At 41.1% G+C, this 121,896-nt stretch overlaps 4 protein-coding genes and 1 pseudogene across 19 annotated transcripts; 4 read left to right on the forward strand and 1 right to left on the reverse strand.

The window, feature by feature from the left end:
• The first annotated feature begins 6,564 nt into the window (after positions 1–6,564).
• Positions 6,565–16,700, forward strand: Znf660 (zinc finger protein 660). 2 transcript variants are annotated; one of them, XM_016009052.3, is made up of 4 exons: positions 6,565–6,908; positions 7,396–7,484; positions 8,382–8,489; positions 11,844–15,652. In XM_016009052.3, exon 4 carries the CDS (start codon positions 12,095–12,097, stop codon positions 13,148–13,150), a length of 1,056 nt encoding a protein of 351 aa, XP_015864538.2. In that variant the 5' UTR covers positions 6,565–6,908; positions 7,396–7,484; positions 8,382–8,489; positions 11,844–12,094; the 3' UTR covers positions 13,151–15,652. The 2 variants fall into 2 exon arrangements, 1 of the variants encoding a protein (XP_015864538.2); XR_013052524.1 differs by lacking the exon at positions 7,396–7,484 and having other exon boundaries at positions 6,600–6,908; positions 11,844–16,700.
• A 7,720-nt stretch (positions 16,701–24,420) lies between these two features.
• Kiaa1143 (KIAA1143 ortholog) lies at positions 24,421–55,360 on the reverse strand. Of its 5 annotated transcripts, XM_016009058.3 has the most exons (5): positions 55,226–55,360; positions 53,725–53,869; positions 52,802–53,012; positions 45,891–45,963; positions 24,554–24,766 (listed from the first exon to the last, which is right to left on the reverse strand). In XM_016009058.3, the coding sequence occupies exons 1-4, from the start codon at positions 55,331–55,333 to the stop codon at positions 45,909–45,911; spliced, it is 519 nt and encodes a 172-aa protein (XP_015864544.1). In that variant the 5' UTR covers positions 55,334–55,360; the 3' UTR covers positions 24,554–24,766; positions 45,891–45,908. The 5 variants fall into 5 exon arrangements, with proteins under 5 accessions (XP_042137879.1, XP_015864544.1, XP_015864546.1 ...); XM_042281945.2 differs by lacking the exon at positions 45,891–45,963 and having other exon boundaries at positions 24,421–24,766; XM_016009060.3 differs by lacking the exons at positions 24,554–24,766; positions 45,891–45,963 and adding an exon at positions 48,112–48,249.
• Positions 31,137–32,095, forward strand: LOC143274090 (uncharacterized; annotated as a pseudogene).
• Positions 34,899–43,740, forward strand: Znf35 (zinc finger protein 35). Of its 4 annotated transcripts, none has more exons than XM_016009054.3 (5): positions 34,899–35,172; positions 37,001–37,073; positions 37,309–37,620; positions 38,865–39,003; positions 42,300–43,740. In XM_016009054.3, exons 3-5 carry the CDS (start codon positions 37,432–37,434, stop codon positions 43,544–43,546), a joined length of 1,575 nt encoding a protein of 524 aa, XP_015864540.1. In that variant the 5' UTR covers positions 34,899–35,172; positions 37,001–37,073; positions 37,309–37,431; the 3' UTR covers positions 43,547–43,740. The 4 variants fall into 4 exon arrangements, with proteins under 4 accessions (XP_015864540.1, XP_006990861.1, XP_042137877.1 ...); XM_042281943.2 differs by having other exon boundaries at positions 35,116–35,246; XM_006990799.4 differs by lacking the exon at positions 37,001–37,073.
• On the forward strand, positions 55,276–121,678 carry Kif15 (kinesin family member 15). 8 transcript variants are annotated; one of them, XM_076575525.1, is made up of 36 exons: positions 55,481–55,560; positions 60,759–60,801; positions 61,282–61,462; positions 63,150–63,243; positions 65,220–65,296; positions 68,006–68,043; positions 73,873–73,970; positions 76,414–76,593; positions 78,720–78,929; positions 80,183–80,308; positions 80,449–80,571; positions 83,301–83,424; positions 84,632–84,705; positions 84,922–85,131; positions 86,289–86,466; positions 88,339–88,480; positions 88,964–89,105; positions 89,996–90,193; positions 91,719–91,826; positions 92,288–92,393; positions 95,070–95,235; positions 96,510–96,660; positions 96,815–96,900; positions 98,063–98,132; positions 98,635–98,721; positions 100,167–100,271; positions 101,144–101,266; positions 104,019–104,165; positions 106,020–106,091; positions 106,430–106,594; positions 108,810–108,916; positions 116,721–116,796; positions 117,304–117,341; positions 120,434–120,599; positions 120,774–120,905; positions 121,360–121,678. In XM_076575525.1, the coding sequence occupies exons 4-36, from the start codon at positions 63,181–63,183 to the stop codon at positions 121,420–121,422; spliced, it is 3,951 nt and encodes a 1,316-aa protein (XP_076431640.1). In that variant the 5' UTR covers positions 55,481–55,560; positions 60,759–60,801; positions 61,282–61,462; positions 63,150–63,180; the 3' UTR covers positions 121,423–121,678. The 8 variants fall into 8 exon arrangements, with proteins under 8 accessions (XP_042137874.1, XP_076431643.1, XP_006990870.1 ...); XM_042281940.2 differs by lacking the exon at positions 63,150–63,243 and having other exon boundaries at positions 55,276–55,560; positions 65,220–65,324; positions 106,020–106,121; XM_076575528.1 differs by lacking the exon at positions 63,150–63,243 and having other exon boundaries at positions 55,276–55,560; positions 65,220–65,324.
• The last annotated feature ends 218 nt before the right edge of the window (positions 121,679–121,896 follow it).

The raw sequence follows: 121,896 nt of genomic DNA on the forward strand, positions 1-121,896 counted from the left end.
CTCATGCATGTGTGGCAAGTACCTTGCCTATTGAGCCGTCTCTCCAGGCCCATTGTACACACATTTTGGGGAAATATTCTGAGGAAAAAGTGGGGAAGTTTTCTATTCTAACATACGGTTATGGGCCCCTCAAGGAATCCATAATGTAGAAAAAGGGTCTTCATCTGGGTGTGGTCGTACATGCCTGTAGGTCTAGCACTTGGGAATCTCTCAGAAATAGATATTTGTAAGTTCAAGTCAGTTTCGACTACACAGCAAGTTCCGGGCAGGCTCTGTTGAATCACTGTCTTCAAAGGGGAGGAGAGAACATGAAAAAAAAAACAACCTGATAGAACTTTTTTTTTTTTATCTCCATTTCATGTACATGTGCTTATGGAGGTTACAGGACAATTTGTGGGAGTTGGTTCTTTCCACTAAGTAAATACCATAGGTCAAAGTCAGAAGTCAGGTTGTCTGGCTTGGTAACAAATGCTTTTACCTGCCAAGCCATTTCACTGATCTTCAGTTTAATTTTTATAAACTGTCCCATCCCCATCGCCCCTGCTCCCCTGCTCCCCTGCTCCCCTGCTCTCTGTCTTGTGTGTGTGTGTGTGTGTGTGTGTGTGTGTGTGTGTGTTAAAGTGTGTGTCACAGCATGTGTGTAGAGATCAAAGAACAGCTTTTTTGTGGAGTCAGTTCTCTCCTTCCACCTTTATGTGAGTTCCAGGGATTGAACTCAGGTCACCATGCCTGCTCAGAAAGCACGTTTACCCACTGGGCCATCTTGTTGGCCCCTGTATTAGTTACTTTTCTGTTGCTGTGGTGGTGCACGCCTTTAATCCTAGTACTTGTGAAGCCAAGGCAGGTGGATCTCTCTGAGTTAGAGGCCAGCCTCTTCTACAGAGAGCTAGTTCTATGACAGCCAGAGCTACACAGGGAAACCATGTCTTGAAAAACAAACAAAAAAAGGGGGGGTGGGGAGTTAGGCATTGTGGCTCTAGCAAAAAGCTGGATGATTACATTTTATACACAAAGCAGAAAGAACATGAAATGGGATGAGGCTATAAATCTCAGTCTCCAGCAAAGCTCTGCCTCCTAAAGGATCCACAGTCTTCCCAAATAGCACCACCAGCTGGAGACAAAGTGTTCTCAGCTACCACATCCACCACCCAATTTACCTATTCCCTCCCCACTTGGTTGTTCAAGACAGAGTTTATTAGCTTTGGCTGTCCTGGAACTCACTTTGTAGACAAGGCTGGCCTCAAATTCAGAGATTCTCCTGCCTCTGCCTTCCCCCAGTTTACTTGAAATCAGAATTCAAACATGGGAAATAGTTCCGGTGGTCAAACAGGATGGTAAAGGGCAGGAGGTATACACTGAACCATTGCCTGTGGTACATGGAAACAACACACACAGCTACATTCTGGTAAAGGGTAGGAGGTATACACTGAACCATTTCCTGTGGTACATGGAAACAACACACACAGCTACATTCTGGTAAAGGGTAGGAGGTATACACTGAACCGTTTCCTGTGGTACATGGAAACAACACACACAGCTACATTCTGGTAAAGGGTAGGAGGTATACACTGAACCATTTCCTGTGGTACATGGAAACAACACACACAGCTACATTCTGGTAAAGGGTAGGAGGTATACACTGAACCATTTCCTGTGGTACATGGAAACAACACACACAGCAACATTCTGGTAAAGGGTAGGAGGTATACACTGAACCATTGCCTGTGGTACATGGAAACAACACACACAGCTACATTCTGGTAAAGGGTAGGAGGTATACACTGAACCATTGCCTGTGGTACATGGAAACAACACACACAGCTACATTCTGGTAAAGGGTAGGAGGTATACACTGAACCATTGCCTGTGGTACATGGAAACAACACACACAGCTACATTCTGGTAAAGGGCAGGAGGTATACACTGAACCATTTGCCTGTGGTACATGGAAACAACATACACAGCTATATTCTGGTAAAGGGTAGGAGGTATACACTGAACCATTTCCTGTGGTACATGGAAACAACATACACAGCTACATTCTGCAACATAGTCAAGAAAGTCATGTAGTTATAATTTTGCCTGCATGTATGTCTGTGCACCACATGTGTGCTTGGTGCCTGAAGAGGCCAGAAAAGGACACCAGATCTCCAAGAACAAGAGTAATCGATGGCTATGGGCCACATGCTTCAGAATGAACCTTCCTGAAGAGCAGCCAGTGCTGTTAACTGCTAAGCCATCTCTCTAGTTTCACATATTATCAGCAGCAGCAGCAACATCATTATTATTTTATTATTATTTGGTTGTTGTTGGTTTATTTTGGGGGTGTTTGTTTTATTTTGGGTTTTTTTTGTTGTTTTGTTTTAATGCTGGGTCTCAGTTTTAGCTCTGGCTACCCTGGAACTCACAATATAGACCAGGTTGACCTTGAACTCACAGAGATCCATCTGCTCCCCCACCCCCGACATCCCAAATGCTGGAATTAAAGGTGTTTGACAACAGCCTGACAGAAATCATGACATTTTAAATTCTGACCTATGAGGGGCTAGAGAGGTGCCTCGGTGGCTAGAGGCCCAAGTTCAGTTCCTAGAACTCACAACAGGTTTCTCACAACCCAACTACCTGTAACTCCAGCTCCAGGAGACCCAGCGTCCTCTTCTGGTCTCCTGAACTCACATTTACTCAACTGCACAAGACACACATAACACATAATTAAAAATAAAATAATATTCTGACCTACTTTGGGAGATGGCTTTTTCCAAGCTGGTTGTGGTGCATGCATGCATTTAATCCTAGCACTTGGGAGGCAGAAGCAGTCAGATTTCTGTGAGTTCGAGGCCAGCCTACATAGTGAGTTGCAGGACAGCTAGGATTATGTAGAGACCCTGTCTCAAAACCAAACCCCCCCCCAAAAAAAAGTATCAGTATCAGAAAGCATGTGTTCATGAAAAATTCTAATGATTAGGAGTAAATTTTAGATTTATTGTTAATACCCATACAGTGGCTCTATCAAACAAAACATACCATATACCTACCTCTTATATCATGCTTTGTCCTGATGGAGCCCTATAGAAGCATTTACTCCATGTGGTAAAGGGTGTTGTTATGATGCCAAATGGCTTCAAAGCACCTCATTGTTTAAGTACTCAATTCATGAAGGAGCATTGTAGGTTTATTCTTCATTGGATCAAACCAATCCTCCCACTACTAGATGCATAGTGCTACTTTACAGGATGCCCAGCAGAGTAAGAGGCAGATTATCTTTTAAGGCATACAAATGTTTTGCTCCAAAACACAGTAGAAGACAAATATATAATGGTCCATTCCTTTTCTCAGTGGTGGGTATTCCTAAAATGATGCCTAATTAGGATTGCCAATTCACTAAAACTGCAATGTTTCTCTCCTTGGTAACCAATTCCATAGACTTAAAAAGTTTTTAGGAATGAGTGAGTGTACAGCTGGCATCACATGATAGTAGCCAATAAAGTTCTTTCCCAAATTATTTCTAGTTGCATTGCCTTCTGTATAGATATTGCATAAGTGAGATGTTCAACTTCCTAACATGGTACTATATGGATGATGGATAGAGTTCCAAGGACCAGCAGTCACTCAAGGATTGGGTAAAAAGGTCAGTAGACAGAGTAACACCAGGACAAAATTTATTTACCCTAGGCTGAATAAAGAGTTGACCATAGCTGAATGGGATGCATTTGGGCCATGGGACACATATGTATCCAGCCACGAGACTGAATGCATTATTGATATGGATTATGCTCATTGTTAATAATAAAGCTGATTGGCCAATGACTGGGCAGGAAGAGATTGAGCACAAGACTAGGGGAATTCTGAGAAGAGGAAAGGCAGAGTCTGGCAGCCACCAGTCAGCCACCAAGGAAGCAAGGTGTATTAGAACACAGGTAAAGTCATGAGACACATGGCAAAACATAGATAAGAAATATAGGTTAATTTAAATGTAAGAGCTAGCTAGTAATAAGCCTGAGCCATTGGCCAAACATAAATAATATTAAGCCTCCAAGTCAAGTATTTGGGAAGTGGCTGCTGGGTATTTGGGAGTTGCTGCAAGACAAAAATTTCTGCCTATACATTATTCTATTTCTACTTTTAGAGATTGGAAAATGCTATATTCCTCCTTGAGGGTGTACATTCTGCACCTCCATAGCAGAGGATATCAGAACTACTGCAGTGACCGCATACCTGTGGCAGCCTTGGAAAGTCTAGAGCATATTCTGATACCAGGAAGAAGTCACAGTGAAATTTTTCCAATCAGCATTAGGTTGCCTCAGCAATGAACAAAAGCAAAACCAAACCAAACCAATGCTGCCCAGTTTTTAACCAGGCAGCCATACAACGAGTGTCCTCAAGTTGTATAGCCATTTCCTCTGAATTGATATATTTCCACCTAGAGGAAGTAGGTAAGCTACTGATACAAGGGAAGTTAAACTCATAAGGCTCAGGAAGTAAACAAAACTTACAAAGTATTTCTGGAGAGGTAGTTAGCAGTTATAAGCTTTTGCAGGGGACCAAAATTAGGTTCATCGCACCATGTTGAGACGTTCACAACCACCTGTAACTCCAGAGATCCGATGCCCTCTTTGGGCCTCCATGGGCACCAACATGCATGCATATATGTGTGTGAGACACACACACATTTTTTAATCTTACAGGGCTCAGGAGATCCTGAAACCTAGAAAATTCATAACACCCCTCCCCAATAATAGGTGGGAGAAGGGAATGGGAGAAGAGGGGGGGGAACTGCAGTTATGATATAAAATTAATTAAAATAATTGCTGGAGAAAAGAGACTCTCTGATCAGTCATGATGCAAGTAGTGCAGAACTCTAGGGATCAATATTTGTGAACACACACCCATGCTAAAATGTGGGTTCCAGTGACAAAGCTGCCCTTGAGTGGTCCATGTTCCTATAAGGAATCTCTCACGTATGTTCCTGTAATTCTTTGGTCTGTTGGTGGTATCCTGTATGGAGGGAAGAGAAATTGTTTACATCTCCCCTGGAAAATTACATAACACAACTGGCACAAGAACAGGGATCCAAAGGGAAAAAGATGTAAGTTTTTAATAGATGAGCCTCTGCAAGACATTCCAGATTTGAACAACAGTGACCAATGTATTCATTATTCATTAGTATGCTGTGGGATGGCCTGTATGTCAAATGTGTTACTCTGATTGGTCAATAAATAAAACACTGATTGGCCAGTGGCCAGGCAGGAAGTATAGGCGGGACTAACAGAGAGGAGAATTGAGAGAACAGGAAGGCGGAGGGAGAGACTGCCAGCCGCTGCCATGACAAGCAGCATGTGAAGATGCTGGTAAGCCACAAGGCACATGGCAAGGTATAGATTTATAGAAATGGATTAATTTAAGATGTAAGAACTAGATAGCTAGAAGCCTGAGCCATTAGGCCAAACAGTTTAAATAATATAAACGTCAGTATGTTTATTTTATAAGTGGGCTGTCGGACTGCCGGAGCTTGACGGAACCCGTAGAGAAAACTCTCCAGCTACATTAGTATTCATTAGTAAATCACTCTGGTCATTCCTTCAGACCATGTGTAGTCCCCATTCTTACCAGCTACTACACTTGTAGTTGCAGACATCATTTACCATTGCATAAACTGTAATACCTTCTTAATAAATCTGTGTTTGTCCTTGACCCTCTCTTAGCCTGTTCAGTACTAACTTTAAAAGTCAAAGAGCTGAGCATTTACACAAGGTTATTTTAGTATACCCCCAGACAGAGCAGAGAAGTCACAGAATTTATAGGAACAGGTTTCTTGGCTCATTTAATATCTCGTGGGCAACAGATATTGGAACATGTGACAGAAAACAAAACAAACAACAAAAGAAAGCTCGTGTCTGTCTTTGGTCCCAAGTTCCTAACAGCTAGCTTCCTGCACTATTTAGGGCAAGTCCTTACCACAGCCTCCTTACCTGTCCCACATAATTCCTGACTCAAGACTTTTACTCCTAATGTTCCATTAGGAACAATTTCCCCCAGATGTCTACATGTTTTCATCGCTTCCTAAATATGCTTCATCTATGCAAACAGCCTCCCCCACCCCCACTTTTGATTCACTATTTAGTACCTACTGGGTATTTCTTCTTGCCTCCTTTTGCTTGAACACAGGGGACCTCATTTTCTTTACTACTGTATGTTCAGTTCTTAGAACAGCGACAGAGCAGTCACCCACCAATACATATTTTTACATGCTGCAATAAAAAGTAGCTGCTCTTGGCTGTGAGGCTGGGGTTGTCTCTGGAAGAGGACTTTCATTACTTTTGAGAGCCTCAGTATTAGGTAGAGACCTCGCTGACCAGGTTTCTGTTCCCGCTAACTGAGGCCTTGCCCAGGTTCCACAGGATCGCTTGTCATTGGTTGAACTCTCCAAGTCCGTCCTGCCATCCAATAATAGTGATGTCTGGAGGCCAGGGCACCTGCAAATCAGCTCTAGGGCACAGAGATGCCGAGACCTCCGGTTGCCTAGAAGGGCCATAGGGACGGAGGGGCGGGTCGGCTGGACGACTCAGCCCCGGGGTACAGAGATGCGGAGACCTCCCAGTGCCTAGAAGGGCCGCAGGCGCAAGGAAGGGGAGCAAATCACAGCTGCAGTTCACAGGCTTTGTTCCGAGGACTGTGTGTGGTTCGGTGAGGGATCCGCGGCAGCCAGCTGAACACCGGGCTCCAGGAGCGAGGTGCATGCTGCCTCCCTAGGTCCTGGGGGTGCCTGCCTTTGTCCAGCATCTCCTCTGCATGTTGGAAGAGTGACGGGACCCGCCAAGGCTGTCCGGGTTCAGGTCGCTCCAGGACTACCTAACCACGGACAAACCCAGCTGTGTCACCAGTGAGGACACTGGGGTCGGGAGAAGTGGGTAAGCTTGCTCAAGGATATTCATTCATTTATGTTTGCACTCAGCAAACACCGTCCATCGCTTACGAGTTTGCTGGGCTGCGGCGGATATAGTGTGTCCAAGGCAGGTAGTCTGAAAGGGAAGATAGGAGCAAGCTTAGAGGCAGACCCTGCCCTGCGCATCAAAAGGGAAACAGCATATTATTCCGAGGCCTAACAAAATTAAGAAATGAATTATCAGGAAAACATATAGCATCCATTTAAGGTTTCATGTTTAATATTTATTATTGTTATTGTTACTATTGTATCATTTGAAATAGGGTCTCACTATATAACCCTGGCTGACTTGAAATTTGCTCTGTAGTCCAGGTTGGCCTTGAACTCACACAGATCCTCCTGCCTCTGCTTCTCGAGTGCTGGGATTAAAAGTATATGTGGCCACCATGCCCAGCTACTAGTCTTTTTTTTTATTATTATTAATATTATTATTGTGTAATGTGTGTGTGTAGGTGCCAACACTCATATCACAGCCTAGTGTGAGGATCAGAGGACGTCTCTCCATCCACTGTGGGAAGTGATTGAACTAAGTCATATTTAGGTATGTGAACTTAGGTCACCTGCTAAGCCAAGGTATCATCCCTCTTCTAGTCAGTCTCTCTTCTTAAATTATTTTGTTAGTTGTGTGTGTGTGTGTGTGTGTGTGTGTGTGCTTGGCGAGCACTTTCACACACTGACCCACCTCACCAGCCTGTAAGCTTGGCTCTCTCTCTTTAAGATCTGTTTGTGTGTGTGTATGATGTGGGGGTGGCAAATGTAAGTGCAGGTGCCTACAAAGTCTAGAAGAAGGTTGGAGTTCAGGTAGTTGTGAGCCACCTGATGTGAACTTGGGTCTTCTGGAAGAACAGTATGAACTCTGAACCACTGAGCTATCTCTGCAGGCCTCTGCCCTAGTCTCCTTAAAGAGACTTAACAGCCAATTACTCGCCTTCTTCCATCTCAGGGGAATTCTCAGTTGGAGTGCATTTTGCAAGTAAAGAATATGGAGAGTCTTAGGTATCCACAGAACAGGTGAAAAGGAGTAGATTTGATGTTTTAGAATAAGGATTTCTTTCAGACGTAGAAGGCTTGATCTAGAGCAAGTCATTCAGTCTCTGGGAACCTCATTTCTTCATCTTTCAAATGAGGATGATGGTGCTATTGTTTAGTTCTACAGGCCAGGAAGTTAACAAAAGATGGACACTACCTTGAGTGAACACTTAGAGTTGAGGTCTCAGAGAACTCTTTTTTTTTTTTTTTTTTTTTTTTTTTTTTTTTTTGGTTTTTCGAGACAGGGTTCCTCTGTGTAGTTTTGGTACCTGTCCTGGATCTCACTTTATAGACCAGGCTGGCCTCGAACTCGCAGAGATCCACTTGCCTCTGCCTCCTGAGTGCTGGGATTAAAGGCGTGTGTCACCACCGCCTGGCCTGAGAACTCTTTCATTGTGTTTGTTTACAGCGATTCAGAGCCTGTCAAGAACTTCTGCACTTAACCCGAGGAAGCAATCAGGCAGAATTTCTGCTGGGCAGATCCTTTGGATTGAAGCTACTGTGCACGATGAGGAGGGTGAGTTACTCTCTTCTCTCCCAAATAAGCCATAGCCACTCAGTCTGTGGCGTTAGTCTGGGGACAGGAATCTTGCCTACCAGAAAAAAATGGGGATCAGGATTGAAAGGAATTCTTTCCTTTCTCCTCCCTTCAATTCTTCCCCCTTAATTTTTTTTCTGTTTTGAGATAAAGCCTCAGATACCCCAGGCCACCCTCAAAATTGCTATGTAGCCAAGACTGGCCTTGAACTCTGATCCTCCTGCCTCCACCCCCCAAGTGCTGGGATTATATACTTACACCACTATGTCTAGCAGACAGGGAGACTTTTGAGGATATTATCAGGTAAGAGAAAACACAGAAACGAGAGGGGGGAACCTCTGGACCTTGAGGGATAGAGTTTGGGTGATGGGAAAGAATATGAAGGAACTCAGACTTGGGTGCCATGGGACTTAAATTTGAATCCTAGTGCTCTTTGAGGTCCAGTTTCCCTATCTGTCCATTTGGATATAAGTCTCAGAGCTAGATGTGGTAGTCCCACCACACGAAATGTGGAGCAGTTTCCAGGATTCAAGATTACTGGGAGTTCGAGGTCCTCCTCGGCTACCTAGTAAGACCCTATCTGAAAACAAACAAAAGCGGAAAATGTCTGGTATGCTAGTGTGTCCCTTCCCACTCTCAACGTTCTACAGTCTGTGAGCAGCGTGACTGGTCAGTGTCTTAGGGGATGTGGATGGTTATGCTGAGATATAGTTGTTAGTACACAAATACATTGTCATATTTATTTAGAATATGGAGTCTTTTAAAAATTATTGCTGCCTGGCATGGTGGTGCATGCTTTTAATCCCAGCACTTGGGAGGCTGTGATGATATTTTATTTGTATGTTAATAAAGTTTGCCTGGAGATCAGAGGAAATAGCAAGCCATTTTAAGTAAACACAAAAGTCAGGCAGTGGTAGCACAAGCCTTTAATCCGATCACTTGGCAGGCAGGGTCTCTGTGTGTTCAAGGCCATACTAGGGAACGGAGCCAAGCGTGATGACACCTGCCTTTAATCCCAGTACCAACCATAGAGACCTGGAGGTCTGTACAGACAGGCAGTGAGAAGGAAGTGAGGTAGCTGGGCTTAGAGCCAGTGAGAGGGCAGAACAGCAAAGCAATAAAGGTGCAGATAGACAGGATGTAGCTCACTTTGGAAGCTGCAGTGTGGTGAGGTAAGGTTAGCTTTTCCTATTTCCCTGATCTCTAAGCCTTTCACCCCTATATTTGGCTCCGTGTTTTTTATTTAATAAGACTGCTTAGAAATTCATCAATAGGAGGCAGAGACAGGGCAGAGACAGGCAGACCTCTGTGAGTTCCAGGCTAGTCTGGTCTACTTAAGTTTTAGGACAGCTGGAACTACATAACAGTGAGGCCTTGCATATATGTGTAATTTTATGTATTTGAATGTTCACCTGCATGTATATCTGTGCACCATGTGCATGCCTGGTGCCCATAAAGGCCAAAAGAGGGTGTCTGAGCCCCTAGAACTGGAGTTATGGCTAGTTGTGATCTGTCATGTGGGTGCTGGGAATTGAACCCAGGTCCTCTGGAAGAGCAGTCAGTACACTTAACTGCTGATCCATTTCTCCAACTCCTAGAATATGGAGTCTTAAAAGAATGAACAGGGGGAAGGATGAAGGTTGTGATGGGCAGTGGACTCACCTTGCACCATCTCCAAGTGCACTTATATTAGCTAAAATCATGACCGTGCTCACCTCAGCCCTGAAGATAGCATTTGCTGAGCTCTCTAGTGACAGGTAGTGTATGCCACTGACAGGCAGGTGTATGAACCCTGTTCTCTAGGGCTGTAGAGCTTCAAGTGTGCGTGTGGAGGAAGAGGAGAGCGCACACGCCAGCAGTTGTATTGCAAGGTGACCTATCATTTATATTTCACTTTTGTTATTTTTTTGAAGCACAAAAAGTTTTATGTAGTCATATGTCTTTTTTTTTTTTTCCTGTTATGATGTCAGCCTTTGTCACAGTAAGGCCTCTGTTTCTGAGGTCAGGTAGACCCTTGGTTTTTTGGTTTGTTTTCAGTTTAAACATTTCCTTCATTTGTCTCTTGAGTTTTTAATTAATAAATTAATTAATTTTTAAAATATTTATTATTCCTAATCACACTGTAGTTAATGATCAACAACCTTATGACCATTGCTCAAAGGCACCAGACAAGTAGATGACTGGTGAGTCAAGGTTATAGCATCCTTGGGAAAAGCCTAGCCTTTTCATATTTTTCAATGCTTGCCTGAGCTTGCGCTCTGGGGACTATTTGTCTAGATAGCCTTAGTGCCCTACTGACCCCACAGCCTTATCCTTCTCTCCTCTGGCTTCTCCAGTCCTATCTTCAGAATGCCTGGGAATGCTAAGACATCTTGAGGCAACTTCCCATCCAATCAAGCACAGGGTAGCAATAGTGAGATTTCCTTCTGGTTAAATCCTCAAAGTAGCTCTATAGTCCAACTTTTATTAATTAAAGGATATAGGGTGCAAGATCATATCTTCTGTATGTTTAACTATTCAACAGTCAGTCTCAAAGGGAGCACAGTGAGAGGAAATTAGTGCATTAGATTTGAGCTGTGCTAAGATTGCTTACATGTGCAGAGTTTTGTGTCCAGTAGATTGGAAAAGTCCTGTTTATTCCTGATACATGGTTTTGTGTCTCAGTCCCTCTTGATGGTGCAGTTCCCTACTCTCTTTACATCTTTGGGACTTTACAGTTATACCGTGCACGGTCCTGGCAGAGGTCTTGTTATTCTTACACCTTTTCCCTCAATTTAGCCTTTCAAGTTTATACAGTAGTAGATTTCATTTTCAGAATGATTAACATGCTGAAAACCAGACACCCGAAATTAGCACAGAAAGCTGACTCCAGCTCATGTAAGCCCTGCAGGCGATGCTGGGTATGACTTAGCATCAGAATGGTGTGACCCAGGCAGCTCAAATACAGAGATGTGGGCTGGGCCTGGTGCCCAGACCTTGAGAAAAAGATGAAACCTTAGTCATACCCTAAAACAATCTTGGTTGCTATTCTGTACTTCTGAGTGTTGGCTATAGGCCAGCCACCGCATCACTGTTAAGTACGAAGTTACTAAGTTCAGCAAGAGCAGCTAACTGAAACAAGGGACCTTACCGTATACCTTTTTTCGGGACCAGACTCTGCTTACCTTGCCTCCCGGTTATTTTGCTCCTATTTAGAGTTGAGCGAGAAGAAAGTAGAGTGGATTTTATACTGTTCTTTGCATGTTCTGAGACTAGACCTGCTGTGTTCTTCTTCACTGTCTTTAACTTTTATTGCCCTTTGCCTAACTTCACTTTTCTCATCATTTTGAACAGTTCTCTGCCTTTGAACACTTGCCCTTCTACACGAGACCCTGTGATCTACTACATCTTGTTTTCGTTGAATAATTCTTACCCTGTTGCTGACAAACTGGGACCTGTACACTTTCTCTTTCTCCTGTCGGATGGTGAAATAAACTGAGGAGGTATTGATTCTAAAGCGTCATTCCTGAAAAATCAGAATCACATTTTACCTTGGGGAATTCCACATAAGTGTTGCCACAGAAGTAAAAGATTAAAAGGAAAAGATGAGACTAGAAGAGCTACTGGAATGCCCCCAGCGTGAGAAGATGAGGAGAAAGATGAGAAAGCTCAAACGTAAGGCATTTGAAGATAGTAAATCACCCACAGAAGGGAGTGGCCAAGAATGTGAAGATGACGGTAGTCAGTGCTGTGACTCTCCAACACACGAGAGAGGTCTTGGTGCAAAGAGACAGTATGTGTGTACTGAGTGTGGAAAAGCCTTTAGTCAGAGTGCCAACCTCACTGTGCATGAGCGAATCCACACAGGAGAGAAGCCTTATAAGTGTAAGGAATGTGGAAAAGCCTTCAGTCATAGCTCCAACCTTGTGGTCCATCGGCGAATTCACACAGGACTGAAGCCATACACATGTAGTGAGTGTGGGAAATGTTTCAGTGGTAAGTCACATCTCATCCGGCACCAGGAAATCCACAGCGGAGAGAAAACATATGAATGTAAAGAGTGTGGGAAAGCCTTTAGTCGGAGTTCAGGACTTATTTCTCATCACAGAGTTCACACTGGTGAGAAGCCCTACACTTGTATTGAGTGTGGAAAAGCATTTAGCAGGAGTTCAAACCTTACTCAACATCAGAGAATGCACAAAGGAAAAAAGATTTACAAATGTAAAGAGTGTGGGAAAACATGTGGTTCTAATACAAAGATTATGGACCATCAGAGAATTCACAGTGGAGAGAAGCCCTATGAGTGTGATGAGTGTGGAAAAGCATTCATCTTGAAGAAGGCTCTTAATGAACACCAGAGACTTCATCGTAGAGAGAAACCTTATAAATGTAATGAGTGTGGGAAAGCTTTTACTTCTAATCGAAACCTTATTGATCATCAGAGAGTTCACACTGGAGAGAAGCCTTATAAATGTAATGAATGTGGAAAAACCTTCAGACAGACTTCTCAAGTTATTCTACATTTGAGAACCCATACTAAAGAGAAACCCTATAAATGCACTGAGTGTGGGAAAGCCTATCGTTATAGCTCACAACTTATTCAACATCAAAGAAAACATAACGAAGAGAAAGAAACCTTATTGTTTGTGGGCCAGGTGTGATGGCACATGCCTTTCATCCCAGCATTTAGGAGGCAGAGACAGGGAGATCCCTGTGAGTTCTAGAACAGCTAAGGCCACACAGTGAGACCCCTGTCTTAGAAAAAAAGGAAAATTGGCTCTAAGGCTAATTGCTACTTTTCTGAAAATTAGATTTTTAGTAACATTAAATTTAATTCTGCTTCTAAGAATCCATACAGGGAAAATAATAAGTGCTAAAGTTTAGCAAAAGGGATATTCGTGCCAGCATTATATATAACTGAAAGGGAGAAAAAAACTACCATAGATTATTTCATGTGCGGGATGAAACAAATGATACATCTATTCAGAGTATACCTCTGAAGCCAGTCTGTTTTTAAAGAATTTTTAATGTGTGCCATGGGGGAAATTTTGAAGAAAATGGAAAATGAAAGAATAAAATACCCAGATAAAATATTTATGCCTAGGAAAAATGGGGAAAGTGAAGAGGGCCAGACCTAAATTTCAGCAATGGTTATCTCTGTTAATAAGTTGTAGGGGATTTCTATTTTCTCCTGTGTACTTTTCTAGACTTTCTAGATTTTTTACAATGAGAGTGTTACTTTTATATTTAAGAAAACAGTATATTTTAAATATAATGAATATGTTCTCATTTTTATTCAGTGGTGGTAGGAAAAGTGCCTATTATATAGTCTTAAAAAGCTTGGGATTCACCCTAATACTGGCACTCCACTTCTTACTAGTAAAACCAGTGCAGTTTTAAAGTAAGTGGACTCTATGATCACTGTTAGGTTAACAGAACACAGCAAAAGACATTAGTTCACCTTCTCTTTCTGCATAGTAGAATGATCATACATGATGGACAGCTACCCTTCCAGCAAATATCTAGACAATTAAGAAAAATTTTTTTTTCTTTTAATGAACTAGAGGAATTGTAGGCTCAAAAAATAGGAAGTGGAGAATTTTGTCTTCATCATGTTATTTGGGACTGAGTAGGTGAAATACAGTTAGGTTGAGAGAGCTGTGTCCTGATCCACTTGCTGAAACCCAGCTTAAATACTTTGGACAAATGACTTCACTACTCAGATTTCTGGTTTACCTCAAAGGGGTACTGTGAGGATTAAGTGAGATGATGCCAGTGATGTATGCCAAGACTGGTACATGGCAGAAACAAACAGCTCCAGTGAAAGTTACTGGAGCCATATTTCTAAACACTCCCAAAAGAAAATAACTTAAGAGATATTTAGCATTTAGCATATTTTCAGGTGTAATTAACAGGATTCCAAGTAATAATAACTTTCATCTTTAAAATGTCATTGTTTCTGAAGAGGTCATCTAGAATTAAGCAGCTCATCCTTTGTTTTTGTAACTCAGCAGTTCATCAGACTTGCAATAACTCCATACATTCTTCATCAAATTGCTTTTCTTGTTCATTATCTCATGGTTTCAAGCCACTGGCCACAGCTGCATTCTTCTTCACACAGCTTCCCCAAAGATAGGACTGAAGGAGAGGAGCAGAACATTCTTCTATAGTTTATTACTATTGAAAAAAAAAATGTTTCCCCAAAGTGGGGGGAGAATGCTGATTAATTAATGTGACAAATTTGACTGGATTCCTAACCCCTGGGGAATTGAACCTGGTGCTTCACATACTTGCCAGGCACTGTACCACTCATTTGTAACACCCTGATCTTGATGGGAAGCTTTCAGGAAGGTATTAGCCTATCTTTAGTCACTATCAAAAATTTTTATTCCTTAGTTCAAAATCCACCTAACTATATTTAGAATCTCTCCATTACTAATTCCTCCTGTATACAATAAATTCCTTAAGTCAATACTGTTTGTCTCATGCACCTATGTCCTTTCAGAAGTTACTGAGGATATGATATCTCATTTAATTCTGCCTATAATTTTGTAGGAGAATTGAATTTCCATGATGTTAGTAACTGGCTAGTCAGTAGCTGGAGCTAGGATTTGATCTCAAATTTGTCTTTGAAGTTCATGTTTTCCTAATTATACAAAGGATCTCTGCTAACTGGTGATTCCATATGTGAAAGGGAGAACAGACGCTCTCCTGGGAAGTCACCTCTATGAATCTGGACAGTTACTTGGCTGAGGTTTGACAAGGAAAATTCTCTTCTCTGAAATTTGTGGCCTGTTTTTATGCCTCATAATTTAGTTTTCAGGTTTATATGTTTCTTGCAATGAAGGAATGTGGGAGTTGTGTGTTTATTTCAAAAGGGTTTGTTTGGTTTTTTTTCTATTTTGATAAGATAGCAGCTTACATATCATTTTATGATACAATAGTCCCTCTGCATACTTACTCAAAGAGTTTTCAGGGTCCAGAGCAGAACTGCTGCATTCAGAGGCATGCAATACTGAAGAGAGTTGCTAATGCCTTCTGTATCGCTGAGCAGATTTCCTGTAGTTGGTATGTCATCATTTTTCTGTCTGTGACATAGCGCCTGAAATTACTTCAAATAGATTGTTTTTATGTAAAGACCTTGTGACATTTAAAAGTAAATGTTTCCTAGAAAGGATCGTGTGCCCTCTCATCTCTGAAGGTTTGAATACTGAACATGTTCGTGTTTTCTGCTGCAGGAAGACTGAGATTGTAGTCTCTTGAGGTGTCTGCCTTGAGCTGTAGGAGTAAATGTAGACAGCAGTCCCTACAAGGACCTGTCAGATAAATACTCTGCTGTATGAGTTGAACTGCTCACTCATTTTCCTCAAGACTTTCACCTCTCGAGTTGGACCATGCAGCCCTGATTACTCTTTCACAATAGGCTGTGAATTAGGGACAATCTGAATTTTTCTTTTCTTTTGTATTTATTTTATTATTATTGTTGTTATTATTATTATTTGCCTCATGGAACCCTGTGCATTCCCCAAGGACAGAAATTCGTGCACAGTTCTTCATTTTCTAGGTTTGGTCTTCTTCAACCCACACACCTCTCTTCTGTTATTCTCCATTTTCCATCAGAAATGAATTCTGTTGAAATAGGCATCATGAGACTGTGTATTGCTTGACTTGACTTCATCTCTAGCCTCTTGCATTGCCCAGTTTCTGTCCCTAAAGAACATGAAGAGGTGGTGGTTTAGGCCACAAATGACCTGACTGTATAGACCACTATAAGGAATAAAAGTGTATATGCTTGTCAGAGTTGAGAAGAAAGTGGGTAACAAAATATATTTTATATAGCTGTGACTAAAGGGAATCTGTAAGTCAAAGCTCAAATGTGTTCTCCCTGTGCTTAGAGATTTTTTTTTAATAGTGTGTACTGCAATTTAGATGGTGCATACTATACGTCTTAATTGGAAGAAAATTGAAACCAAAGAGCTGAGTAATTGTATGTAAACCACATGAGGCCAAGTTTTATTGCTGCTCTTCATCCTCAGTGACAAACCTCCATTCTAAAATGTTCAGTGTAAATAAAAAACAATGCTCACATTGTTAGAGTTTTTTTTTAAGTTAGCAAGCTGACTTCAATCACCACTAATATTATAAAATCAGAGTTGTAACATCCTTTTTTGCAGGAAGTAGTGATTCCTCAATAAACATCTTTTCTTATAACCTTGTCCTCTTCTTTTTGCCCCATTAAGAGTGGAAAGGAACCAGCTTGAGCCACTGTAAGGGGCCTGCTCCTCTTAGAATGAAGAAGGGATTGCTCCAATATGAAGTTGCTTTTCATAGCTCCCTGAGTAGACCTCTTAAGCCCTGAGATAAAACCATGTTTGCACTGCTCTCTCGCAGCCTTATGTGGGTAGAGGTGACTACAGTACAGGCCATGGGGCATCTTTGTGGAACAAGTGTACATCAAAATACACCCTCACCTGTAGAGTAACGATTTCCATTGTTTTTCTGGTACCCAAAAGTAAAGTATATGTAAAATGTTTTGGATTGGGAAGGTCCTCAATAACATTTCACAGAAAAAAAAAAAAAAAAAAAACCCAAAGCCAAACTATTTGGGGTCTCTCTGATCAGTAGTTTCAAGAGTTGTGACTGACACCCTGACTTCACTAACAGTCACAGCAGGTTATAAGATTGGAGGGTTGTCAGCTTCTTTGTGTTAGTTTGCAGGCAAGCTGGCATCGTTAGATCCTGATTAGCAGCACAAGCTCCATTTTGTCCCAGTCTGCCATTCTGCCCAGAGCTGCTACCAGTGATTTCCTGAGGCTAGGCTGCAGCACCCCCTCCCTCCTCTCACAGATGTAAATCTCGAGCGTTCAACCCCATTCTGATTGGTTGGCCCAGAGCCTGTCCCGACCACCAAACCACAGAACTCCCTGATAGGTTGAAGGTCCCCAACTATATTACATTATGATTGGATGGGACTCAGGAGCTGTCTGTTTGTGGGTTTTTTCCCCCCCCTTTAAAACTGGCTGCTGGGCTGGAGAGGTGGTTCAGAGGTTAAGAGCATTGTTTGCTCTTCCAAAGGTCCTGAGTTCAATTCCCAGCAACCACATGGTGGCTCACAACCATCTGTAATGATATCTGGTGCCCTCTTCTTGCCTGCAGAGATACGTGCAGACAGAACACTATACATAATAAATAAATAAATCTTTAAAAAGACAAAAAAAACAAAACAAAAAACAAAAACGGCTGCTGCCCCTTCCTCCAGGACGTGGTTTGGAGTCTGAACCCTGCTGCCTTTCTGATATATCAGTTTTTCTAAATACATTTTTGGCTTGCTTGAACCTGTTGTTTTGTGGTGGACTATTTCTGGATTCTCGGACCCCAACAGCATAACTTGTCTGTTCACGGATAAACATTCACAACAGTGAAGAGAAGATCCGCTCCGATCCAAGTCCTGGCTATACCACACGGCCCCCCTTTCTCCATGAGTCTGACCTCAGAGTTCAGAGTGATCTGCTTCAGTGAGGATAAAAGCTTAGGTAGGCGAAAGAGCACTTGCCTTGGATTTCCAAGTCTTGTTGGCAGAAAAAGTACTCAAGCTTATTAATCTTTAGTTTCCAGTATTAGGACAATATTGTCTGTCTTAAAGGATTCTTGTAAAGGAGCAAAGTTAAGTGTGTGAAAAAGGCAGACATGTAACAAGCGATGTTTATACTCTTAAGTTTTTGTTTGTTTTGACATCCTAGATGTTCTGATTTGAAATTTAGCTTAATCTAAATGTGAAGGTCCTTGCCTGGAAACAGCTTTGTCTCTGAGCCCACGAGTCATGGAGATGCAGCTTCCTAGAGTCTCAGGATTGGGGTGGTATGGGGGGAGGGGGGAGGCTGGGCCATTATTCTGGGCCTTGTCTTCTACTTCCTGTGTTGTCTGCTGGCGGCCAGACTCAGGCTGGACCCCGAGAGTTGGAGAGCAGGGTGAGCGCAGGAAGTGGACACCAAGGGCCGGGAGGGAGGGGCCTCCAGCAGCGGGCTTGCGCTCTGAGGGCCTCTGTCATCACAGCTCCAGGGATCAGGCAGGAGGATCACAAGTTCCAGGTTGGACTTGGCCGCTTGTGTCAGGGTGGCGGGGAGAAAGCAAGAGTGAGCTCAGGAGGCTGGTTCTCGACATCAGCTCAATCTCTGCCTTTCCAGGCTTCTTGCAGGCTGGCAATGCCTTCAATGTTTGACATGTCCCTAGGGCAGTGGTTCCTAGTCTTCTGGAGATAGATTCGTTTTGGTGTTTAGGGATGTGCTCATTGTCATCCAATTTTATAACTTAATGGAACTGAAAAAAGTAAACCATTGTCTCTACAGAGGAATATATTTCATCACTTAAGTACCAAGGCTATAAACTGAGAAAAATGTTGTCCTGTGCCAAAAGTCTTTGCCAATCTGGCAATGACTATAATCATTTCTCTTTTTTGGCCTAACAGATTAAAGCTTTATCTTGGACTGGTGATTGGAAACAGGTGTCACATGTCTCATCTTAAAAATGGCATTATTTTAGACTTTGGGGCTTAGGATTCTTAGATTTATATTTTGCTAACATGCAGTAGCCTGGATGCTCATGTGTGAATCACTCAGCTTCTCAACCTTTAATTGCTGCCTCATAAACCCTTTTTGAAAAGCAAGACAAGTGTGCAGTTTGTTTTGATCTGCAAATGTGGAACTCTAGGAGCAGGTGAGAGGGCTCAATATGAAAAGGAGCTTGCCTAACCAACATCCCAGAACCCACTTATGAGTGAGTACATACCATGTTTGTCCTTCTGGGTTAGGGTTACCTCAGGATGGTATTTTCTAGTTCCATCCATTTGCCTGCAAATTTCATGCTGTCATTGTTTTTCTCTGCTGAGTAGTACTCCATTGTGTATATGTACCACATTTTCTTAATCCATTCTTCAGTTGAGGGGCATCTAGGTTGTTTCCAGGTTCTGGCTATTACCAATAGTGCTGCTGCTGCTGCTGCTGTGAACATAGTTGAGCATGTATCTTTGTGGTATGATTGAGCATTCCTTGGGTATATGCCCAAGAGTTGTATGACTGGGTCTTGAGGTAGATCGATTCCTAATTTTCTGAGAAACCACCATACTGATTTCCACAGTGGTTGTACAAGTTTGCACTCCCGCCAACAGTGGAGAAGTGTTTCGAAAGGGGCCTTTCTTAAAAGACAATAATGACAAGAGAAAGTTGGTTCCACAATTCTCTAAGACAAGAGAATCTTGTGAAAGGGAAAAATGATGCCTGGAAATGGGGAACCAGCTTCCAGGGAAGCAACTCCTCTATTTGGGAAACCTCCCGCCTGCATTTCAGATAGTCTCATTACTATGAGACATCTGGACCTCAGGAGGCTCTGAGGAACTCTGCTGCAGGTAGCTGCTGGAGCTGCTGGTGTTGGAGCAGTTCCTGAGCATCCTGCCTTTCAAGCTCTGGACCTGGGTGCAGCTCCGTCACCCTAGGAATGGCGAGAATGCTGTGGCTCTGGTAGAGGAGCTTCAGAAAGATCTTGATGGACCAGAACCGAAAGTGAGTGAGGCTGACCGTGTAGTGGGAGAAGGAAAGAATTAAGGTTGGGCTGTCAGTGATCCTGTGATTTTCCTTAATCATTGCACACTAGCAGCCTAATGCTAATTAAAGCATGTCTGTGAGCTATTCAGAACAGTGTATGCACTGAGATGTGGGTTGAGGGTTAAGCTCTTTCAGTCAGGTTGAGAATCCTCACACAAACACTGACTCTACCTTGTCCTTCAGGATGGCAATGTTGAGTGTGGTTCCATACCTTTGGAGATGATGGTTATAAGTGTTCCCCTAAACCAGTGGTTCTCAACCTGTGAGTCTTAACCCCCACGGGGTTGCATATCAGATATTTACATTATGATTCATAACAGTAGCAAAATTAGAGTTATGGAGTAGCAACGAAATAATTTTATGGTTGGGGGTCACCACAACATGAGGAACTGTATTAAAGGGTTGTAGCATTAGGAAAGTTGAGAATCATTGCCCTAAGCAAAATCATATTTGTTGTTTCTGTAAGTCTGGTTGGAATAGTGATGTGGTACTAGGGTGCGAAAAGGAGTGGCACAGCAAGAATGATGCTTTCCAAACCAAGTGGTGTCTCATGAAGATAACCCTGTCTCTTAGGATGCCAAGGTAGGACGCTCATTGCAAGTTTTGGGCTATCTTGGGATACTTAAGGAGCACCCCCCCCCCCGGCACCCTCATTGGGGATTGTGCAAGACAAGTGCAGAATTGAGATATGTGCTTCTAGTAAAACTTTAAATCTTTGATCTTAAATTGGAAACTTGGCACTATTTATCATGTTTTTAAAATAAGATTCATTTTTCTTAAGTGTGTGTATATGTGTTTCTGTGTAAATACATGTATTCAGGTGCCCATGGTGGCCAGAAGGGACCACTGGATCCTCTGAAGCAGGTATATGTGAGCCATTTGATGTGGGTGTTGGGAACCAAACTTGTGTCCTCTGGAAGAGCAGGAAGTGCTCTTAACCACTGAGTCATGATTCCAGCCCTATGGTTTTGTATTTTTTTTTACAGATATCCTATGTTTATTATGCAAAAATTCACTATGACATTCTCCTGCATATATATTATGTATTTTGATCTTACTCCGATTATTTTCCTTCAACCTGTAGTTCATGAAAAACACTTGTATGCAGAAAGTCGAACTATAACTCAGATGTGGCAATGGTATCAGGCATCAAGGATGGACTTGTTTATTTTATTGAAAGTCAACAATTATAGAATCATATTGTTGCTGGAGGGCTTCTCTCCAGGTTCCCCAAGCCCCGCAGTCCCACAATCCACGCATAAAATAATCACTTATAAATCGCTTATATCACTTATAAACTGTATGGCCGTGGCAGGCTTCTTGCTAACTGTTCTTATTGCTTAAATTAATCCATTTCCATAAATCTATACCTTGCCACATGGCTTGTGGCTTACTGGTGTCTTCACATGCAGCTTGTCATGGTGGCAGCTGGCAGTTTCTCTGCTTCCCAGAACTCTCCTCTCTCCTTGTCCCACCTACTTCCTGCCTGGCCACTGGCCAATCAGTGTTTTATTTATTGACCAATCAGAGCAATTTGACATACAGACCATCCCACAGCACTTCCCCTTTTCTTTTTTTTAAAAAGGAAGATTTTAACTTTTACACATCTCCAAAGCCAGCTTGGTATATTTGGGAATTTGGGCGTAGCTTCTCTTACTACTTCCTGCTGGAGGGGGGGGCACTGTATCTTATGGGGACACAAAGAAAATTTTAGGATCATGGAGTAGTCCGTGAGGCTGTATTGTCTGAGCCAGTTGCCTTGAAACGATTCTGGATGTTGGATCATCTGGGCCATGGTGTCATGGGAGACCTTTCAGGTGGTCTTGGCTGGTCAAACCTGATGTATCTTAATCTGGAACAAATCCATAGCCTCTGGCTTTCTGTAGAAACAAAAACAGAGCCTCCTTTCCAAAGCAACATATCCTTACATCCAAATTTTGAAGTCAAGGTACCTTTAAAATATACATTTTGGCATAACTCAACAGCTTTTGCAAGCAAATGTTTTTCTTCAGTTACAAATATCAAAGAGAACATAATCCAGATTCTCTGTGTGGTAGCCATCTTTACGTAGCTTATTACCTTTACTGTTTTTTTAAACACTTTATTTTTAGATACTATTGTTTATATAACAGTATTTTTTTTCAAGCCTACGTACATTTTTCATGCATTATAAACTATTTCATCTGAATCAGTCTTATTGCGAACTTATTGCTTTAAACTGTAGCCTTCTAAGCCTGAAACAGCGCTGTGGCTGCTGGCTCTGCCCCCTTCAGCTTCCCAACATGGCAGTGGTACGTTTTCCGCCAGCTCTGGGAGCCATCGTGGGTCTATGCTTTTATCCAAGCAGCGTGTAGCCCAGAAACCTCTTTTTTTGTTTTGTACTAGCAAAGGCTAAATCCACCACGCAGATTAATGTGCCACTTGCAGAGGCCTTATTCCCGCCATACTGCAGATCAAGCTCGCACGCTAGGAACCCGCCAGTAGCTCAAACCGGCAGCTGCTGCTCATTTGAGAGAGACAATTAGGAAGCTGTTTTTAGCTCCATTTTAGAATCTTTTCTCAGGTTTTAGGTAGAAACTCTTTTTTTTTTTTTTTTAAGATTCATTTATTTATTTATTACGTACACAGTGTTCTGTTTGCATATGTCCCTGCACACCAGAAGAGGGAGCCAGATCTCATTACAGATGGTTATGAGCCACCATGTGGGTGCTGGGAATTGAACTCAGGACCTCTGGAAGAACAGCCACTGTTCTTAACCTCTGAGCCATCTCTCCAGCCCAGGTAGAAACTCTTGCCCCACGTTGGGCGCCAGATGTAGATGTATCCAACAGTCTTATTAAATAAGAAACACAGAAACAATGTAAAAGAGAAAGCTGAGAGGTCAGAGCTCAGAGCTAAAATCTCACCCTTCCTCCTGCGTGGTGTCCCAGCTTCCCGAAAGAAGGCTATATCCTGTCTGTTCGTCTATTTATAGTATTTTGTTCTGCCTTCTCATTGGTTGTAAACCCAAACACGTGACTGCCTCGTCACTGTCTGAATGTACAGCTCCCTAGGTCTTAAAGGCCTATGTCTCCAATGCTGGCTGTATCTCCGAACACACAGAGATCTATGGGATTAAAGGCGTGTGCCACCACCGCCACACTCTTGCTATGGCTCTAATAGCTCTGACCCCGGGCAACTTTATTTATTAACATACAATCAAAATCACATTTCAGTACAATTAGATTACCACCACATCATATACCTAATTATAGATTATTAATCGACCTTCTTTTAAGACATAAGGAAACTGAGGTAGAAAAGCATTCCTTGGATTGCTTTAGGTTTTATAGCTAGCTGGAAGACAAACCAGATGTGTAGACACTCCTCCAGTGTTACTTCTTGTTTTGAGATGTTTTGTTGTGTAGACCAGGCTGGCCTTGAATTCACTATGTACTCTACTCTGTTCTGAAACTTTTGAAGGTCCTCTTGTCTCAGCCTCCCAAGTGCTAGGGGTATGAGCACATGCCATCACGCCCAGCTTCCCGTGTTATCTGTAGTGAAACAGCAGAGCTAGTTAAAGGCCTAAGTGGGCAGATGTGTGAATGAACCTGAGTGTAATCTAAAACAAGGTCTGAAGTTAAATCCATGCTCTTAGTTAGTGCTTCCTGCTTTCATGCCCTCCTTAGCCCACATGAAGGACCAGCATCTGTTGCCATGGTTCTGACCACCTCCTCAGAGCCAAGCTTCATTGTTGTTTGATGTTCCTTCTTGAGGGAGGTCTTTCTGATCACATAGATCTAGATTAATGGCAGAAAGAGGCCCATGGTAGTTGCGTCCATTTTCTAAAAGTACAAAAACCAGCTCCATTGATTTTGCTTGGTCCCATGTCCCAGTCTTTGTCCAGTCCCTGATGCTCTGCAAGAAAGGGTGGGTACTCAAGGAATGGCATTACCTTCTCCCACCTCTGATGAGCCAATGGTATACAGCATCCAGGATCCTCCACAAGGTATCCACCTCTCCAGGACCTTTCTGTGCCTCATCTCCCACTCCCAGGAGTTGCATCTTCTGCCAGGTGTAGGAATCCCTAAAAATACTAGTCCTTTTTGGCTCTTCCTACAGCTATCCCTTGTCTCTTCCTGGGTTCCTCTATAACTAGAGTTTTCCTAGTCCTGCCTGGCCCAGGTCAGGACAAATCTCTCTCACCTGCCAGTCCCGCAGCTGCTTAGACCCAACCAAGTAAACACACAGAGACTTATATTGCTTACAAACTGTATGGCCGTGGCAGACTTCTTGTTATCTACTTCTTCTATCTTAAATTAACCCATTTCTATTAATCTATACTTTGCCACGTGGCTTGTGGCTTACCGGTACTTTTACATCTCGCTTGTCATGGCAGCGGCTGGCAGTGTCTCTCTGCCTCAGCTTTCCACTTCCCAGAATTCTCTTCTCTGCTTGTCCCACCTATGCTTCCTGCCTGGCTACTGGCCAATCAGTGTTTTATTTATTAACCAATCAGAGCAACACATTTGACATACAGAACATCCCACAGCACTCCTCCGTCCAGCTGCCTGAGTCTGACAGCTCTGAGTCTTTCTTGCTTGCCAGTTTGTAGCAGATGTTAGACAAGAACAGCAATCATCTCTCACGTATGGCTTCTCCCTCCTCAGAGTCTCCTGTTCCTGAAGTTTCTCCCCTTTCCTAGGAAGAGAACGCAAGAAATCAGTTAACGGTACTTATGCTTCTAAAGCCCAGCCCCAGATGAGGTTTGCACCTTTGTTCTTCTGGTCTGCACTTCCTAAGTGCTTTGACATGGCCATCTCCTTCCTCATGCTGGAGTGCCCTACTAGTTCCCACCATGAAATGTTGGTCTGTGCTGTGAAATCAGACTTTGAGGTTTCCTTCTCTCTCCCTAATGCCCATTCCCCATTCCATGGCGTTGCATGAAGTAAAAGATGTCTTTCTGTGAGGGGAGCTCATGGGATAAGGTGGTCTCACATGTACTTGTCATTTCAGGAGTTGGTCATGTTTGAGGAAGTATCAGTGTGCTTCACCTTAGAGGAATGGGCATTTCTGGGTCCAATTCAGAGGGCTTTGTACTGGGATGTGATGCTGGAGAATTATGGGAATGTGACCTCTTTAGGTAAGGACTCTTCCATAATTCTCATAACCACTGAGCCATCTCTCAGTCCCCATCCCCCTCCCATAATTCTCACCTGCAGTTCATCAACCTTCTGTTGTGGTTATCATCATCATCGTTATTATTATAAATGTAGCATGCACTTTGGGAAATGAAATAATAGACAACTGTAAACATTTGATTATCTTTCATTTTTAAAATGGATTTGGGATTTTCCATCCTTGCTACTATTTTTATACTGTTCAAGTATATGTGGATTTATAAAATTGATCTCATGTTATTACATTTTTCAATTCTTTATTACCACCTAATTTGTACAGTAAATTAGTCATTTCCTTGTTTAAAATTATTTACTTATTATTATTTTAGTTTCCTGTTTTGTTTTGTTTTTGAGCTAGGGTCTCTCTGTGTAGCCCTGGCTGTCCTATGTGTAGACCACCCTGACCTGGAACTCACAGAGATCCTACTGCCTCTGCCTCCTGAGTGCTGGGATTAAAAGTGTGTGCCACCATGCCTGATTAAAACCTGATTATTTCATATAATTTTGTATCTAGCAACCTTTTAATTTTATTGTCTATAGCAATTTACACCATGTGGTTTTACAATTATGAAAATATGTTCTTCAGTATCTCAGCAGTGATAGTGTGGTAGCTCAAATATTCTCTAAATTTTAAACTTTGAAGCATATTACCAAACTGCTTTTTACCAGTGAAATTTCAATTTGATAGCCCCCAAAAATGCACAAGAGGATCTACTCCCTGTAAGTGCTTGTGATTTTACTGGTGTTTAATTAAGCCTTTATTAGGTAAATGTACAATAGGAATTTCTTTTTCCTTTCTGATTATTCTCTTTAGATGTGTATTGGTCATTTTATTCCTATTTGTTCCTCTTCTACATTTTTCTTTGATATAACTGCTTTTCCTTTGTTAAATGTTGTGCTTCTTTTATTCTGTTTGTTTTCTTTTCAGTGTTGTTTATGATTTAAGCCTTAGAAAAAAATGTTTTTTAGAGTTTAGTACATTTGAGGCTTGAGAGATGGCTCAGTTGTTAAGAGCATTTGGTTTGTTTGTTTTTGTTTGTTTTGTAGAGGACCCAGAGTCCATTCCCAGCATCTATATGACGACTTATAACCATTTATAACTCCAGGTACAGTGGGATCCCCTGTCTCAGAAAATCAAGTGAAGAATGATTGAAGAAGCTTACCTGATGCTGACCTCTGGCCTCCACATGCATTCATACACAGGCATGTAGAAGTGTCCCCAGAGAAATGTTTATTGGTCCATTTATAATATCCTGTCAGTGTGGCATTCAGCTTTGTACCTCCGTTTTGTGAAACTTTCTCCTTTTTATATACATATAAAAGTATATCCCTGAGGGGCTGGTGAGATGGCTCAGTGGTTAGGAGCACTACTACTCTTCCCGAGGACTCAGGTTTGATTCTGTTATGCCCAGATTGTGACCCCCCAAAGAGACCACCGAAGACCTTGGATGTCCAGAATGCAACAGCAAGGTTTATTCTGCAGATACAAGTCTAGACAGGGACTCATTCCTACACCCAATACAGTGAGGCAGGGAGGAGTACCTCTTTCTTGGGGAAGTTAGTTTTTATAGGCAAAACCCATAAAATTTCTTAGAGGGGAGGGGGTTAGTACGGGTCCTTCCTTGATTGGTCCAGTTTTTCCCGGGCCTAGACTTTATCTTATTCTAGCTTGTCTGTTTGCCTTGTCAGGAGTTTTACAACTATATTGAGATATCTTTGTCTAAGGCCCCCTTTTTGAGACAATAGAGTGAGGGTCTTGTGCCTAGATCACATCCCCAAAGCCGCTACCGGAGACTTTAGGTACAGAATGCAAAAGTAAGGTGTTTTCTAAGTTTACAAGTCTCCAGGGAGGCTCTTCTAAATCTCTCATTCACAGCAGGGAGGTTGGAAGGAGTGCTCCCCTTTCTTTGTGAGGCTAGTTCTTAAAGGCACAGACCATATAATTTATTTTAACCCACCTCCCTTTTCAGTCTTTTGGTCTAATATCCTGACTGTTTTCCAAAGTCCCTGTAGCAGATACAGCTGCCTGGGGAAAAGGGGTCAAAGTTCTTATCTACACTTAGGAATCCTGGTTTAAGCTTCTCTTTGTCTGTAGGGGATAGAGTGGGGGGTTTTACTGAGGTATCACAATTCTCAGCACTCACATGGTAGCTAACAACAATCTGTAACTTCAGTTTCAGGAGATTCAATGCCTTCTTCCAGCCTCTGTGGGAACTAGGCATGCATGAGGTGCACAGACATGCATGAAGGCAAAACATCCACTCACATAAAATAAATAGAAATAAATAAATCTAAAAAATGTTTTTAAAGTATATCCTCATTGATAGATCACCTGCCTAGCATGTGCAAGCCCCTGGGTTCCATCCCTACATTGCAAAAATGAGTAAATAAACACATGCTGCATGTATCCTTAAAGCATGATTTTAAGCCTTTTAATGATTTCATTCTCAAACTAGGTGTCATAGCACATGCCTGCAATAGTTGCCCTTGGGAATCTAAAACAGGAGAACTGTGAATTCAGTACTATGCTGGGCTACATAGCAAGATGAGAGAGAGACTGAGAGACAGAATGACTGTCATGGTGGTGCTGCCCTGTAGTTCCAGAGCCTAGGAGACAGATGGACAGGGAACTCGTGAGTTTGAGGCTATCTTGATCATGTGGTTGGGTTTAGAGCCAATTAGAAGATGAAACAGAAAGGCAATAAAAAGACAAGTCAGACAGGAAGAATCTCTCTGGGGAAGCTACTTCTGGTGGTAAGCTAAAGTTAGTCATGGCAATTGCTCTGATCTCTTTGGCTATTTCCTCTGTATTTGGCTCTGTGTTTCTTATTTACTTGCTGCGGGCCACAGGAATATCATAAGAACTCAGCTGGTTATGGCAAAGTCACTACCTGGAGCAATCAGGGAATTCCTTCAGAGGAAGCCAAATCCCAAGGAGTTTTTGGTGTTACTTGGCTTGTTATATATCAGCTTTATTCTGTTATGAAAATCATGTGTGCCTTCATAGTTTTCCCAATTGATTTTTCCCTAAGAAGGACTAACAATGTGGATTGATCACTCTCTACACATACACATTCCAGGCATTTGGAGAACAGCCTCAGGAAAGGCTTTCTCTGGAATCAGATATCTCCCCTAGCCACTTTCAAGGACTAAAGGAGACATCACTCAGGTGGTCACCCAATTTCTGAGGATTAACAGTGATAACAACCCACAGGCGAGTCTCCTGACTTAAGGTAAATTCCACAAGGGGACACCGCCTAGGTCAGGTAGACATTAAGTAATAGCTTTACACAATTTAGCTCAGACCCCTCCTTTCTTACAGCCTTACTAACTTTATAGACCTCTAACTACTTACCTAACCACTTCTAGGAATATTTAGATAACCTTCTGTGCTAACAGCTATGCTCAGCCAGAACTCCCAGTTCAAGCCTCCCTGTAATTATCATTATTGGTAGCATCCGGCCAGGTCCATCACCGGATGGAGGAAAGTACCTTATCAGAGATACCTCTGTACTCTCTAAGAACAGACTTAAGCATCCAGGCTACCTGTTTGAGAAGGCCTGGTGGATGTGCTAATTAAGCTAAACTTCCTCCTTTCCCAAATCTTACCTCCAGTTCCAGATCTCCCTTTAACTATCACCAGAGCATTATACCTGTACACAGGTTGCCTAGAGACTGAGCATGCTTTCCCCCACCCTGCAGAAAAACGGCAGACAGCTTGGACAGATAGGATCCACAGGAAAAAAGAAGACAGTTTTATTTTCTCCCATTGACCTAGCAACTTATAGATTTTTAACATATTTTACCAAACACATTTAAGATTATAGTTGTGCACGTAAGATCCCTCTTCTTAGATATAGCCCATATTTAGCTTTTAGTTAATTCATTGGTCACTTCCCCTTTGGGTCACAAATGGTAATTAACAACTAGTGCCCCTCTTTGTAATTCTTTTTTTTTTTTTTTTTTGGTTTTTCGAGACAGGGTTTCTCTGTGTAGCTTTGCGCCTTTCCTGGAGCTCACTTGGTAGCCCAGGCTGGCCTCGAACTCACCGAGATCCGCCTGCCTCCGCCTCCCGAGTGCTGGGATTAAAGGCGTGCGCCACCAACGCCCGGCCCTCTTTGTAATTCTTATCAACCCTCCATTTGATCCTGATAGTGGACAATCACTGCCTGAGGAAGTTCAGGCTGAGTGTCCTGGGTGGAGGGGAGGATTGTGATTTTGGGGAGATATATAACTGTAAAGTAGAGGACAGAGAGAGGAGGAGAGAATGGAAGAACTAGATGGGTAAGAACTTGAGAGGAACAAACTGAGATGGGGAAGAAGTAGATTGAAGGGCTACAGGAGAGTACTAGAGGAACGAGATGGAAGATGAGGAAGAGCCAGATGAGAGAGAAGGAGACGGGAGAGGAGATGATATGGGAAGGAACAAGATGGATGAGAACCTAGAAGGGGCAGAACTAGATGAAGGAATTAAGGTAGAACTTAGAGGGGATCGCAGACAAGTGTAGAGAGAAATCAGGTAAAGATGACCTAAATATGAGAGCAGAATATAAGCTTATAACTGTCACAGAATAGTAAAGTATATGGACTAAGGAGTTTCGTGTACATAGATTCATTTCTTTTCATCAAAGATTAATTATCAGCTGGTTGTAGATTCTTCCTGGACCCTGGGCGGGGACTATCGAGGGGCTGGACCCCCATAGTCCTCGATATTTACTAAGACTGTTTAATAAAAGGCAAAAGATTTATATGATCTGAAGAGAAACCAGAGTATAAGACTGTTTAGAATTTCATCTACACTTCAAGAACATATTTCCCATGTCTTTGATTTTGAAAGAGTGTAAATGGCAAGTTTTAACAAGTCAGTTAGAAAATGAAACCAAGGAAAAAGCAGATATAGTGAAGGAATGTTCCCTTTGTAATTGTGAATGAGAAGAATAAAAAGACCCCACAAGAAAAATGAGTGGAGGGAATTTGAAGAAAACTTGACCTTGGATTGAGCTACTTGTGGATGTTTAGTAGGTACTGAAGAAAAGCTTTATAAATGTAATATATGTTATAAACATTTTAGTAAAATCTCCCATCTTATGAACCATCAAAGAATCCACACTGGTGAGAAACTTCATAAATGAAAAGGCTTTATTTGGCGCTCAAGCCTTCTAATGCACTTACGGAACCATTCTGGGGGGAAACCTTTCAAATGCAATGAATGTGGGAAAGCATTTTCTCAAAGTGCTTATCTTCTAAACCCCCAGAGAATTCACACCAGAGAGAAACCAAATAAATGTAAGGAGTGTGGAAAGGGCTTCTACAGACACTCAGGCCTTTTTATACATCTCTGACTCCATTCAGGGGAGAGATCACATAAATGTGATGAATGTGGGAAGGTTTTCTAAGAATGCTTACCTTATTGACCACCAGAGGCCCCACAAAGGGAAAGAACCTTATAAATGCAACAAGTGTCAAAAAGCTTCCATTCTCAAGAGCCTTATTCTGCACCAGAGAATCCACTCTGGGGGGAAAAAATCCCTATAAATATGATGAATGTGGAAAAACATTTGCTTAAGCCACCTACCTTGTTGACCATCAGCGACTTTACAGTGCAGAGAACCCTTAAAAGTGTAAGGAATGTGGAAAAATTTTCATTAGAAGCAAAAGCCTTCTCTGCTGAGTCCACACAGAGAAGAAAACTTTGGTTGTAGGAAGTGTGGGAAGATTTTCAGTTCTGAGTCAAATCTCATTGACCATAAAAGGATGCACAGCAGAGAGAAACCTTTCAAATGCAATTGTTGTGGTACACCTTTACTCAGGGTGCTTCCCTGTTTGACCATCAGAGACTCCACAATGGAGAAAAGCCCTATGAATATAATCAGTGTGGGAAAGTTTTTATTCTGAAGAAAAGCCTCACTTAGCATCAAAGTTTCCATATTGGAGAGAATCTCTATGAATGCAAAGACTGTGGTAAAGTATTTGGATCCAACAGACACCTTCTTGACCATGAGAGACTCTATAATGGGGAGAAGCCATATGAATGTGTAGAGTGTGGGAAAACCTTTATTATGAGCAAAAGTTTCATGGTCCATCAGAAACTCCCTACCCAGAAGAAAGCTTACAAATTCGAGGACTTTGGGAAGGCTTGCTTGTACATCACAGAATCCACATTGGAGAAAAGCCTTTTGAATGTAGTGAGTGTGGGAGAGCTTTTAGTTCAAACAGGAACCTCATTGAACATAAGAGAATCCACAGTGGTGAAAAGCCCTATGAATGTAATGAATGTGGAAAGTGCTTCATTCTGAAAAAAAGCCTCATTGAGCATCAAAGGATCCACACAAGGGAAAAATTCTACAAGTGCAATGACTGTGGAAAAGTCTTCAGTTACCACTCAAACCTGATAGCCTAACAGAGAATCCACACTGCTGAGGAGCCCTCTGAGTGTAATGAGTGTGGGAAAGGCTTTACCTACAACAGAAACCTTATTGAACATCAAAGAATTCACAGTGGGGAAAAAAACTTATGAATGTCATATATGCAGAAAGGTCCTTAGCTCTAATTAAAAAAAAAAAAACTTATGGTACATCAAAGAATCCACAGTGGAGAGAAACCTTATAAATGTGGGGAGTGTGGGAAAGATTTTAGTCAGAATAAAAACTTTGTGGTACATCAGAGAATGTATACCGGGGAAAAACCTTATGAGTATGAGAAATGCTAGAATCTACACAGGGGAGAAACCCTATGGGTGTAATGATTGTAGCAAAGTTTTTAGGCAAAGGAAAAAAAACCTTACTGTACATCAGAAAGCTGACACATGAAAAAGACTGTGAATGTGTGGAGTCCACAAAGGAATTCTTGCAGACTTCAAGACTTCACCTATAACAAAAAAATTCATACTGTGGAAGAATTATTTTTGTTGCAAATATGAGTCCCAGAGAGAGAGATTCAGTATAAGGGTGCTTACCAGCATGCATAAGATACTGGGTTTGAACTCCAAAACAGTAAAAAAGAAAAATACAGTCATATGTAAAATGAAATGCAATCATACGGAAATAACTGTGTCAGCTTGTAAGAAAATAGCCCCCAAAAGGAGTAGCACTATTAGGAGGTGTGGCCTTGTTTGAGGAAGTGTATCACTGTTGGGGCAGGCTTTGAGTTCTCTTTTTCTCAGGCTTCCCTTAGTGTGACAGTCAGTTGACTTCCTGCTACCTTCTGGTCAAGATGTAGCCATTACCATGTCTGCCTGCACACTGCCATGCTTCCTGTCATGATGATAATGGACTGAACTTCTGAAACTGTAAGCTACCACCTCAATTAAATGTTTTGTTTGTAAGAGTTGCTGTGGTCATAGTGTCTCTTCACAGCAATGAAAACCCATAAGACACTGTTGGACACACCTAGCTCTTAATGGGAAACAAACAAACAAACAAACAAAAAACAACTCATGACCACTCTCATGGACAAGTTGAAGAGACTTTATTTAGACTTCCACATCTAGAAAAACAATCTAAATTCTAATTAAGAGATAGTCTTTTTTGACCTTGGAAAGAGGCTTTGAAGCATTTTAAGGCTCTGAAGAAATCAAGTTTGTCTCATAAAAAGGTAATGGTGAAGTTGTAAATAATAGCAATTTTTTTAATTTAAAAACTGGGCATTGTTCCTAACATTTGCATCATATATTTTTAAATATAGCATAGATACTACAGAAAATCTATATTAACAGTGTGATCCAGAGTTGTGAGATATGGAATTGAGTGGGAAGAGTCTGCTGCCTGAGAAAAACCTAGGAAGAGCACTGAATTTAGAAAGGAAGACATGGGTTTGGATTCTGGTTCTTCCCGTACTATGTGATGTTATTACATCAGCCCCTAGAGTTTCTTTCATAATGCTTGTTTCATTCACGTTTTCATGAGGGGTAAGTGAAAGGAACTTCATAAAAATACTTTGTGAAATAATTCACTTGTCAACAAAGTTGATGAAAGAGGTATGAGGTCAGAGTACATGGCATGATGTAAATTTGTGTCAGAATTACTACAAAGATACTCATTTGTGTAAGAGGAATTTGAATGTAGAATTCTAAAGAATAGACTTTAAAAATAAAGCTGGGGGTGGGTGGGCATTGCTGAGGAGATGGCTCAGAGGTTAAGAGCACTGGCTGCTCTTCCAGAGGACTCTGGTTCAATTCCCAGCACCCACATGGTAGTTCACAACTGTCTAACTTCCACATACTCACACAGACATACACGCAGGCAAAACAACCAATGCACATAAAAAATAAAAAGTAATCATTAAATAAAGCGTGGGGCTGGAGAAATGGTCCAGTGGTTATGTGCCCTTGCTGCTCTTGCAAAGGACCTGAGTTTGGTTCCCAACAGCCACATTTCTGGTCTCAACTACCTGTAACACTAGCTCCAGAAACCCTCTTGATGTCTGTTAGGGCACCTGCATACATGTGGCACACATATACAGACATTCTTACATATAAATATAAAAACTGTTTCAAAAGATTAAAAATAGGTGCTAGAGAGCAGGCTCAGTAGTTCAGATTCTATACTGCTTTTTCAGAGATCCAAGCTCAATTCCCAGCACCCATTTAATCTGGTATACATGTATTATGGAATACTTAACCATGTAATAGATGGTCTCAATGTCATAGTGACCCTCCAGCCACAGCCTCTCCAGAGCTGGGATCATAGATGTGAGCCACTAATCTTTGGCTTGATATTGTAAGATTGCTTAAGATTTACCCATTGAGGGGATCTGAATGAAGGGTGCTGTCTTGACAACTTGTGCGTTTATCATTTCAAACACACAAAATTAAAAAGCCATAACTGAGCTGGGTGGTGGTGGCACAAGCCTTTAATTCCAGCTCTTGGGAGGCAGAGGCAGGCAGATCCCTGTGAGTTCGAGGCCAGCTTGGGCTACAGAGTGATTTCCAGGAAAGGCAAAAAGCCATAACTGTAGTGCTGTGACGCTAATTTGGGGGTGGAGAGCAATTTTGAAATTTTGTGGATTTTCTTGGTTTTGGTTTTTTGTTAGATTTGATTTTTATTTTATTTTATTTTAATTAATTTATTTATTATGTATACAGTGTTCTGTCTGCATATACACTTGCAGGTCAGAAGAAGGCATCTGATCTCATTACAGATGGTTGTGAGCCACCATGTGGTTGCTGGGAATTGAACTCAGGACCTCTGGAAGAACAGCCAGTGCTCTTAACCTCTGAGCCATTTCTCCAGCCCCTGATTTTTATTTTTGAGACCAGGTCTTTCTGTGTAGCCCTAGCTAACCTGGAACTCACTATGTAGACCAGGCCAACCTTCAGCGCATCAGATTCTGCCTCCCAGGTGCTGAGATTAATGGTGTGCACCACTACTCCTAACAATTTTGAAATATTTTAAGACAGTTGAATAAATCTGAATTTGAATAATTGTAATTTTTCTTTTTGGCAGTGATGGTGTTATTTGGAGAATGTTCTTAAGGGATACATATTGAATACTTGAAATAAAGCGTTTTTGTGTTTATAATTTCCAAAATTGACCTTAATTAGTCTGAGAATTAAGGTAAATACTGTCCAGATGAATGATAAGGGTCTTCATTCCTTCAATTTTTATATACCGTTCGCTAATTTGAAAATTAAAATGTTTTCTACAATCTCCCAGGATTTTCTATTTGGCAGCTCTGTGTAGGTGCGTGCCTTACAAGAATAACCCTGCCCTGCCCGCTAATCCCAGCTCTCCTCAATCTCACCACTATTCGGAAATGCACCAAGGAGGAGGACCTCCTAGATTCCTAGAGAGATCGGCCTGTCGTCTGGGGAGCCGGAAGCCCTTCCCGAGGCACTTCCTGTCCGGTCATTGTTCTCTCCCCGCTTACTGCAGAGAGGCTCTATAGTCTCAGTCCGAGAAACTGGCGCTGGCGTGCTGGGCTACCGTGGTGAGCGGGTCGCGGCGGGCGGGGAGAGGGGCAGGATCGCTCTGCACCGACCCATCGCCTCGCGGGCTCGGGAGGTAGCTCGGGGCGCCCCCCCCCCCCCGGGGGAGGGGGGCAGGCGCGGGGGTGGGGGTGGACTGCCGCCGAGAGGGAGGAGGGAGGCCTGTCCAGATGGCTCCGGGCCTGCTGGGACGCGAGGCCCATGGGAGTCTGTCCAGAAGACTCAAAATAGACAACTTAGCATGTGCACATAGGGGAACGAAGTCTCAAAGGCTTTTCTGCTAGGGAAACTTAGCCCCATCACGGGGAGAATTATGATTGGCGCTGTGGTGAAAAGCGTGGCATTACTTGAAAATTCAGTGTGTGAAATAAAGTTAACGTTGGAAAAATGAGTATGATTACTCCATAAGGTACAAAAGGGTATTTAGTAAAAATTAGCACCAGTTTTTAGTAACAGAAACAAAGAGGAATAGGACCAAGCAAACAAAATCAATCTCCTTATATCCAACTAAAACAAAGTAGATTATTTTACACAGACACAGACACAGACAGACACACACACACACCCTTCTGTCAGCTTATCTGAGATATAAAGGTCCTGTTAATTAGTAGTTGTGTACCTGACTTTATGTGGTGTTTTAGAAAGCAATTTGACAATAGGTTAGTGACCTCACAGTTCACTCTAAAGGAATAATGCAACAGGACAAAAGAATGATTTGTACAGGAAACAGCTATTACCAAACTAAGCAGTAAAGCCCATGATTATTAAAGAAAGGTTGTAAACAGTAGGTTAAGTAAATTTAGAGGACTCTGTCAGAATGAGGCATATGTCTTATCTGTTCTATATATTGAAAGACTATTAAGGCTGCTGTGAAACTGAGTCAAGAAATGGTTGTGGCTGAGGTGTACCTCAGAGGTAAGAGCATTTGTCTAGGATGCATGATTCCCACCACTTGCAACAACAGCAAAAACCACCAGTACAGCGTGGTGAACGATGTGCAAGTGCAGTACGAAAGAGCATATGTAGGGGACTAGGCTATACCCAGTCTGGTCACTCTGTATGTGTGTTGATATAAGTATATGTTTAAGACCGATTTAATTTTATGTTTATATAACCATCAGAAAGACTGAAAATTACAGGTTATTGTGCAACAATTAAAAATAAGGATAAACAATGTTAACATGGATAATTTTGTTTTAAGACCAATATTTGGTCTTAAAACATTTTGGAAGATGTGAGGAATACAAAAATCAAACAAACAAAAAACCCTCAAAAATACTAGTAATTATGCCCTTTGAGATAATCATTCTTTCCTCTTTTAGTAATAAATCTTTGTAATGTCCCTTGTTTCAAAAAATCAGTCCAGCCAGGGGTGGGGGCTGGCGCATGCCTTCAATACCAGCACTCAGGAGGCAGAGGCAGGTGGATCTCTGAGTTCGAGGTCAGACTGGTCTACAGAGTGAGTTCCAGGAGAGGCTCCAAAATGACACAGAGAAACCCTGTCTCAGAAAACCAAAATAATAATAATGTTGATAATAGTAATAATAAAAATCAGTCTAGGGGTTGGGGATTTAGCTTAGTGGCAGAGCCTTGGGTTTGGTCCTCAGCTCTGAAAGAAAAAACAAAACAAAAACCAGTCTTACTCTAAAAATACATGTCCCCATGCGGGGGTGGGAAGTGGTGGGTAGGGTGGGGGGTCGGGGACACAAATTATAAGTAAAATAATTATCACTGGATTGGAATTTTCCCTAATATTTTTCCATATTCTTAAAGTTTTTATAGTTAATATATTAGTTCTTCCTCCTTTCTTTTCTTTTTCTTTTTTTTTAGATAGCATCTCACTATGCAGCCCTGGATGGCCTATGTAGATGAGGCCTCTGCTTTCCATGTGCTGGGATTAAAGGTGTGTACCATGGTCCATACCAGGCAAATTGTTAATTTTTAATCAAATAAAAAATGGTTTATATATCTCTTTTGTAATCATATGTGTTTACAACCTATCCCTATCATTTGAAGGAGAACAGACCATTACTGTTCTACTGTGGCCACTAGCCAGGAGCTGGTAACATCAACTAATGGGCTGAGTGTTATCCATACAAAGCTATATTTGGTGTTAACTGTGTTTTCTGGTTTTGCAGGAACAGTACTCATCTTGGCACTGGGAAGAAACTCAGAAGCCTTGGAGACTTGAAGATTAGATAGGGTGTGGCCAATGTTGGGTATTCCTCAGCTATTCAAAGACTCCCCATTGAACAGAGAAGATGACTGCAGAATTGAAAAAGACTATGGGCCGAGCCTCTTGGAGCCCAGTGAAGGTGAAAAAGGAAGAGGATGAGGATGAAAGTATAAGTCAGGCATCCGGTCAACAAGTGTGCTCTGAGAATGTCAAGGTCTGGGCCCCCGGGGAAGGTCCTTATTTAAGCATTGATGTATCAGAAGAGGAGGAAAAGGTAAATGATGATCTGGGGAAAGGAAGAGAAATGCAGATCTCAAATAGTTTCAGAGGCACTCAAGTGCCAAATCTAGATTTTTTTTTTCCTAGATGCGGGCTCTTACCTTTATTCCTTTGGAACATAGTGAGATGTTCTCTTCAATTGATGTGTTATAGTACTGTTCTGTAAGTCTCTGACTCCCAACCATTGCTGCATAGAACTTGGGGAGCTTTACAATATCTTGTTTCCCATATTATAGTCTGTTCTAATCAGACCAGATTCTGAGGAATAAGACCTAGGTTTTTGTTTTTACAAACACTTCAAGTGAAGTGTTTCATTCAGAGTTTAACAGTTCTTTCCAGTGCTTTGCCATGGTTAAAGTCTGCCACCTGGGGTCTCCTTAAAGTGTAACATGGGTTTAGGAGTTCTGGGATGTTGCTACATGGGATGTTGCTACAGATACTGTTCATCTGTAACAAATAGCTCAGCCTGACTGAATTCCTGAGCCTCCTGCCTTCACTACCCATGTGCTGGGATTAAGGGAATTGATCACCATACTTTTGGCTTGCCTTTAGTGGTTTCAAACTCAGTCCAGGTTCATTCAAAAGTTTTCCCAGAGCTCTCTATGAGTGTATGATCAGAACCTTAGTTGTTTTGATCTTTGGGGCCCAGAAAATTCTGCTGAAAAATCTGTCCAAGTGCAGCCCTCAAACTCCCTGTTAATCAAAGATGATGACCTTAAAACTCTGATCATCCTGCAGTGATTTCTCACAAGCTACGGTTACAGGTCTGTGGCAACACACCTAGTTTCTGTGGTGTAAGGCAAGCATTCTATCACCTGAGCTTCTTAAAGCCATGATCCCTACTTGTTTAAGCTAGGGTGCACTAACAGATTAGGATGTATGCTGTATAATTCAGTGAGTTAAAAATCGAAGTGGTAGGCTAGAGGTGTTGTTGAATGCCTTTGATCCCAGCACTCGGGAAGCAGAAGCAGGCAGTTCTCTGAGTTCAAGGCCAGCCTGGTCTGCAGAGTGAGTTCCAGGGTAGCCAAGGCTACAGAGAGAAACCCTGTCTCAAAAAACTTAAAAGAAAAAAAAATCATCAAAGTGATAGCTTAGCTTCTCCACTCAGGTCTCCTGGGGAGTTGGGGAAGACTCCTACCTAGTTTTTGTGACCTCCAGGAATGTGTTCTCATCTGCAACGCTGTAATCACAGTGTTTCAGTCTTCAGTCCCCTCATAAACTATGCCCACTTGTTTCTAGGGTCAGAAAATGTTCTGGGACATGGCAGTGGTCCTAAAAGCAACACAGGAGGCTGCTGCACCCCTTGGGAGCTACTCATTACCAGGGACTCTGGCCAAGAGTGAAATCCTGGAGCATCATGGGAACCCAGCCCTGCTAGGTAAAGTTCAGCTCCCTGATCTCAGTCACATTAAAATGTGTGGGTGAGTGGTTTTCCTTCTTACATCACATAGTATGAAAAGAGCTGCCCATAAGGTTGCCACAGTGAGTAGCTTTTTTTTATACAGTCTGAAGACCAAACAGGTAAATTCTCAATTTCACTTTTTAATCATGCTCATTCCTTGCACTTTTCATATCTCTGCACATGTGTAAACCCATGTCTTCATGTGTTTTGTGGTTATTTATAAGTTGCAAGTGAAGTATAGTATGCTCTGCTTTTTTTGTTTGTTTTCTTTTTTGAGATGGTCTCATATCCCAGCCTGGCCCTAAACTCACTATATAGTCAAGATTAACCTTGAATTTTGAATTTTGAATTTCTAATCCTGCTTTCATCTTCCAAGTGCTAGGATTACAAGCATGTGACACCATGCCTAGTGTATGTGTGCTGGGGATTAGAATCAAGGCTTCGTACATGCTAGGCAAGCACTTTACCAATTGAGTTAATATCCTCAGTCTTAAGTGTCTTTTTTTTTTTTTTTTTTTGAAAGACTTTAAAAAAAAGAAAGAAAACACCTTGGGCTGGAGAGATGGTTCAGCAGTTAGTAACACTGGCTTCACTTCCAGAGGACTGGGGTTCAATTCCCAGCACCCACATGCTGTCTGTCTGTGTGAAACTGTCTGTATGTCCAATTTCAGTGGATCAGACATTTATGCAGAAATACGTGCAGGCCAAACACCAATGCACACAAAATAAAATCATTAAAAAAAAAATACCTTTAGGGCTGGTGATATAGCTCAACAGGTAAAGATGACTGATGATCTAAGTTCCATCCCAGTGACCCACATAATGGAAAAGAAAAGCACTATTTTGACTCCCAAAAATTGACCTCTGACCTCTACACGTGCATTTTGGCATGCTACCTCCATCCCCCAATAAATGTAATTTAAAAATTCTTAAAAGGTACCTTTAGCTTGGTATCATGGCCTTTAATCCCAGTACTCTGGAGGCAGAGGTGGTTGGGTTTCTCTTAGTTTGAGGCCAGCCTAGTCTACCATAGCTGGTCTAGACCAGCCAGGGTTACATAGTAAGACCCTGTCTCAAAACAAACAAAAAATGCCTTCTACATGTGAGGAGTTATAACAGATCATTAGTATGAAAAATGATTTAAAGATTTAAAAAAATTAATTCAGGGCTATCAGATAGCTTAGTGGTAAAGGCAGTTGTTGCCAGGCTTGTTGACCTGAGTTCACTCCCAAGGGATCAAAACATGATAGAAGGAGAGAACCAGCTTCCAAGTTGTCCTCCGATCTCCACATGCACACTGTGCTGTGTGTGCACATACATACAAACAAATGTTTTTTAAAAGGGGATGGGGTGGGGTAATTCAAATATATAAAAATTTAAAAAAAAAGAATCCAAAAAGCAGATGGAAGTGTTCAGCTTTACTGATTGTAAGAGACATCACAGACTGAAAACAGTAATATGTTATCCTCACTTAATTAAATCATTTATTATTATTGTTTTTGCTCATTTGGTTTGGTTTGGTTTGGTTTGTTGATTTGATTTGTTTTGAGACAAGGGGTCTCTGCATAGCCCTGACTGTCCTGAAACTCATTATGTAGACCAGGCTGGCCTTGAACTCATAGAGATCCACCTGCCTCTGCCTTCCAAAGTGCTGGGATTAAAGGTTTGTGCCACTATACTTGGCCCATGAAACCAGTCTTGATTGGCTGTGAAGAATCCTGCTTGTGCAGGAGTGACCTGTAAATGAGGGTTAGGAATATGTTTAGATAGGTCAGAAATGTCTCAGTGGGTAGCTGGGGAGGTGGTATTATATGCTTCGTATCTCAAGAATACAAAAACCAGCTCAGAGGGCCAACAACATAGATTTCAAATTTTTGTTTGTTTGTTTTTTGGACTTTTGAGCCAGTGTCTCATGTAGTCTAGACTGGCCTTGAACTTAGGAACTTCATGCCTCTACCTCCTAGATGTTAGGATCACAGGTGAATACTGTTATACCCCCCTGAGATCTTTTTCTGATTAAATTTTATTTATTTATTTACTGTGTATATGTGTGTGTGCATCCACACCACAATGCACATATAGAGGTTAGAGGACAATTTTGTGGAGTCAGTTCTGCCCTTCCACTTTCACATGGGTACCAGGGTTGGGTAGCATGGAGTTGTACCAGCTAAGCCATCATACAGATTCCAAATCTCTTTTGAAAAAAGTGAAATGGATTGTTAGGTTTATAGTTCAAAATGTAGAGAGCATATATAACAAATTTCATTCAGTCCTCTGCACTAAGAAAAAAGAGTGAAAGGAAGAAAGATATTGATATAAAAACTTAATGGGTCTCTGGATGTAGTTTGGTGATGGAATGTTTACTTGGCATTGTTTTAAGTCCCAAGTACTTTGGAAGAGCAGTGTTCTTTACTGCTGTGCCATCTCTCCAGCCTTAGTGGGTTGTTTTTTTGTTTTTGTTTTTTGTTTTTTGAGTTAAGCAGTCTCTCTGTTTAACCCCAACTGTCCTGGAACTTGCTGTAGACCAGGCTATCCTCAGACTCACAGCAGTTTTCCTTCCTCTGCTATCCAAGTGCTGGGATGACAGGTTTATGTCCCCATGCCCAGATTTTATCCTTCCTTTGCTATTGAGTATCCTCACACACACACACACACACACACACAACAAACCTAAGTTGGAAGGTCTTTCATGGATAGGGATTTTCCATAATGAACTGGTCAGCTCAAGAGAAAAAGGTTAAGTTGAGGCAGGGCTATTATCCTTCATAACTAGTCAGAGTTGTGAGACTTGTCTTCAGGTTACCAGGAGTGTTGTCTAGAGCTTGGGCCTGTTACTCTGAACTAAGTGTTTGTTGTTGTTGACGGATAAAAGGAGAGAAAAGTTTCTTTTAGCTTCAGATAACAGGTTTCAGTTCACTGTAGTTTGTGCAGAACATGATAGCAGGATTATGTGGAGAATGAGATTGCTTACTTCATGATGAACAGGGACCAGGACCTCAAGTTTCCATAACTTTCCCCCAAAGCACCCCTAGCTAGGGGCCAGTCATTCAGCACATGGCTTTATAGGTGACACTCATATTGGAATGTAGAATCTGATGAAAGGAAATGTGTGGCAGGGCACAGACATAGCAGAAGAACCTAGAATAGTGTGGTATTCCCCTCTGATGAGGTCTGTTTGGAAATATAAGAGTTATTTATTCTGACCTTGATGAGCCTGTTCTTTTTCTAGGCCAGGGGAAACTAACATTTTTATTTTCTGTTTCTTAATACAGGTACTGAAACCAAGAACCTACAGTTACTGGTTCCTAAAACAGAGATATGTGATGAAGCAGAGGAGCACCCCATGATTTTAGGAAGAATCCAGAAAAGTGACCTTCAAGGACCTGAGCTAGGAGAATCTTATGAAAAGGGAAATGTGTTAAAAAGGCAGAAAATAAAGAGGGAAAAAAGAGATATAAGAAAAGTAACCATGAAAGACTGTCCATTGTCTGAAAGCTTCAGAGAAGACGAAGACCAGAAATCTAGGAAGTCTAAGAGGAAATATAGCCTTAGTTCTGGTCCAGCTAAAAATCAGAAAATACAGCCTGGGCAAAAGCCTTTTACATGTAGTGAGTGTGGGAAAGGCTTTAGTCAGAGTGCAAACCTTGTTGTGCATCAACGAATCCACACTGGGGAGAAACCCTTTGAGTGTCATGAGTGTGGGAAGGCCTTCATTCAGAGTGCAAACCTTGTTGTGCATCAGAGGATCCACACTGGACAAAAACCCTATGTTTGTGCAAAATGTGGGAAGGCCTTCACTCAGAGTTCAAATCTGACTGTACATCAGAAAATTCACTCCTTAGAAAAAACCTTTAAGTGTGGTGAATGTGAGAAAGCCTTCAGTTATAGTTCCCAACTTGCTCGGCACCAGAAAGTCCATATAACTGAAAAATGCTATGAATGCAATGAATGTGGAAAAACATTTACTAGAAGCTCTAACCTCATTGTCCATCAGAGGATCCACACTGGGGAGAAGCCTTTCGCCTGTAATGATTGTGGCAAAGCCTTTACCCAGAGTGCAAATCTTATTGTGCATCAGCGAAGCCATACTGGTGAGAAGCCATATGAGTGTAAAGACTGTGGGAAAGCCTTTAGTTGTTTTTCTCACCTTATTGTGCATCAGAGAATTCACACTGCAGAGAAACCTTATGACTGCAGTGAATGTGGAAAAGCCTTCAGTCAACTCTCTTGCCTTATTGTCCACCAGAGAATTCACAGTGGAGATCTCCCTTATGTGTGTAATGAGTGTGGGAAGGCCTTCACTTGTAGCTCATACCTACTCATTCATCAAAGAATCCATAATGGGGAAAAACCTTATACGTGTAACGAATGTGGTAAGGCCTTCAGACAGAGGTCGAGCCTCACTGTCCACCAGCGAACCCACACGGGGGAGAAGCCCTATGAATGTGCAAAGTGTGGTGCGGCTTTCATTTCTAACTCACACCTCATGCGACACCACAGAACCCATCTTGTTGAGTAGCAAGAAAGGGTATTTCTCTGCTGTTGGTCATAGCCTACTGCTCCCAATAGTAGGCACCTCTGTTCTGCTTTATTCTCCCTTTGGTAAAACAAAGCCTATACCCTTTCAAGTTACTTTTCTGGAAGGGAAAGTGACACAAGCATTTCAGAGGCTAATTTAAAGAAAATAAAACTTAAACATCTAAAAGCCAAGAACTTTGTTTTAACTGTTTTTAAGCAGTCATGTTTTTTGAAATGGAACGGGGCTCTTTTTCTTCCTATTCATATATTCACTGGTGCCAATCCAGCTAAGCTTCTGAGATCAGATGAAATCATGCACTGTGGGTGGCGTGGGAGCAGATGGATTGTGGCTTTTATAGGAATGGGTCCTGATGAATATATATGTAATGAGCTTATTTGGGGAAAAGTTTTTGTTCAGTACTCCTTTTTTTTTTTTTTTTTTTTTTTTTGGTTTTTCGAGACAGGGTTTCTCTGTGTAGCTTTGCGCCTTTCCTGGGACTCACTTGGTAGCCCAGGCTGGCCTCGAACTCACAGAGATCCGCCTGGCTCTGCCTCCCGAGTGCTGGGATTAAAGGCGTGCGCCACCACCGCCCGGCTCAGTACTCCTTTTTTAAAATTATGAACTAATTGAGCAATAAGCAAGTTGTCCTGGCTGTATTCTGGAGCTTTTAACTTCATGTCTGTCTAGTATTCTGAATGAAGCAATAACTAGTTAAGTAATCACCTGACCTAGCATTCACCAACTCAGCTGTGAACATTCCAGAAGCTTTCCCATCACCAAAGTCTTTTAAAAAAAAAAAAAGAAAAGAAAAAGAAAGAAAAATAAAACCAAGTCTTTAACAAGCTGCTTCTTTCAAGTGACAGGAAGTAGAAAATAGCCTTTTTCCTTATTGTCTGTACCTCCCAAACCTTGACATTGCAAAGTTCTAGGACCCCTGACATGTCTGTTCTGAGTATTCCCTTATCTAAACGGCCAGGTGGTTAGGGACTGATGGAGACACCAAATTCCAGCAACTTTGATTTACTAAGATTGAGAACTGTCAGTAAACAGCTCCGCTCCCTAAATTCCTATAATATTTCTTTGGGTAAGGTGCTACTAACATTCCCCAGTAAGAAGACATGCCCAGGTTGTCTCTGATATCATTCTCCCTATGCTTAGCAAATTTCACTGGGTTTCATTCTCACATTCTGGATGGCATTTAGAAAAAGTAGTGGAAAAATTCTAGTTCTGAAACAAAACAATTTTTTTGGGAGGAGGCACAATGTGATTCCTATGATTTTAATTTGGTTTTTGAGGATTTCAAAGGTTATTAGGATGTGAGGACTTAGAATGAAGAAACTGGCTAAGATAAATTTTTTTTTTTTTGGAGTTAAGGATCGAACCCAGGGCCTTGTGCTTGCTAGGCAAGCGTTCTACCACTGAGCTAAATCCCCAACCCTAGATAAAATTTTTATTACTACCAAAAAAAAAAAAAAAAAACCAAAAAATTTTTTAAATTGAGCCTTGATCCCTGGGAATATGATTTATAAAAGTATGCAGCAAGTAGTTTCTGTAATATTGCCTTGTATTTAGATTGGTCTTTGTTGTGTACCTGCCTGTGTAGGAACATGGTACCTGGCAGTTCTCTCTTGCCTTAAGGATGATCCTAAGGAAGGTATAAACGTGGAAGCTTTAGGTGATAGACATTGTGGCATGCCTTAGGGATCTGACTGAAATTTGGGCAGTCTCACTTTTGAGACTGTCTACTATGTTCTGATGTTTGTGAGCATGCATTCAAGAGCATCTGTTGCTAATTGTCAGCTTGGTGGTAAGTACTATGCAACTCCTATGCAAAAGTCTAGACACTTGCCTCGTTTATATAAGATTAATCACATAAGGTCTTCTAGATTAAAGGTCAATTTCACATGAAGTAAGCTTACTATTTCCTCAACTTTTTAATTTTCTTATCAGTCTTTGTTAAAGTATATGTAACTTTGTTTCCTGGTTTCACACTATTCATAGAGATACAAGAATGCAAAAATAGAAATCAAGAATGCTTAGGCCATGTGGTGGCACATTCATTAAATTCCAGCACCCAGAGGCAGAGGCAGGTGGATCTCTTGAGTTCAAGACCACCCTTGTCTACAGAGTGAGTTCCAGGACAGCCAGGATTGCACAGGAAACCCTGTCTCAGGAAAAACAAACAACAACAACAAAAAAAAAAACCTCATGCTCTCACTGACTGTAACAGTAGAGCACCATATGGTTCTGCTGAGATCAGATAGCTCAGTGTTAGAAGAGCAAGTCTGAGGGGTTAAGCTAGTGCTCTGAACTTGATCCACTAAGAGACCAAAAGGATACTTACATGAGCTGGAAATATAGCTCATTGATGGAGTACTTGTCTAGCATGTGTAAGACCTTGGTTTTGATCCTCAGGACTGAAAAAAAACAAAGTGCTTTCCTGAAATGAGATGGCAGCTGGGATTTATAATTATTAAGACTCTTAATGCCTTGACTTAACATACACTAATCTTCAAAACTAAATTTTTGTTATACATACTTGTGTTGTGACTATACAAATTCATGTTAAGAAAAGCTACACAGATGATTCTAAGTACCTAACCTTGATGTAAAGCCAAGGTTCCCTAACTTTGAGGTTATGATAATATAGGTCACTTTTAAATTTTCTATTCCCAGAACTTAGAATTTTTTTTTATACTCTGGAAGAAATTAAAATGTGCAGAGTTAAAAGATTGCAGTCAGATAAAGCCTGTGTGTCAAAAATGGGTGTAATTAAAGGTGAGAGAGGACAAGTTCCCTTGTAAAGGTCTGTGTGCAGTCTCAGCAAAATGGATATTTTATTGGCTGCACTAGATGCCCTTCTGGGTCTTCCAATCATTTCCTTAGGCATTTAGATTCTGTGACCCAATACACTGCCAAGTTTTACATAACATTTTTTTATGTTTGTAGTGTGAAGGGCGATCCTAATTAGTCTTAACAATAAGAACCCAGGGTGAAAGTTGAAAGATCAAAGAAGCAGAGCAGCAGCCACCAGAGAGTTCTTACCTCTAAGAATCCTCAGACTGAATGGGCACTGAGATCCGGTCTCCACTTCCCTAGTGCTGGGATCAAAGGCATGACCCTGCCTGGTGCTGAGATTAAAGGTGTGAGCCTCACAAATGCTGGGGTCTATGTTTCTCTTTTAGACTGGTTTAATCTTGTGGAGCCCAGGGTGGCCTTGAACTCCTGATCTTCCTGCTTCCTTCCTTCCTAAGTGCTGGGATTAAAGGTGTGTGCCACCACTGTGTGGCCTCTATGGTTACTAGTGGCTAGCTCCACCCTCTGATCTTTAGGCAAGGTTTTTTGTCAGAACACAAACAAAATACACAACAGTAGTGTGACTTTCTATATTTGTACTTTTATTTGATCTCCAGATTGGAGTTTTCCAGAAACTCCAAGTTCAGGACCTTTGATCCTGGCCAAATCACACCAGCTAGTGAATTCCTGTACTGATGTATCTGCTCACTACCCAGCTAAAAACAACTCTTTCCAATTCAGTTACAGCCCTCAAGTCATATTGTTTCCCTTATAGTTTATATTTTATTTAGTTTTTTTTGTTTTTTGAGATAGGGTTTCTCTGTGTAGCTTTGCGCCTTTCCTGTAACTCACTTTGGAGACCAGGCTGGCCTCGAACTCAGAGATCTGCCTGGCTCTGCCTCCTGAGTACTGGGGTTAAAGGCGTGTGCCACCACCACCTGGTATATATATATATATATATATATATATATATATATATATATATATATATATATATATATATTTTAATAGTTAAGTTTACAGAGTCTCTCAAGAGTCTTCCCCAGATACATGACCTTTAGATCTTGCTTCTCTTGATTGCCCCCCTCACCAAATGGTGCCATTTTATCTACTACTGAGATACTATTTGGTTAGTCATTGTCCCAGCTCTGATTCTGTAAGTGGTCTAAAAATATCGCTATTGCTGAGGGCGGGGGTGGGGGGTGCGGGTGGGGGTAGGGGGGATGGTTCTCAGGACATAATGAGTTACAATTGCCCTGATGAGGTAAACAATCTTCTAGGCTTTTACTATTCCTAAAATCTAAAGATTGGAACAATTAGCCTCTGCTTTCAGCATTCCTTAAATAATTAATAGATGTTAAAAACAAAGATTTTTATGTTTTGTCAAAGTAATTGCTTATATTTTCTGCTAAGTATGTTGGGCTTCTAAGAAACCTGGTCTAGGCTGGGCACAGTACTGCACAACTTTAATCCAAGCACTGGGGAGGTAGAGGCAGGTGGACCAAGGCCAGCCTGGTCTACATAGTGAGTTCCAAGACAGCCAGAAATACATAATGAGATCCTGTCTTGAAAAAACAAAAACAAAAAAACCCCAAAATTCAAGAAATCCGACTTAAGGTTTATTTTAAAATCGATATATATGAAGCTTTAATCCAAGTGCTATACAACAGCTGTATTTCAAAGCACAGTTTGTTGTTCAGTATTATAACTGACCTCCTGGGTGTTATAACCATACTTGAAGGTCAATACTGGTGTGGACAAGTGGTCAGAATATCAATATTTGGCCACTATCCCAGGTCAGCTGAGTTCCAGGGACTCTGGACACCCTCAAAAGGTCCTACAGCTGTGGTAAGTCACCTTTCTTCTTGGTCAGAGGAGTCTTGGTTGGAGTCTAACCAGTGTACATTCTGCAAAGACGAGAGTGAATACAGAAGGAAATGCCCTCAGTGCTTCTAAGTGATGTCACATGGTCATTAAAGACCATAGTATCCCAGCAGATGGCACAACTGATAAAATGCTAAAGGAGCCAGGATCTCTCCCAAGTCTCCAGTAATCAGAGGACTGTATCTAAAACTGGCCTTAACAACAGCAAAAAATGGTTAATTCTGACCACCTACCTACACAGTCTTAAACACCTAGTAAGAAAGCACAACCAAACTGAAAAATAACAAAACTCTAAACTTTAAAAGGTACAAGCAATGAGTCCTGCTTTACAGGTCTTTGCATGGGTTACTAACACACCAGAAAGAGTACTCAGAGTTTCACCAGTTGTTATCAGACTAAAAGTCCACCCAATGCCCTTCCTAATTGTAAACAAAATGCTGTTTGGATAGTCTTGATAATTTTCATTTCTCCTTTGCTTTACAAGATCTCAAAATCAGATTGAGACTGTTGGCAAATACCACCATCATTATTTTTGTTAGAATATACTGTACATATGTTTCTACTCTTGCTAAAGGTAGTATACTTATGCAGCTCATTTAACAATGTAATGTAAATTTCTAGTCCTTGAAAGTTTATTACAAACTAATTAGGACAATAAAGAAATGCAGGTTAGTAGTTAGTCACCTATAACAATCAAATGTGTAGTCATGTTAGGTATGTTTTCAAGGTCAAACATATTTTAGATAGACAGGTGGCCTTCAAACACTTCAGAGATCTACAGAATATGGCATTTAAGATGCTTGAATAACATAAGGCTTTTCATGACAGTGAGACACATCTGCTTCTGGCAGCAGCAATCTACTTCAGAGAAGATGATGGGCATCAAAGAATCTCCATATGGAATTTGCTTTCTTTGTGGCAAAAGTTAGCCACTGGGCAAGAAACTGCCCTTGCCTCAACTGCTGACACTATGCTGTCCAAATTAGACAAGCAGGACACAAAGGAAAAAGCTTCTACAAACTGTGCCAAGACAAGGTAGGAGAGTCCTTCAAAATTCCTGCTTTGCAGAAAAGTCTGTCAGACTTTCTAGGCCTGTAGGTCAAAGATGGATGTCCTAACATTACAGAGGAACTGTGGGTGACTATCCAAGTAGCCTCTGTTTCTGTCAGTTCTATAGTTTTGGAAGTTGTTGGCTCTGCACTTCCTGTTTACTCAAGTAATAGTTTATCCTTCTTGGGTCTCTGATGGAGACTGAAGACTAGATAGTTATAGTTTTATAGTTCTTCTTGTTACCAAATTCAGAAAAGAAATTTATATAAGCGATATAAAATGTATAAGGTTGAGAGACATAAAAGCTTAAATTGTTTATCTAAGAAAATGTTTTGAGGTCCAAAAATAAATTAGTTTTGGTTGGTAATACAAGTTAGGATAGAAAGTGAATTAGGTACAAAACTTTAGACTCACCAAGATAGGATTTAGACAATACCTGATAATTGTTCTCATCATATACATTTTACTTATACGTTAGAGTTAAAACCTTTCCTTTGCCGGGCGGTGGTGGCGCACGCCTTTAATCCCAGCACTCGGGAGGCAGAGCCAGGCGGATCTCTGTGAGTTCGAGGCCAGCCTGGGCTACCAAGTGAGTTCCAGGAAAGGCGCAAAGCTACACAGAGAAACCCTGTCTCGAAAAAAACCAAAAACAAAACAAAACAAAACAAAAAAAAAAATCTTTCCTTTTTTTATTTAGACAAAAAAGGGGAAATGTAGAATAATCTTTTTTTACACTGAGGATGTGTCACTTGGATTGGTTTAATAAAAAAAGCTGAACAGCTAATAGCAAGGCAGAGCAGATGCTAGGAAGAAGGGTGGAGTCATAAGGAGACACAGAAGCATGACATGTAGGAGATGAGGTAACAAGCCATCAGCCACGTGGCAGTATACAAATTAATAGAAATGGTTTAAGTTATAAGAGCTAGTTAGAAACAAGCCTAAGCTATCAGCCATTCAGCTTTTTATTAAACTAATCTGAGTGACATATCTCCACAGTGTACAAAAAGATTATTCCACAACACTTTAACATCAAGATTTCCACCCTCACATTTGGAAGTGAGTTTTACGTGTTTGTTTGCTTGTTTGTTTTGAGATGGAATACTCCTGTGTATATCAGGGTGATCTGATAATCCCTATGTAGTCCAGGCTAGCCTTCAACTGTGATAAATCTTCCTGCTCAGCTACTGGAGTCCTTGGCTTTTAGGCATGCATCATCACATCCAAGCTAAGAATGAGAATTTACTGTTTGACCTTTCCTTCCTATAATAAGTCAGAGCCCATGCCCATCTTAGTTGTGTTCAGTTTTTTTTTTTTTTGGTGTCCCACTCTACCATTAATTTTCTACCACACTGAAAGAAATTCATGGTGGTACACACCTTTAATCCCAGCATTTAGGACTTACAAATCTCTGAGCTTGAGGTCAGCCTAGTTTACAGGGTGAGTTCCAGGCCAGCCAGGGCTACACAGAAAAACCCAGTCTTGAAAAATTGCCACCTCCCTGCCCCCCCCCCCCCAAGGTCATCCCAAAATGCAGACTATTATTGCCTTTAGTAGCACATCTTTATATGGGAAGGCGTGCTGCACCATTTCTGGAGCTGGGACATCAACACAAACCCTCAACCTTCCGCTTCACTGGAGGAATCAGATAAAGATACCTGGCTCCCTAGAATGGTGTGGGAGGTGGTTCTTAGTCTCAGAGTCATGATATGGCAGCACTAACTGTTGTTTCTTAGATCTAATCCAGTTCCCATGTTGGTGACCTCAAGCTCCATCACTTGGGCTTGAAGAAAGCAGAGGAGGCCCAAGAAAAGCTCTAGCTTTTCTGAGGTTAGCTGCACTCACCCACATACATAATTTAAAATAAAATACATCTTTAAAAAATGGTTCTAGCCAGGATTGGTGATACATGACTTTAATCCCAGCACTCCAGGGGCAGAGGCACATGGGTCTCTGAGTTCAAGGCTATATTGATCTACAGAGTGAGTTCTAAGCCAGTCCGTGATATATAGTGAGACCCTGTTACCATATAACAGAACAGGTTTTAAATAAATTATATGAAAAACAGTGGAGTTGTTTGTTACATGAAAAGACAGGTTTTTTTTTTTTAAAGGGTAGAATTATGCTGTGGTATTAAATTTTTTTCTGTTTTCTTGACTGTTTAAGAATAAATTAGCCTGGTGACAGCAGCACACGCCTTTAATCTCAGCACTTGGGAGGCAGAGGCGGGCAGATCTTTTGAGTTCTAAGCCAGCCTGATCTACAGAGTGACAGCCAGTGCCACACAGAGAAACCCTGTCTCAAAATAAAACAAAACAAAGAATAAATTAAAGTTCCACAGAAAGCTTATTTTCAAAATGCTAAATTTTGAAATAATCACTGACTCCTGTTACTGAACATCTTTAAATAGTATGAGTTGCAGTTTGTAGGTTTCCTTGTATGAATATGGAAGACTTCGTGAATCTCCATGCCATTGTTGCACAGGGCCATACAAATCTCTGTATTGTTCCCTAGAAAGTACTTACTTTCTTTTTTGAGACAGTCTCTCACTGTGTGTTGAAATTCCTCATACCTCTGTCTGTTTTCCACGTGCTGGGGTTATAGGTTATTACATCTGGCTTGGGAAGTTATTTTCAACCAGGCACATAGCCATGCCTTCATCCAAACTAAGGTTTTACTAATAAGGAAGATACAAAAAATGCTCATATATTTGAGTGCTCGGTCACCAGAAAGTAGAACTGTTTGAAGAAATTACAAGGATTAGGAGATAGGACTTTATTGGAGGAAGTGTGTCATTGGGGGTGAGTTTTGAGGTTTCAAAACCCAATGCCAGTGGGTGGTGGTGTCACAAATCTTTAATCCCAGTACTTAGGAGGCAGAGGCAGCCTGGTCTACAAAGTGAGTTCCAGCACTGCCAGAGCTATTCAGAGAAGCCCTGTCTCAAAAAAACAAAAAACAAAACAAAACAAAACAAAAAAACAAACCCATGCCAGACCCAGTCTGTCTCTCAATGTCCTGTCCTGTTTCCCCATCCCCCACCCCACTGTGGATCGGGATGTAACTCTCAGGTACTTCTCCAGCACCATGCCTGTTGTTGTCTTGGTCATGGTGTCTCTTTACATCAACAGAACAGTGATTAAGACAGGTCTATTTATTATAAAATTCTCTGTGAGCTATTAATGTTAGATTTTTGAAATATGCAACTTTAGAAAATTATAACAATGCAATTCTAAGTATGAAGCAGGAAAAGGATATATATAACAATCTCAGTTTTGTTTAAAAATATAATTTACATATATACATACCCACAGGTGGGAGGTAATAAAATGTTAACAGTAGTGAATATCTAGCATTTCCAGTCAAAGAGGCATTACTGGATGGGTTTTATTTCATGAGTTTGTTTCCTGTGTTTTTGAAGTTTTCTGTAATGAACCTGTAGTACTAGGGGAAATTGTCACTTCAACATATAGGAAAGTTAATGTTTTAAAAAATACCTCATTGCTTTCAGTCCACAATGTTTATACTTACTCATTTTCATCTTCATTGTCAAAAGAAAGGAGACTACTGTTTCTTATTTGTTTTTGTGAGTTCTTTCTAACTGAATTCTGCTTATTTATATCATCTTCATTTGTTTTCTTTTTTTTGGAGCTTGCTGTTAAACCTGAACACTTTTCATCTGAGGAACGCTTAACAGGTTTTCGATACATGATTCTTCCATCAGCTGGAGGTGGTTCTTCATCTGTGACAAAAAAAGAAAAGCTGAAGAAGTTTCTTCTCTATTTTGCTGTTAACAAAGAGTCATTTGGCAAGAAAATCATTCACTATACTTAAGGATGTCCTTGAATAAATTCAGTCTGCTCTATTGCTTCTACTTATACCCTACCCAACACATGCAATCACTCAATAAAAACTCACTAAAGTGTCCCATAATATTATTAGTACCCAACTGATTACAGTAAAGATGGAGAAGGTGATGGCCTGAACTTAGGGCCTCGTATGCTAAGAAGGTGCTCTACCACCAAGCTGTGTTTCCAATTCATCAGGTTCTTTTCTGTGTAGCTTTGTGCCTTTCCTGGAACTCACTTGGTAGCCCAGGCTGGCCTTGAACTCACAGAGATCCGCCTGGCTCTGCCTCCCGAGTGCTGGGATTAAAGGCGTGCGCCACCACCGCCCGGCCAGGTTCTATTTTGAAATGTGTTTGGAACCACAATATTTCTCCCTAAAACAATGTAACAGATGTTTAGGAATAATACAAGTGCACTACATAACGTACTACACTTGAAGCACTAACTGATTACACAGATCTTTGTTGACTGGTTGACCTGTTTTATTAATAGGACACTTTAAACAGTGCACTAAGGAACGTCCATTTATTGTCTCTCACTGATGGATACTTGAGGCACAGAGGTGATCACTTGCTAAAGGTTACACACAATAATTTTTGGACATACCTGCTTTGGCAGCCTTTATTTCTGCTTTAATTTTCATGACTTCTTCGGCTGTTAGGTCTCCCTTTTTTAAAACCACTACTTGAGGCTGTTCGTCTTCTTTGTCACTGTGATTACCATCATCATCTGGGAGCTGAGGCTGGATTTTCTACAGAAAATATAAGTATAATGTGTAGGTTGCTAGCCTTTAACCAAACACAATCACTGCCACTGTGAGCATCTCTAATTATTAAAGTGAAATGGGTAACTATCCATGAAATGAATATAAAATGAATTAATTAACTCAAAGAGCTTAACTTCACCACAGCAGAAAACAGGTCTACCTGCCATTCACTCAGGGGCACTTGTCCAGTGGGATTCATTTCTATCTAGCCTACAAAACACCAAACAACCCCACCTCACCATCCAAGCCACCAAATTATGGAAAATAACAGGTAAAAGTTATTTTCTCCTACTTCTGCACATCTAATATCCTAACAGCTTCAGTTTAGTAGATATCTTATCAGCTACTTTTCAAAGACACAAATGATTATGTAAAAAATTTTGTACATAAACAATGCTGTACATATTGTTTAACTTAGGAAATTTCTCAAACAGAAACCCTGTACTCATTGTATGCATGTAACAAACGTATTCTGTCAGCTAAATCAGATTTGTTTAAAAGCTAGGCACCATATATTTTTTTAACTAGAAAAGTCTTTGCATAATACTTTGAAATACAGAATCACCTAATTTTTCAAATTATTGCCTAATACTTAATTTTGTGCAGTCATCTTGTTATGTGGAAAACCCTGCATGACTTGGCCTTAGCCCACTGCGATACTCTATCCCATATCACTTTCACACCCTCTAGACTCTTACGTTTGAGTACTTAACAGTCCATGACTATATCCACTCCTCTGCCTCCTTTGTCTCTCAAACTGTGTCTAGGAAGCCCCACTGCTCCACGCCAACTCTTATTCATGTAGCCTCCAAGACTAAAGAGCCTCTAGAAGTGCTTCTGAAGATAATCGCACGTCCTCTTATGTGACGTGTGCACAGCTCCTAGGCAACAAGGACGACACTGTGTTCACAAACTTTATTAGACAAACTCCTTTGAGAAATACTGTTTCATCTCCCTATCCTGAGACACACAACCCGGACAACAGCAGGGATTCTACTTCTAATCCTGGATAGTTCCCCAAAAGACTCCAGATTCGAGTCATTTAATCAAGTGGCCTCCATTTCCTTATCTGAAAAAGGGGACGACGCTGTCAATCACCTTGCTCACTTAAAGTGAGATCCGCAAGTGAGAAAGAAAGGACCGGGAAGCTGTCTTAACTAGCTCCTAAGGGCTAGGTCATCTTCAAGAACAGCACTCTGAGAGAGGCCAGGCCTGGGGTCCGACGCCCGCCGGGCTAGGGGCTGGCCGCGAGTGAGGGACCTGTCAGGTACGCCCACACTGAGGGGCCGGAACTGGCGTGTAGACCGTGGATCCGACGCGGTGCGACACCCGCTGACTCACCTTGGTCTCTACGGTGGGCCCCTCCCTGTAGCCGACTCGCTCCTTGAAGCGGGACAGGAAGGCGGGCTCGGCAGGCCGCACGTACGACACCTGGTTCCGCTTGCTCATGGCGGTCCTCACCAAGAGCACTCGCCGCACTCGGCAGGGTAGAGGCGCCGTCGCCCGCGCCGACTTCTGACGTTGCGGATGCTCTGACGTCACCCGACCCCGCCCTCGGGAGGCGTGGCACGTGGGCGGCGCCAAATTCAAATCCGCGGCCATTTCGGCGGGAGGATTCTGGCGGCCCCTGTGGTCGCGAATCCGGGCGGAGGTCGCCATGGCCCCGGGCTGCAAAGGTAAGTTGTGGACCTGTCTCGTGAGATCATCGCCGCTGGCAAATGCCGGTGTGAGGGGACGGCGGCGCACACGGTGGGAACTGGGTTCCACACAGAGCGCAGGCGCCCGGTTCAGCCCCTGCACCCCTGCGCGCCCTTCCTGTGCCCCGGACCTTGCTGTTTCCCTGCCAGCTTCTTGTGTTGGTGTCCTGAGGGCGGACGCTTGCGCGCTCCACTTGCTGCTTGCTTCCACATTTCTGACTTTCTTGAAGGAAAGGGATTTGCGTTCCCTTTGGTGGCCTGCCCTCAGAGGAGGGAATTTTAAAGCGAATTGTAACTATGTTTACAATAGTTCCCACTCTTCATCCTCCAAAACTTTGTGAATTCATGAAACCAGAATTGCATCGTAGTACAGAACCCTATAGATAACTATTTTCTGTAAATTTAGTATACTCAGAGATAAGCTAATAATAAAATACAGCAGTTATAGTAATATACAGTAATTTATGTGAAAGTGGTTTTGACATAGTTTCTTAGTGTGTTCGTCTTTCCTTTTGTCATATGAGGTGCTACGGTGTCCACCTGGTGAGGGAAATGCTAGAGACAGTGTGACAGAGTTAGGTTCCAAAAGTCACTCGAACACAAGCGTTGTCATATACCTAGTTGATCTGATAACGAAAGGCTGAGGCTATTAGGAGAGTAGCATATATAGTGTGGATAAGACCCTGGCTCAAGGGATTTGTGTAGCAGAACATGCTACTGAGAGTAGGCTGTTTTGAGGTCAGGCTTCATATTGAGATCTTGTCTCAAAAAAAGAAAAAGACTTAGGATTTGTTTAGTTCTGAATTTTCTATTTAGTGGTTTTTGGACTGTGGATGATGGCTGAAGGGAAAAAAACATGGAAAAAGGAATTGCAGATTATGAGTAGACTAATACCTATTCTCAATCTGTTTTCATTCGGAAGAGTGATTTAACCCCACACCTTCACTTTGTGTGAGTGCCACCTCTTGCTTAATCCTGTAAGTTACCATTCTTAAATTCTTTATTTTTAACTATGGTGTGTGTCAAGGTGTCCTTGGAGTGGTTAGATACCCGGGAGCTGGCATTGTGAGTGGCTGTGAGCTGTTGTGTATGAGTGCTGCCATCTGTGAGCTGTTGTGTATGAGTGGCTGTGAGCTGTTGTGTATGAGTGGCTGTGAGCTGTTGTATTCATATGTTGTATTCATATTCATATTCAGATGCTGCCACCTGTTTTTTTAAGGCTGATAGTAAGATTTGAGAATGGGATGAGGAGATGCTTAAGATTGTGAAATTATACATTGAATTTTACTACAGTGTTCAGGTTTGTAGCTCTTTGTCAATTATAATTGTTTCCTGATTAGTTGTTTAATTAAACCTTTAAGTCCATTACACCATTATCTGAAAAATTAGTGTCATCTTTTTCTCCTCTGCCACTTTCAGTATTAAGGGAACTTAAGCATGTAAATTGGTACTTTATGGATCTTAAATGCTTATCCTATTTTTTGTATCATCACAGTATTTATTATAATTCTTTTTAAAAACAGGGTCTCACATAAACCAGGCTGGTCTTAAGATTTCTGTGGAGCCAGAGATGATCTTGATCTTCTGATCTCCTGCCTCCATCTCCCAAGTGCTGGGAATAGAGCTATTCCTGTAGTCAGTAACTCCCTCAGCCTCAACTAGTACTCTGATTTTTATTACTACTCACTAGTTTTATCTATTCTTGAAGCTCATCTAAATCAGACTGATATTCTTTTTTCTTATAATGACTTTTGTGAAATTTTGTGCCTGTGGGCATCCATGATAGGCAGCAGCACCTAGGTCTTTTTCATTGCTCTTTGGTGTTCTTTAGGTAAGCATATTACAGTTTGTTCTGTTTTTGATGGGCTTTTTTTTCCTGTCTCATCTTGAACTTAGGTTTCTAGGTTGAATTATCATGACTAAAACATCAATGAATAGTATTTAACATGTTTTAGGCATCCGCATCATGATCTCAAAGTTAAAAAATTTTTACAGTGAATGTATATAAGGGATTTCCTTGTAATGTCAGAATTTATGATAGCGGCATGATAAGACCATATACTTCCTTAACCTTGGGTCAAAAGGTAGCAAAATGAAGTGGCTGATGGTATGGAAGAGGAATTCAGAATGCCTAGTCCTAGCACTTCTCACAACATCTCTTCAGGTTTCAGTCAGGAATTGTGCACAACTGCCTGCTTCTCTGGAGTATGTTTGTTGAGAAGGGTCTGTCTATGTAGTTCTAGCTGTCCTGGTGCTTGCTATATAAACCAGCTGGCCTCTGACTCTGAGATCCTCCTGAATCTGCCTCTGGAGTGATGGGATTTAAGGTGTACACCACTGGCTTCCTCCCTGAAATTCTTCGTTTCATTTTACCTCATTGTTCAGGTAGCTTTGCTTTTGGGGGTGGACTGGGGAGCGGTAAGAATTTTCTTTTGGGATTCTTTTAACTTACTGAAAACTTGCACACACATGCTCATTGCTATCTGGTCACTTAGAAGATCTCTGGCAATCCAGAGGTGTTCTCTTTATGAACTTCTCCAGTTTTTTCTTTTTGTCCCGGGAGTCTAGCTGCATTTACTTTCCCAAACCAAAGCATTTCTCCTCAGCTCTCATTGGATTCTCCCAGCCTGCACTGTGGCTTGTGATCCGAGAGCTCACTGCCTTTGTTTCCTTCTCTCAGGACCACTTTTCTATGCTGTCTGTTGTCCAGTGTCTGAGAACTTGTTGCATATTTTTTGTCCAGTTTTCTAGTTTCTTAAAACAGGTAAGTAAATCCTTGCTACCCCATCATGGCTGACAGATTGAAAGGCTGTGTTCTGTTGATAAGGATAAGCCAAAACATGAACTCAGATTTCAGCTTTCATAACATGAAAGCCGTCCTTTTGTGTCCTGGACTTTCTTTTCATTTTTGTACTAAATTTTGTACCAGGTACTAAAGTGCTATTTCTTTCATTTTCTTTTCCTTCCTTCCTTCCTTCCTTCCTTCCTTCCTTCCTTCCTTCCTTCCTTCCTTCCTTTCTTTTCTTAATAGGTTTTTTTTTCGAGACAGGGTTTCTCTGTATAGTTCTGTGTAGTTTTGGTGCCTGTCCTGGAGCTCGATTTGTAGACCAGGCTGGCCTCGAACTCACAGAGATCCACCTGGCTCTGCCTCCTGAGTACTGGGATTAAAGGTGTGTGCCACCACCTGGCAAAGTGCTATTTCTTTATCACATTACCAACATTTGAGAGGACTGTGAAAGGTGGTGTAGAGGTGTGGTAGGTTGGTAGCCTTGTCTGTTTCCTGCTTCACAGGTGTTGATTTGAGGTATAAGTGGAAGTAGAATCTCCAGAAATGAAGTTCTGTGATAACATTTTTGCTTTGAGTTCTTGTATGAGTAGAACTTATTGTATGATATTTTGTTTGTGTTCTGACAAATAAAGCTTGCCTAGAGATCAGAGGGCAGAGCTAGCCACACTAGTTAGCCATAGAGGCCAGGCAGTGGTGGCTCACACCTTTAATACCAGCACTTGGGAGGAGGAGACAAAGTTATAAATAAGGAGGTGGAGACAGGATCTTGGCCCCATCCAATTGAGGATCTGAAGAGGTAAGAAGTCACTAATGGCGACTGCTCTGCTTCTCTGATCTTCAGCTTTCACCCTGATATCTGACTGCTGGTTTTTATTGTTAAGACTAATTAGGATCACGCTTCATCTGACTTCCAATGTGGGGCTTGTATCCATGACCCTGAGATTAAGGGTCTTATGTTCTACCCACTGAGCAGACGCTTCAACTTGTTACTGTCCTAGTCTCATTCATTCAGAGATAGTTATTGTGTGCTTACTATGGATCAGGCACTCCTTTAGGTATGCTTTTTTTTTTTTTTTTTTTTTTTGGTTTTTTTTTTGGTTTTTCGAGACAGGGTTTCTCTGTGTAGCTTTGCGCCTTTCCTGGAGCTCACTTGGTAGCCCAGGCTGGCCTCGAACTCACAGAGATCCGCCTGGCTCTGCCTCCCGAGTGCTGGGATTAAAGGCGTGCGCCACCACCGCCCGGCTTAGGTATGCTTTATAAGGTGGAAGAGTAATAGATATGATAGTAATAATAATAGTTTCTTTGAATCTGAACAGAGCCAAGAATGGCGTGGGAATTTTGTCTGTGTTGTGATCTGATGTTCAATGGAGTCAGGCCTTGGTTCGAGAGGTGGGGTTCACATTCAGCTGGTCAGAATGGATCGTAGGTGTCTCTAGGATCTAGAACACTTCTGTCCTATAGCTCCAGTCATTCTTTCTTAGCATGGGGTCATGGGGTCATGGTTATAGTGGCACATTTGCAATGGTGGAGAGAGCTCAGATTTGGACAAACATTACCTACCTAACATCCAAGTGGAGATTAGCAAATAGGTAGTTTTAATACCAGAATTTTAGAGGCAGAGAGGGGTGAATTATTGTGAGTTTGTGGTCAGCCAGAGCTAGTGAGTCCTTGTCTCTAATTAATTAATTAATTTGGAAATCATCAATATATACCTAACATAACTCATGAGACTGAATATGGTCACCGATATAATGGGCTGGGATTGAATGGGGAGGAGAATTGAGGGCAGGATTTGCATGTAGATATAAGGGATCTGAGAAAGTTGTGTATCAATAACTGAGGAAAAGATTTCCATAATGAATTGTTTTTCCTTTGTTGGTCCCTAGCCTTGCACTTAGTATATAATGTAACTATAATTACCTCTAATGATCTTGTTCTATGAAGTGGCACAGAAAAGAAAGGTGAAACAGGTGGTAAAGACTTGCCCAGTTCCAGAAAACATGCAGAGAAGTTCTTTAGATATGCTGCAAGAAGACAGCACGTCAGTTCCCTAGACCAGTTTATGAGAGACGACCAAGGCAGAGAGAAGGTAGAGGTTTTATAGTAGTTCAGGGGCATGTTGCTTAGTCCTGTGAGCCACTTGTGTAGGGTCCAGGTTGGGACAGATAGGCAAGCATCTCACTGTCTTACTAACTAGGAAATTTTACAATGTAAATCATTTTTATTGGGACTGGCCATTTGTTCAGGAGTCATGAGCTGGCTCCAGATGTCTATGTAAGATATGATAAGTTACTAAGGCCAGGCTCCAAGGAATTGAGGCCTAATTGCTGAGGTGAGAGTTTTGCTTTTGTCCTTTTATCCTTACAGATCTCTTATCTTCTTTTTCTAGCTGAGTTACGAAATGTGACAAATTCTCATTCTTCCCAGTCAAGGTAAGAAAAAGTCTTGCTGATGAAAAAAATTAAGGATATAGTGTTTTTAAGGTAACTGTTTAGTATGGTCAGAGGTGCTTAGTTCAAAATTTAGCTTGTGTTCAACTAGCTGGAAGTATAAGAAAAATGCATACTTTCCATACCATCCCAATTCACAGTGAAAATCTGGAGTGAATGGCATGATAATTTCTTGGGAAGACTTGTTAGTACTAGTAAGAGAGAAATAACAGAAAAGCAACACTGAGCTCCTTGAAATAACTGCCTTTGATTTTATTCGCAGTAAAGGTTTGTGAAGATATCTGCTGGGAAATAAATCTTTAAAGGGTATGAGTTATGTGAAAATTAAAAGGAGTGAATTTCAGTGGAGTAGGCCTAGGACTTGGACTCATTATAGAAATGCTACAGGCAATTTGAGATTAGTTTATTTTGTAGTTTCCTTTCCCCAGTAAACTTACCTATTACTTTTTGTTTTGGTCTTAGTAATGAAGGTGATGCCATCAAAGTTTTTGTGAGAATTCGTCCTGCAGAGGGCACTAGATCAGCGGATGGAGAGCACACCTTATGCTTATCTGTACTCTCCCAGACCACTCTCCGGCTCCACTCCAACCCAGACCCCAAGACCTTTGTATTTGATTATGTTGCAGGCATGGACACCACTCAGGTAGTGATCATTGGAAACTTACCCTTTCATTTGGAATATGTGAGGCTTTATTTGTTGTGATTCAATTTCTGATCACTTTTTAGTTGGACAGATTTCAAATAAGAAAGCTAAAACTTCCATAAATATTTTAAATCTAATTTTATTAGGCAGTTGTCTTCTTTGTTCATCAAACTATGTTCCAGAATCAAACAAACCTGCTTTCTGTTTCTTTTTATACATACTGATGAAATAAACGACAATTTCAGAGCCATGTAAACAATCACTAAATAGAGTTGACTTTCTAGTTCAAGGATTTAAGATGACTGTTAGCCATTTAAGATGGCTCAGTGGGTAAAATCACTTGCTTCAAAGGTCTCACTAGCTGAGTTTAAACCCCAGAACCCACATAAAGATTGGAGGAGAGAACTTACTCCACAGAATTGTCCTCTGACCTCTTCATCTGTGCCTGCCCCCCACATGCACAGGTTTTAAAAAGATACTGTTATGTCAGTAACTGCTTTTCGTTTTGTTTTGTTTGTTTGTTTTTCAGCCATTGAGAAGGAGTTTAATTCCTGTTTTTTTGGTTTTTTGAGACAGGGTTTCTCTGTGTAGTTTTGGTGCCTGTCCTGAATCTCACTCTTTAGACCAGGCTGGCCTTGAACTCACAGAGATCCACCTGTCTCTGCCTCCCGAGTGCTGGGATTAAAGGCGTGTGCCACTACTGCCCTTTGATAACTGCTTTTATTTTATTTTTTTATTTAATTTAATTTTTTTGGTTTTTTTGAGACAGGGTTTCTCTGCATAGTTTTGGTGCCTGACCTGGATCTCTCTCTGTAGACCAGGCTAGCCTCAAACTCAGAGAGATCTACCTGGCTCTCCCTCCTGAGTACTGGGATTAAAGTCGTGCACTGCCGCCACCACCACCTGGCTCTGCTTTTATTTTTTATTTATTTATCTTTATTTTGTGTACATTGGTGTTTTGCCTGCAGATCTGGCTGTATGAGGGCATTAGATCTCCTGGAACAGGAGTACAGACAGTTGTGAGCTGCCATGTGGGTGCTGGGAATTGAACCCAAGTCCTCTGGAAGAGCAGCCAGTGCTCTTAACCACTGAGCCATATCTCTACCTCTGATGACTGCTTTTATAATTAAATCCAATTTAGTTAAAAATCTAATGCCACTGTCTAGCAAAACCTCCTACAGTGATGGAAATATTTAATATTTGACCTGCTACAGTAACCTCTGGCCATGTGGTGAATTAACTTTAATTAAAACTAAATAAAATTTAAAATTTGATTCCTTGGGTACATTAGCCATACATGCCTCTTAAACATTTAAAATTTGGCTGATATGTTGGATGATCCAAGTTGGACACATGTAGCTAATGTTTACTGTATCAGACATCACAGTCTTTATTTTTTCCTTTGAGATAGGGTCTTGTGTATCCCAGGCTAGTCTGAAGCACACTGTGTAGCCAGAGATGACCTTAGACTTCAGATCTGCTTGCCTCCAATTCCTGAGTGCTGAGATTACAGGCATGTACCAGGATGCCTGGTGAAGTGCTGGGGATTGAATGTAGGGCTTTGCCCATACTAGGCAAGCACTCTGCTCAATGAATGGGATCCCAGCCCCTCACAGGTCTTTATTATACACTTGATGTTTGTTTGTTTGTTTGTTTTGTAAAATATTTAGAACTTTTTTCTTTTCAGCTAGGGAATTGCTACTCAATGGAAATGTAAAATGAGCTACACTTATAATTTAAAATATCTTAGTAGACACAGTGTGAAGAAAAAAAAGAAACAGGTAAAATTGATTATTAATCATGTATATTATTTAACTCAATGTGTCCAAAATACCACTTCAATATGTAAATAATGTAACTATTATTAAGGTATTTCCCAACCAGGCAGTGGTGGCACATGCCTTTATTTTCAGCACTTGGGAAGCAGAGGCAGGCGGATATCGGTGAGTTCGAGGCCAGTCCAGTCTAGAGTGAGTTCCAGGACAAACCAAAAATAAGAAGTATTTCCCATTAGAAGAAAATCTCCTATATATTTTGCACCTATACAACATCTCTATTTGGACTAATAACCTACATCAAGCTTTCAGTAGCCACATGTAGCTTATGGACAGTTTAGGTTTAAGAATTCTTACATTGTTGATAAACTGCATCTACTTATAAGTAAAAATAAAACAAAAATCCTTTTAGAACAAACTAGTGACAAAATAAGTGAAGAAAATATAGAACTATGAATTTTGTGATAATAATAATATTTATATGTAATATAAAAAATTTATATGCATGCATTTAAATGTCTATCTTATATGTATTGAGTGTTTTGCCTGCATGTATATACGTATGTGTGTGTTATGTGTATGCCTGGTGTCCTTAGAGGTCAGAAGAGGGTGTCAGATGTCCTGGAATTATAGTTTTGGATAGTTGTAAACCACCATGTGCATTCTGGGAATCAAACACAGGTCCTGTACAAAGCAATGAGTGCTCTTAATCACTGAGCCTACTCTCCAGCCCCATATGCATTTAAAAAGTCAGTTTATATGTATGGGTATTTTGCCTGCATATATGTCTGTGTACCACATGTGTGCCCAGTGCCTTCTGAGACTAGAGGAAGGTGTCAGATCCCTTAGAACAAGAGTTAGTACAGTTATGAGTCCAACATGTGGGTGCTGAGAATCAAACCAAGGTCCTCTGGAAGAGCAGCCAGTAGTGCTCCTCCTAACTACTGAGCTATGTCTCCAGTCACCTGCATGCTCCCCACCATGAGGTAGGGTCTTAACTTTGGAATTCACTATGTAGTCCAGGCTGGCCTTGAACTCCTGCCTACCTCTGCCTCCCAAGTGCTGGGATCAAAGGTGTTCACTACTATGCCCAGCTTGCTTTTTTTTTTTTTTTAAAGACAATTTTTTTTTTTACTAAAAAATTGAAATGGTTGGGAGATATTGGAATCACTAAAGTACTAAGGACCCAAGTTTGATACCCAGATCCCATGTGTAAGCAAAGCCAGGTTTGGTGGCCCCACATTGTAATCCCAGTGGTGGGAAGGCAAAAATATGGATCACTGGGACTCACTGGTCAGCCTACCTAGCTGACTTTGTCAGAAAATTAAATCAAATGAAAAACTACAGTGGATAGCACCCGAGGAACAACAGCCACAATGTCATTTGCACCCCCTACACATGCACACACACACACACACACACACACACACACACACACACACACACAATCTGTACATACATACATACATACATACATGCATACATACTTACATATATACGTGTGTGTGTGTGTGTGTGTGTGTGTGTGTATACAAACACAGGTCCTATACAAAAGCAATGAGTGCTCTTAATTATATATATATACACACACACACATCCAAAGAATTGAAATACACTTGTAAGCAATATCAATACTTTAAAAAGTAATAAAACTGTGCTGTATTATAGAAATTGCTAAGGTTAAAACAATAAAGTTGACACTGTTAGGTTTCTCAGATGGTGCCAAGTGGCCAAGTTTTTTTATGTTTCCCTGGCCATGTTGCTCCAAAGCAATAGATACACTTTAAACCTATGACTATATTAGAGATTAATGGACCTAACGATATTTGTAGTTCTACCTTTTATCGTCCAGCCATTTGTCTTAAGTAGATGCAACCTTCAAGTAATCATAGGTCTTAAAGTCTAAGCACTTAGTTTTTATTATATGAGGAGATGTAGGTTAGAAGTATTTTTATTTAACATGTTTGGTGCTTATATCTTAGGAGTCTGTATTCTCAACGGTGGCTAAAAGCATTGTGGAGTCTTGCATGAGCGGTTATAATGGGACCATCTTTGCATAGTAAGTTGTTGTCTGTCTACATCTAAAGGTATGATAGTGCTTGTATTGGTTCCTACTTATTGCTGTGTTAATAAGTCACCCCAAACTTAGCAGCATAAAATAACAGATTTATTTTACAGTTCTCTTAAGTCAGAAGTTCAACATGGATCTTACAGGGCTAAGATTAAGCTGTTTGTGGAGCTTCATTCTTCTGGAAGCTGTACATGAAAATATCTTCTCCTTTCCTAGTTTAGAGACCATTCACCTTACTTGGCTCAGAGCAGTGACTCTTCCTGCTTTTCACTCCTGACAAAGGTTTTTGGATTTTTAGAGACACCTGTTATAAGTCACCCTTACCTGGGTAATCAAGGTGAGTGGATTGAGCTCCACCTCTTGGAGAGGAGAATGATATTTGGAATTTTTCTGAAAGAAAGGTTTGTCTGTTTTTCCATTTGTTTATTTATCTGTTTATATGAGATATAGTCATGTCTATTTCTGTTATACTTTGGGTTGTAATCTAGTGATACAGTCTTTTGTTCCATCCTTGGTCATGGGTGCTCTTTGAAGTTTCTGTGCCCCCTTCACATATTCTGCCCTTGGGTTTTTGAGCACTTCCTTGCTGTATCATGTTACATGACTTTCCAAACTCTTACATTTCCCCTAAACTAGTTCTAGAATAAAATCCTGGTTCCTTTATTTGAAAATAGTAATGAGAAACCAAGATTTGGCCCCTTAGATGTGTTTATTACTGCTGGAGAGTGACTGTTCTGAGGCTTTCTCAGCAGACAGGCTAGGAAACATATGTGCATGCCCTGTGTCTGCAGAGGTCTGGAGCTGTTTCTGTGTCATCCATTCGTGTAGCTGTCACGCTAAGCTGAGCATCTCTGCCTTTCCTGGAACTTGACATATAATAAACACTGGTTCCTGGAGCTAGCCATCAGTATAAACGCATGTTTAGCCTTTCTTTCCCGTTTACTACCCTTGCTGTTGGTGATAAACCTTTCACTGTCTATCATCCTTTTATTAACTTATTCAACCTTAGGATACATGTAAAGCAGTTTCAGAATTAATGTGTATCACTGTGAGAAAAATATTAACTGTAAAGTATTTATATACGGTTCCCTTTTCATGAGAACTAGTCTGCAGGGAAAAGGCTTTCAGATCATTCTAGCTTGGGTCTCTGGGACCTGTTCTAAAATGTATGGTGTCTTTAGCAATAGGGACTTACCTTCCATCTCTTGGAGGGCAACAGCAATAGGCTCTATGTTCTAGGAGTCTCTTGGACAGCCCTGCCCAACATATAAGAGGGCTTCTCATGTCTGGTATTTTGTTAGGTGGTCTTTGACCCAGATGAGAAAAATTTTTATATATATATATATATATATGCGTTACGTGTATTTTAGTCTTTTTTAAAGTAAATAATTAACAGTGTGATTTCTTATGGCTTTTTCAGATATCCTTATTGTTATTTTATTTTCTTCCCTCCTTCTATATTTACCTCCATCCTGTTCCCCAAAGAGCCTGCCCCTTCCCATTTCTTGGATCAGACTATTGTACCCTGCTATTCTCCTCTCTCTTGCTCCCTAACCCCTCTGTCCTGGCAATGGTCCTGTTTTATTTTCTTGGTTTCTGTATACCATGTACTCACATCTGAAGATTTGGAGCGAGGAGACTTTAAATGTCCCCTTTTAAGACCTGATGTAGAAAGCCAGTTCATCATGTCTTCCCATAGCAGCAAGAATTTTCTCTCTAGATTATTTTGAATGGTGAAATTCAAAATGACTTTAAAATAGCCACAATTGCCACAGATTGCATATCTTCAGAACTGTTTTTGTTGGCAACTCTATAGGCTTGCTTGCTTGCTTATTTATGTGTTTGCTTATTTGTTTATTTATTTATTTAGAGGAAGGGTCTCTCTGACAGCTCTGGCTTTCCTGGAACTTGACATGTAGACCTTGAACTCACAGAACTCTGCCTGCCTCTGCCTCCTGAGTGCTGGGATTAAAGGCGTGCACTACTATGTCCAGCTCTATAGGAATATTTTAGGTGCATTCATTAATATATTAATTCAAATTCCTTTTTATGTTTGTGGGTAGAACTTCGAGATAAACAAGTGATTTATTGGTTGGGTGATCATACAGATCTCAGAGATCTGCCTGCCTCTGCCTCATACTGGGATTAAAGGCATTTTCCACCATGTACAGCCTTAAACGTATTTTAAAATAAAGTCATTTAAATATCTTTTCAAGGCAGAGAACTTCGAAATTACTACATTATTTAGCAAAAATTAGAAACAAATCTGCTTGATTCTGGTTCAATAAATTATGCCTGAAGATTCTGTATCCATAAAATACTGTTGTAGCTATTTATAAAAAATGAGATAGGCTTGCTGGGCGGTGGTGGCGCAGCCTTTAATCCCAGTACTGGGAGGCAGAGGCAGGCAGATCTCTGTGAGTTTGAGGCCAGCCTGGGCTACAGAGTGAGTTCCAGGACAGGCTCCAAAGCCACACAGAGAAACCCTCTCTCAAAAAACCAAAAAAAAAAAAAAAAAAAAAAAAAAAGGCATCTGTTTACTGACTGAGATATCTGAGGTACAATTAGTTAAAGGAAAAGAAGATTGCAGAGCAGTCTGGAGAGGACCATCCCATTACATCTTAGTAGACCATACTAAATTAGAAGGTTAATCTGAATTTTATGTGTGAAAATAACATAAAATTTTCTTTTTTTCAGTGGGCAGACTGGCTCAGGGAAGACATTTACTATGATGGGTAAGTCAAGACCAGTGTTTGCTGGCTAACTGCACTTTCTATGGTGACCACTTGGAACAGGTTTTAGGGGAAGGCATTATTTTTTGTATGATGTTACTTTCATAAAAATAGGGATGTTTCTCATGTTTCTACCAGGTTGTGAATTCCTGGATAGTCTGTTTGTTAATCCTGATTATAGCTATATTCCTCAGCTCAATGCTTGGCATAGACTAGGTATAGATTGAGTGCTAGACACAATTTTGTGTGTGTGTGTTTACAAATACATATAATCATATTACTTATGTGTTCATGTGTGTGTGTGCATAAATACTACCAAGGACCAGATCCCTGGTTTATGACTCTTACCCTATTCCCCTAAAGCAGCTGATATTAAGATTGTTCTCATTATGTTTGCTTGCTTTGGAATGTCTACAAATGAAATTTTATGGAAAAATAATGTAAGATCACTCATGTTTCTAATATTATTTTTCTACCTATTATGCATATCTGCTCCCCTCCTTTCTTTTTCTTTTTCTCTTTCTTTTTTTTGAAATGGTCTTACTGTGTAGCTCTACCTGTACTGGAACTTGCTACATAGAACAGGCCTTGCCTAGCTCCTTCTTTCTTTCCTTTCTGTGTGAGTCCCTCCCCAGGGAGCTCCCCACCACCACCAAAAAAAAAAAAAAAAAAAAAAAACCAAAAAAACCAGGATCTCGTGTAGACTAGGCTGATCTCAGACTCACCATGTAGCCACAGATGAGGTTGAACTTCATCCTCCTATCTCCAGCTCCCAACTGCTGGGATTGCAGGTGTGCCCTCCACCCAGTCTGTATCCTTAAAGTACAGTTTACAAGGACCATTCACAAACTTCTCAGTGCATGCTGCAAGCCTGTACAAGACAATTGTAAGGTTTTCATTACTTGCCTGTATCCCAGCCGTCTGTTAGTTCCTTTGGTCTCTAGAGCATACTTAACTAATATTTATAATACCGTCTATGTCATTTTGTTTTCTGAGCGTGGGCGGCTGTGTTCGCCGGGCTGACTGTGAACTTGCAGCAGTATGCTTGATTTGGTCTCTTTGTCCTGGGATCGCCAGTGCGCATCACCACTCTCAGCTACACTTGTTCTTCTCTTTTCCTGTTTGTAACAGGGTCTCACGATATTGCCCTCGCTATCCTTGAACTCCGTGTAGATCAGGCTGGCATCAAACAAGCAGTGAGCCAGTGTGCTTCCTGAGTGCTGGGATTAAAGGTGTTAAGGTGTTTGCTACCACACTACCATCACCCCCCACCTTCTCCAAAAAAAAAAAAAAAAAAAAAAAGAAGAAAGAAAATCAAACAAGCAAAAGACCAATAAGACAAAAAATGCCCAAACAAAAAAAGTCCATGAAGTTCATTTTATGTTAGCCAACTACTCCTGGGCATAGGGTCTGCCCTGGAGTGTGGTGGGTATACCCAGTGACACTCCATTAGAGAAAACTAATTTTTCCTTTGTCAGTGAGTATCGGTTGCAAATGGCTTCTTGGTTACGGATGGGACTCCATGTCACCTTCTTCCTTCTCATTGCTGGGACCCTGTTTGGCTTGAACCTGCCTAGACCTTTTCTAACTAATTACTGCTATAGTTGTCTGTAGGAAAACAAACTTTCATCTGGTATAACCATTCAGCTCACTGTTTAGTTTTTTCCTACTCAGAAATTATAGGTAGGCAAGGAGAAGCTTTTCAGAGGGTGATTGTTGGCAGCATTTGTAGCTCTTTGCGTTTGACACCAGAGAGTGCCGGTAGCGGGCAGGTCTGAAGCAGAACAGATGGTTCCAATGCAGCTGTTGCAGGCTTCAGGTAGTAGGATCCATAACAGGAAGCTGGGATTCCTTAGTCCTTGGCAAAAGCTGGTGTTGCAGCTTCCGAGTAGGCCTACATAGTGAGATTCTTTAGCTATTCACAGTTAACACACAAGACTTCACAAGGTATGAGAATTTCTCCCCACCAGCAAGCAAGTTATCAGCTGTGTGTCCCCCTAGTGCAATTCATTTTTCATTCATCTACTTGAAGCTTGTGCTGGATCCTGTAGGTTTAGGCTCAGTCCCCAAGGCAGACTGCCTTCCCCACTGCAGGTGCTAATTATAAGCTTTGCTTTGTGGCCCATGTTGCAAAACAAAACAGCTATAAACTGAGGTTCCCACAACCACAACCCTTAAGTTTGCTATTTGCAATGTGTCGGTTGGGACTCTCACAGGGCTTGTATATCAGATATTTACATTATAATTCATAACAGTAGCATGAAGTAGCAACAAAAATAATTTTATGGTTGGGGTCACCACAATATGAGGAGCTGTATTACAGAGTACGAAGAAGGTTGAGAACCACTGCTCTAAAGCTTCACAGGACTCAAGGAAACTAGTTTATCATAAGGCCTTATCTTGAAAGATTACAAATAAACAGCATGTGAAAGCATTACTTGGTTACTGAAAAATACCTGAAAACAGTTTAAAGGGGGAAGGACTTATTTTAGGGCCCTGGTTTCAGTCTATGGATGGCTGGGGTGTCATGGTGAGACAAAAAATCATGGCAGAGGTGACAGAACACAGTTGTTGCTTATGGTGGCCAGGAAGAGAGGCAGATTGTCTGTGCTAGTGTGCTTCCCCTTCCCCATTTCCTCCATCTTCTGGGCCTAGCCTGTAGGATCGTGCGACCAACATCCAAGGCACCTTCTCTATAGTTAATTATCCCTGGCATGAGAGTCCTTGAAGACAAACCTAAGCAAAGTAAACCTTTGCTGTACTAACCTAGGCATTTCTCTATCCAGTCAAGTTGATATTGTCACACAGTCAGATGAAGAGATAACAGGAGGGGTTAGTGGAGTCTGAAAGAGAGGAGTTTCTGTCTCTGGAGTGGGGTTCATCACTCCTATGACATGGGTATGCTCTTGTTCACCTCATGGAAGTACCCATGAGTTGTATTAGCTATTCACAAGTTCCCAGAGCCATCTTTTTGACTTTTTTTTAAACATGTATTTTTATGTGTATGGGGTGTGTGTGTGCACTTCTGTTCAGATGCCTACAGAGGCCAGAAGAGGGCACTGGATCCCCCTGGAGCTGAGGCAACAGGCGGTTAGTTGTGAGTCACATGGGTGCTGGAAATTGAGTTCTGGTACTTAGGTTAGAGTTTCTATTGCTGTGATAAAATACCATACCCAAAAGCACTTTGGGGAGGAAAGGGTTTTGCTTATTTTGCTTACATTTCCACATCACTGTTCATCATCAAAGGAAGTCAGGATAAGAACTTAAACAGGACAGGAATTTGGAGGCAGAAGCTGTTGCAGAAACCATAGAGGAATACTCCTTACTGGCTTACTCAACCTGCTTTCTTATAGAACCCAGGACCACCAGCTTAGGGGTGGCCCCACCCACAGTGAGCTGAACCTTTCCACATTAATCACTAATTAAGGAAATACCCTACAGGCTTGCCTGATCTTTTGGAGGAATTTCTCAATTGAGGTTGTTGTTTGAATCTTAAATGGTCTTTTTAAGAAAAAAAACAAAAAACCCAGAGCTAGATATTGGGGTGAAAGCTGAAAGTTCAGAGAAGCAGAGCAAGCCACAGCCACCACCTCACCAACTCCACGGATTCTCTGACTGAAATCCTCTGAGTCCTCATCCAAATGGGTCTCAGCTGAACTGCTTTAGTTTCTGTTTTCTCAAGCCTTATATACCTTTCTCCACCCAGCCATCACTTCCTGGGATTAAAGGTGTGTGCCACCACTGCCTGGCTCTGTTTCCAGTGTGGCCTTGAACTCACAGAGATCCAGACTGATCTTTGCCTCCCAAGTGATAGGATTAAGGGTGTGTGCCACCACTGTCTGGCCTCTACATCTAATCTAGTGGATTGCTCTGTCCTCTGATCCTCAGGCAAGTTTATTAGGCTACATAATATATCACCACAAGGTTCCTTCCTCCAAGATGACCCTAGCTTATGTCAAGTTGACATAAAGTCTAGCCATCACAAAGAGGAAGCAGTCGTAACTGCTGACTTTTTTCTCCAGCCCTCTGTATTTGCAGGGGGGGTGGGGTGAAATTTGTTTTGGGAATGGCTGTAAAGCATTGACCGGTAATCAACTTTACCTTCAGTGTCTCTTCCCCTCCTCCTTGAGGTTGGGAGGTGAGACATTTGATCATGTGGTTCTGCTAGCCTCCAACCCCTCCTCCTGTCGTTATTTAAGAACTTTCTAAACATGACTTCATTAGCATCATGCAATTTTGAGTGGGCTTGTTGTAAATTGTCTTTCTCCTTCATTGCTCTGATCTGTTGTGTAGCTGCCTCAGGAATCAGTGACAGAAGCAAAAATTCTTGAGGAAAGGGTATTCTTATCACTCTGTTCACTTAGGGAATAACAAGGGGTGCAGAACTTGTCAGCTAGGAACTGCAGAGGTCCATCAGTATATAAATACCATATTGCAAGCTGAAAGGAGTACTCCTTACAACTCTTACACATCTGTCCTTCTCAGTTGTAACAAAATAGAAACACCACTCTGCATTTCTGTCTGCTAGGAATCTGTGGAGATGTCATTACTGTGTGGTTTTTACTGCCCAATTAAAAAAATGATAGCAAATCCTAATTTTTAGTACTTAGTGTGCTTGATGTAAACTGTGATTTATTTTCAGACTCTCAGTTCTTTCAACAACTCTCTGGTTATTGACATTAATACCCCCATTTTATAGTTGAAAATTCCGAATCTCAGAACACACAGTGTGGGTCCATGACTCAGAGAGCAGGTCAGTCTGTGTCTTAGTTACTCTTGTCTTCCTGTGAAGAGACACCATGACCAAGGCAACTTAGAAAATAAAGAGTTAATCGGGGCTTACAGTTTAATAGGTGAGTCCATGACTCTCATGGCGGGGCGGGGGCATGGCAGCAGGTAGACAGATATGTCACTGGAGCAGTAGCTGAGACCTTACTTACGTATAATCCACAAGCAGGAAGCCTGGAGAGTTAGTTATTTGAGAATGGTATGGGCTTTTGAAACCTCAAAGCCCATTACCAGTGACACACCTCCTTCAAAAAGTCCACACCTCCTAATCCTTTTCAAACAGTTCCACTAACTGCTGTGAGATGGTCTGTATGTCAGATTGCTCTGATTGGTCAATAAATAAAACACTGATTGGCCAGTGTCTAGGCAGGAAGTATAGGTGGGACTAAGAGGAGAAAAGAAAGAACAGGAAGGTGGAAGGAGTCACTGCCAGCCGCCACCATGACAAGCAACATGTGAAGATACCGATAAGCCACAAGCCACATGGCAAGGTGTAGATTTATAGAAATGGGTTGATTTAAGATATAAGAACAGTTAGCAAGAAGCCTTCCACGGCCATACAGTTTGTATGCAATATAAGTCTCTGTGTTTACTTGGTTGGGTCTGAGCGGCCTTGAGACTGGCGGGTGACAGAGATTTGCCTGACTGTGGGCCAGGCAGGAAAACTCTAGGTACAACTAACTGCAGGCCAAGCATTCAAATATAGGAGCCTATGGGGGACCATTCCTATTCAAACTATCACAGCCTGTGAAAACAAAGGTCACATACATAAATAGAGTACAGTCATGTCAGTACCTGACATTTGAAATAGATCACACCTATGTTTAGAATTGGTTGGTGGCTACTGTGGGCCTTCCCTTCAGTATCACTAATGGACAGTTTTATTACTTAGTCTTTCACAGGTGTAAATGTAACTTGCTTGAAACAGAACTAGGAAATTAATTATACTGTATATCATTCTATTTCTGTATAAACTGCCTTTTGCTATTGCTATTTTAAAGGATTGTCAGAATAAAAGATTTTTGTTTATTCTTTTTTTCTCAGGACCATCAGACTCTGATAATTTTTCTCATAATCTGAGAGGAGTAATCCCACGAAGTTTTGAATATTTGTTTTCCTTAATTGATCGTGAAAAAGAAAAGGTAAAGCTTACGTAAAAATAAAATGTAGGGAGTCTGGAGAGATGGCTCAGCCATAAAGAGTTATTGGCTGCTCTTCCAAAGAAAGGACCTGCATTCAATTCCCAGCACCCACATGGCAACTCACAGCTGTCTGTAACTCTAGGGAATCTGATGCCTTCTTCTAGCCTCTGTGGGCACCAGACATGCACATGACGCACATGTAGGCAAAGCACCCATACCAATAAATTAAAGAAAAAATTTTAATGGAAAAATAAAATACTGATAGAGTGCTTACCTAGAATGCAATAGGCCCTGGGTTTGATGCCCAGCACTGAAAAATCTGAGTATGTTGGTATACACCGGTAATCCCATCATGCTGGAGGTGGAAGCAAGAAGATCAGAACTTCAAGGTCGTCAGTAGTTCAAAGCCATCCTAATCTATATAGAGTGTTCAAGGCTAGCCTGACCGCTAGCATACATAAAAGAACTGGTTGCTTCTGGTACTCTCAGAGATTTTTTATGAGAGAAAAGTGTATAGAAAATTTCAACCAAGGAAAATAAAGTACAGTGATTTCAATAAGAAATGTCCCCCCATAGTCTCAGGCATTTAAATTCTTGGTTCCCACTTGGTTGCAGTTTTTGGGGAGTCTTGGGAAGTATTGCCTTGTTGGAAGGAGTGTATCATTGGAAGTGGGCTTTGGAGAAAATCTCAACATCATTTCAAGTTATCTCTCCTTCCTGGTTGTGTTTTGAGATTTGAGCCCTCAGCCTCTGGTCTCAGCTCCCAGTTGTTCCTGCCCGCTGCTCCCTTCTTTCTGCCATCATGGATTCTATCCCAGTGGAAGCCCTTCATTCTACAAGTTGTCTTGGCTGTGGTATTTTATCACAGCAACAGTAAAGTAAATCATACATTAGAAGTCCCACCATCTAGTTGTACCCAGACTTAAAGGTGTGCATAAGTCCTCATGATGTTCATCAGCGATGAACCCAGCCTTGTTTGTTGGCTGTACTTGCTTGCACCTCACTGCCATCTTGCTCTTTGTGGATTAAGACTCCATCATCTTGAGAACACTGTCTTTTCCCTCTCACTGGTTCCTAGGTTGGACCATTCTCATGATTGCACTTATTTAGCTTGGTAGATTCCAGAGTTGAGAATCCTTGGTATTATGTACTTGATAAACTTGTATACCAAGGAAATTGTAAGTAGCATTGGCTTACTATTTACTCCATTGCAGAAATATACCCAAAATTGCAGTTAGATATACAAACTGCATGACAGTAAAATAATTAGCTTTTAACACTTTGTGTTTCTATGGTTACATTTTTAAAAATTATTTGTTTTTATGAATATCAGATGTTTTGTTGGCATGTATGTCTGTACCACAGGCATGCCTGGTGCTAAAGGCCAGAAGAACATGCTGGATCCCCTGGGACTGGAGTTACAGATGATTGTGAGCCTCCATGTGTGTGCTGAGAATCTAATGAGGGTCCTCTGGAAAAGCAGTCAAGTGCTCTTAAATACTGAGCTATCTGTCCAGCACCTAGTTGTTTTTTGTTTTGTTTTGTTTTTTTAAACAATTTTTAAGATTTTATTTTTATTTTAAGTGTATGTGTGTTTTACCTGCATATAAGTGCAGTATAGGTGTACAGTGCTTGTAGAGGCCAGAAGAAGGCAACATAGAATTGATGTGTAATCTATATGTGTGCTGAAAACCAAGCCCAAGTCTTTTATAAGACCTGTAAGTGCTTTTAACCACTGAGCCATATCTCCAGCCCCAATTTTTTTTTAGAATGAATTAGTTTCAGTCTTTTAAAGCACATGAATCTTGCTTCAAGTAAAACTTTATCTGGTGCTGATGATATGGTTCAGTAGATAAAGACACTTGCCACCAAGCCTGATGGCTTGAGTTTAGTCCCTGGGACCCAAATGGTAGAAGGAGATAACTGACTCCCAAAAGTTATCTTCATCTACATGTACATGCCATGCATGAGAATGCCTATTCATACAAACAACAAATGTTAAAAACAAAACTATGAGGAAGTACAATATGGAAAACAGTGGAAATCCATTTGAAGTGCTCAATTCCTATCCACCAGCAGGCTCCATGGTACCTCTCCAAACTGGACTTCTGGGACTGCCGGGGTGATATTTAAAAGTTAAATAATGTAGCCTGGCAGTGGTGGCTCATGCCTTTAATCCCAGCACTCAGGAGGCAGAGGCAGGCAGATCTCTGTGAGTTCGAGACCAGCCTGGTCTACAGAGTAAGTTCCAGGACAGCCTGTCTCAAAAATCCACAAAGAAAAAAAAGTTAAATAATGTTTTGAAATTAGTTTTCCAGATTATTTTCACTGATGTTTCAATGTTTTACATGATATTAAAGGTTAATAGGGAAACATACCTGAAATAGTTCATGGAAACTGAGGATAAATGTATAAACTGTTAATTGGAGGTTTTCTTTTACAGGCTGGAGCTGGGAAGACTTTTCTGTGTAAGTGCTCCTTTATTGAGGTCTACAATGAGCAAATCTATGACCTGCTGGACTCAGCATCTGTCGGACTATACTTAAGGGAGCACATAAAGAAGGGAGTCTTTGTGGTTGGTGCAGTGGAGCAGGTGGTGACCTCAGCTGCTGAAGCCTATCAGGTACCCTGCCATGAGGTTGTGTTTGATGTTTGGGCAATAAACATACCTCAAGGAATCAAGAATTGAATTTCATAAAGGCATGACACAAACTCTTTTGAGAAGTAAAGAAAAAAGAATGTAGCAATATTTTCCAGATTTCTCCAGCTTTGGGCTGGCCATGGAGGTTACATACCTGTACTCCTAGAACTTGGGGGGCAGAGAGGCAGGAAGAATTGTGAGTTTGAGGCTATCCTTGGGCTGCTTGACTTTACAATGCTTGTGGCATTTATTCTAATAGCACAATAATTCTTTAGTATCTGTTGCTCTGGGAGCTCCCTGTGCAGGGCCTCCTAGGAGCACTGATCTGTTCTTGTGAGGCGGCATACAAGCGTAGTGAAGGAACTTCTAAAAACATTCTACTCGTTTTTTAAAGAGCCTGATGTGGCCGGGTGGTGGTGGTGGTGGTGGTGGTGGTGGTGGTGGTGGTGGTGGTGGTGGTGGTGCATGCCTTTAATCCCAGCACTCAGGAGGCAGAGCCAGGTAGATCTCTGTGAGATCTACCTGGCTCTGCTTCCCAATTGCTGGGATTAAAGGCGTGAGCCACCACTGCCTGGTAAAAGCTATTTTTTTTAAACTATGCAAATACATAGTTGACCTAACATTAAATATATTTATTTAATACTATGAAGAGAGAGCATAAAGTACTGTTGAAGAACTATAAAAGCTACAAATAATTTCAGTTAAAAAAAGTTATAGGTCAGTGGTAAAGAGGTTGTCTAGTATTCAAAGGTCCTCTGTTCAGTCTATGACACTGACAGATAATTTCGGTTTTATATATGTAGTTATACACACACATATGCATATATAGTTCTATTTAATTTTCACTGTAGCCTTTGAAGTAACTTTACACCTTACACATTGTGACTCTTCTCTAGGTTGTGTTTCTCAGGTCATCAGCATCACCTAAAGGCCTATCAAGACTTTGAGCTTGGGCCAAGTGTGGAAGTTCATTCTTTTAATCCCTGCACTGAGAGGCAGAGGCAGATGAATCTCTGTGAGTTTGAGGCCAGACTAGTCTAGTTCCAGAACAGTCAGGGTTACACAGAGACCTTGTTACAAGCCATGACTTCTCCCCAAAAGAAAACAACTTTGCCTAAGGTTTGACATTCTAAGCATCCTTCCAAAGTAAATGCCTCATCTCAGTCCTCACTTGATGTTGAATCACAATCTAAATTCTAATAACATCCAAAGGTGGAAATATGTATATTGAACTTAGATATTCTGCCCTGTGAAGTTAGTATCTACATGCTGTTTTTTTGTTTTGTTTTGTTTTTGAGACAGCGTTTCTGCATAGCTCTGGCTGCCCTGGAACTCCGTTTGTAGATCAGGCTGGCCTTGAACTCACAGAGATTTCGCTGCCTCTACCTCCCAGTGCTGGGAGTACATTACTGTGCCTTGCTCTCCATGCTCATTTTTGAATATAGAAGCAGAAACTTTTTTTACAGCCATACCTTATAAATAGTAGAGTCGGGGTTTGAACTTGCCTAACTAAGAGTCTGTGGTCTGAACATTGATATATTTTCTTGTCAGAATGGAAAGAAGGAAAAAAAATTACTTTGTAGGGGAGAAAGCTGCCAAAATTTTAGATTAAAGATAACTCAAAATACTCCTTTTTAGTTTTGAATGTTTATTATCTAAGCTAAAGAAAAGGATGCATGTCTGTAGTCACAGTACTTGGGAAGTGGAAGCAGAAGGATCAAAGCTAGCCTGAACTACTAGTGAGTTCCAGGCCAGCCTGGGACACCCTGTCTCTTTCTGTGACATGAAGAGGGAAAGAAAATAACCCTTGATGGGCAGTAAACCTTCTCACCATTCTTTATAGCTCTCCTGCTGATTTTGGTGTCCAAATATATACTACTTAGAACTTGTGTCACTATAAATTTTCACAAAGCTAGATAACAGTGGAAAGGCTGTGAGTTCCCACCCCTGTTCCAACGAGAAATTACTGTGTTGTGAAGGTGCAAAATTACTGGTGTTATTATTTTTCATATTACAATGAGAGATTATTAAGTGCTTATTTTGTGTTTTGAGTTTGTCTTAAGTGTACCTGTTGTGGCTTCTTATAATATAGTTTACTTTTCCCCTAGGTCTTATCTAGAGGATGGAGGAACAGGCGTGTAGCATCCACATCTATGAACAGAGAATCCTCTAGGTCTCATGCAGTCTTTACAATCACAATAGAGTCAATGGAGAAAAGCAGTGAAACTGTGAACATTCGGACCTCCCTACTCAACCTGGTGGATTTAGCAGGATCTGAGAGACAAAAAGATACCCATGCAGAAGGGATGAGGTTGAAGGTAGGAATGAAATTATGACCTTCATATTTAAGTGTGAATTCTTACTAAAAATCAGTGCCATACAAAGTATAGTGAAGACCTCAGAAGAAAAAAATTGTTCCTGCACAAAAGAATCAAAGATTTTATATGGTCATGATAGTAAACCTAAATGAGATAGGACAAGTCTGTTGGGAGCAAAAGTGACTACTTTTGGTCAGGAGGAGACAGAGACAGGATGGTATGAGGTGGACCATTGGGAAGAAATCTGGAGAGGTGGCTTCTGAGTAGTTGTCTCACAGAAAACACAGTTTGGTTTAGGAGAGAGGAACAGAGAATACCTGCCCTGAAGAGTGATGTGTCCAAGTTTGTTGGGCCTTGCAGAGTAAATGTGCATTGGATATTTCAGTGTGTATCAGTGAATAGATCAATTATAGAGCAAGAAAGCACAGGTCAGTCAGGAACAGGAGTGTTGGGCCAAGTTTGTACCCAGCCTTCTAAACCCTGAAAACATTTTAAAAGTTTAGAGCAAATGTGTAGCTTCCTGTAGAAAGCATATTTTATAACCACTTAGATCCATTAAGTCTTCACTGCCAGAATCAAAGGGAGAGCAGTCAGGTGGGAAGGTGCCTCGCCTGAGCTATTGGCAGTGGGACAGAAATTCAATGTGATGTAGTTTAGGAATATGACCTAAGAAAGATTAACTGGAAGTAAGAGAGAGATTTGAGCCTGCTGAGCTGGCAGTCAGCAAAAGGCTCATGTTTCTGTCAAGAAAAGAACATATTTGTACAGGTTCTCTTATACTTGTAGTGGTGTTACCTTCAAATAACATGCTTGTACAGGTATTCCTCAACTTACAGTGGTATTACCTCCAACGAAACCTGGTTAAGATGAAATATCCTAAATCGAAAGTACATTCAACCTATCTAACTGTTGCTAAACATCCCAGCTCAGTAATATCTCATGCTGTCTGGAGCTGCAGCTTGCTGCTGATGACAAGTAATGAGACAATGTTATATCACATTTGATTTGCTAGAAGAAATAAATATTCAAATTCCAAGTGTAGTGCATTTGTATATTTGTAGCATTCTGCAGTTACAGTGTACATGAAATAGGAAATGGGGATAATTGAGCATATTGTTTTAGCTTAGAAGTTGGTTTTCATTTTGCCCCTCTGCTTTTCCATCCCAGGTTGTCGACTTGCTACCTATATTTTAGCTCAGAACACCCAAGAGTGGCATTGCACCAATATTTTTGTTTTTCCCCTAATTCCTTAGGAAGCAGGTAATATAAACCGATCGCTGAGTTGCCTGGGCCAGGTCATCACTGCACTTGTTGATGTGGGCAATGGAAAACAGAGGCATGTCTGCTACAGAGACTCCAGACTTACCTTCTTACTTCGGGTAAAGCTGATCACTGGCTCCTACCACCTGCATTATAGTCACTGGGACTGATAGGGGAGATTTTCTTAGCTTTTATTATTTTCTGAAAAAGATCTTAGGATTTACAATCTAAAATATACACCATTGATGTTGTTAAACAGGACTCCCTTGGTGGTAATGCCAAAACAGCCATAATTGCAAATGTTCATCCAGGATCCAGGTGTTTTGGGGAAACACTGTCAACACTTAATTTTGCTCAAAGAGCCAAGCTGATTAAAAACAAGGTAAAATACTGGAGTATTTAATATATCAAGTAAATTAGAAAAATATTTGCACATACTTTCTTAATGATTGCCCTAATGTTACCACTAATCTTCCTTCTGTAGAAGTTCATCTTGCTTGTACAAGCTTGCTCTTCTTCCTTTCCTCCCTTCCATTCCTGTATTCTTAAGGCAGTTTTCCTTTTGTTAGTGCAATGGAGAGTAATTAGCCTAAGCCATGCTAGCAGAGTTGGTGCATTTGATGGTGCACGCACATAGGTTTGCATGCATGTGCCTTCCCTGTGCCCATATGTGATGTATATGGTTGTAAAGAGTAATGCTATGAAAATTACTTGATAATAGTGAAATTTGCCTTTTTTTTTTTTTTTTTTTTTGGTTTTTCGAGACAGGGTTTCTCTGTGTAGCTTTGTGCCTTTCCTGGAGCTCACTTGGTAGCCCAGGCTGGCCTGGAACTCACAGAGATCCGCCTGGCTCTGCCTCCCGAGTGCTGGGATTAAAAGCGTGCGCCACCAACGCCCGGCTGAAATTTGTCTTTTAAGTTGTGCATATCGCCACATATTCTTCATTTTATTTTAGATACAACAAGTGTCTTTAATATTGGTATATTCCTCAGGCCAGGAAGCTTTTCTTGTAAAGTACTAGTTGATAAACTACTTAATGCTTCATGTACCATATGGTCCATTTCAACTACTCAGATCCGCCTTTGCAGTAAGAAAGCAGCCCTAGACCATATGTAAACAGTGGCAGTTTCTGTGTCCCACCACAACTTGACACACAAAGAAGCAACAGTCCATATTATGCCTTTGGAGAGCACTTTACTGATCTTAGTACAGAATGTCAAAAGACCAACAAGACATCTATTTGGAGAGTTGAACACTCCTTTGGTTTTAGACAAAACAACTGTGCCATGAATTGGTAGATCAATCCCTTCCTTTTTCAAGGAGAAAACTGGGCATCTTATCCCCAGGTCATCTAGCAGAGTGAAGTAGACCATGTTGTTCCTTCCCCTGGGTAAGTGAGAAAAGCATAGGTCTTGTCTTTTACCTTACTTCTTTGGGCACCATCCCCTGCTTACATGAATGTTAGCAATATGAAGAGGAAACATCAGTAGAACTTCCTGACTCTGTCTTAGCTTACCAGAAGTCTTGGGAGAGTAGACCTGTGTTAATGATTGCAGTTATGATGTCACTGATAATAATAGTGATGTCAGAATGCCTCATAAGGAGGCTGGCTATATGAATCAGAAGCCATTGGAAATGACTTAAACATGAACAACAAAACCAGCAGCTTTGTAGTAGTTGCTCCCAATGGTAAGTCCTCTTCAGCCTGTCAGTGGGAAGAGCTAAGATGTCTGGGAATTGTTTAATGATGAACAATTTAAGTCTTTCCAAGTGGGCAGGGTGAACCAAAGCAAGAACACAGGGGACTTGGGTTGTCGCAGGGTGTTTTCCTTGCTGAAATAGTTGAATATTGCATAGCTAGGTCTTTGGTCTGTCTGGCGGTTAGGTATTGGCATTTTTTATTGCCCTTCAGTTTTATGAGTTTTTAATAATGGTCTAATTAATAAACTTTGCTATGTTTGGTTGGTTGCTTGTTTGTTTGAGACAGGATTTCTCTGTAGCCCTGGCTGTCCTGGAACTAACTTTGTAAACCAGGCTGGCCTCAAACTCAGAGATCTATCTGCCTGGCAATAAACTTTACTTTTAAAGCAGCTTTAGTTCTATAACAGAATTGAACAGAAGGTACAGAACAATTCTGTATTGTTCCTGTCCCCATACATGTGACCTCCTCACTACTGACATCACACACCAGAATGATGCATTCGTTGGTAATCTTTTTTTTTTTTTTTTTTAAGTTTTTAAACAAGACATCTTTAAGAAATTGAAGACACTATTTAGTCACCACAGTGATAAATCTGTCTATGGCTTTTTTTGACCTTTTAGAGGCCATTTAAAACAGGACATCACTGGGCTGGAGAGATGGCTCAGAGGTTAAGAGCACCGACTGTTCTTCCAGAGGTTCTGAGTTCAATTCCCAGCAACCACATGGTGGCTCACAACCATCTGTAATGAGATCTGGTGCCCTCTTCTGGCCTGCAGACATACATGCTGTATACATAATAAATAAATAAATCTTAAAAAAAAAAAAGAAAAGAAAAAAGAAAGCCTGATTCATCTTAAAAAAAAAAAAGGACATTACTTTAAGAAAGTGAAGGTGACATTTGGTGTGGTGGTAGAACCACAGTGGACTGTGAAACCAATCCCTGCTTCCAGGGCCAGCTTTAGAAACAGAAAGTAGCTCTCTTTGGAGAGGTCAGTTTCTTCAGTTTCTGCTCAGGCTAGTCCTGTTGGGGGTCATGCCCTTCTAGGCCAGACTCTGCCCCCAGTGGTTTCTGGACAAAGGGAAAATGTCCTTACTGAGATGTTTGGTTCCTGTCTTTGAAAGGGAAGGTAGGATTCTTAAATCAGGGTAATACACTCCAGTCTGAAGGTGACCTGGCCTAGGGTGGCCTAGGACTGATCAGATCAATGGGATCCGTGTGTGCCTGGTGAGGAGGGGTTGGCAAGAGGAAGAGAGCCCAGCTGTGCTGCTTGGGCTCTGATTGTTGGTATATAGGCACAGGAAGAGGGAACTTTCCATTTCAGCGTATGATTTTGGTGGCCTTTCGGCTGCTGGCAAGACAAATGTGCAGTTTTCTTTGGACTTTCAGTGCTTTATTAATTCCTGTCCAGGCTGTGGTGAATGAAGACACCCAAGGAAATGTCAGCCAGCTGCAAGCTGAAGTGAAGAGGCTCAAAGAACAGCTATCTCAGTTTACTTCTGGGCAGATAATACCAGAAAGCTTACTGGCCAAAGGTAGGACGAGCTCACTGCCCTTTATCCTGGGGAAGACTTGATGAGAATGTTAGGTCAGGAACTTCTACTGTGAGATAGATAGATGGTCAAAGTACAGCGAGGCTTTCCCGGATTTGTCACATACTCTCCTCCTTATTTCACCTGTGTAGGAGGGTAGTTCTTTGAATCAGATGTTTTATGAGGTGCACTAAGAAAGGGGATCAATGATTTTAAGTAATTCATCCCTAGTAAGTGCTAAAAAGAGATATGCTGGATTTATGAGAATTTAGGGAAACAATTATTTTTCCTGTTTAACTGATTTCATTTGATCACTCCCAAGATTCTGTCTGAGCATATACAATTTATATATGTTCATTAGGACAAGGAATGCTTCTTTAAAGAATAGCTAGTAGCTGCCAGGTGGTGGTGCACGCCTTTACTCCCAGCACTTGGGAGGCAGAGGCAGGCGGATCTCTGTGAGTTAGAGGCCAGCCAAGGCTGCACTGAGAGACCTTGTAGTGAAAAAACAAAAAAGACAAACAAACAAACAAGAATATCTAGTAGAATTAACTTGATATCTATAAAACTGTAAGAGAAAATAATCGGGGGCTGGGAGTGTGTTTTGATAGTAGAACACTTGCATAAAATGTGTGAGGCCCTCGGTTTGATTTCCAGTACTTTACAAAACCACACCAGCAAACAAAAAGCAAGAGTGTGCATTATACTAAGTATAGTCTATATACCTGACTCTCAGTACTCAGGAGGCTGAGGCAAGGTTGTGAGATTTGGACTAGCCTAGGCTACAGAATGAGTTTTAGGCTAGCCTATACTACAGAGCTACAGACTGAGTCACTCAATAAATAAGAGTTTGCATTAGATCTCAAAAGGCACATGTGGATCTCCTTCAGTTTCCTTATAGACTCATTTCTAAGCTAGCTCTGGTGGCTTATGCCTATAATTCCAGCATTTGAGAGGCTTAGGATATAGTTCAAGGCCAGCCTAGACTATAGTTTTGTTTTGTTTTTAAAAACCCATTTCTGTTTCTTTCATCACATATATTTGTGCTAAGTAAATAAAGAGAAACTTGTTTTCTTTGTAGAACAGCCAGTTTACTGAGAGAGTTAATGTGAAACTGATAAATGAGAGTCTGTTCCTTTAGATCATTTGGCAGAAATAAAGACTGTTTTAGTTCTGAAAAATGAACATATTGCTCCCTTCCCCTTTTTAGACAAAGAGAAGAATTACATAGAACATTTCCTAGAAGCAATGCTGTTCTTTAAGAAATCTGAACAGGAAAAGAAGGTAGGAAATTTCATTGGGAAAAGGGATTCAGGACATCTTGAACTTTAATGTTGTGGTTGGTTTTCATTACTTCAGTGAGTGAAACACATAGTACCAGATGTGTAAGGAAAAGGCTCCTTGCCTTTGAATTTAGAGTTAATACAACCTGCTGGGTTTATGAGAATTTCGGAAAGCTGAATTATTTTTCATGTTTAACTGAATCATGAATTTCTTAAGTCTCTGGTAGAAAAAATTTCCCAGCTAGAGGACCTCACCCTGAAAAAGGAAAAGTTTATTCAGTCTAATAAAATGATTGTGAAGTTCCGAGAGGACCAAATAGTGCGTCTAGAGAGGCTCCAGAAGGAGGCACGGGGAAGCTTTCTGCCCGAGGAACAGGACCGTCTGCTGTCAGAACTGAGGGATGAGATTCAGACTCTTCGAGAACAGGTGAGTGCAATACACCTGCTTGTTTCTAGGGAGGAGCTCTAAAGCATATTAAAATGTTCACTAGTAACTGGTTCTTTAATACAGTGCTTAAAGTGACTGGTAACATGAGTTGCATAATTTCTTTTCCCCTTTTCCAAGTTTTAAGCTGAAGACAGAAAAACCAGTGTTACCCTAGTCTCTGGAGAGTTGAGCTTTTTGAAGTTCTTCTCTTTCCTAGAAAGAATGAGTAGGTAACAGAGACACTCAGTTTGAAAACCAAAATAACTTAACAAACTTTTTTGTGTCCAGTATGTTTAATACATGTTCAATCAATAGGCTAAATATTTTTACTTCCATTTATTTTGTATACTTTCCTGAACTTTGCTATCTAATGTATTTTGGAGGGCAATTCAGTCTTAATAGACAGGAATTCTCCTTATTCTCCTTCTTTAAAGATTTATTTACTTGTATTTTATGTGTGAAGGTGTTTTGCTTGCATGTATGTCTGTGTACTATGTGTATGCCTGGTGCTCAGGGAAGCCAGCAGAGGGTGTTGGATATCCTGAAACTGGAGTTACAGCCATGTGGGTGCTGGAAGTTAAACCCAGGTCCTCTGAAAAAGCAGTCTCTAACTGCTAAGACATCTCTCCATCCCCTTACTCTTTTTTATTTATTTTTCTGTGCTGGGGATCAAACCCAGAGCCTTTTGCATGCTAGGCTCTTGGCTGTTAATTTAGCCATTCCCTTGTGGGAAGAGGTTCCCCTGTTGCACGCCTCTGGGCTTCGGTTCTAGGTGGCTTGGGTGGAAGTTGCAAGCAACTTAACAAACATATTTTGATATACCCACCAGTTACCAAGTGATTTTCTATGGAGGCTGTAGTAGATAGAGTATAACTAGGATTACTGTGTTCTAGAATTTCTGAATGGTTTTTTTTTTTTTTTTTTTTTTTTGGTTTTTCGAGACAGGGTTTCTCTGTGTAGCTTTGCGCCTTTTTCCTGGAACTCACTTGGTAGCCCAGGCTGGCCTCGAACTCACAGAGATCCGCCTGGCTCTGCCTCCCGAGTGCTGGGATTAAAGGCGTGCGCCACCACCGCCCGGCTCTGAATGGTTTTTAGAGATACCAGTGCATTAGCAAATTTTGTGAATACATGAAGTGTGTAATTTCTCAATGTCACAGGTGGAGCACCACCCCAGAGTTGCAAAGTATGCTATGGAAAATCATTCCCTCAGGGAAGAAAATAGAAGACTGAAATTATTAGAGCCTGTGAAAAGAGCCCACGAAATAGATGCCCAGTCTATTGCAAGACTAGAAAAGGCTTTCTCTGAAGTGTCTAGCAAAGAGAAAAATGACAAAGGTAAGAAGTGATTGTTGTGAGAAGGGGCTCTGAAGCAATGATTTCAGTGGTTGAAAGCACTGTCTGCTTTTCCAGAGGACCCAAGTTCAATTCCAAGTACCCACATGGAGCTTAGAACTGTCTGTAACTCCATTCTAACAGAGAATCTGATGCTCTCTTCTGGCTTCAGTGGGCACCAGGCATACATATGGTGCACAGATATACATGCAAGAAAAATGCCCATACAAATAGGTTTAAAAAAACAAACAAAAAACTAAAGAGAGTGTATAGGAATGGAAAGATAATGTCAGTAAGGTGCTTGCTGTGTAAACATGAGAACCTGAGTTCTAGATCTCACAAGTTAAAAGGTTGACTTTGTGCTTGTAATCGCAGCACTGGGGAGGCTGAAACAGGTTGTGTTAGCTCTGACCAGCCTGCCTCACCCTAGGAGGCAGTGGTAACTACAGCGTCACCTGTCACCAGGTACTGCTCATTTCCACTATCAGCAATGGGCTGCAAACTTCCCTATGTGACACATGCACCCATTAAAAGTGCCTGTTCGTCACAGTCCTCTCTTGCTCCCTTGTTCCTCTCTTGCTCTCTTACGTATTCTCTGTCTGTCTGTCTGTTTGCCTCTCTTGTGTCCCCACTCCAGGATGGCCTTTCTTTCCCCCTCCCACAATAAACCTCTTGCACTAGACTTGTTGTGAGAGGCATGTTCTCTTAGCAGCTCACCCTGGCAGGGCCGACAGCGATACCAGTTTTCCGCCTCCTTTATCCTTTCAGGTTGATCCTGGGATTCTCTGGCTAACCAGCCTAGCCTATTAGGAAAACTCTTAAGCCAATTAGAGACGCCCCCTCTCAGAAAAAGAAATTCTGGGTAAGGGGTGGGTGGGGGGAGCGGAATCAAGGTGGATGGCTCCTGAGGAAAGATACTCAAGGCTGATTTCTGGTCTGCACACACACAAACAGAGAAAGAGGAAAGAACATTTATTAGCAGGCTGTGTAGGTGATGCACACCTGGAATCCAAGTGCTCAGAAGGCTGAGGCTGGGGGATAGTGAGTTCTAGGCTAACCTGGGCTATGAAGTTAGACCCACACCCACCTCAGAAAACAAACTTAAAAAAAAAAAAAAAGAATTGAAAGCAGGGCTGGAGAGATGGCTGGGCGGTTAAGAGCAATGCACTGTTCTTCCAGAGGACCTGAGTCTGGTTCCTAACACACTTGAGGCAACTCCCAATCTTTTGTAACTCCAGCTTCAGGGGATTTAACACCTCTGGCCTTTTTGGGCACCTGCACTCAGATGCACACATCCAAACACAGGCATACACATATACACATAATTTTAAAAATTTAAAAAAAAAACAAAACATTTTTTTTGTCTTGCTTTTTACATTTCCTTTGTCTAATTCTTTTATTATTCAGTTATGACTTAGTAGAAGAAGATTCACAGTTATTTGAGTGTGGAGGAACATGATTTTATATGCAAAGTTAGAATTACCCTTGTTTTCAGTTTTCTCTCCCAAATAGTTCATTGCCTATTCACAATGGCCAGTAGCACCAATTTTTACAAGTTCAGCTGTGCAGATGTTTCTGCCTAGCACCATGCATGTTGCTCATTAGTCACTGTTAGCTCTTTATCCTAAGGAATGGCATGTTGTCTTAATTATACTTCTCCATCCTGTTGTCTCTGCTTCTTGAACATAACTTTCAGTGCCCTTGAGGGTATATTGTGTCTCTTGCTGACATCTGTGTTCTCATATTTCTAGGACTCGCCTTCCAATCCATTTTTTATTTATTCTTGGGTCTCAAAACAAACCTGGAAGAGAGCGTAGAAAAATGTTACGTTATTTTTTTGTCTTTCAAAGACTGAAGTGGTTTCCTTCTTAATAGGGCTGCAAGGATTTTCTCCTAAAGCACTAAAAGAACCAAATTTCTTCACAAACACTGAGAAGTTAAAAGCACAACTCCTGGAAATTCAAACAGAGCTGAATAATTCAAAGCAAGAATATGAAGAGTTCAAAGAGCTAACTCGGTAAAGTGCAAACACACGCTCATCACCTCTCTTAATACTCTGTATTAATAATTTGGCATGTTACTTTAAATATAACCCTTCTAGCAACTCACTTGTTTTGGTGCACAGAAAAAGCACTTGTTTCTTGTAGCTCTTTACTGTATATTTGATAGTAGATCATACAAATGTTTTAAGCAGTGCTCACCTGTTGAGTGTCAATTGAATATCTCCTTACCAAATTTAAATCAGTTATAAACTAAATCTAGATTTTTTTTAGAAATTAGAGATTTATTAATACTCTTACTTGATGCTCATTGTGTAAAAGGATAAACTATAAACTATATTCATACTATAACCAAGGTTAATCCTAACCTAAAATGTAGAGAAGTGTTAATATTGGAAGTGACAATGAACTTGAGCTCTGTGAGAGCATAAACGGCAATGTACTTAAAGATGTTTGACGTTACTGATTACCTGAAGGACTGTCTTAACAACATCTATTAGGAAAAAGCAGCTAGAACTGGAATCTGAGCTTCAGTCTTTGAAAAAAGCAAACCTCAATCTCGAAAACCTTTTGGAAGCAACAAAAGCCTGCAAACGCCAAGAAGTTTCTCAGCTGAATAAAATACATGCTGAAACACTTAAGGTGGGTAATTGGTGTTTCTATTTAAATTGGATCTCTCTCTCTCTCTCTCTCTCTCTCTCTCTCTCTCTCTCTCTCTCTCTCTCTCTCTCTCTCTCTCTGTTTTTGTTTGTTTTTTGTTTTTTCAAGACAGGGTTTCTCTGTATAGTTTTGCTGCCTGTCCTGGAACTCGCTCTGTAGACCAGGCTGGCCTCGAACTCAGAGGTCCACCTGGCCTTGCCTCCAGAGTGCTGGGATTAAATGCGTGCGCCACCGTTGTCCAGCAGGTTCTGTCTCTTTTATTAATAAAGGTTATTTCCAAACACAGATATCAAAACACACTAGTGTTTTGATATACTCCAGTGACAAGGTCAAGGAGGAGGAATAAAACATTTGAGATCAAATTCTACTTTGTCTTTAACTTTAGACAAACCTTTTTTCCCTTTCTTTTTTTTTTTTTTCTTTGAGACAAGGTCCCATGATAGCTAAGGCTGTCCTAAACTCACTCTGTAGCCTAGGTTGTCCTTGAACTTTTGGTCCTCCTGTCTCTGCCCCTGTGCGTACTTGGATTATGTGTGTGTGCCACTGTGCCCAGCTTTGCAGTTTGCTTTTGTAATATGCAGAGATGAGTCTTAGGCCTTTGGTAGGAGGCAGAGGCAGGCATCTTAAATCCTGGGGTTACAGTCATCCATCATCATGCCCAGCTTCAAGGTCCATTTTTTAAACTTCATTACAATTTTGTATGCAACTATACTGACTGATGGTTTTATTTCCATTTGGTCTTTTCTACCCAATACTTCAAGAACACATCCTCTTGATAACTCGATGAATAAAATTTTAATTTTTCCTGTTCATACAATCTCTAGATATTTCCCTTTGTATTAATGATTCTTTCCACAATCATTGTTCTGCAGATAATTACCACTCCAACCAAGGCTTATCAACTCTGTTCTAGACTGGTACCAAAATCAAGCCCTGAGGTGGGGAGCTTTGGCTTTCTGCACACACAGAATTCCTGCAGTTTAGATAATGATATATCGAATGAGCCAGTGCCACCTGAGATGAGTGAACAAGCTTTGGAGGCCATTTCTGAGGAGCTTCGAACTGTGCAGGTGATGCTTTAATTTTAGGAAAAAAATCACTGAATGTTCATTTAAATAAAATTTTCTACTCGTTTAACTCACTATAATTTGTTGTTGTTGTTTTGCTTTTCCAGACAGGGTTTCTCTGTGTAGTCCTGGCTTTCCTGGAACTCGCTTTGTAGACCAGGCTGGCCTCGAACTCACAGAGTTCGGCCAGTCTCTGCCTCCTGAGTGCTGGGATTAAAGTGGTGAGCCACCACCGCCCGGCAACTCCCTAAAACTTTTATGTTTACATATATAAAGTTTTCTGTTTTATTGGTTCATTTTTTATTCTTTAGCAAATCGTTATATAGATCAAAGTTTAGGGAGGTTTTAATGTATTTGAAATAACTTGAGTTTTGATTACATTGAGATCCTATTAGTTTGTTAACTAAATTTTACTCCTTTGTCCAGTAAAAGTTGGAATGGACACCCAAAATCTGAATTTCTTTCCTGTTCCAGGCCAGAGAAGCCCTTGTGATGAAAATAACCCCATGCAACACTGAGGAAGCTTCTTGAAAGGCTCTAGGGTGGGGCTGGAGAGATGCCTTAGCAGTTAAGGGCACTGGCTGCTCTTTCAGAGGTCCTGGGTTCAATTCCCAGCACCCACATGACAGCTCACAGTTGTTTGTTGTTTCAGTTCTGGGGACTTTATGCCCTCGCTTAGACATATCTGTAAGCAAAACACCAGTGCACATAAAATAAAAATAAATAAATCATTTTTTAAAAAAGAATTATAAAAAAGTCTCTAGAGGGCTCAGTGGTTAAGTCTTCTAAAGTTTACAAAGTTCTCTAGAGGCCTCTACAATTTATTTTATACATACATTTTATATACATACACATATGTACACACCCACCAAGCCATCTCTCCAGCTCCTACATCTATCTCTTCTATCTATCTATCTGTCGATATTCTTTTTGTGGTTTTTCGAGACATGGTTTCCCTGTGTAGACCAAGCTGCCCTCGAACTCAAGAGATCTGCCTGCTTCTGCCTCCCTAGTACTGTGATTAAATGCATGCTTCATCACGTCTGACTGGGGCTCTGTAATTTAATTCAGGGTTGAATATTAACCACTTTTCTTTGTGATTGAATTTATCCATTTTGATCATTCACAAATATAATTTTGAAACATAGGCATGATCAGAATAGCCTTTTGGTGATTTCTGGCTCCACCAGTCCTTTGTTATGTTTGCTTCTATACGAGTTTGAGTTTACTTTAGTTTCTTGTCTCTTTAATCAAAAAGAAATAGGGCAGGAGAGTTCTCTCAGGAGTTAGGCTGCTTTTCTAGAGGACCTAGGTTCAATTCCCAGTACCCACCTAGTAGCTTACAACTTTCTGTAATTCCAGTTGCAGATGATCCAACACCCTCTGATCTGGCACCTGTGGGCACTGGGCGTGCAATTGGCACTCAGACATACATTCAAGCAAAACATCCGTACATAAAACTTAAAAAATTAATAGTTTTAAAATTCTATTAAAGGCATTTTTGATGACTGAAATATGTCTAATGCAGGAACAACTGAGTGCTCTTCAAGTCAAGCTGGATGAAGAAGAGCATAAAAACCTGAAACTTCAACAGCATGTTGACAAACTAGAGCACCATTCTACACAAATGCAAGAGGTGAGGGTCAGAGCATAACCTCAGAAAATGTTGAAATATCATTAAAGCAAAGTACTGTGAGATGAGGATATGCCTCCCTTGGACCCCTTCCCACTCTTGAAGTTCTTTTTATTTTTCCTTAATAAATTTATATTCACTCTGTCCCTGTTTGCCCCCCAAAACAACATTGCCATTGAAAATTCCCTTACCAAACACTGGTCAACTTTTTATACTTCTCTGATAGTGAGACAGACATTCATTGTCTGGGTTTGGTAAGGTATACAATTGGACTGTTCGTTTAGAAGAAATCAAAATGATTTGTCCACATTCTTGTACTGATCTTGGGTTGTGTCAGTCATCTTCATTATAGTTCGTAAACAACCAAGTTTTGTCTTGTCATTGACTTTATAACTAGACATTAAATACAGAAATGGATGCATTGTTTTAGCATACTCTTCCTGTATATTTACTCTTTCCCAAAGCTTTTTTCATTAGAAAGAAGTGATTGGACCAAACAGGAACAGGATCGTCTTGCACAGTTGAATGACCTTGAAAAACAGCTTCAGGATACTCAGACTAAGAATGACTGTAAGTTTGGATAGTTGAGGACACTAGTATCTTTTTTGATCATTTAAATTAACTTTTTTAAAAAAATTTTCTATTCTAAGGGGTTACTTGTTTGTTGTTAGATAATTGGTCTTGAATTTTCATGGTAAAGGTATAATAAATAGCCAGCCGGTAGTGGCGCATGCCTTTAATTCCAGCACTTGGGAGGCAGAAACATGCCACGGACTGGCCCACCGGGAGTACCATGACCGTAGGAGAATCAGGGCTTGGGTAGTCAGGAAGGCAAGGATTCGGCGACTGACAGACAGACAACACACTCAAAAGTGGTTTGAATCTGCTGCAATTTTACTTCTGTAAATCAGTAGTTTATATACAGAAAAGAAAACTATCAAGTCATACAGGGAACAACAAGAGCTTGGCAATAATTCAATTACATCATCTTTTTAAAAAATCAAGCACACAGTTACTAATCGGCGCTAGACATATCCCTTCACTCACAAGAACTTTATGACCCAAAGAGAAGTCTATGTTTTTATAAACTTAGTACAGTCCCTAGACTTGTGTAGGCTTCTTGCAGCTGTGTCCTTCATCTTTATCTCAGCTGCTCGCTAGTTTATTATTCATTTTTACTTTTCTGGTTCTCATGACCCATTTAACCAATTTGGATGCTGCAGATCCTCCCTAAGTCTTTCTTCAGTTCTTTACCATATATCTCTTCTAATATAAAACATTTTTACCTGCTGGAATATGGACACTTGTACTTTTACACCTGTAAAAGGTGTAAAAGGGTTCTGCTGTAGTCCTTAAGTTTTCCATGCTGAACTTCCTCAACAGAGGGGCCCACTATCTGCCTCCTATGAGATAATGTTTTCTGCCATAAATCACTTTGGTTGGGATTCCTAAAGGATTCCTAGTGGGTGAGTGTTCATTCCCTAGAAGTGCCTGAACTATTATACTTTCTATTATCTAGCGGCTTGAGGCTTGAGGTCTTTAAGGAATAGTTCATTCTGCTATATCTAAATAAGGTCCATGTCCAGCTTCCCCTTTCCTCCACAGTTCACAACCCAAGCATTCATTAATTTTGGCTGTGTTTTATAGATTAATAGAACATTATCAGAAAAGCAGTTATACAGAACCCATAGCCCAGAGAGCTCATGATCTGTGAAGCACGTCTCCTTCGAGAAGGAGGCATAACACGGGCACTCTGCCAGGGACCTCCAGGGAGCTTAGTCCCGTGGGACACGTATCTCCCGTCCGCTATTATTGACATAATTGTTCATGTCACACGGACGACACTGGAGTTGGTGTGGCAGAAACAGGTGAATCTCTATGAGTTCCAGGCCAGCCTGGGCTACAGAGTGAGTTCCAGGATAGGCTCTAAAAGCTACACAGAGAAACCCTGTCTCAGGGGGAAAAAAAAAAAAAAAGAAAGAAAGGAAAAGGTATAATAAATAAAATGGGTCATAAGACAAATTTTCTTCAAGATTACTCACAAATAAATGTTACAAGTGTTTACTTAACATTTATTTAAGAGCTCGGAGATGGCTCCATTGCCTTATAAGCTTGAGGACCTGAATTCAGAACCTAGAACCCACATAAGAAAATGGGCATGGTGTCACACACAAATCTGGTATCCTAGTAATGTCAAGATGGGAGGCAAAAGGGGCAGATCCAGGTCCCTGGACAGCTAATTTAACCGACTTGGTAAAGCCCTAGGCCAGTGAAAGACTTCATCTCAAACAGAAAGTGAAAAGCACCCGACATCTGTACATGCACACACATGAACTAGCATACCTGAATATGTACAAACACATGCACACACAAAGTTTAAAGTACTTTAAGAATGAAGTGTCTTTCATTTGAAAGTTGAATTGCACTAATATTGACAAAGTAAAGCGTAAAAGCATAAATTATTTATATACATTTCTAGGAGTAGGGTGCCATTTCCACCTTTCTCAGTTTATTTTTCTCTTCATCAAAGCATTTTCAGATAAGCCAGGAAATCCAGCACTTAGTAGATGAAGTCAGGAGGTTCAGAAGTTCAAAGTCATCCTTGGCATCACAGCAAGTTGGACGTCAGCCTGGGATGCATGAGACCCTGTCTCCAAAATATTTTCAGTAGTTTGTAGTTATACTAGAAGTACTAGAAAGTCTCTTAATCTAGTTTTCAGCTGGAGTTTCCTTTTGAGACTAGAAGTGTTTAACGCATGTTGAAAAGCTCTGGTATATTACTAAAGCGTTTTCAACAGCTAAGACAACACTGTTTCAGATATGTTAAATATCACAAGTTTTTCTTCATATTAATAGTTTTGTTGCATGTTCTACAGGGGAAAAAAATTCTTAAAATGTCAAGTGGCCTAAAAATGAGGAACAGATGTTAATTCTTCCTGTTTCAGCAGAAATGTTGGAACAGCTGGGTGTGGTAGCACATGCCTGTAATCCCAGCACTCAGGAAGTGGAAGCAGGAAGGTGAGGAGCTCAGGGCTATCCTTGCTACATAGTAAGAATAAGGCCAGCCTGGGGCAAAAGAAACGGAGGGCAGCTGTGATCTAAGGAGAGGAGAAAAAGAGAAATCTTAGTGGTTAATGTTCAGTTGTTAATGTTTGTCCTTGCAGTGGTAAGGTCATATTTATTTGCCTGGTTTTAGAAAGGACTGGTAAAGGGACCTGTTGAGACCTTGATTTCTTTGTTTTCCAGTTTTGAAATGTGAGGTACATGATTTGCGAATTGTTCTTCATTCTGCTGACAAAGAACTTTCTTTGGTGAAACTGGAGTATAGCACATTCAAAGAGAGTCAAGAGAAAGAACTAAACCAGCTTTCAGAAAGACATGTGCAGGTTCAGCTTCAGCTGGACAACACCAGGTAGAGTTGTTCTCTGTTGCTTCAAGGTGCCTGTTTGGTTGTTCTCAATACTGCTTGAAGTAGTATAAGCCCAACACACATTGCAAAAGCCAATAACGTAATTTATTAATCATTTATCACAAGTACACCATGTTTTCTTAATCCAATTGGCTTCACCACAAACTGGCTTTGTGATTTTCTTAAGACTTCTGATTTGTTGTTTGTTTTGTTTTTCTGAAACAGTATCTCGCTATGTAGCTTTGGCTAGCCTGGAACTCATTCTGCTTCCTGAGTCCTGGCTTTAAAGGCATCTGGCCTAATCTCATCAAGTCTTGATTTCATTTGTTTATTTATGAGACTAGAGCTAGATCAAAAGTGTAAAGAGTCTACTGAGCTATCTATTTAAATGCTATCTTAAAAGCAATGACTATCCTAGCCTTTAAAATATATTGGTCAAAATGTAATTGTTCTTAGTGTCCCTGGTTCCACTGGACTGCTTATTCTCTGACACTCAGTGGCTGTTCATACTTCTGAGTGCACTACCATCTGTTTCTTACTAATTGTTGCCTACTTGTCAACATTCTTTACACCGTGAACACATGTACATGTTCCCCTCTCTCTACTTCTCGTCTTTTAGCCGCCACTTCATTGTCCTTTGTAATTTGCTGCTTCTGCCCTCCTTCATTTGCACAGCATGTGGTTCTTCATCTGGTTAGCAGTGTATAAGACAAGACATCTGTTTTGCATGGTTCAGAGATGAGATTATTGGCTCTTTTTTTGGCTGACCACTGGATACTGCACATGATGCAGTGTGTTGGGGAAAGGAGCAATGTGGTGTAACTGAACAAGCAACAAGTAGTTCTTTGCTGAGGTTATACTCTCTCTTGCTTAGGAAGAAGCCATATTTTCTATCACATCTTCCTAGAGCTAGACTTTGTCATAAATGGTTGGTGTTGAATTGTTGACAAAATGTGTAAATTGAGTGGCTAGTGCCTGGCTAGAAACACTCACATGAGCCTCATCACCAATTGTCAGCTAGCTAATAAATTGCCAATCCTTTAACCACATGAACAAGGATGTGGAAGAGATGCTTCAGGCTAACACTCCCTTTCCATCCATATCTTCTGGTTTAGTGGTCCTCACATGAGTACCAAGGGCATTTCATTCCACACAAGACCATGACAGCTCTCTGACAAATGTAAATGGTTTGTGATAGAAAAACTTGAACTTCAGAAAATCTGACTCATAGAAACAAATGTTTATACTTTCCATTTTAAAATATCTTGCTGGTAAAGACTAGAAAATGAAAAGCTTCTTGAGAGCCAAGCCTGCCTACAAGATTCCTATGATAACTTACAAGAAGTAATGAAATTTGAAATTGACCAACTTTCAAAAAAGCTCCAAAACTGCAAACAAGAAAATGAAACTTTGAAGTCTGATCTGCATGTAAGTGATGAGCATTGTTATAACTGGTGGATGTATCCTGGATCTGTGGTTCCTGTCCTGTGTCCTCTGACTTCCTGTGCCAACCACAGTCTTGATGTTTGTTAACTGCCTAATACTCCTGTCACTTCAAACCTAATACACAGTTGTCTTTTAGAATTTGATGGAGCTTTTTGAGGCAGAAAAAGAACGCAACAACAAATTATCATTACAATTTGAAGAAGATAAAGAAAATAGCTCTAAGTGAGTGCTGTTAATTCTTCCCATTGATTAGAATATTGTTCAATACTACATTCTTTATCTTGCTTTGGGGGACTGTAGGATCTCACTGTCTAGCGAAGGCTGGCCTTACCTGCAGTCCTTCTGCCTGGGTCTCCCAGGTACTAGAAGTACAGACATGCACCACTGTGCACAGCTTTCAACTTGTGGTTTTCTTACTAACACCTTGTGGAGAGTTATTTTCAGTTGCGGATGTAGCTAAGTAGCTGTGATACTTCTACACAAGTAGCTGATAGTGATCAGAGTGAGGGCCATCTCTAAGTGGCAGTATGAATTATATGACTATACTTTTGTTTGTTTTATTTTTGGGGGAGGTGTTGTTGGTTGGTTGGTTGGTTAGTTGGTTGGTTGGTTGGTTGGTTTGTTAGTTTTGGGTTTTTTTGAGACAGTGTCTCACTATGTAGTCCTGGATGACCTAGAACTCATAGAGATCCACCTGCCTACCTCTGCTTCCTGAGTGCTGAGATTGATAGACACCACACCAGGCTTCTGATTATCCTTTTATTATTGGGGAGTAAGGAGTGACTTTTATTTCTGTTTCTGTCAATTTTTTCCTATTCTTCCCCCCCTCCCCAAACTCTCATTAAGTCTCTCTTCTCCCTCTCCAAGTTCTTTTTCTTTCTATTTCAGTGAGTCTGTCAGTGATCTCATGATCACACTAGGGAGAAGAACTGTTTTTCAGTTACTATTTACAGTGGTTTTTTATGACTACTCTTGGTCCTGATACACAGTGAAGTTAGAGCATGCCCCTACTTGGGATATAGACAGCAAATACTTAATCATATTCAGTAAGTCAGGTCTGTGCTGTAGGTGCTAGAATATGTAGATTAAAACAGTAAATGAGACATCCCTGTGGTCATGGACCTCACATTCTGTCTCAGACAGATGGCAGTAAATACTGTGTGCTGTGTGTTGGATTATCAAATACCAAACACTGAGGAAAAGTAGAGTTGTGGCACAGAAATAATTCCTTACTGAATAGTTGTTAACAAATGCATTCACCTTTCTGACCTCCTTAGGAGTATGCTCTCTAACTCAGGATTTGCCTAGTAGACTTCATTTGCATGGCATTTAATTTCTTCTAGGTATACACTCAGTTCATGTTTACTTAATTCTTCTTTTCCAGAGAAATCTTAAAGGTTCTTGAGGCTGTGCGTCAGGAGAAACAGAAAGAGATGGCCAAATGTGAGCAGCAGGTCAGCTTCTTATTCTGAGTCTAGAATTGGAAATTGGTAACTTTTATTCCTGAAGTCTAAAAAAAAAAAAAAAACTGTTTCAGCATTCACTGTTAGAAGTCACTAACTAACAATAAGACTGAAATTTTGACTAGGTTTTTGTTGTTGTTAAGGTTTAAACTTAGGCTTCTACCAATGAGGTACATTCCTAGATCATGTTTGTTTGTTTTCTGAGACATGGTATCTCTGTGTAGTCCTGGCTGGCCCAGAACTTGCTTTGTACACCAAACTGGTCTCCAGCTCACAGAATGCTGGGATTAAAGGCTTGTGTCACCACACTTGGTCACTTTTAACCCTTTCTGACTTCCAGGTGGCGATAATGATAGCTGCTGATGCTCACTTAATAGAGACCACAAAACCACTCCAGGCCTTGTTAATATAGACTTTGTAATATGCAAAGCAGTTAACAGCTTGTTTTTGTTGTTTTTAATTATTTTCTAAAACTATTTGTTTTTCCCCATAGATGGCAAAAGTACAGAAACTAGAAGAAAGCTTGCTTGCTACTGAAAATGTGATCAGTTCTCTGGAAAAGTCTAGAGATTCTGACAAGGTAGAGAAAGTTTGAGTTTTATGCTTCTGCATTTTGTTTCTTTATTTTTGCTGTTGGTGCTGTATGTTTAATTTTAGAGCCTTGGTTTCTCTATGTAGCCCGAGCTGGCTTTGAAACCACCTCAGCTTCTGGGATACAGATATGTCATTTCTGTCTTCTGTACCATTTGTTACCTCCACGGTAACTGAACACTGTCTGCTCCACGCACATTCAGGCTCTTTTTTATTTTTTTCTTTTTATTCATTCATTCGTTCGTTCGTTCGTTCGTTCGTTCGTTTCGTTTATTTATTTATTTATTTATTTATTTATTTATTTATTTATTTATTTATTTATTTGAGACAAGGTATCACTATGTAGTCCTGAATGGCTTGGAACATTTTATGTAGACTACGCTAGCCTCAAACTCGCAGAGATCCACCACCTGTCTTTGCCTCCCTAACATTGAGATGAAAGGTGTACACCACTACATCCAGCATACACTGTTCCCTTAGAGAGCTTATGTAACACATCTTGCCCTTTCAGCTAGAATGCTGATATTACTTTGACACTTTTTTGCTGACTGTAAGTTCATGATACAATAATCAAATCCTTATTGCTGACTTTGCCAGAATAATAAAAATGACTTGTCTATCCAAATATAAAAATGAGCATAATGGTCTACACCTATCACCCCCGCTGTTAGGAGACTGAGGCAAGAAGGGCAGTAGTTAAGAGGCCAGCCTGAGGTACATGAATATTTGGAAGCTAACCTGAGCTACATAGTAAAGCCCTATCTCAAAAAAGAAGAAAGAAAAACTTTTTTAAAAAGTTGTGAAAGGCCGGGCGGTGGTGACACACGCCTTTAATCCCAGCACTCAGGAGGCAGAGGCAGGCGGATCTCGGTGAGTTCGAGGCCAGCCTGGTCTCCAAAGCAAGTTCCAGGAAAGGCGCAAAGCTACACAGAGAAACCCTGTCTCAAAAAACAAAACAAAACAAAAAATTGTGAAAGGTAGAGTGTTACATAATACTTTGCTAAAGTAAATTGACTTCCTTTGTTGCATTTATGAAACAGAAATGGTTTATGTGTTAGCTACATTTCTTATTGATGTGACCAAACAACTCCCCCAAAAAATTTATAGAAGGAAAGATTTATTCTGACTCATGAGGGGCAAGGCACGACTCCATGTTGATAGGAACTGTTTGTAGCTGCTTCCTGCATAGCACCTAATAGGAAGCACAGAGAGCTTGGGTAGGATTGGCGCTGCCTATAACCCTAGTGCCCACATCCTCCAGCAAGGCCTCACCTCTGAAATGGTCCACAAGCTCCCAAAACAGCACCACTATCTGGGATTCAAGTGTTCAAATTAGACTGAGAAAAATTTCACATTCAAACTGCAACAGTTCATCTTTTGAAATGATCTCCATAATGTCACTGGTTTTGAAAGTAATGTTTTTGTCCTTGTCAGGAACTTGTTACTAATCTCATGAACCAAATCCAGGAGTTAAGAACATCAGGTGGTGAAAAAGCAGAAACCATAGACACCCTGAAACAAGAACTCCAGGACATAAACGTAAGTTGAGTCACACGATGCTGAGCTTGAGCATGGCACAATTCACAGGCTCTTCAGGTAGCTGTCCCCACAGATTGTAGAATTAACACACAGAGGACTTCTGAGATATACAGTGCACACACGTCTGGACAGCAGCACTTCTGTGCCAGGTCTTTGTCTTGGAATAGTATTCTCAGCACCATTCAGGAACCACTGATTAGAAATAAACTGGGTGTTGCCAGTAACAGTTAATGCTAAAGTAGGGTTCCTTATTTGCCTCAAGAAACATTTTTAGTTAAACTTGCAGGTGTTTATTATATGGAATTGTGTCCCTGATCTGAGACTCAAAACCATTTTCTGAAGTAGCTGTTTCTTAAGTTGAATGTGGATGCTTCCTTTGCTTGGATCAAGGTGAAGATTTTCATCCTCATCTGTTCTGTTCCAAAGGAGCTTGCTTTGCTCAGTATTTATCTTCATAAGCAGTCTCTAATGAGATGACAAAGCCAGGTGGTTTTCTCTAGCACCTCTGTAACTGTCCTGTTTTTCTTTGTCATGTACACTACTTCTTATTGCTTCATTAACAAGAGTTTGTGAGGCTGGAGAGATGACTTAGTGGTAAGAGCAACTGCTACTCTTCCCACGTTGGGCATCCACAACCACCTGCCACTCCAGCTGAATGGGATTATGCCCTCAATGGGTACCTGCACACACCTGGCATGCAAGTGTACTTGCATACACACACATAAAAATAACAAAACTCAAAACAACAACAACAAAACCAACCACCAGGTGTTGCTGAATCTGGTCCTCACCTGGAGCTGAGATCACTTCTAAGTTACTTTGGTGTACAGAAGAGCAGTGAAAGCTCTTGTCCATGACCTTATTTTCAACAGTGTAAATACAGTGCTGCTGTGGCCGACAAGGAGGAGAGCAGAGAGCTTATCAGGAGACAGGAAGTGGACATCCTGGAACTGAAAGAAACTCTCAGACTGAGAATCCTCTCAGAGGATATTGAGGTAGGTATTATTAACGTGACACCTTCCTTTTCTTTCTTTTTCCCTGCCTGCCTCCCTGCCTCCCTCTTTGAAACAGGATCCTCTCTGTGTAGCCCTGGCTGTCATGGAACTCACTGTGTCAACCAGACTGACCTTGAACTCATACAATTCCCCCTGCTTTTGCTTCTCGAGTGCTGTACTAGAAATTTCTATTTTCTTTTGTGCCTTATTACTTGACAGTATGTTTATTTATGTAGGGATGTTTTTAATGAATAACTAAAAGACTCTTTTTAGAAGGAGTAATTGATACTTAGGGGCTGACAAGACAACTCGGAGGGTAAAGTTACTTCCCACTGAAGCTGACCACCTGATTTTAATCCCTAGAACCCACATGGTGGGAGGAAGGAGAGAACTAGTTTATTGTTGAAAAATCAGCAGTAAAAGTTATGTCCTGGGGGCTGGAGAGGTGGCTCAGAGGTTAAGAGCACTGGCTGCTCTTCCAGAGGACCTGAGTTCAATTCCCAGCAACCACATGGTGGTGCACAACCATCTATAATGAGATCTCATGCCCTCTTCTGGCCTGCAGGCATACATGCAGATCGAATACTATATACATAATAAATAATTTTTTTAAGTTGTTAAATCCTATTCACAAAAAAAAAAATAATGTATCAGAATCTTAAGGAGAAAATTTAGCAAGTGTTAGGATATCAGAGAGATTCCAAATGATGAAAAGGAAGACTTGAAAAGGAAAATACAGAATTATTGTAGACATAGAAATTTATGTAATTCCAATTCAAATCCCAATTTTTAAAAACTGATGAGAGCTTGGCATGGCAAGTGTTAAAAGCAACAGTTGCCTTTAACCCCACTATTTTGGGAAGCCAAAGTAGGTCTATATAGGAAGTTCCAGGTCAGCCAGGTTTACACAACGAGCCCTTGTCTTGAAGGAAGAGAGAGAGGGAGAATCCAGATATAAGTATAAAGTACATATAATAAAAACTGCAAGTCAACTAAAGTATCTAATTGTGTGTTCAGTTATGATGTATCCAAAGGTGAAACAGAATTCACCTGAGAGAAAGAGTGAATACGTGGGAGAGTGTAGGATAGCAAGTTCCTCTGTGTGCACGAGCAAGTGAGCATGCATGTGTGGATTGAGATAAATCCTTATTGTACCTCGGAACTCACTGATTAGACTAGGCCATCTAGCCCCCCGTGAGTCCCGGGCATCATCCTGTCTCTATCTTCCCAGTGCTGGGGTTAGTGGCATGCCATTATGCCCAGCCTTTTACATGAGTGTTAGGAGCTGACCTCATCTTCGTGACTGTACTAGTTTCCTTTCTGCTGCTGTGATGAAGCACTCTGATTGAAAACAAGTTAGACAGGAACATTTCTGTTTGTCTTACACTTTCAGATCACAATCCATCATTGAGGGGAGTCAGAGCAGAAACCATGGAGGAATGCTGCATGATAGCTCACTCCCTGGCTAACTCACAGGTTCATGATTAGCTAGCATGCCTCATGATGATGCTCCCCACAGTGAGCTTACCTGAAGACACACTCTAATCTAGGGAGTTCCTCACTTAAGACTTTCCTCTTAGATGATTGTTGTATCAAATTAACAATCTAACTAGGATACACGGGAAGATTTTATTCACTGAGCTATCTTTCCAGCCCCTTGGGTCCTCTTTTTTATTACTTATTTATTTTTAAATATTTCCCCCCCACCCCCCAATCATATGTATGTATGGGTGTATGCAGTACTCTTAAAGTACTACATGGATCTCCTGGAGCAGGATTTGTGGTGGTTATGAAATGCTGGGTGTGGGTGCTGGGAACCAAAATTAAGTCCTCTGCAAGAACAGCACTTTATTAAGAGCTGCTCATCTCTCCAACCCTGAGATCATCCTTTTAAAAACTGTGCACATGTCCATATGGGAAGGAAGGATGAGCAGATTCTGCTCTGATATGATCACTACCTATGCTGTGTAAGTCACTTTCCACTACCTAATTCTCTGAGTCTTCAATAGCCGGTGCCATGGTGAATTGTTACAACCCTTCTCTGCCTGGGCTGGAGACATCTTTAACAGCTATTTACATTCTAGGATATAAAAACGCAGAGTCAGGTTCAAGACATGGCTCTGTTGATAAAGTACTTGCTGCATAAGCATGAAGACCATGTTTGGATCCTCAGCAAATATAAAAGCTGGGCTTAGCAACCTGAATCTGTAACCATAGAGTATAGCACCAGCAGACAGAAGCAGACAGATCCAGGGTGCTTCCTGGCCAGCCAGTCTAGCCAAAATGGTTTATTCCAAGTTCAGTGAGAGATGCCTGACATGACCTCTGACATCTGTACACATCACATAGGCATGTACACACACACACTGTGTGTGTGTGTGTGTGTGTGTGTGTGTGTGTGTGTGTGTGTACAAATATTATACACATACAAGCCCCTAAAACTCAATTAGTAGGACATTAAGTAAGCTCTGCACTCTGGGTGTTCTCTAAAACCCTGAGTGGGAAAAGGCTACTACCCAGCCTCACACAGGAGAGTGGATCTACTGAAATCACCCCTAGGCCTGTTCACGTGTGTATCTACTGCTTGGGTTGTCTTGGAGTGGTTTAGTACATAAGCCAGAGGGGAGACATTTTCAAGATTTTTATATACAACTTCGATAACTTGAATCATGTGTAGTAATGTTATAGTAATGATTTGTGAGACGAATGACACAGTTAAGAAATGCTTCCTTTGGACATTGCTCCCTAACAGAGGGATATGCTGTGTGAAGATCTGGCGCATGCCACCGAGCAGCTGAACATGCTCACAGAGGCCTCAAAAAAGCACTCTGGACTCCTGCAGTCTGCTCAGGAAGAGCTGACCAAGAAGGAAGCACTGATCCAGGAGCTTCAGCACAAGGTGGGTGGCCACTGAGCCCCTCCGGCACCAGCAGGGAACAGCGTGGTATGGTTGTCCTGAGTTCCTGCTTTGGCTAAGTTCTCTGTATACAGAAAGTAGGCAAATGGGTTGATTAGAGACTCTGGTGTTCCACCATGGACTGTGAACTTGTGAGTTTCCTCGTGTGAGTCTCACTTAGCGACTTCCCTCCCTGCCCTGGGTCTTCGGCATAGGACAGCAGTGTCTGCCAATGACGTTGTGACTGAAAACAGTCAGATGTTAAAACAAAACTATAGCCTTCTCCAAAGTAATAAATTGTACACACATATACATTTCAGAAACATCTTTTTTTGCTGTTGTTTGAGGTAGGGTCTCACTATTTATCCTAGGTTGGCTTTGAGCTCATCATTCTTTTGCCTCCATCTTCCGGAGTGCTGAGAGTACAGGCATATGCCACTACACCCAGAATAAAATCTCTTTTTTACACAACAAATAATTGGATACATTTATGAGGTTTATACTGATAGGTTGTGCTGGAGTGGGTTGAAACAATCTTGCTTTGTAGCTCTGGCTTGCCTGGTGCTCATAGGCAACCCAGACTGGCCTGATAATCTATAATTCAGGCTGTCCTCAAATTCATGATAATCCTCCTACCTCCACCTCCTGAATTCTGGGATTACAGGTATCAGGCATCTCAACTACCACAATGTGTTGCTCTGATGTTTGTATATATTATATAATGATTAAATCAAGTTGGTTAATATATCCATTACCTCACTTAGGATTTTGTTTGTGATACAGTTTTAAAACTGCTGTCTTTCCTGTCTTCCCTGTTTTGAACTATCTTTTTTTTTTTTTTTTTTTTTTTTTTTTTGGTTGTGCTCAAAATATATTGCATGGTCTCAAAAAACTTGCTTTTGTCTGAGTTTGGTAGGCTTTGATAGACATCTCTCATCCAGGGCTCTCTAACTCCCCAGTCTCTGGTAACTGCTATTCTACTCAACACCTCTGAGTTAGGCTATTTGGATTCCACAGGGAAGCTAGATCATTGTGTTTCTGCACTTGGCTTCTATCAATTATGTGACAACTTCTAGGTTCATCCATTTTATTGCAGATGACAGAATTTGCCTTGTCTTACAGGCTAGCCAGTGTTCTTTCGTTTGTAGGTACTACTCTTTTTTTTCTTTTCATCTGTTGGTGGGTAATTAGGTTTACTATATACTTTGGCTGTTGTGAAGAGGGGTGTGGTTAACATAGGAATGCAGCCCTCTCTTCAAGTATTACATTACAAACTGGGGGGATGGTTCAGTAGATAGAGAAGTTGCCAGGCAAGCATAAGTCCTGAGGTTTGGATTTGCAGAACTCACATTATTATGTAATACTTATAATTATGTAGTGCATAATTATTATTATGTACTCACAGGTAGGCATGGCGGCCTACTTGTAATCTTAGTATGCAGGAAGCAGAACCAGGGAATTCCCCTGAGCAAACTGCCTCAACAGCAATTGGCTTCCACAGATCAGACACATGCATGTGCACTCACTCCCACACATGTGTGAGCACACACATGCACAATTTCGTTTTCTTCAAATACAGACCCAGCACTGAGATTGCTGGCCATGTGGGAGTTCTCGTTTGTTTTAGGCATGACTTCCCCCCCCTTTTCTGTGGGTGTGTACTGACAGATCAATAGCAGTGTAGTCCCTCCATGTCCTCCACTAGTACATCTCTTTCATCTTAACAGGGAGATAAACACTGTGATTTTGATTTGCTTTTCTCTGAAGGTTGTCAGTGAGGAAGCTTTTCTTTTTAATTGGACTGTGTGTTCTGAATTATTTTCTAAACTGTAACCTGTTATCTGTTCAATTTGCCAGTTAAACCAAAACCAAGAGGAAGTAGAGCAGAAGAAGAATGAATATAACTTCAAAATGAGACAACTAGAGCAGGTGATGGATTCTGCTTCCGAGTATCCACAGGTACCTTTCCAAAAAAGTGATTTTCAGAATAATCAGGTTTTCAAATGAGGAAAATATGTAAATAATTAATGTTATTCCTTTTAATTTTAAGGAAAAAGCTCTTCATTAACACCCCCTGTCTGCTTTCTACTTGGTAAAGTCTTTTGTTTTACTTGGATAGGAACTAAAAAAAATAAGCTAAATGGCCTTTCTCTAGGGGCTTGGCATACACATACAAATGCACATTTTATCAGGTGTATAGTCTACAGATGAAATCTGCATAGCGTCATGTAATCAAGCATTTGGATGAAGTATGATTTTTGTTTCAGAGTCCCAAAACACCACCACATTTTCAAGCTCATTTGGCAAAACTCTTGGAAACACAAGAACAAGAGATAGAGGATGGACGAGCCTCTAAGACTTTTTTGCAACACCTTGTAACAAAGCTAAATGAAGATAGAGAATTAAGAAATGCTGAGATCCTCAAAATGAAGGTACATGACTTTTTTTAAGTCAGCAGCTTCCTCCTAGCTGTTTGATTCAAGGTCAAAAGGTCAGAACTTTTTCATAGAGTCTTCCTCCCACCCTTGACTGCTTGCAGTGTAGTTCGTTGTCCCTGGGAACTCCCAGTTTCCTTTCCTTCCTTTTTTAAAGATTATTTATTTTTATTTTATGTGTATTGGTGTTTTGCCTGCATGTATGTCTGTAGGAGGGTCCCCTGGAACTGGAGTTACGGACATTTGTGACATGTGAGTGCTGGGAATTGAACCCAGGTCCTCTGGAAGCATTCAGTGCTCTTAACCAATGAGCCATCTCTCCAGCCCCCCTTTCCTTCCTTTTTAAAGCTTTTCAGTACATGCTTACTTTACTAAGTCTGTAAGTGCCCTTCCCTGCCTTGTGGGGTTTTACACAATAGTATCATAGTCTCTACCAGCCACATTGCCATGAGCAGTGAATGAATAGAAGGCCTGATTCCTTGAATTTCACCTCATAGTGCTGTCCTACTGCTCCATCTTTGCCAGCTCAATACCTTCAGCACATTATCCCAGCACAGTTTGAAATGTGTGCATGTATGTGTTAGGTGCATGTGCTTGTGGGAGCCAGAGGTCAACATCACACATCACGTGTGTCTCTCCATCACTTTCCACCTTAACTTTTGGGGCAAGGTCTCGGCGGGCATTGCACTGACCCAGCCATCTTCCCAGCCCTTCGGTGTAGTTTTAGGTTTAACTTTCCTTCTCTCCTCTCCTTCTTTCCCTTGCTTCTTGTGACTATGTGTCGTATATGATGCAGTGTGTGGTTTTTCTGTGTGTGTTTAATGCATGAGTGAGGACATGTATACCACAGAATGTGTGTGAAGTTGAAGGACAACCTCAGGCATCAGCCTTCACCTTCCATTTTGTTTGCTGCTGTGTGCACCAGAGGTTAGCTGACCCAAAGACTTTACAGGGATTCTGTTACCACCACCACCACCTCCACCTCCAATGTAAAGAACATTGGAGTTATAGACAGGTGCTACTGCACCAGGTTTCAGTGGGTTCTGGGGAACTCAAGCTCAGATCCTCACACTCATGTGGGGCAAGTGTTTTATACACTAAGTCATCTCCCCAGCTGCCTTTCACCTTATTGAGATAGGGTCTTACTATATTGTAGCCAGAAGTTTTCCTGTGTCCCGCCCAGTCTGCAGCCGCTCAGACCCAAGCAAACACACAGAGGCTGATTAATTAAAACTCCTCCGCCATTAGCTCAGGCTTACTACTGACTAGCTCTTACATTTAAACTCAGCCCATTTCTGCTAATCTATATGTCGCCATGTGTTCCGTGGCTCTACCTGTGTGCCATTACATGCTGTTCCCAGGTTGGTGGGCTAGCGTCTCCTGACTCAGCCTTCCTCTTCCCAGAATTCTCCTTGTCTGCTTATCCCACCTATACTTCCTGCCTGGCTACTGGCCAATCGGGGTTTTATTAAACCAGTGTACAAAAGCATTATTCCACAGCACTATATAGCTATATAACCAGGTTGGCTTTGAACTCATGGTCCTCCTTTCCTTAGCCTCTTGAGTGCTAGGTTGACAGGGATATGCCACCATACTTGGCTATAAATGAGGATCTAATTTGAGTGTATGCTGTGGCACCAGTTTTTAATATGCTTAAACTGTTTAAGACACTGAACATGTTCATGAGTCACATTTCTAAGATTTATTTATTTATTATGTATGCAGAAGAGGGTGCCAGATCTCAGATCTCATTACAGATGGTTGTCAGCCACCATGTGGTTACTGGGAATTGAACTCAGGACCTCTGGAAGAGCAGCCAGTGCTCTTAACCTCTGAGCCATCTTTCCAGCCAGTGCTCTTAACCTCTGAGTCACATTTCTAAGACTTACAAGAGCTTGTTACAAACTGTGTTTAATCCAATAACACTCAGTGCTGTACTTAAAGAGTAATGTAAAAAGGAATGCCTGTCTCAGTCACAACCTTTTCTTTGGGGAAGTGGGGGGAGGGGGTGACACAGGGTCTCACTTCATAGACCTGGCTGTCCTGGAACTCCTTATGTCCAGCAAATTCATATAGTTTTGCCCACCTCTGCCTCCCAAGTGCTAAAATTAAAAGTGTGTGCCACCACACCCAGCTTCATTCACAACCTTGAGAAGTAAAATAGCACCCAGTCTGATGTTTTTCTGAAAAAAATCATTTGGTGTGTTCTCAGGATCAGTTGTGTGAAATGGAAAATCTGCGCCTGGAGTCTCAGCAATTAAAAGAGAAAAACTGGCTTCTGCAAAGCCAGCTGGATGATGTTACAAGGCAGGACAGTGGGTGAGTAAGAGCCTGAAGTCCTCCAGCTGGACTTGCTGTGCCTGCACATCCTTAAGTGAATGAGGATAATGTGGGTTTTACCAGACAGGACATCCCCCTGACCTGGGGAGTGCGTGGTTGGTTTTGAGTTGTCTGATGAGGGTATTATGCCCAAGTCATGAGCCCCCTGAGATCACCAGGAGTCTGAGTTCACATGTAAAAGCAAAGAGCCTGTATTGCAAGCTCGAGCTTGGGCTTTCCCGCCCATTCCACGCAGTGTTTGTATCACTCGATACAAAGAGAGCCTCGAGCTCAGTTGAGGCAGGGTTTTTAAGGAGTAAAGGATTCGAGGTAGGGGAATTCTGGGTTCAGACGGGGTGAACTCCTGATTGGGCAGGAGTGAGGCAACACAGTTTTGTCAAACAGTGATTTGTACTGGCGTTGCTGCAAGGAAGTTGGCAGTTTATATAAAAGTGATGGAAGCTATCCCTTATGTTCTAGAGCATCTAGTACTTGTTTGTCTCAATTCTGATTGGTTTCCAGCAGGGTACAGTTTGTGGCTTTTCCTTGTTATTGTAATGGTGGGGCCTAGTCCCAGTATTATTCATCTGCAGCCTGTCATGGCAGCACCAGTGTTAAGTTAGGCCTCTACAAGCATGTGGCTTTCTATCATGGGAGGATAAAGCACCTACCAGCTTTGTGAACTAAGCATTTGGAATACATTCAGAAGATATGAAATACTTGAACCAAACTACCTCCATTTCAAAGTTTTGGGTTTGTTTTTTTTTTTTTTTTTTTTTTTTTTTTTGTATGTGTGTGTGTGTTTTGCAGGGGTGAGTGGAAGGGATTTTGAGATAGGATCTCAATAGGTAGCTGTGGCTGTTCTGGAACTCATTATGTAGACCAGGATAGCCATGAACTCACAGAGATCCAACTGCCTTTGTCTCCTGAGTGATGGGATTAAAGGCGTGTACCACTACACCTGGCTTTTTGTTTTTTTTTTTTTGTTGTTGTTTTGGTTTTCTGAGACAGGGTTTCTCTTGTGTATGTAGCCTTGACTCCTGGAGCTTGTTCTGTAGATCAGGCTGGCCTCAAACTCACAGAGATCCACCTGCCTCTGCCTTTCAAGTGGTGGGTTTAAAGGCGTGTGCCACTACATATGGCTCTAAGTTTTTCTTTAATTCCTTCTCACATATTGGAATTTTAGCTGGGTAGAATCTTGCCCTGAGGTCACCACTCCCTTTATTCCATTTCTTAATCTGTTTATCTCCTTGAACACAGGACTCAGCTACATTCCACTTCCTTGTGCTCCTTTTCTCCTCAAATTTTACATATTATAATTTACCCTGCTCAACTTGCTCCTTTTCATTATAAATCTTCATTAGAGTTACCACTAATATCCACACCACAGAGTCTATACTAGGCTGTTTTGAGATTTCTTCTGCCAACAGAATTTTTCTTAATCCAAACTCTTCACTTTAGCCTCAGGCATTCTCTTCAGACAGGCAAAAGGCAGCCACTTTCTTCACCAAAATATCACAAGAATGATCTCTAGGCCACATACTAATAATTCTTTTCCTATGAACTCTTATAAAGAAAAAAATTTAATTGGGTGGCTTACAGTTTCAGATGTTCAGTCCATTATAATCATGAGGGAACATGGTCGTGTGCAGGCAGATTTAGTGCTGGAGAAAGAGCTGAGAGTTCTACATCTTGCAGGTAACAGGAAGTGAACTGAAACACTGGGTGTGGCTTGAGCAAATATGGAACTTCAAAGCCCATCTCCACAGTGACACACTTCCTCCAACAAGATCACACCCACTCCACCAAAACCATACCTCTTAATAGTTCCACTCTCTTTGAGGGCCATTTTCTTTAAAACCACCACAGTTTCTAGGTACCAAGATGGAGAAAAAGAGAGCGTTTCTACCAATTGGTTCTGCTTCACAATATGATTCAGGGAAAGCAACCTAGGCAGACCAAGGCATCTTCAGCATCTTGCTAAGCATACCTAAGGCCCTAGGTTCAATATCCAGTACCACAAATAAAATCAAAGTAAAACAAAAAGTGTAAAGCACAGGGTGCTGGTGAGCATATCTTTCAATAACTAGTTGTTAAGTGTGTGGTGTAGAATTATGATGTTGCCATTTAACTTTCTATAAGAGGATTAGCCACAGGAGGGACTACTTATAAACTTGGTGTAGTCATACATACCTGTACATTATGACTCAAGATGTACAGACAAGAAGATCAGAAGTCCAAGGTCATCTTCAGCTACATATCAAATTCAAGGCTAGCCCAGACTATATAAGACTGTCTCCAACAACAACAAAAGGCAGGGAGGTGAATTGGACAGAAAGAATTCTCTGAGATGGGACTCTTACTGAATTTCACTCCCTAGATTGGGTCCATGCTTTTTCAAAAAAATCTTAGAAGTTTGCCAGTGGTCTAGGCACTTTTAGAAGCTGTCCTGAGACTGTCTAAAATATATGAGATAACCAAAATTGAAAGTGTTAAAGGCAGCTCTGCTAAGAGTGTAAATGTTTCCCTTCACGTCTTAGTGAACAACATACAACTGACTTAGTAGGACTAGAGTCAGTCAGTAGTAATAAGCCGCTCCCTCTGAGTCAGTGGTTCTCAACTTGTGGGCCATAACCCCTTTGGGAGTCACATATCAGATATCCTGCACATCATATATTTACAATTTATAACAGCCAAATTACAGCTGTGAAGTAGCAACAAAATAATTTTAAAAGGTCACAACACTAGGAAGGTTGAGAACCATTGCTCTAGGTGATTCTGGTATTTGCAGTCCACAGTCTGTTCACCTGTTTTCCATGTGCTCCACACCTTGCCAGTCTTAGGAAGAGCCTCAGAACTTTCCCAAGTCATTTATTAAGCCGCGAAAGTACTTTATTTCACTTCTTTTCTTTTTTTGAGGGGGGGGTAGGGGGGTTGATTTTTCAAGACAGGGTTTCTGTTTAACAGCCCTGACTGTTCTGGAACTCGCTTTGTAGACCAGGCTGACCTTGAACTCACAAGAGTTCCACCTGCCTCTGCCTCCTGAGTGCTGAGATTAAAGATGTGTGCCACCATTATTTCACTTCTTTTCAGGTGTGTGTGTGTGCAGACTATAACCCAGTCTAGTTCATAGGGCTCATAAATAACATTCTGTTGGTGCATAGTCACCTTGCTTGGTTTGTTTGTCTGTTTTATGGCCTTAGCTGCCTTAAAACTAGTTATGTAGATCAGGTTGGCCTGAATCTCAGAAATCTACCTGCCTCTCCCTCCTGAGTACTGGAGTCAAAGGTGTGTGCCACCAAGCCTGGCTTCCTCCTTTCAGTCACCATGCTGAATAGCTGTAAATGTGATATGGCTACCGAACTCTAAAATACTTAATGTCTGGATATTATTTTATGTGTATAAATAATACACATAATAAAATTGTCCACATGTATATCTAACAATTGTGTGCCTGGTGCCTAGAGAGGCCAGAAAAAGGTGTTGAGTTCCCTGGAACTGAAGTTACAAGTAGTGACAAGTAGTTGTGAATCATCATGTAGATGTTGGGACACAAACCCTCTGGAAGAGCAGCAAGTGCTTTGAAGTGCTGAGCCTGCTCTCCAGCCACATTGTCTGAATCTTTTTTTTTTAATTTTATTTATTTTATTTTACATTACCATTCAGTTCTACATATCAGCCACGGGTTCCCCTATTCTCCCCCCTCCCACCCCCTGCCCTTTCCCCCAGCCGACCCCCCCATTCCCACCTCCTCCAGGGCAAATCCTCCCCCGAGGACTGTGATCAACCTGGTAGACTCAGTCCAGGCAGGTCCAGTCCCTTCCTCCCAGACTGAGCCAAGTGTCCCTGCATAAGCTCCAGGTTTCAAACAGCCAACTCGTGCAATGAGCACAGGACTTGGTCCCACTGCCTAGTTGCCTCCCAAACTGATCAAGCCAATCAACTGTCACACCTATTCAGAGGGCCTCATCCAGTGGGGACCCCTCAGCCTTTGGTTCATAGTTCATGTGTTTCCATTCATTTGGCTATTTTTTTTTCAATAATTGAGTAAAACCAAAATTTATTATAAGCCACAGTCGTCCTAGGGACCTCCATGGATCTATGGGTTGTGGTGTGATTGTTCTTTATTTTATATCTAGAATCCACTTATGAGTGAGTATATACCATGACTGTCTTTCTGGGTTTGGGTTAACTCACTCAGGATGATTTTTTCTAGTTCCATCCATTTGCCTGCAAATTTCATGCTTTCATTGTTTTTCTCTGCTGAGTAGTACTCCATTGTGTATATGTCTATTTTATTAGATATTAGGATAGCTACACCAGCTTGTTTCTTAGGTCCATTTGCTTGGAAAGCCTTTTCCCAGCCCTTTACTCGGAGGTAGTGTCTGTCTTTGGAGTTAAGGTGTGTTTCTTGTATGCAGCAAATGGATGGGTCCTGTTTTCTTATCCATTCTGTTAGCCTGTGTCTTTTTATAGGTGAGTTGAGACCATTGATATTGATGGATATTAATGACCAGTGATTGTTAATTCCTGTTATTTTTTTTTTTTTGGTTGTGTTGTGTTGTCCTTCTGTGGTGTATGTTGGTGTGGGATTATCTATTGCTTGATTTTTCATGGATGTGTTTAGCTTCTTTGGGTTGAATTTTCCCTTCTAGTGCTTTCTGTAGGGCTGGGTTTGTGGACAGGTATTGATTAAATCTGGTTTTATCCTGGAATATTTTGTTTACTCTGCCTATGGTGATTGAGAGTTTTGCTGGGTATAATAGTCTGGGTTGGTATCCGTGGTCTCTTAGTGTCTGCATAGTCTCTATTGAGAAGTCTGGTGTTATTCTGATGGGTTTGCCTTTATATGTTACTTGGTCTTTTTCCGGTCTTTTTGCGGCTCTTAATATTTTTTCTTTGTTCTGTGTGTTTAGTGTTTTGATTATTATGTGGTAAGGGGATTTTTTTTTTTTTTTGATTCAGCCTATTCGTTGTTCTGTAAGCTTCTTGTATCTTCATAGGTATTTCTCTCTTTAGGTTAGGAAAGTTTTCTTCTATGATTTTGTTAAATATATTTTCTGTGCCTTTGAGTTGGTATTCTTCTCCTTCTTCTATCCCTATTATTCTTAGGTTTGGTCTTTTCATGGTGTCCCAAATTTCCTGGACGTTTTGTGTGACTTTTTTGTCTTTAGTGTTTTCTTTGACTGACGAATCTATTTTCTCTATTGTGTCTTCTGTGTCAGAAATTCTCTGTTCCACCTCTTGCAATCGGTTGGTTATGCTTGTTTCTGTAGTTCCTGTTCGTTTAGTCAGGATTTCTATTTCCAGCATTCCCTCAGCATGTGTTTTCTTTATTGTTTCAAATTCATTTTTCAGATCTTGGAATGTTTCTTTCATCTGTTTAATTGCTTTTTCTTGGCTTTCTTTGATTTCTTCCCATTTTGTTCATTTTTTCTTCCATTTCTTTAAGAGAGTTTTTTATTTCCTCTTTAATGGAGTTTTTCATTACCTCTTTAAGGGAATTTTTTATTTCTTCTTTAAGGGAATGTTTTATTTCTTCTTTAAGGGCCTCTATCATCTTCTTAAAGTCGTTGTTAGGGTTGATTTCTTCTGTTTCTTCTCTCTTGGTATGTTCAGGTCTTGCAGGTGTAGAATCACTAGGTTCTGATGTTGCCATATAGGTCTTTATGTTGTTGCCTGTATTTTTGCACTGGCGTCTACTCATCTCTTCCTCTGCTCGGTGCAGGTGGTGTCTGTGTCTGAGAGTGCCTCCCTTGTTCTAATTTTTAGTCTTGGTTCAGTAGGAGTTCTTGGTTAAATTGGTGCTATTGGGCTGTTTCTTCAGGGGCAGCTGATCTCAGTCGGTGAAGTATATACTTATGATTCTGGTGATCTGGTTTGGTGGCTGGGCAGCATCTTCTTCTGTGTTCCCAGGTCACGTTTTGTTCATTCGTCAACTCCTCAGCTGATCTTGTTTCTTCAGACTTCAAACTGTAGGGTGTGGTGGTATTGTGTTCACCAAAATATTGTGTACCTTAATAAACTTATCTGGGGTCAGAGAACAGACAGCCACTAGATACAAAGGCTAGAAAATGGTGGCACTCACACCTTTAATCCTAGCATTCCAGAGATAGAAATCCCTCTGGATCTCTGTGAGTTCAAGGCCACATTGGAAACAGCCAAGCATGGTGACACGCCTTTAATCCCAGAAAGCCAGCCTTTAATCCCAAGGAGTGGTGGTAGAAAGTAGAAAGATATATAAGGCGTGAGGACCAGAAACTAGAGGCATTTGGCTGGTTAAGCATGTGGCTGGTTAAGCTTCAGGCTTTAGAGCAGCAGTTCAGCTGAGATTCATTCGGGATGAGGACACAGAAGCTTCCAGTCTGAGGAAACAGGACCAGCTGAGGATCCGGCGAGGTGAGATAGCTGTGGTTTGTTCTGTCTCTCTGATCTACCAGCATTGACCCCAATAACTCGGCTCGGGTTTGATGTTATTAATAAGAACTTTTAAGATTCCTGCTACAGGCCGGGCGGTGGTGGCGCACGCCTTTAATCCCAGCACTTGGGAGGCAGAGCCAGGCGGATCGCTGTGAGTTCGAGGCCAGCCTGGGCTACCAAGTGAGCTCCAGGAAAAGGCGCAAAACTACACAGAGAAACCCTGTCTTGAAAAACCAAAAAAAAAAAAAAAAAAAAGATTCCTGCTACAGTAGGGATCTGAATCCTCTCCCGGGTGGATTTCAGCTGAGCTGGTAGTCTCACCAACACCTCCAAGTTGTTGGGTTTTGCAAGATCAGCAGCTGGGCCCTGGGTTGTCCTCAGATGGAGTGTTCAGATTCGTTCTGGTTCCGTCCCACAGAGATAGCTTCTTCCCTGGGTGTTGGGGTTAGAGGCGTCCCTGCCTCTGCTTGTCGCTGCTGCCAGGTTTGTCTACCTCTGCGGGCCACCGCCGGGCCTGTATGACCCTGTCGGCCACAGCTGCCAGGCCTGTCTACCTCTGTGGGCCGCCGCCACCGGGCCTGTATCCACATAGTCTGAATCTTGACAAAAGAAAAAGATTTCCTAATCTTGGGTCAGTGCACGAACAGCACACCTCTCCCTGGCTTTGGGTGACTTTTGATATGTAAGTCTCATTACCAGTTTTGACTAGGCTACAGATGTGAAAGAAGGAAAGAAACCTTACTATACTAAGCCTTACTTAATGGTCTCCTGCTCACAGAGATTCCTAGTGAAGGCCACAGCACTCAGGCAGGTTCTCCAGTGAGGTCTTACTGGCCACTGAACTACATTCACTTTCCCAACCCAGGCAAACTTGCAGAGATGCACATGCCGTCCAGACTGTCGTCCTTTGATTTGTTGATGGAGCATTTGTTCCTGCTCTTTGCATGCATATGAAGCCAGAGTGGTTATCAGAAACCATTAACTAACTAAATACTCAAGAAAGGGAAGAATCGGGTTCCAAGAGGCCAGACTACCAGGGATCTCTGGGCAACTCTTCCTACCCCTGAAGAGCCCTCTTCTGCTGGCAGTTTGTCCCCTTTTGTTCACAGTTGATCATCACATTGCCACTTTTAGCTAAATTTCTGCACTAACTTTTCCTCCAAGCTTGGTTAGATTTCTGCACTCTACTGGTCTTGCTTTTACACTGGTGACTCAGTTCTGAGTTTTGGGGAGGGCCCTATTTATCCATCTGTGGATCACACTGATTACTGTACTAACTTAATCAGTACAGAGGTAGCTTTCCCATAGCTACATATAATAAACGGTAAATTAATCCTTGAATATACTTGACAGTGTTTCCCTGTGCACTCCCTAATCTATGCAGCAATCAGAGTCGTCCAGACAGTCAACAGCTGAAGAATGAAGATGAAGAGGAGATTGTCAAAGAAAGACTTGCTAAAGTATGGCTTTTTTTACACAAGTTTTCTTCTGTGAGAATATTTAACATTTATGGTTATTTCTTTTAGAAACCATTTTGCTATTGAAATTATTGTCTTTACTGTATTCCCACTGATTATCATGATATTTACTATTAGTATTAGTATATAACTGAGAAGTAAAGGTGTATCTGTCAGCCAGGCATAGTGCTGCACACCTGTTTCTAGTACTTGGGAGACTGTCGCAGAACAATGCCATAGGTCTGAGGCCCCAACCATAGACGGAAACAACAAAAGGAAGAATGTATCTCCCTTTGTGCTTCTGTGGGAAGCACTACATTTCCCACATGCAGTTATCTACTTAGAAACAAGTGTGATTGTCTTATGTGCACAGTGTAGGAATGCTTGTGAACCATTACCTTTTGTACACATGTATGGGATTGTTAGCACAAAGGAAAACGGACTTGTTTTTGTCTTCTTTTTAGTAAAGATATTAAAGAATCTAACCATCTTTATTTTTTTTAATTATAGAATAAACTTATTGAAGAAATGTTGAAAATGAAAACAGAGTAAGTGTACTATCTTATAATTCACCTCTTTTTTTTTTTTTTTTTTTGTATTTCTTTTGTATTTCTAAACTTATTATGGGGAGAGGGCATGCACTCCATGCCAAGTGTGTGGATGTCTGAGGAAAACTGGGGTTGGTTCCCTTCCACATTGGGTTGTCGTATCACAGTTCATCAGGTTTGTGCAGCGAGTGTTCTACCCGCTGAGCCATCTTGCCTAGTTCTTTTGTTGTTGTTTTTAATTTCATATGTATGGGTGTTTTGCTTTGCCTGTATGTATGTTTGTGCATGACATAGGTGCCTGATAGAAGCCAAAAGAGGGCATCAGATACCCTGGGACTGGAGCTACAGAGTTATGAACTGTCCTGTGGGTGAAATACTCCTCTGAAGGGAAAATATATCCATAAGATAACTTCCCTTCTGTGGCATATGTGAATATAATTGATGTTTATTAAAGCCTTTTTTTAAGATATTAAAATTTTTATTTTATATGCACGTATTTTTGTATGGGTATGCACACATGCATGCAGAGGCCAAAAGAGTTTATGGGATCCCCGGCAGCTAGTTATAGGCAGCTGTGACCTGCCCTTTATGTGACCTGCTCCAGTTCTCTGCCAGGACAAGAGCTCCTAACTACTGAGCCATCTCTCTAGCCTCAAAATTTTTTTCTTGATGCCATTTGCTTAATAGGATTTTCATGTAAAACCACTTTTAACAAAAAATAGCACATGGGCAATCTTTAGTTTTCTTGAGTTGCTATGGGGTTTTCTCCTCAGAATAGTGAGAGCAGTTTAATGGCCTTCCAGCTGGTAGTGGTTAAGCTGACATACAGAAAGGTGAACAATCCAGATAAGATCGTAGAACTGCACCCAATTTAGATATATCCTTTGGGACCTTGTCACTGTATGGCACATATTTCTTGTGGTAACAGAAGTCTTCGATATGTGGTCCTTGAAGTTACAGAGCTCACATTGCACTGTGGTTACACACACAACTCATTTTCTCAGGGAACTAGCTATCTAACTGTGGTAACATAGGTAGGAAATGTTTAATTTCAATGTGGTTGAGCTTGGTGATATCATCAGGAACTGAGACTTCCCTCATTCTGGTTTTGGTACTCCTGCTACAATATACCTACTCCAGTTCCAGCATCACGTCTCTATAGCCCCCCTCCCCTTCTCTCTCTGTGAGGTTTCATCTTAGAGCCCTGGCTGGTCTAGAATTCATTATGTAGATCAGACACTTACTCAGAGCTTAGAAAACTAGTGTCCAGCAAGGAGAAGATAGAGAAGGTAGAGTTTACCATGCTTAGCTTAGGCCAGGCATCATCTTCTGCTGGGAAGTGGATGGGCTAACATTCTTTTCCCCTCATAGAATTGAGTTCCATAAATAAGAAGCCAACTGTCTTTATTTTTTTCTCACCGCTTCAATACAGTACTGACAAAGGAAAGAAAAAAGGTTTTTTAAAATGTATAGCTCCAGAGGGATAGAGTGCCACGGTGGGGAACGGCACAGCGGCAAGACCAGGAAGCCAGCTCTCACACGGCATCTGCAGTCAGGAGCCAGGGAGAAAACAGGAAGTATGGCTGGGCAAAAAAACTTGATACACACCTTCAATCCTAGCACTCAGAAGGCAGAGGCAAGTGGGTCTCTAGAGTTTAAGGCTAGCCTGGGCTACATAGTAAGATCCACAACAACCAGGGGTACATAGACCCTGACTCAAATATAACAAAAACCTTCAAGGCATGGGCCCTAGAAGGATGTACTTCCTCCAGAAAGTCTCCAAAATAGTGCTAATCAGCTGGGAACCAAGTGTTAAAAATACATGAACCCAAGGGCACTTCTCACATCCAGATCACAACACATGACTGACAGAACGGTAGGCAGGGGCAGATCACTTCACTGCATTGTCTCTGAGTATTGCTGAGCATGCTCTGGAAACACATCACCTAGACTGAGCTGGCCTGTGGAAGATTTAGATCCTGTGTATCATCTCATTCCAGCAGTCAGTATTACATTCCACATGCATCATAGCAAACAGTGTTTCCAAAAGAAAGTTTAGAAGACTAAAACAATCTTATAAAGTGGGTGAAGCCCTGTACTTTTTAATTGAGTTATATAAAATGGGTAAACCAAAGTACATGCTCTTGAGGAAAGAACTAATGTTCCATTGTCTGAGGCTAGGTTTTAAATCAGAAATCATTCTGAGATTGGAGACACTTAAAGCCTACAGACTGCAATGATATCTTACTTCCATCTCCACTTGGGCAAGCAAAGTTTCACACTAAATTTTTATTACTTGGAAAAACAGTTTGAAGCCAGTCATTGTGGAATATACCTATAATCCTACCACTTGAGTAGGGGAAGTAGGTCATCCTCAGCTACATAATGACTTTAAGGCCAGCCTAGGCTACACAAGACTGTAGCTCCAAATAATAAATAGAAGAGTTTGAAGTTTTTCTTTTCCTTAAAGTATTTCCGTAAAGTATTGACCTAACAAAGCAATCACATCTGATATTCAGTACTATCCCTCTAGCATGTTGAGGAGGGTAGAATCCAGAGCCTGGGCTGCTGTCATGAAGCGGTTTACCACGTGGGTCAAACCCAGTTCTAGCTTGTCTTCTCTTTTTGTTGGTTGGTTTTTCTTTCCCTTTTTTTTTTTTTTTTTTCTCTTTCTGGTTTTTTCGAGACAGGGTTTCTCTGTGTAGCTTTGGAGCCTGTTCTGGATCTCACTCTGTAGACCAGGCTGGACTCGAACTCACAAAGATTCACCTGGCTCTGCCTGCGGAGTGCTGGGATTAAAGTCATGTGCCACCACGGCCTGGCGGTTGGTTTTTCAAGACAAGGTTTTCTCTGTGTAGACCAGGCTGGCCTTGAACTCAGAGATCCTTCTTCTGCCTCTGGAGTGCTGGGATTAAAAGTGTCCGCTGACACTGCTCAGCAAGCCTGTCTTCTTTTTGCCAGCTATACAGGAGACCTGAAGATTGGTGATGCTTTCAAATCAAAATTCTGAACTTAGAAGGAAAAACCTAGTTTGAGTCCTGTTTTATAAGTATATTTTCTTGAAATACCATAAAGTAATGCTATTCTTCCAGCCTAGAAGAAGTCCAAAGTGCCCTTCAGAGTAAGGAGAAGGCCTGCCACAGGATGAGTGAGGAAGTTGAGCGAACCAGAACTTTGGAGGCTAGAGCATTTCAGGAAAAGGAGCAGCTGCGGTCAAAATTGGAAGAAATGTATGAAGAAAGAGAGAGAACTTCCCAGGTATGTTGGGTTTTCCATGCTAGGTAGAATACTTGAATAAATAGAATTAACAAAAACCACATCCTTGGTTCAGTTTCTCTAGTGTGCACAATGCCCACAGAAGCTTGATCACCTCTCAGTTGCTACTTTTGAAAAGGGCTAGATAATGTCATCTTCCCATTCTTGGATTGACAGGAAATGGAAATGTTGAAAAAGCAATTGGAGTATCTTGCTGAGGAAAATGGAAAATTGATAGGTCATCAAAACCTACACCAGAAGATTCAATATGTAGTGCGACTCAAGAAGGAAAATATCAGGCTTGCTGAGGTAAACAGAAAACTGTTCTAAATAAATTTACGGTGGTTTTAAAGTGGTTACTTTAGTAAATTGGTCGTCACTATTTACTTTTCTGTTTTTGAGACAGGGTCACACTCTGTAAATTAATACTTGCCAGATTTTTATTTAATAATTAATTTACAAATTAAACATTGTAGCTTTAATTTGAATATATAGTTAATTAAGTCAAGAAAATAGTTTCAGCCAGGCAGCGGTGGCGCACACCTTTAATTCCAGCACTTGGGAGGCAGAGGCAGGCAGATCTCTGTGAGTTCGAGGCCAGCCTGGTCTACAGAGCGAGATCCAGTACAGGCACCAAAACTACACAGAGAAACCCTGTCTCAAAAAACCAAAAAAATTAAAAGAAAAAGAAAAAGAAAATAGCTTCTCCTGTAACAATTAGAAACTTAATTTTATTTATTTATTTATTTATTTTTAATTACAGGAGACAGAAAAGTTGCGTGCTGAAAATGTATTTTTGAAAGAAAAGAAAAAGAATGAATCCTGAAGATCCCAGCCAGCTTCTACACATCACTTTGTTTAGATTGGTATTGGTTCTTTAAAAGTGAGATTGGACTTGCCCAAGTAATACAGCTAAGCTGAAAGACCTTAACTATGAATCATGATGTGTAATAGCCCTCAGTATTCTGATGGATATTCTGCCTGCAAACACAGCAGACTGTTAAGTGGGTAACAGTGCATTTCCAGGTCTCAAGTCACTTGTAAATCCTGGAAAACGCTTTAAAATAAAAGCCTAGAGCTCAGGTCTCTGGTGAATGTTGGTCAGGTCCTTTTGTCAGACTCAGCTTGATAAACTTGGTATGAATTTGATGGCTGACTGATTTTTGCAGCATACTTGTTTATATAGATGTTTGTTTGTTTGTTTGTTTATAACTGTTGTCATGTGCATTTTCTACAATGTCTAATTTTTCAAATAAAATTTTTTAAAAGCCAACTTAAAAAAATTATGTGTATAAATATT

Source organism: Peromyscus maniculatus, chromosome 7, assembly GCF_049852395.1.
Source record: "Peromyscus maniculatus bairdii isolate BWxNUB_F1_BW_parent chromosome 7, HU_Pman_BW_mat_3.1, whole genome shotgun sequence".
In the NCBI taxonomy this organism is placed as follows: Eukaryota; Metazoa; Chordata; class Mammalia; order Rodentia; family Cricetidae; genus Peromyscus; species Peromyscus maniculatus.

Bases quoted from the DNA above. Each gene is read 5' to 3' on its own strand.
- Znf660 (XM_016009052.3), top strand. From the start codon at position 12,095: ATGAGACTAGAAGAGCTACTGGAATGCCCCCAGCGTGAGAAGATGAGG.
- Znf35 (XM_016009054.3), top strand. From the start codon at position 37,432: ATGACTGCAGAATTGAAAAAGACTATGGGCCGAGCCTCTTGGAGCCCA. The intron at 37,621-38,864 runs GTAAATGATGAT...ACTTGTTTCTAG, and splicing joins TATCAGAAGAGGAGGAAAAG to GGTCAGAAAATGTTCTGGGA. The intron at 39,004-42,299 runs GTAAAGTTCAGC...TTCTTAATACAG, and splicing joins TGGGAACCCAGCCCTGCTAG to GTACTGAAACCAAGAACCTA.
- Kiaa1143 (XM_042281945.2), bottom strand. From the start codon at position 55,333: ATGAGCAAGCGGAACCAGGTGTCGTACGTGCGGCCTGCCGAGCCCGCC. The intron at 53,870-55,225 runs GTGAGTCAGCGG...TATTTTCTGTAG, and splicing joins GGCCCACCGTAGAGACCAAG to AAAATCCAGCCTCAGCTCCC. The intron at 24,767-52,801 runs GTAAGTATAAAC...TTCTCTTCCTAG, and splicing joins GACAATGAAGATGAAAATGA to GAAAGGGGAGAAACTTCAGG.
- Kif15 (XM_006990808.4), top strand. The intron at 76,594-78,719 runs GTACCCTGCCAT...CTTTTCCCCTAG, and splicing joins CAGCTGCTGAAGCCTATCAG to GTCTTATCTAGAGGATGGAG. The intron at 89,106-89,995 runs GTGGGTAATTGG...ATTGTTCTGCAG, and splicing joins TACATGCTGAAACACTTAAG to ATAATTACCACTCCAACCAA.